The sequence below is a fragment of the Pan paniscus genome, chromosome 13 (assembly GCF_029289425.2).
Source record: "Pan paniscus chromosome 13, NHGRI_mPanPan1-v2.0_pri, whole genome shotgun sequence".
NCBI lineage: Eukaryota > Metazoa > Chordata > Mammalia > Primates > Hominidae > Pan > Pan paniscus.
In genome coordinates this window covers 125,715,441-125,859,619 of record NC_073262.2, presented here as the reverse complement: position 1 = coordinate 125,859,619, position 144,179 = coordinate 125,715,441, and the positions used below count along the sequence as shown (strand labels likewise).

At 39.3% G+C, this 144,179-nt stretch overlaps 1 long non-coding RNA gene across 2 annotated transcripts; it reads left to right on the top strand.

Annotated features, from left to right (window-relative positions):
• Positions 1 to 85,264: 85,264 nt before the first annotated feature.
• On the top strand, positions 85,265 to 143,198 carry LOC106634532 (uncharacterized). 2 transcript variants are annotated; one of them, XR_008624600.1, is made up of 5 exons: positions 85,265 to 85,578; positions 105,808 to 105,880; positions 134,635 to 134,749; positions 136,696 to 136,783; positions 141,669 to 143,198. It is a non-coding gene; the product is annotated as an uncharacterized LOC106634532 (long non-coding RNA). The 2 variants fall into 2 exon arrangements; XR_003027414.3 differs by lacking the exon at positions 85,265 to 85,578 and adding an exon at positions 92,862 to 92,994.
• Positions 143,199 to 144,179: the final 981 nt, after the last annotated feature.

The window sequence follows — 144,179 nt, the reverse complement described above, 5'->3', positions numbered from 1 at the left end:
AGCTTATTCACCATGATCAAGTAACCTTTATCCCCAGGATGCAAGACTGATTCAACATCTTCAAATTAATAAATGTAACTTATCACATAAAAAGAACCAAAGACAAAAAACACATGATTATCTCAATAGATGCAGAAAATTCTTTGAAGAATTTCAACATCCTTCCATTTTAAAAACTCTCAATAAACTATGTATTGAAGGAACATACCTCAAAATATTAAAAGGCATATAGGACAAACCCATGGCCAATATCATACTGAAAGGGCAAAAGCTAGAAGTATTCCCCATGAAAACTGGGACAAGATAAGGATGTCGTCTCTCACCACTCCTATTCAGCATAGTATTGGAAGTTCTGGCCAGGGCAATCAGGTAAGAAAAAGAAATAAAGAGTGTTCAAACAGAAAAAGAGAAAGTCAAATTGTCTCTGTTTGCAGATGACATAATTCTATATCTAGAAAACCCCATCATCTCACCCCAAAAGCTTCTTAAGCTGATAAGCAACTTCAGCAAAGTCTCAGGATACAAAATCGACATGCAAAAATTGCTAGCATTCCTATACACCAAAACAGGTAAGCTGAGGGCCACAATCATGAAAGAACTCCCATTCACAATTGCCACCAAAAGAGTAAAATACCTAGGAATACAGCTCACAAGGGAAGTGAAGAACCTCTTCAAAGATAACTACAAACCACGGCTCAAATAAATCAGAGATGACACAAACAAATGGAAAAACATTCCATGCTCATGGATAGGAAGGATCCATATCATAAAAATGGCCATACTGCCCAAAGCAATTTACAGATTCAATTCTATTCCTATTGAACTACCATTGATATTCTTCATAGAATTAGAAAAGAATATTTTAAAATTCATATGGAACCAAAAAAAGAGCCCAAATAGCCAAGACAATCCTAAGCAAAAAGAACAAAGCTGGAGAAATCACGCTACCCGATTTTAAATGATACTACAAAGCTACAGTAACCAACACAGCATGGTACTGGCATAAGAACAAACACATAGACCAATGGAACAGAATAGAAAACCCAGAAATAAAACCACACACCTACAACCAACTGATCTTTGACAAACCTGACAAAAACAAGCAATGGGGAAAGGATTACCTCTTTAATAAGTCGCTCTGGGAGAACTGGCTAGCCATATGCAGAAAATTGAAACTGGACCCCTTCATAACACTGTATATAAAAATCAACTCAAGATGGATTAGAGAGTTAAATATAAAACCCAAAACTATGAAAACCCTAGAAGAAAATCTAAGCAATACTATTCAGGACATAGATTTCATGATGAAGATGCCAAAAGCAATTGCAATAAGCAAAAATTGACAAACAGGATCTAATTAAACTAAAGAGATTCTGCACAGCAAAAGAAATTATCATCAGCATGAACAGACAAATGGGAGAATATTTTTGCAATCTATTCATCTGACAAAGGTCTAATATCCAGTATCTACAAGGAACTTAAACAAATTTACAAGAAAAAATAACCCCATTAAAAAGTGGGCAAGTGATATGAACAGATACTTTTCAAAAAACAGACATACATGTGGCCAAAAAGCATATGAAAAAATGCCCAATATCACTGATCATTAGAGAAATTGAAATCATAACTGCAATGAGATACCATCTCACACCAGTCAGAATGGCAATTATTAAAAAGTCAAAAAACAACAGATGCTGGTAGGGTTGTGGAGAAAAAGGAATGCTTTTGAACTGTTGGTGAGAGCATAAATTTATTCAACCATTGTGGAAGACAGTGTGGCAATTCCTCAAAGACCTACAGGCAGAAATACCATTTGACCCATTGATCCCATTACTAGATATATACCCAAAAGAATATAAATCATTCTATTATAAAGATACATGCACATGTACATGCATTGCAGCACTATTTACAATAGCAAAGACATAGAATCAACCTAAATGCCCATCAATGATAGACTGGATAAAGAAAATGTGGTTTATATCCACCATAGAATACTATGCAGCCCTAAAAATGGATGAAATTGTGTTCTTTGCAGGGGCATAGATGGAGCTTGAAGCCACTATCCTTAGCAAACTAATGCAGGAACAGAAAACCAAATACTGCATGTTCTTACTTATAAATGGAAGCTGAATGATGAGAACACATGGACACATGGTGGGTAAAAACACATATTCAGGCCTGTTGGATGGTTGGGGGTGGGAAGAGGGAGAGTATCAGGAAGAATAGCTAATGATGCTGGACTTAATACCTAGGTGATGAGATGATCTGTGCAACAAACCATCTTGGCACATGGTTACCTATGTAACAAACCTGCACACCCTGTACATGTACCCCTGAAGTTAAAATAAAAGTTGGAAATGAAAAATAAATTAATTAAAATGAAAATTAAATGAGTGGGCCAAGTTGAATAACCACAAAGATTATTTATAGCATTATGCCTAATTCTAATCATTGAGCACAGATTCCTTACGAAGAATCAAGTTTAAGTTTGAAATTGAGCTGACCATTTTGATGCTAATATTGTACTTACAGAGAAAAAAAGAGAAGGAAAGAGAAAACAGAGAAACCATTTGGTAAAAAGAAAATGCCAAATTTGAAAAATATTCTATTTTATATGAGTATTTGGGAAGGAGATGTCTCAGCTCTCTTATAATTAATCATCTGTAAATAGTTGAATGAACAACCTCTGGATAAACTAGGTAGAGCCAAGTACTATTAGCTTAGGGTTATCTCAGTTCATTGTCAAAACATAAGCAGATACATTATAGAATTCTGACATATAAAACTTCCTCCAAACTCCGGGGTGCCTTGTTACTGGGGCCAGAATAATAAGGTGCTTTGGGGTTACACACATGAGTTTTGGGGTCAATGGCCTACCAAACAGGACAAAAGTCAAATTGGGTTTAGAGGTGTCTTTCAATGATGGAAAGAACTATGAAAGCTTTGTAGCTACACTAGAACAGGGGTCCCCAACCCCATGCCATGGACCAGTGAGCATCAGGCGAGCAAAAGAAGCTTCATCTGTATTTACAGCTGCTCCCCATAGCTCACCTTACTCCCTGAGCTCCACGTCCTGTCAGATCAGCAGTGGCATTATATTCACACAGAAGTGTGAACCCTATTGTGAACTGCCCATGCGAGGAATCTAGGTTGCATGCTCCTTATGAGAATCTAATGCCTTATGATCTGTCACTGTCTCCCATCACCCCCAGTAGGATCATCTAGTTGTAGGAGAATAAGCTCAGGGCTCGCACTGATTCTGCATTATGGTGAGTTATATAATTATTTCATTATATATTACAATGTAATAATAATAAAAATAAAGTACACAATAAATGTAATGCACTTCAATCATCCCCCAGAACCCCTGTCCAAGGAAAAATTGTCTTCCATGAAACTGATCCCTGATGCCAAAAAGCTTGGGGACCGCTGTACTACAAGATCAATTATGAGACTATCTGAAAATAAAGCATAGAAATTGAATCAGATTGCAAGATGAGTATAATAGAAAATTGCAAAGAGTACTGTTAATAAAAATATAGGCCCCTCTCACATCTACCCACTTCTGCCATTTTATATTATCTGCAGGTATTTAGAGTCTCCTCAAATACCATCTACTCTCTTACTTTTGGTCTCCTCTAATGTGGCATCTTCTCTCTCACCTCCAAAGTTTTGCACATACTGTTCATTACTCCCAAAGCACTGCTACTCTCAACTTCACTCACCAAGTGTAGTTCATGCTTCAGCTTCAGCTTAGCTATCCTCTCTCACAAGCCTTCCTTAATCACCAAAGGCAGAGCAAGGTGCTTTGGCTATGAGTATCCCCTGCATTTGTACATTCCCTGCCAGAGCATAAACATGCCTCATAGTGATGTCTTCTTCACCCAGGTTATCTTCCACCAGGCTAAGGGCTTCTTGAAAGCAGATCATGCAATGTATTCATTGAGTAATCAGAGAACTCAGCATGGCATCTTATATAAAATAATATATATATAATGCTTAATATTTACTGAGCATCTATATGTACCAGGCACTGCCTTATGCACTTTATAAACAGCAGGAGATTTAATCTTCCAACAGCCCTCTGAAGTTATCACCCCCAAAGACACAGAGGGCTTTGGCAAGTGGCCCAAATACCCATAGACAGCAAAGTGGCAGAGCCAGTATTCAGCAGAAACCACAGTCTGTTGCTGCAGGGTACTGCCTATTCCACTCTGTGCAATCATTCAGATGTTCATCATCATCGACAAAGGATGATTGTTGGCTCTCTTGATGAAAGATAGAAACATCTGGGATAGTAATCATCTTTAGTGATATCAGGAATTATTTAGAATGAAGTATGACGTAGCCTGAAGGATACGACTGGAATAATGTGAGCAAGGCTTTTGCTCTTTTAGTGGCCAAATGAGGCTTTATCTGGGTGAAGGTGAAGTTAAAAAGGATGTGACTACACGGCCGGACGCGGTGGCTCACTCCTGTAATCCCAGCACTTTGGGCGGCCGAGGTGGGCAGATCTCCTGAGGTTAGGAGTTCAAGAGCAGCGTGGTCAATATGGTGAAACCCTGTCTCTGCTGAAAACACAAAAATTAGCTGGGCATGCTGGTACACACTTGTGGTCCCAGCTACTCGGGAGGCTGAGAATCCCCTGAACCCAGGAGGCAGAGGTCATAGTGAGTCAAGGTAGCGCCACTCCACTCCAGCCTGGGTGACAAGAGCAAGACTCCTTCTCATTAAATAAATTTTTTAAAAGATGTGAATGCAGACACATAGCTCCAAATCCAGAAGTGACATGAGGATCCAATTTGGTGTCAAAACACCTATGAAATCCTGGAATCCCCTCTGCAGCATCTTCTCAGAGTATATCCAGGGCCAGGGCCCTTGCCATGACTCACAGAGGCCCAGGATTTTTTTATAGTTTAATTTTCAGAAATCTTGATAGATATATCTTGCCTTGGTTGAGTTGAAATCTGCTTTCATTTGGTCCTATTTCTACCCTCTGCAAAGGTGAGTAGAACAAGCCATAACCGTCTTCCACGTAACTGCTCTTCCAATGTCTGAAGGTTGCTGCGATGATCACTTCTGCATCTTCCCTCCAAGCTCAACATCTTCAGTTGCTTCAATAGCTCCTCACTTGGCTTTGTTGAAATTCCCCTCACTACCCTTATTGCTGTCCTCTGGACGTAGCTATTAAAAGTATTAAGGTGAAGGGTAGCACCTAACTCAACTGACTGGAGAGAAGCTGGGTCCTAGAAATTTATCTATTTCTTGATCCCTAGAGAGCGATACTTTCATTGCAGTAAGAGGGACTGAGCAGGGCTAGGATGAAAATAGTAATGGAGAAAAAAAGTCTACAACATTCTAGTGGTTGATCTTAGGGAAATTACTCAGGCCTTCCTGTATTCGAGGATTGCATTGACATCAGTCATAGCAAGCCCATCTTATACAGCTACCAATAGGGATTTAGAAATAATTAAAAGTGTATCAATTGAAACAAAAAACACTTATGACATGACATTAAAAAGGAATACAAAATTATGGATAATGAATGATAATGATCATATATCTGTGGGTTTCATGCAGAGAAAAAGATTTAAAACAAGCCTTAAAACCCAGATGATGGGTTGATAGGGGCAGCAAACCACCATGGCACATGTATACCTATGTAACAAACCTGCATGTTCTGCACATGTATCCCTGGACTTAAAGTTAAAACAAACAAACAAACAAACAAACAAACCTTACAGAAGGATTTTAATGCCTTCTATTTTTTCATAATTTTCTAAGTTCTCTAGAGTGACAATGTATTGCTTCCATATAACCTGAGAAATAAAACTTTAAAAATTCTTAAATGTGACTGCCTGAATTCTAATTTAACAGGGTTGGCTACAAAACAAAAGTAAATAATTGTGTGTGTGTGTGTGTGTGTGTGTGAGAGAGAGAGAGAGAGAGAGAGAGACAGACAGTGACAGACAGAGACAGAGACCGAGACAGAGACAGACAGATGGTAATTCAAATGTAAGCAAGTAAGTAAGATTCTTTACTGAGAAAAATGAAGGATATTTAAACAATAGAAGACAATTCACATACACAGGGTCTTAAAAGTTAGTTGGAAAGAATACAAAAAGAGATCTACAATACAACTGAATTCATCTTTTTTTTTTCTTCTTTGAGATGGAGTTTCACTCTTGTTGCCCAGGCTGGAGTGCAATGGTGCAATCTCAGCTCACTGCAACATCCGCCTCCTGGGTTCAAGTGATTCTCCTGCCTCAGCCTCCCAAGTAGCTGGAATTACAGTCACGCGCCACCACACCCAACTAATTTTGTATTTTTAGTAGAGACGAGGTTTCTCCATATTGGTCAGGCTGGTCTCAAACTCCCAACCTCAGGTGATCTGCCCGCCTCGGCCTCCCAAAGTGCTACTATTACAGGCGTGAGCCACTGCACTCGGCTTCAGCTCATGGACAATAAACGCTAGTAAAGAACCTTGAGGAAGGAGAAATAATCTAAGACTGGTGGAATCAGCAAAGGTGGATTGATTAGTTTTTAAAGAACAGATAGGATGTGGTCAGAGAATAAGAAAGGAGAGGAGAATAAAACCGTAAAAGTGGAAATGTATGCGGCAGGTTCAGGGGACAACGGGAAATCAGTTTGGCTGAGCAGTGAGTTTAGGCAAAGAAAAGGAAATAGGATAGTATTTGACGGGAAGGCTTGGGCTAGACCTGTTTATTCAAAGCTAAATGTTTAAATGTTGTCTATAGGGAATCAGATAACCTACAGGATTAGGGAGCCACTAAAGGTTTTTAACCTTGTTTGGTGGGAGAGAAAATGAGACGATCAGAGAGATATTTTGTAAAAGTTAATTTGGATGTATTCCACCCAATAAGGAAAATCAAGAAGGACATTGAAGTTTCTCTAAAACATTTACATGCATAGATGATAATAAGCATGTTTTAATGAAGGACATAGGCATGGAAACAAAGAAGTGAATGTGTGGCCGTGTGAAGCGGAATATGTGTGTCCAGAATACTCTGTTGGGGTGTGAAAAACAAGTTCAAGAAGAAACAAATTTAATGAGTCCATGGTTTACAATGGAAATTCCCGTCAGTCACTTGGGGCTGTGGAAACAGATTTAAAGATATAGCTCCCACTTCTAAGTGAGAATATGTGATATTTGGTTGTCTGTTTCTGTGTTAATTTGCTTAGGATAATGGCCTCCAGCTGCATCTTTGTTGCTGCAAAGGAGATGATTTCATTCTTTTTTTATAGCTGCATGGTATTCCATGGTGTATATGTAACACATTTTCTTTATCCAATTTGCCATTGATGGGCACCTAGGTTGATTCCATGTCTTTGCTATAATAAACTGGATTTTAGATGGAAGTGCCCATCAGTCACTTGGGGCTGTGGAAACAGACGTCAACAGAGGTTGGAATTAGGGATGTTGTTTGGGAAGGCAATTACTGAAGCTGCCAAAAAGATATGTTCAGAGAGCACTGGAGACGGCTTCATGTTCTGTCCATATTTAGAGAGGAGGAGAGACCGATGCTGTGAAGAAATGTGGCAGGGAACAGCTGATGATGGGGAAAAAACCATAACCCAACCAAGTGGAGAAACTGCAAGTGTGAAATATTCTGAGAAAACAGTACTGGAGTTCCTGAGTTGAGTCATTAATATATCACCGGTATTCTTGGCAAAGACAGCTTTAATACGGGGTGTGGCTATCACCTCTAGAGCAAGAAGGAATGGAAGATGGGGCAGGGAGGAGGGGAGAAAGCAGCTGACATCTCCTCTGAGTCCCAATGTTATAAAAGTTTTTCATGTCATTGAAGTAAAAGAATTATAGCAAACGTCAGACCCATTACATTTTAATTGGATCATCCTAATTGCTAACAGAAATTTTAAAAGCAAATTAAAAGCTGCATAGAAGAAGAGTGATAAAGTTGAGTCACAAATCAAGAATCCTAGACAGAGATGGAAAGGTCTTTTACCTTTTCTTTTGGATTGTTTGGTTATTTTTACTCACAGAATGTATGAGTTGATTCAAGTGGTGTTCTGTGAACCCACTGTACCCAAATAATTTTTCAACCCATTTAAAATAAAATAATTACTGATAAAAATTCCAAACAACTTCTAAAGAAGCATATAGAAAAAATGCTTGAGTTTATTCTAATGTATAAACAGTATTAGCAAATGAGTCTCACAGTGCGGTCTGAGCTGCCCTTTCATTCAATAAATAATTACGGAGTGTTTGCTGTGGATCAGCACTAGGGATATAACAACTGAACTAACCAAAGCTCTTGTTCTAAGGAGGTTTACACTCAAGGCTGGAGATGGGGACAGTGGTGAACAGGCAATAAACATGCAGCATGTCAGGTCATTATCACTGCTATTAGGAAGATGGAAGTTAAGTGAGGGGGAACAGAGAATGAAAGGGGCTATTTTTGTTTTGTTTTTTTGTTTTTTGTTTGAGATGGAGTCTCACTCTATTGCCCAGGCCAGAGTGCAGTGGCATGATCCCGGCTCATTGCAACCTCCAACCCACCCCGAGTAGCTGGGACTACAGCCACGTGCCACCACACCCGGCCAATTTTTGTATTTTTAATAGAGATGGGAGTTCGCCATGTTGGTCAGGCTGGTCTCACACTCCTGACCTCATGTGATCCACTTGCCTTGGCCTCCCAAAGTGCTGGGATTACAGGCATGAGCCACCATGCCCAGCCTGAAGGGGGCTATTTTTATATATAGGGAAGACAGAGAAAGCCTCCTGTGACATTTGAGTACAGAGATGAAAGTGAGGATGTGGGCAAACCATGCAAAACACTCCAGGCAGAAGCCATGGCAGATGCAAAGGCCTGGAGGTGACAAGAAAAGAGGCCAGTGTAGTGGAAGTACATTGTGTGGGGGAGGGGGGAAAGGTGGGGAGAAGGAGAGGCAGAGAATGAGCTGAGTGTTCATTGGGAGATGAAAGATCACAGGGAAGATGGCAAGGCCTTTGGCTCCAACCCTCACTGAGATAGGCATACATCCCCTAAAGGAGTTTGAGCCAAGGAGTGCCTGCCTTAGCTTTAAAAGGATCACCTCAGCTGCTGTATGAAGAATTTACTATACGTAAAGGAGGGACAAGGGTGGAACAAAGAACATCTGCTAGGAGGCCACTGCTGAGATCTGGGCAAAGGCTGGTGGTGCCCTGGGCAGGGTTAGAGTGTTGGTGGTACTAAGAAGTAGTTGGATTTCAGCTACCTTTGGCAGATAAAACCAATAATATTAGCTAATAAACTGGACTTTTTTTAACTTTTAATTTTTATTTTAAATTCAGTGGGTATGTGTGCATGTTTGTTACAAGGGTGTATCGCATGATGCTGAGGTTTGGGCTTCTGTTGATCCCGTCACCCAGAAAGTACCCAACAGAAAATGTTTCAGTCCTTGCTCCCCTCCCTCCCTTCCTCCTTTTGGAGTCCCTAGTGTCTATCGCTCCCATCTTTATGTGCGGGCATACTTAAGATTTTGCTTTCACTTATAAGCGAGAACATATAATATTTGGTTTTCCGTTTCTGTGTTAATTTGCTTAAAATAATAGCCTCCAGCTGCATATGTGTTGCTGGAAAGGACATGATTTCATTCCTTTTTATAGCTGCATGGTTTTCCATTATGTATACGTAGTACATTTTATTTATCCAATTTGCCGTTGATGGGCACCTAGGTTGATTCCATGTTTTTGTTGTAATAAACTGGATTTTACATGTAAAACTAAAAAAACAGTTATGCATGTCTTCAACTTTTTGAAAATGGGGTTGTCACTTACTTGAATTTGGAAGATTATAGTGTAACAGGTTTCGGAAGGTGTGGTGTGTTAGTTTCCTGTGACTGCTGTAACAAATTGCCACAAACCACATGACCTTAAAACATCAGAAATGTATTCTCTCACAGATTTGGAGGTCAAAAGTCTTAAATGAAGGTATTGGCGGGGCCATACTCCCTTCAAAGATCCTAGGGGAGCTTCTTCCAGCCTCTGGTGGCTCCTGGTGTTCCTTGGCTTATGGCAGCATAACTCTAATACCTACTTTCATTTGTACATGGTCTTTTCCTTTGTGTCTCTCTGTTTTCAGAGAGTTTCTTATATAAATGCTTGTCATTGGTTTATGGCCCACCCTAATCCAGGATGATCTCATCTTAAAATCTTTACTATAATTATATATTTAAAAGTCCTTATTCCAAATAAGGCCATATTGTGAGGTTCCAGGTGAACATAACATTTAGAAGGACACCATTAAACTCCTACAGGTGGGAAACAGAATTCTACTTTGACACATGATATTTAATTCTTGTATATCCTAGTAAACAATTCAAATATGCCATTGAATTTATGTTTCAAATTCAAGAGAAAAATCTGCAATGGAAATAATAACTTGGATGTTACCAGTGTATTGTTACATTTCAAATACAATAAAATTTTTACCAAAATATCTGAAACATGACAGACTGAAACACAAGTCACGAACCCATTTTCTTAATACCCCAATTTTAAAATATTTTTCTCAAAAGGACCTGAAAAATAGAAAAAAGCAAATTTATAATAAATATGATCATGATATTTGAAAGCCTCTGTACTTGAGGATAGCATTTTATGAAAGTAGAATCTTTGTGTCTTTGCTTGGAGACATTAGATTAGGAAAAGAACATTGTAAAATCAGGAATGCCCATACTCTTGTGCCAAGAATTGCATATTACATATCGTAATAAATTCTCTAAGATTCCACGGTCATAAAGTTGTTTTCTAGATTCATATTGCTAGCATTTCATCTCCTGTCACTGGTATCTTAAGGGAAGCAAATTAAAGCTGAAAGAGAATCTCAAATCTTAGCCCTACAGGCACAAAAATTGTCCTACAAGGAATATGTAGGAAGTTGAAAAGCAACATTTTTTTACTTCAATAGGAAAACAGTCAGAGAGTAACAGAGGAAAATCTTATTTATATAAGCAGAAGCAAAATTATTATCAGCTTGAAGTTCAACCTCCTGAATTTTGCAAAAGGTGAAAGTTTTATAATATTATACAACAAAACTTTAAAAAACATATTCTATGCTGTTATATAAAGCTTAGAATAGCTCCATTTGACCTAACACAGAAATAACTAGTAAACACTTTTCAACCAGTTTTTTTGAGTGTTTTGATTAATCAGTCTGGTTTCCATATTGTTACTGTGGAAATCATCCATGGGATTACATTTCCAAAGTATCTGGATAGTATAAAGTCAGACAACACTAAATCTTGTACTTAGCATAATTTGACTTTCTTTAGCAATACTATAAATCCTTTACAAATCTTATAGTTCCTCAAGGGCACCACTGTGATCATCAGTCATTGTTGTTAATAAAATATGGAAGCAGATAGTCATTTATAATTCAGAGGCCAACCCAGTAAAGCTTTCTGCATATTGTATGAGATATATATCATGATCTCAGAATGAATCCTCTCGGTGAAAGGGTTTTTTCCTGGAGAAAGGGATTTGGAAAGAAGATAGCTGACTGCTTCCCATGTTTCTTTAGCTTCATTCTGGCTCCAACCCATCCACTTCTGCTGGGGCCAAAAAATGTATATGGGTCAACGGGGAGCAGCTGTATAGCTATTGCAGGGTTCCTTTCTCTGTGGGTTAGGAGGGATCCTGATGGCAGAATTAAAAGAGGTCCCAAGGATCTGACTGCCACGATGCTAAAAGAACTTGCCCCTACAAGATCCCGGGACTCTGCAGAGAGGGTGGACAGGTCTTCCTATCTCTTTGACAATTGATCTTAACCTCTACTTCCAGTACTGGGAGAGGAAAGGAAAGGAGACTAGGGAACAGAGAAAACAGGATTCCTTTTGCTGTCTCTACAGGAACAGCCTGACTGCCACGCTAGAGACACCTCTCTTCTAATACCAGTTACATTGAGTCTCTTTGGTTGGAACTGAGCACCAAATAACAGTCATACATGGGTTTGGCAGCCATCAAGAAGAACAAATAGAATACCTGAACTTGCCCTGATGAAATAGACTTGCTGGAAGAGACAGAAAATAGTTTGAATAACAACATAATAAGAGTACTTGAGGCAAATTAAAATAAGAACAAAGAGATTTCTTGGATTAGCCAAATAAAAAACTTGACATTAGATTTTTTAAATCAGTAAATAAATTGAAAGACATGGCTACTATTAAGACTTGTACTTTCCATTTTAAAAATGAAGTGGAAGAGTAATACAGAGATAGAAATTGTTAAAGAAAATACAAGAGACCTGACGGAGAGATCCAAAAGACCTGTTATATCAATGACATTCATCTCAGAAGGACAACAGGAAGCAGGTTACATGGTGAGTAAACTAACACTAGAAGTATATTCTCTCATCTGAAGGAAGACTGACAGTTCCAAATATTTTTTATGAAAAGGTAGATATATCTTTAGTATGCATATTTTATGTCTACTAAAATCAAAATTTATGAAATTCAAAAAAAAATCTTGGCAGCTTCTAGACAGAAACAACAAAAGTATTTGCCAATAATGAGACTAGCATCAGAATTCTCATCTACAACATTTAAAATCTAATTGATAGTAAAATAGCATCTACAGATCATTGACAGAAAATGACTACAAAATTAATAGATTATTTGTCTAACATGACAAAAAGATACCAAAGATTGAAGGAATACAAAGAATCCAAATACTCAATTTGAGTACAATTCTTGAAAAAGCATTCTAACCAGCAGTAAATTAACCAAAATAGAGAGATCATGACAGAAAAAATAAGAGGAAGAGAAATTGTACTAATCAAGAATCTCTATAAACAAGAAGGTAATAGATGAGAGACAGAGAAGGTAATAGATGAGAAACAGAGGGAAATGGAGAGAAATAGAGGAAGGATGGGAAGGAGGAAGGAAGGGATGGAGGAAGGAAGGAAGGAAAGAAGGAAGGAAGGAAGGAAAGAAGGAAGGAAGAAAGGAAGATAGATAAACTGTCTTGGAAATTGTAATATAAATGTTAACACTACCAGTAATTATGTGGTAACAAACTTGAAAGGCTAGAGGAAATGTTACATTTCCAATAAAACCAAATAAATGAAAATATCATTATATATCTGAGCTCAGGTACCTGATGAAACTCTGAGGATATCATCTTTTATTCACTGCTGATAGTGCTTCCACTATAGAAGCAGCATCTACCAGGAAGCCACATGCTATTATCCCCTCTTACTGGTAAGGAGAATTCTACATACATGAGTACGAAGTATTGGCAGCTCTGGGCTTGAGCAAACACCCTCTGACTCCCACAAAGATTAGCCTCCAGGCAAAGCTGCCTTGGTTTCTGATTGTTAAAACACTGTGTGCTTTTGAGTCAGGGACAGAAGGACAGAATGTCTTCATACCTTTCTGCAGGGGAATCACTTTGTCTCTGGTGGCCATAATTTCTTTGTGTAGTTCCATTGGCCTTGAAATTATTGAATAATCCACCCGAGATGCTGCCGATAGATTCGCTAGTAATCTCATTTTTTTGAAACTATTGTGGATTTTCCTCATTGTGTTGTATTATATTGAGAATGTGAGAGCTGTGTCAGGGATTTCTAGGCAAGCACCGTTTTATACTATTTAATGCTGCATAAAAGCACTACATTAATAGCTCAAAACATAGAAAGTCATCTAAATGTTTATAAGCATTCCTATTAAAAAATGGTATTTCATCCATTGGCTTAACAGAACAACCCATAATTGTCATAGAAAAGTCCAACAAGTTTTGCTATAAACTTTCTCTATAAGTAAAATGGTAAACTATCTTATTTATGAGTAAGATGGTCTTGTGATGTATTTAACTAAGAAGTAAATTGTAAGGACCTATATCCTGCATCCATAATAATGAAAACAATAATGACAAAATGTCTTTACTTTCTGCACACATGAAATAACCCTGGATTTAGGCACAGCTTTCAAGTTTTAAAACAGGAGCTCTGCGACAGAAACCAGCATTCCAGGGCTAGTTCTGGACACACATAACTATTTATGTGAGGCCTGGTGTAGCCTACTTCCACAGAGGCCATCATGCACTCCACACAGACCATGGATACAGTCCCTAAAACTTGCAGGCAACTGCAAATTCCAGATAGGGTTGCTCAGATAACTCTCTTCTGAGCAACTTTATCTGGAATTCCTTACCTGGGTATTGACTTACATGACCTGAATGTTGCCCATGTCTGCTTCCCTGAAAAAAAATACAATTAAAATAAAATTTGACAATCGTAGCACCTCTAATTTTAGTTCTGGGTTGACCTCTAAGGAGGCTATGGCCAATGTTCTTCCACTACAAAATTCCTGAAGTTGAGGCATTGATACTATAGATTTCATCACTGGGTTGGAGAAAATGTACTAGGGTACTAGTTCTGGATATCAGAAGGAAGTCTGGGTCCCCTCCTGATAGTGACCTCAAAAATTCTCTGTGGTGCATAAAAAGCAAAGCCAGGAAGAGCCAACTTCTAGTGAGGATAGTGCAGTATTGTATTCACCAAATTTGAAAGAAAATGTGTAATGTGAAAGTTCAAAGTTTGGTTCTTTGTGTTCAGTCCTCCAAGGTCAGATGCCATACAGCTGCAACTGACTATATTAAGTTAAATTTATAAAAACAATGCATTTTAGCCCATTTGTATTGTTTACAGCACATGCATCTTATCTGATATGGAATTAAAAAAAAATTGTGTCCTGCTGTTGAAATATATAGACAAAATAGATTTTATCTTTTTCTATAATGTAATTTAAAGCATATTAACCTTGACCTAGCTAAATGATTTTTTAATCTTATTGTATTGAAGCACAAAAAAGGGTTAAATGAGTGAATCATTTTGCTTGAGTGAACACTGCTCTAATTTTTGAGGGAGGGTTTTCTTCTTTCTGTACTGTGTTATCATAAAGAGAGACTTTTTTCAAGATAAACAGGGTTTCATAAGCTTTCCTTCAATGAGAAAAAAAGGCTTTCAAAACACCTTTGGAAAATAATGTCACAGAGATTAAACCACAGGTTTCAAGAAAAGAAATCTTTACTAATTCCTTGAACAAGGAGAAAATGTAGGTTTTTAAAAAAAATCTAAAAACTACCCTGTGAATCTATACTGAGAATTAGGACTAGTGATACTGGCCAAGTGCATTCTTCAGCACAGCTGGTGTTTCCACACCTGATTTTGAAAGGACAACCATTCCAGATTCACTCTGTCCTTTCTCTTGTCACCTAAGGGAGATATACCCTAGACAAATAGAAGATTCCAAAGTTCCATTCTTGGTCAGTGTAGATAGGTTGATGGCCATGGTAGGCTTCTGCATCTCTAGGGAGGCATGCCATGACACAATGAGCACTAAAGCCACGGAATTCTGGATGGGAATCCCTAGCCTCCTGGGGTCAGGTCACAACGGTTAGGTTACAACCAAGAAAGTCCAGACCAACTCCCCAGTGTGCTTTTAGAACGAATACTCACCATCAAAATTCTCTCTTTGCAAATTAACACAGGACTAGAAAACCAAATGTGGCATATGTTCTCACTTATAAGAGGGAGCTAAGCATTGAGTACAGGTGGGTATAAAGATGAGAACAATAGACACTGGGGACTACTAGAGTGGGGGAAGAGGGAGTGGGGGAAGGGCTGAAAAACTACCTATTGAGCACTTCATTCACTACTTGGGTGACAGAATCATTCATACCTCAAACCTCAGCATTACACAGTATACCAAGGTAACAAACCTGTACATGTACCCTGAAATCTAAAATAAAAGTTGAAATTATGAAAAAAAGTCCTGCTTTTGTTTTAACTTAAAAAAAATTAGAACATTTAAATCTGTTCATTGCAGAAGATTCAAAGGATACTTAAAAGCACAAAGAAGAAAATGTATATGACTTATAATCTTATTTTCCAGAGATATTGGTGATATACACCTCTAGTATTTTTATGCAGGTATCTATAGTTCTATAAAACAATTTGTGATCACACTGAAAATACTATCCTGTAGCCTTGTTCTTCTCATTTACCAACAAATCTTAAACACTCTTCCATATCATTAGTTTTCCAACAGCACACCATTTCTAGGTCCCATAGAGAACAATTTTTGACTATGCTACCATTTGTGTAAGGAACTCTCTATTTTGCTATTATAAATAATGCTAAAATGAACATCCTCATAGACACATTTCATAGCATACTTATGATAATGCTTTGTCTGTGATTTGGCAAAACCATTTCCTCTTCAGCTCCTTTATATGGTCCTCTCATCTTACATTCCTCAGTTTCTTTGATGTTCATGGCATCATATTTTACTGGATGTTAGTCAGGATTCTTTGTTGTAAGCAGATGAAGTACATTATAGTAACTTATGCCAAAAGTGAATTTATTGGCAGCTTACAGAATCTCCAGGAAGCCTGGAGAGCTCACTGGAGGCACGGCTCTGTCCCAGTGAACTCCCTGCTGTTTCCACACACAATTGCACACAGAACCTGCAGCTTCTATCCCCAGCCTCCCTGAGACTGGATTTTTTTTTTTTTTTTTTTGAGATAAAGTCACGCTCCGTCACCAGGCTGGAGTGCAGTGGCATGATCTCTGCTCACTGCAACCTCCGCCTCCCGGGTTCAAGCGATCCTCCTGCCTCAGATTCCCAAGTAGCTGGGACTACAGGCGTGCACCACCACACCCAACTAATTTTTGTATTTTTAGTAGAGACAGGGTTTCACCATGTTGGCCAGGATGGTCTCAATCTCTTGACCTTGTAATCCACCCACCTCAGCCTCCCAGAGTGCTGGGATTACAGGCATGAGCCACCGCGCCTGGCCCCTGAGACTGGATTCTAAACACTGGTACTGTCGCCACTGTTGCCACTAGAAACTAGAAGGAGCTGCTGTCATCACCATTTCTGGAATGCATGCAATATCTCTATGCTTCTTCATTTTGCCAACTTAGAATCATTATCAGAGCATAGGCTATAGGTGCGTGGTCCAGCTTCTAGGAAAGGGGAGCAGCAAGTATCTTGGAGATGGACTTCGCCTCCCAAGGTGGAAGAACACCCAAGATAACAGGGGCTTACTTCCTCGGAAGCCATTACTTTTCCTGGTTGCTGTCCTCAGAACCCCAACCATGGCTTCTCATCAATTGACTAAGTTAATATTTTATACTCATCTTTCTTTTCAGTTCTTCTCCCATCACTACTTTTGGTATTACCAACATCCACATAAATGTAACATCTTGATCTCTAGGTTTCTTGGTCTTCTAACTTCCAAAGATCTATTATTTGATCTCAACTCAGCCACCATCTTTGTAGTCACCCTTTTGATCTTGTTGTTATCACTATCTGCATCACCTCTGAAGTCTTAACTTCAAGCATTCCCCTCTGTGACCACTGTTTCCTGACCTCAGCTACTCTAGCACAACCACTTGAGCAGTTCTTCAGCCACTATAGCACTTTGACTCACTCATTCTGTCACCATGTCATGTATTGGCTACCTGTTACTGCATAACATATTACACCAAAACATAATAGCTTAAAACAATGAACATTTGTGTGTGTGTGTGGTTTCTGTAGGTAAAAAATCTGGGCATGACTAAACTGGGTCCTCCAGCTTTGGGTCTTTTTCAAGGCTTCAATGATGATGCTGGCCATAGCGGTGGTCTTATCTAAAGGCTTGATGGAAGAAAAATCTGCTTTTTGTTGTTGACAAGATTCAGTTCCTTGCAGTTTGCTGGACTGAGGACTTCAGTTTTTCACTGGCTGTTGTTCAGAGGCTACTCTCAGTTCCTGGTCATGTGGGCCTCCCAATGCACAGCTCACAACATGAGTGCTTCCTTATCAGAGCGAGCAAATGAGATGAGAGGGTGTTACCAAGACCAAAGTCACAGTCTTTTGTAACATTCTCAAAAATGGCAGCCAATTATCGTTAGCATATTTTATTCATTAGAAGCAAGTCACTAGGTCCAGCCCACACACAAGGTGAGAGAATTGCTTGAATGTGAATACCCACAAGTGAGGATAATTAGGAGCCATTTTAAAAGCTGCTTACTACATACCATCATCAGCCCACAGTTTTGCGGCCCACACAGCTGAAATTGCACCTGTCCATCATTCTAATCATTGTCTTGAAAACACTGTACCTCCCTGCCCCTCTCTCCCACCACTGCCATGCCAAAAAAAGCTCCAATCTTGTTTAAACCCAACTATATGTCTGTGGTGCATCCAAGCAGCTGACTATTGGTGAGAAAAATATACAACAGTGCTGTCTGGTCTCTCTTACAATTTATGATAATAAATTTCAAAAAAGCAATCAACACAGCATAGCAATCCTACCGTACTTCCTTAATTTATTTGCTTTCCCACTGCCTCAAACTGTTTCACACATTCTCCAACAATCTGCTCCCCATCTGACCATCTCACTCACAGCCAATAGCCTTGCCTTGTACTTTACCGAAAGAAAAAATCAATGCCTCCATCTTCTCATCAGCAAAGCCCCTCGCCTCACATCTTTTCTCATAATCTCGCCTCCTGTTACATTGGATAAAATCTTCCTACTCCCAACCATGACCTACACTTCCAGCAATACTCTGGAGCTCATCTTTCTCCATCTTCTCAAAGACTCCCCTCCTGCAATTACCCCTTCTCTTTCTTGTGTTATTGACAGCTGCCTCTCTACTGAGTCATTCCCTTCAACATAAAAAATGGCCAACTAACTTTGAAAAATAAAACCTCCCTTTATCCCATACATCCATCTAGCTAACATAAAACTTCTTGAAATATTTGTCTCTATTATTCCAGTTCTTCCTTCCTTCCTTTCTTCCTTCCTTCCCTCCCTCCCTGCCACCCTGCCTCCCTTCCTCCCTCCCTTCCTTTCTTCCCTCATTCCCTCATTTGAATAAAGTTTGCCCTCTGTACCTACCTGAGAGAATGCTCTTGTCAAAGTCCCCATTGATCTTCATTTTGCTTAATCCAATATCAGTTACTACTTCTTACCTTAATTTCCAATGTCTTGGCACAGCTGAATGCTCCATTATTCTTGAAACACTTTCTTCTCTTGGTTTTGTATTACCATATTCTTCCTGTCACACTATTTGTTCCTCCTTGTTCTCCTTTGCTAGCAATTCTACCTCTCTTTAACTACTAAATTTTGGAGTCATCCACAGATGACTGGCCACTCTGCTGGCCACTCCCCTCTTTCTTATCTATGTACTCAGCAACATTTGTCACAGACTTTAGATAACATTTATATAAAAATGACTTCTAATTTCTATCTCCAGGCCTGATTTCTTCCTGGAATTCTTGACTTTTATATATAATTGTCTCTTCAATATCTAAAATATATGTCTAATAGGCATCACAAATGTAATAAGACCAAAACAAAATTCTTAATGCCCTTCTCCTGCCACTGCAACCCATTCTTCCTCTAAAGTTGCCACCATAAAACAGCTCAAAGTAAATATTTAGGTGTTATCCTAAATTTATTTAGTTTCACGTCAAGTCTATCAATGTGTCTTATCTATTCAGCTGCAAAACATATCCTGTATCCATCATCTCTCTATTTTTATTGCCACTGTGCTAGGGCAGGCCATCATCACCTCTGTATTGGACAACTGTACCAGATTTCTAATTGGTGTCTCTACTTCCTCTTTTGCTCCCTCTATAATCTATTCTTCATGTCAAACCAAAACAATCTTTTAAAAGTAAAAGTCAGATAATGTCACTACCATGCTTAAAAATTATATAATATATATATTACACACATGCATAAACATCTAGAGATATTAAGGTATACAACTTGATGAGATTGAACAACTGCTGACCCTGGCTTATAAAGTCCTACACAGCCAGCTTCTACCCTCCTCACCATCCTCTCAAAAAACTCTTCTCTTTGTCCACCACACGTTGATCACCCCTGTTCCTGCTTTTGGGCCTTTTTACCAGTTGCTTCCTCTTCCTGAAATGCTACTTCCAAATCTGTACAGGTTTGGTGCACTTTAGCTTTAAGCTGATGTATTTTGGATGCTATGTCATTCGAAAAGATTCCCTGACATATTCAGGGTCTGAAGTCTAAAGTAAGCTCTTATAAGTCTCTTCCAACTATACTATTTACATTTCTGCACAGTACACATCACTCTATGATAGTGTTGGTTTGTTGTCTATCTGTCTCCCTTCCCGTAGAATATGAGCCTCAGTGGAAGAGGCTCTTGTCCATCTCACTTACCACCATGTCCCCAGTGCCCAGAATGGTATCTGCCATGGAAGCGTTCAATAGATATCTGGTGAACAAAGGACTCACTTTCTCAAGAAACTATTTCAAGAAGTAGAATGACAAGGTCAAAGGATGCAAATAATGCCCATTCAGAAATTTTTATTTCAGAGACTACAGTCCTTTCAGCATCCCAGAATTTTGTCTGAACTTCCAACTGGAGTGTTAGGCAATGCAAGGAAGGAAGATTGATGATGTCTGTCAATGGCACACAAAGCACCACCACAGCATGCTGTCACAAGAGGCACATGTGCTTTCACTTTTCATCCTTAAACCTGACCCTTGTCTAAAAGATTGATGAGACCCCCAAGCACTTGCTGTAAAATATCTAGGGAAGAATCCTTCCAGCTTGCTGGTTAACATCCTTTTCCATGGCCATTTATTTTCTGAATTAAACCCAAACTTTTGCTCCATTGTAGGCTCAGAACATGAAAGTAAGTGTAAGAACCTAGACATATTCTCACCTGGAAAAAAAAATGTTGAAAGAAATGGAGAATTCTAAAACAATCATTCTTTCATTCATTCAACTAACATTTTGAGAACCTAGTTTGTGTCAGGCACTGGTCTAAAACTTGGCAGTGAAGTAAGCAAAGTCAATGGCTCTGATATTGTTTACATGATTATGAACATGGTTTACATGATTAGAAAGGCTTTTGTTTTATTTCCTGAGGACAAGGATAGTTCTCATGCCCCATTGTATTCTATACAACACAGCCTCATGTCATAGAGGATTGGTATTTACTATATTGCACTGAATTGTTAGATACATGTTTTTAAAATATAGAAATATATCTCTGAGAATTGGTAATGTCTTACAAATACAGATTATGTGGCTTTTTTTTTCTTATTGGTATATAAAATAAACAGTGCATCTTACAACCAACGGTGTCTTAGATTTAATGAAATGCTATAATAATGTAGAGTTACTCAGCATTTTAAAAGTCCTGGCATCCCAAATGTTGACAGAGTGAGTAAGTGTTGCCCTTGGGCTAAGGGGCAGGAAAGTGGGCCTATGAATCCTCTCTTGGTATGATTAGTGTTGCTCTCTGCACCTGAATGTAAACATAAAGTTTCCTGGCTCCTCCGACTTTCTTCTGAGAAACAACACATTCATGTGAGTCCATCCCTCGATCCATGATCTTTGCATGTTTTTTAACTTTATTGTGATTTATGTGGCAACTACTTCATAGAGTTATACTTATTTAACATTTGTAAACTAAAAATAAAACCCTAGCTCCCCCCACCCCTACCCCTACCCCTACCCCCAACGAACTGAACAGACCCCTTCTTGGCTAAAGGCACTCCAGAGAAACCTTAAAAATCTGTTTGCAGACATGACAGGGTGGGAGGTCAGACACACCACATTATCCCCGCTCCCTTTATGGTTTAGACCAGGGGTGTATAATCTTTTGGCTTCCCTGGGCCACATGGGAAGAAGAACTGTCTTGGACCATACATAAAATATGCTAACACTAACAATAGCTGATGAGCTAAAAAAAACACACACACACACACACACAAAACAAACAAACAAACAAACAAAAAAACAAACTCATAATGTTCTAAGAAAGTTTATGAATTTGTGTTGGGCCACATTCAATGCCGCCCTGGGCAGCATGTGGCCTGCGGGCTGCAGGTTCAACAAGTTTTAAACACATCTGACCAGTGTTAATGTTAAAATAGAGATCATAAGACTGTCAGAACAGACTCTTTGTGGCAAAAAGATACCAAATTATAAACAGGACCTAAAGCCATGCCAGGTAAAAGATAAGCCACACACCCCTATGGTTAAAGAATAAACTATGTTCTAAGTGCCACAAGGATTTTCTTTTTCTCTAGCAGCTAAACAAACATTGACCTCAAGATAAGCAATATTAAAACAATTATCATCCACCGCTAGACATATTAACTAGCCCTCTGTTTCACAAACCATAACTGCAGCTTTGATTGGACTAAAGACTGATTTCAGTAATTTTTTACTGATAACAAGATGGCTGACCATGGACTGGTCCTAGCCAGTTTAGAGAGGGTGTGCACTGAGTGCTTTCATGTCTCAAAAAGACTTTTTGACTTATGGTGCCTAATTGTAATACATGTAAATATTAATTGTCCACCCCAACTTGAGCATGGGTCATATGTAACATGCAAGTTTGTTAAATAGGCATGCATCAGGACCCCCTTCATGAATATTCATGGCCCTTCCTGTGACCTCTTGAATATGTACATTTAGTCAACCTGGTCAGCATAAAGCTCCTATTCCAACCTCTCCTCCTTTGAAATGCCTTTCTCTAGTCTTTGCGGGAGGCTGCGTTTCCCGGCCTGTGGGATGGTCACCTTGCAAGCTGTAACCCTTTTTAAGAAATAAAGTCTCCTTTTTTAAATTTATAGATCTTGTGATTCTTAAGTTAACACATTAAATGAAATAAACCATGCAAAGTACTTAGAGCAGTGCCTGGCAGAGGAAACTGTCAATAATGATTTTTCCGTCCCCCGTTGTTTTCTGGAGCAGATCAAGTTCTGCCCTCACCTTTTCCACCTCCCCTTTTGGAAATAGAAGAGATACTAAAAGGAATCATCTCTTCTGCACCATGTAGTAGGAAGGCTGGGCTTCAAATTCAGAGAAACTGAATCCAAATCCTAGTAGTGCAGGATTTCTTGTCCTCAGCAATATTGATGTTCGAGGCCAGGTAATTCTATATTGTCAGGGGCTGTCTTGCCATGGCAGGATTTTTAGCAGTATCCCTGGCCTCTACCCACTAGATGCCAGTGGCCCATGCCTTACATGTTGTGAAAATCAAACGTGTCTCCAGACATTGCCAAATGTTTGCAAATTTGCCCTCCACCCCACATTGGCAACTGCTGTTTTACTGTATGCCAGTTGGCCACATTGGGCATTTCCTCATGTTTAAAATGAGAATAGCAATGCTACATCCAACAGTTCTGGGGTGAGCTGCTGTGCAGGGAAATCAATTTCTGGGCTCGAAGGCCACTATAAACCTAATAAGGATTGTGTTTCCATGTTCTGACTACAGGTATAGTTTTAATGTGTACTTCTGAAGGTCAGTTAGTGCTCCCATAAAGCTGAAATGAAGCATGGCTAAAAAGAATTATCCCATGGCAAACAGCTGGGAACAAGCTGTCATTAACAGAGTGTTGGGTTTTCAAGCAGATATCAAAGCAAACACCTTCCTAAGGCCAGGCTCAGAGTCACACCAGCACAGGATCATGTTGAGGGCAGATCATAAAATCTGTAAGCCCTAAATATGCCACCTCCAGGTTACAAATTGGTGGTATTGAAGAAAAATTATAGAACGGTAATCTCAGACGTATTTGTCTCTTTCTGTGCATTTTTTTTTTAAGTACAAAAAGATGTGCGTAGAACTGATTTGAGCAAAGTGTTGGCCATCAGCCTTCTCCCACTTCCCCTCTTGCAGCACTCCTCTCCCCACTACGATGCCTCTGCTCTGTCTCCGGATCCCAGTGTCCCTGCCCACCCTGAACCACAGTCCCCTTTCCCTCCGCGCCTCGCCACAGAGCCTCCTTGTGATAATTCTATTACCTCAACTTCCTACCTCAAAAGGATCTGATCAGAGCTCAGTGAGTTGCAGCCCTTATTCTCCAAGCAGTACATTCCTTTTAAAAGCACAACTTATTTAACCAACAAGAAAGAGATGGTCATATATCATTTGTTCCAGGGTGGAAAGGGCAATAACTGAAAATCAAAAGATCTGATTTTACCAAGACTTCCTTATGATTTTCATGTGTGAAATGTTGAAGAAGTAGAGACACTCTGCAAATGTGCTTCTAGCTCGTTATCTCAGAAGGAGACTTGTGCTTCCTCCTGAAAGTAGTAGGCCATCGCCTAAGATAAGATTAACTTTATCTCTAAATTTTCACACACATCATATGCAGATTCATTTTTAAATAATATTTCTTTTATTAACAACCTATGAATTCCATAAGATAATAAAGGAGCAACTCACCAGACCAGTCTTACAAGAAATTAGGGTAGAAAAAGACAGATAGTTGCCTACCAAATGGTATGAAATGAGGAGGTGCAGAAGGAAGGCTCCTCATCCCAAATGAAAATATTCTTCCTTCTCACACATCTATCAGAGGCTAGAATTCCCCCCATTAAAATGTGTTGTCCTAACAAAGGCAATAACATATTTTATCCATTCTACAATACTTTTCATAATTTCTCATTTCTAAAATCTAAATGTATTTTGCAATCAATGTTGATGTCTACATTTAATGTAGTAGTATTCCACCACCCTCTACTGCCAACAAAAAGCTGTAAAATCAGTGACATATCTTACAATTAATGGTATGTTAATATCAAGGAGATGTGAAATTTAAAGCTGCTTGGAAATTAGTTTAACAGAGAGCATAGGGTCGAACCATACCTTCAAGGCAGGTCACAGGGGCAGAAGCTGGGGAAGGGAGGAATGATGTTTGGATCATTGTGGGGAAGATAGCAGAGCCACATCACAATTTACCTGATGCCACAATTAAAACTTACTCTGAACGTTTCTTAAAGTCTATGTCTCTCATTGGCATACAGATGAAGTTTGGACTTTTGGCCCATTTTATTGACATGATGTATAACAGCTAAATGCTATGAGATTTGTTTTCCAATGTATGAGATATGAATGCCAATCAGGGAAGGGAAGGGAAGGGAAGGGAGAGAAGAGAAAGCAACGAAAAAGAAAAAGGGCGGAGACTTGACTGACACTACCCAGAGTATCTGTAAAACTGGTAGTAAAACCAGCTGCTTCCCAATGTGGGAGTCTCTTCCTTGAACCTTATGTCCCAACTTCCAATAATTCTGTTATTCTTAGGTGGATTGCTAATGCAGTTTTCTCCACCTTTTGGAGTCTGGGGCCTCTATAGAGTTCCCTTTACCTCTGTTGCCAAGACTTGAGCTCAGATTGCATTTCTAACCTGGGGTCCATGGAGGAGTTTCTAGAAGGTTTGCGAACTAGAGAATTAGTAATGTTTCTTTGATTTTCTTTCTATTGCTCTGGAAACTATTTTCGTAAGTGAGAGTGTTGAATGCTACTTTTTGCAATTATATTACTATTTTCTGTCAAAGAAGTACAATGTGAGACATGATGTTATACAATGAAGAAATGTATAGCTGACATTATTTTCATGTAATACTGTTCATCAGGGTAGGAATTTCAAAAAACTCATCATTTTAATTATGGCACGAGTCTTTGTTTGCCTTGATCTTTTTAGGCTGGAAAATGTCAAAGAAAAGGGAATACTACAAAGCTATGCATATTAAGGTTTTACTTTCATTCTGAAATGTCATGAGTGTATCCTCTCTCTGGAAAAGGTCTCTTACCTTTCTGCAAAGTATAAAACCAGCAAAGCCAAAGAAATGTTATGTTACCCAACCTGGAAATACATCCAATAGTGTGGCTTCTTCTCAGGGGCAGATTAAATTGCAAAAGGCTACAACTTCAGCAAAATTTGGATATGTCCCAATATAAATGCTTCGTATTTTCAGGATGGGAGAAGGGCCCAACACTTCTGTCTGGGCAGCTATTCTGGGAGTTTGGAGAGGACAAACTTTCTAATGAAGGAGGAGAGCCTGTACAGGCTAAAGTCAAAGGGATAAAGTGCCAGAAACCCCAAAGGATTCTGAAGGTCCTTCAGTTCAGACTTCCATATATGTGAAATAAAGATTCGTAATCCTTTCCCAGCTAACATAAATTCAAGAAGAAAGGCTTTCCAGAAATAATCTCATAGACTTCTGGAAAAAGGAATCCCTTTACTTATTTATTCAAATGTTTACTTAGTATTTGCCATGTGCTGGGTACCATTCTAGGTACTGGGGACATAGCACTGAACAAAATAGGATTCCTGCTTTATGAACTTGTATTCTACTATGTGATGAAGAATCTTTGAAATTTTGTTGTTCCCTTCCTTAATCTCTCCTGACAAAGCAAGCTATGGGGCTCCAATTATCTTTGCTACTAAAGATTTTCATGAATCACAATTTTCAGGACATGTGGCCAAAAGAAACAAAGTTGAGACTGATGTCATGTCAAAGATAACACATCAAAGATTACTTTACGATTTTATCTTATTATCAATAAAATGATAATGCCATCTATTTATTTCTGAACAAGATTAACATTTATATTTCTGAATAGATAATTTGGATTAGCTTCCCTGTTTTTCATGAACTAGACATTAATTTGTACAAAAAAAGAAATATATTATGGTAAAGATGTTTTAAATATTCTATGTGGAGACAATCAAGTTTCAATTCAATAAAATAAACTTTATGCAAAACAGTATGTGTGTGTACATATTTGCATTTTCCTAAGGAGGGAACCCATAGATTCCATTACAACCTTAAATGTATTTGTGAGTCCAAAGGGGAATGAGGGAAGATAGTTAAGAAACTGTGCGCTAGGAATCCCCCTATCTTGCAAGGTGTAGCAGCTTCTAGTGAAGCTACTCATCACACTTTTTTCATCTGTCACATTCAATAGGAGGCGCACAGTCTACGGTTGTGGAGTAACTAACTTAGGGTAGGTTAAACTATCAGCATGACGTGAGCGCCTATTTTTCCAGGAAATTATGGCTTTTGTAATGAGTGATACGGGAAACTAGCAAGACACATCAGCAATGATCTCCACTCTCATAGGATTTCTAGTATAGGTCAAAAGACTGGACCTAATCATAAAAAGGAAATGTAAGAAATGCCATATAGCAATTTCTTAAAATGTGAGTGGCACATGGATATAATGCCATGGAACATTTAATCTCAATAATGAGAAAGACATCCTTTTTCAATTCTCCTCAACCTCTATATACGACAAGAGTCTCAGTTTGGGGCTAATATGTCCTTAATACCCCTCTCCCTTACTAATCTCCTTTTTTACAGGAAACAGATCTCAGACTCAGAGATTTCCAAGCTAAGAGTCTTCAGCTGGAATTATTTTTAAGATCTCATCACATGTCACTTGCATTTTTACATTTATATGAAGTGTAATATGCATAACTTGAACTAATCCTAAACTCACAGCTTGATACATTTTTATATACATATGGATGGATTTGTGTAACCATTGACAGATTAAGATACAGAATGTATCTATCATCCAGAGAGTTCTTTTGTGCCCTTTTCCAATCAATACCCCTCTCTAGTTGTAACTAGTATCCTGACTTCTGTTTCCATAGATTAGATTTTCCCATTCTTGACTTTTACAGAAATTGAATCATATAGTTCATATCCTTGCCTCTTTTATCTATCATGTCTTTGATATTCAATGCAGTTGGATGTTATAATAGTTTGTTCTTTTTTGTTACTGGGTAGTGTTTCATTGTGCAGGTACACCACAACTTATCTATCGTACTAGTGTGGACATTTGAGTTGTTTCCAGTTTGGGGCTATTATAAATAAGGCTGCCATAAACATTGTTTTCTTGTCACTAGAATTTAAAAACAACGTTTTGCTTTCATTGCATTCATTATGGTTGCTTCTTATTTAAGGCAAGTAATTCTGGTTGTCTGTTTCGGGTGCATTCAGGGTAGCATGGCTGTAGACTGGTTATCTATTTCAAATAGCAATAGAATAGTTCATTTTAAACTTAATTGATTTAAAAAAACAAAATTTCTAGAACATTGTAAATAAATAATTGTACATTAAGGAATATATTTGTTCAATTTCATGAATGCAGCAGCCAAAAGACCAGGGAACTGTTCTAAGACAGCTTGGGAAATTTTTCTAAGACAACAATAATTGGTTAGTTAGAAACCGAAAGATTTTGAAAGTAAATGCTGTGGGAATTTAGCAAACAAGTGGGTTCCAAGGGGTTGGAATAAATGCAAAGCCTTTGGAGTTCACTAAAGTGTGAATACTTTGAGGGAGGGAACGACATCTTATTCACATTGATGTGCACATCACTCTGAAGAAAGTACCTGGTCCCAAAGACAGTCTTCATTAAAACTTGTTTCATATGAACAGCCTATATAGCTCTCCATACCTCAGGAACAGTGCAAGATAGCCAAGAAGACACAGAGAGTACCCCAAGCAGGGGAACAAGGCAGAGAGAGCAAGTAATGTTCACAGAACATTAAGCAGAGCAAATGGACTCCAGTAGATCCTTATAGGGTAGCAGCAAGGGATAGAAGTGAGAAGGGAGGGGTGGGTCTGGGGAGGCAGGAGGTTGAGTTGCAGAATCCACCTCCGTGGGATTTAGCCAGACAGTTAATTTTGTAGACTACACACTTGAATGTTTTCCTCACTATGGGAACTTGAAAAACATAAGGTAGCTTATCAGTGAAAAGCAGCTTAAGAAAACTTCTAAAATTTCCATGGTGTGTGGGGGCCTAGTTTGCTCATCACTGTCTTCTTTTTCAGAAGGGTTTTCTGCAAAGTCCCAGACGTTGATTACCCTTTGCATTCTGTTCTTCACGAGCAGGAATGTTTTCAAAATGAAGCACAAACTGCTGCTGTCTGAGCCGCCTGAGTTACATGTTCCAGAAACTTTGCTTCCAGACAAGAAATTTAGTCTTTGCTTTTTTTTTTTTTTTTTTTTTTGTTCTGCAGAATGTGCCCATGCACATCTCATATTTCATCCAAATGGGAAAGTTTGCCATGAAGAGTTCTCCATAACACAGCTGACATTGGTTTAGATGGGACTAATTAAGTTTAAAGCTGGTCAGAGGTATAAGAAGCTATGGAGCATGAAATATCTTTTCATCAAAAATGTATTTTAAAAAGCAGAGAAGCTACAAAATTCTGCATCTCTCATTAGAAGTGTGCTTTATGATGCAAGCAGAAATCTTAAGCTCGCCTCACGGCAACAATTATTCTTGTGGGCCTTAAGAGTCATAATCAGCTTTGTCATCTTTGTGAAGCATAAACTTGAAAATATAACAAATAATTGCAGCTCATAAACCCTGTAAGCTGATAGGAAACCATCTCATAAGCGCATCAGTGTTTAGGAGAAGCGCAGTCTAATACTGGCTCAGGGTCTCATCAGAGCAAAGTGTTGACTCATACGCAATGAACATGCCATGACCCAGAGCTACCATGGGTATTGCTACAAAGGCAGTACCTGTGGAGTTTCTATTTAGGAATTGCTGGGCTTCTCCTACTCTAAATTATATGAACCAAGGTAAAATATTTCATTTATACACAACCATCATTACACAGGTAAGGAAACTGAGGTGAGGGAGGTGCTTCAAAGGTTCTTCCAGCTTTAACATTTCAGCTTGTAGTCCTGCTTGTGTATTGAGAAAGTGGGCATCTCAAAGGAAGCTCCTTTAACTCAGTAAATATAAGTCGTTCAGAGATACATTTCTGAGTAATGTGATGGTTAGTTTTATGTGTCAACTTGACAGGGCTAAGGGACACCCAGATAGCTTATTATTTCTCGGTGTGTCTGTGAGAGTGTTTCTGGAAGACATCAGTGTTTGAATTGGTGAACTGAGTAAAGCAGATGGCCCTCCTCAACGTGAGTGAACATCATCCAATCCATTGGACCCAGAAGGATCCAAATAGAACAAAAAGGCAGAAGATGGATGAATTTGCTCTCTCTTCTTGAGCTGTAACACCCATTTGCTCTTGCCCTCAGATGTCGACATTCTGGTTCTCCAGTCTTCAGACTTGAACTTAATTATACCACCAGCCTTCCTAGTTCTTCGGCTTGCAGAGGGCAGATTGTGGGATTTCTCAGTCTCATAATTGCATGAGCCTATTTCTATAACATACATTATGTCCTTAATATATATTATTACATATTATATTAATTTATCATATTATATAATATATATTCATAATAATATATATTAGTATTTCATAATAGTATTCCATATATATGCTATTGGTTCTGTTTCTCTGGAGAACCCTAATATACAAGTAATAATAATTATTATCATTATTTCATGTTTCACATGAAATGACGACGTTTCTGACACACCATTTGCAGGGCACGCATTCTGAGCTGATTTTTCAAACAGTGCATGAAAGGTTGGCATAGGTCTAGTCTTACTGTTTGTTGCCATTTACATGTGACCTTCACAAATGCAAAGAGGTTAAGAAAAGTGATTCTGTGATTAAAAAACAAGTTTGAGACAGCTTGCCTATTAATATCCCCCCCATTTCTTCAACCAGATTTTCCTCTCTTTTGCCACAGGCTTTGCCCCATCCAAAACCTCAACAAGCATTATTATTGTCCTGTCAAATTTTGAAAGTGCTGCTTTGCACTGTATTAAAAAAAAAAAACAAAAGAGGAGAGGTCAAAACCTGTTGGAAAAGCCTGTTTTTCATACCAAATAATTTGTTTTGGTGAATAGTAGATTCCTAGTCTTTTTGTAAGAATCAGACAAGAAAAAACAGATTTAAATAAGGTAAAAACATAAAATTTTGGGGAAATTTTCAGATTGAATTACATAGCCAAAGGTAGTTTGAATTATCTCCTAGAATTGTTAAATAACTAAATTAGGAAATCACATACACACACACAAATGCAAATGGCTGATAAATACACAAAACTATATTCTGCCTCATCAATAATCTAAGCAGTACAAATTTAAACAAAAATGAGACACAATTACTTATTCTATCAGATTGGCCAAGATTTAAAAGAATCTAAGGACAAATGACTAAAGGGAGTGTAAATTGATATCACTATCATGATGGGCAATTGGGTATATGCATAAATGCCTCCAAACATGCATATTTTATTTGACCTAGACATCCTACTTCTTAGAATGTATCCTAATGAATTAATCTGACAAATGCACAAAGACGTATGTGCAAGTTGTTTATTGTAGTGCGATTTATAATATTAAAAATTGAAAATTCGGTTAAATTTTGTTATAATTGGTGAACCTACACTGACACATCATTATCATCCATTATACTATAATGGAAGATGCATGTCTTTACACATTTGTCTAAACCCATAGATGTACAACACCAAAAATGAATCCTAATGTAAACTAAAACAATTTGTTAATTTGTTAATTTTATGGACACCACAACATTCATTAGGAACTGTTAGCACTTCATGGCACGTTTTCTGTGCCTCGCATGGGGGAAGGGAATATAACATTATAATATGCTTTTTTGACAGAATAAGAGAGTTTATTGAAAAATAGTAGAACTCTTCTCTTTTTTTTGTTGGTACATAATAATTGAACATATTTATGTGGTACATATGACATTTTGGTACATGTATACAACACGTAATGATCAAATCAGGATATTTAAGATATCCATAAACTCAAACATCTATTATTTCTTTGTGTTGGGAACATTTCAAATCTTCTAGCTATTTTGAAATATATAATAAATTATTGTTAACTATAGTCACCCTACTGTGCTATCAAACAGTAGAACTTGCCGTTTCTATCTAACTGTATGTTTGTGTCCGTTAATCGACTTCTTTTCACCTCATTCTCCACCTTTCCTGGTCTCAGGTAACTATCATTCTAATCTCCAAAACATCCATAAGAACCATAAGATCAACTTTTTTAGCTCCCACAGTGTTAGAATGTGCAGTGTTTTTCTTTCTGTGCATGGCTTATTTTACTTAACATAATGTCCTTTAGTTCCATCTATGTTGCTACAAATGACAGGATTTCATTATTTTCTATGGCTGAATAGTATTCCATTGTGTATACCACCACATTTTCTTTATGCATTCATTTGTTGATGGGGATTTAGGTTGAATCCATGTCTTGACTATTGTGAATAATGCTGCAATGAACATGGGGGTGCAGGTATCTCTTTGATATACTGATTCCTTTTCTTTGGATAAATACCCGGTACTGGGATTGCTGGATCATGTAGTAGTTCTATTTTTAGTTTTTTGAGAAAATTTCATACTATTTTTCATAATGAACATACTAATTTACATTTCCACCAAGAGCGCATAAAAATTCCCTTTCCTCCACATTATCTCCAGCATTTGTTTTTCTTTGTCTTTTTGATAATAACCATTCTTACTGGGGTGATATTATTAGTTTTGTAGTATATTTTGAAGTCAGGTATTTTTATGCTTCTGGCTTTGTTTTCTTGCTCACTATTGCTTTGGCTATTCAGGGTCTTTTGTGGTTCTATACAAATTTCAGGATTGTTATTTCTATTTCTCTGAAAAATGTCCTTAGTATTTTAATGGAAATTGTATTGAATCTGTAGATGTTAAAATTTAATAACACTAATTCTTCTGATCTATGAGCACGGGATGTATCTCCAATTGTTTGTGTCCTCTTCAGTTTCTTTAAATAGTTTTTTGTAGTTTTTCTTGTAGAAGTCTTTTACCTCCTTGCTTAAATTTATTTATTTAACAAAGTATTTAATTTTTCTTTAGCTATTATAAATGAGATTGCTTTCTTGATTTGTTTTTCAGCTAGTTTGTTATTGATGTGTAGAAATGCAACTGATTTTTGTGGGTTGATTTCGGGTCCCACAACTTTACTGAATTTATCAATTCTAAGAGGTTTTTGGTGGAGCCTTTAGGCTTTTCTATATATAAGATCATGTTATCTGCAAAGAATGACAATTTGACTTCCTCTTTTCTAATTATTTCTTTCTCTTGATTGATTATTCTGTCTAGGACTTCCAGTACTATGTTGAAAAGGAGTGGTAAAAGTGGATATCCTTGTCTTGTTCTAATTTTTAGAGTAAGTCTTCCAGCTTTTCCCCATTCACATGAACTTTACTATGTTGAGGTACATTCTTTCTGTGCCTAATTTGTTGAGAGTTTTTATAAAGGGATGTTGAATTTTATCAAATGATTTTTTGCATCTATGGAGATGATCATATGGTTTTTGTCCTCCATTATGTTGATGTGATGTATCACACTTATTGATTTGCATATGTTGAACCATCCTTGCATTCCTGGGATAAATCCCACTGAATTATGCTACATTCCTGTTTTAATATATTGTTGGATTAGGCTTGCTAGTATTTTGTTAAGAATTTTGATGTCTGCGTTCATCACGGATATTGGCCAGCTTTCTTTTTTGTTCTGTCCTTGTCTGGTTTTGGGATCAAAGTAACGCTAATCTCATAGTATAAGTTAGAAAAAAAAAAAATCTCTCCACTTCAATTATTTGGAATAGTTTGAGAAGAATTAGGGCTAGTTCTTCTTTATATGTTTGGTAGAATTCAGCAATAAAACCATTGGTCCTGTACTTTCCTTGTTGAGAGACTTTTTATTACTGATTCAATCTCACTACTTGTTATTGGTATGTTCAGATTTTCTTTCTTCCTGGTTCAATCTTGGTAAGTTGAATGTGTCCAGGAATTTATACATTCCCTCTAGATTTTCCAATTTATTAACAGATAGTTGTTCATAATAATCTCTATGTTCCTTTGTATTAGTATCAGTATCCGTAGAATTAGTATCTGTATCTGTAGTATTAATTTTAAGGTTTCCTTTTTCCTTTTTCATTTTATTTATATGGGTCTTCTGTTCTTTTTTCTTAGTATAACCAGTGCTTTCTCAATTTTGTTTATGTGTTCTAAAAGCAACTCTTTGTCTCATTGATCTTTTGTTTTGTTTCTTTATTCTCTAATTTGGGTAGTCTTGTTTTGATCTTTATTATGTTTTTCCTTCTAGTAATTTTGGGTTTGGTTTGTAATACCCTTCCTAATTCTTTGAGGTATATTGTTAGATTGTTTATTTGAAGTCTTTCTGCTTTTTGATGTGGGTGCTTATTGCTATAAACTTCCCTCTTAGCATTGCTTTTGCTGTATCCCGTAGGTTTTGGTATGTGATGTTTTCATTTTTTATTTTTTTCAAGAAATTTTTTTATTTACTTCTTTTTTTTTCTTTTTCTTTCTTTTTTTTTTTTTTTTTTGAGATGGAGTCTCACTCTGTCACCCAGGCTGGAGTGCAGTGATGTGATCTCAGCTCACTGCAACCTCTTCCTCCCAGGTTCAAGCGATTCTCCTGCCTCAGTCTCACAAGTAGCTGGGACTACAGGTGCCCACCACCATGCCCAACTAATTTTTGTATTTTTAGTAAAGACAGGCTTTCATCATATTGGCCAGGCTGGTATTTACTTCTTAATTTCTTCATTGACCCAATGTTATTCAAGAGCATGTTGTTTAGTTTCCATGTATTTGTATTGTTTCCAACATTTCTCTTACTACCGATTTCTAGGTTTATTCCATTGTCACCTGAGAAAATGCTTGACATAATTTTGATTTTTTTTTTTTTTACTTTAAGTTCTAGGGTACATGTGCACAAAGTGTAGGCTTGTTACATATGTATACATGTGCCATGTTGGTGTGCTGCGCCCATTAACTCGTCATTTACATTAGGTATATCTCCTGATGCTTTTCCTCCCCCTCCCCCCACCCCACGACAGGCCCCTGTGTGTGATGTTCCCTTTCCTGTGTCTCACAAGCATTCTTATACAACAATAACAGACAAACAGAGGGCCAAATCATGAGTGAACTCCCATTCACAATTGCTTCAAAGAGAATAAAATACCTAGGAATCCAACTTACAAGGGATGTGAAGGACCTCTTCAAGGAGAACTACAAACCACTGCTCAACGAAATAAAAGAGGATACAAACAAATGGAAGAACATTCCCTGCTCATGGATAGGAAGAATCAATATCGTGAAAATGGCCATACTGCCCAAGGTAATTTATAGATTCAATGCAATCCCCATCAAGCTACCAATGACTTTCTTCACAGAATTGGAAAAAACTACTTTAAAGTTCATATGGAACCAAAAAGCCGGCATTGCCAAGACAATCCTAAGCCAAAAGAACAAAGCTGGAGGCATCATGCTACCTGACTTCAAACTATACTACAAGGCTAACCAAAACAGCGTGGTACTGGTACAAAAACAGAGATATAGACCAATGGAACAGAACAGAGCCCTCAGACATAATTTTGATTTTTTCAAATTTGTTGAGACTTGTTTTGTGGCCTAACAGATTGTCTGTCCTGGACAACACTCCATGTGCTGATAGGAAGAATGTGTATTTTGCAGCGGTTGGATAAATTGTTCTGTAAATGTCTGTGAGGTCTACGTGATTTATGGCACAGTTTAAATTCAACAATTCTGTGTTTATTTTCTGCCTAGATTACCTGTCCAATGCTAAGAGTGAGTGTTGAAGTCCTCAACTACTATTGCATTGTAGTCTATCTTTCCCTTTAGATCTAATAATATTTGCTTTATGTATCTGGGTGCTCTGGTATTGGATAAGTATATATTTAGAATTATTATAACCTCTTGCTGAATTAATTACTTTATATAGTGATCTCCTTTCTCTTTACAGATTTTGACTTGCATCCTATTTCATCTGATGTAAGTATAGCTATTCCTGCTCACCTTTTGTTTTCATTGGCATGAATGTAGTTGGTTGCTGCAAAAGTGATTGTGGTTTTTGCCATTACTTTTAATGCCATTATGCTGCAAAAGTAATTGTGGTTTTTGCCATTAATAGCATTAAAAGTAATGGCCAAAATCGCAATTGCTTTTGCACCAACTTAATTTTTTTTTCGTTTCTTTGCTTTCAATCTACACGTGTCTTTACATGTGTAGTGAGTGCCTTGTAGGCAACATATAGTTGAATCAGGTTTTTAAAAAGTCTATTTAGCCTGTCTATTTTTTTAAGCATAAAATTTAATCTATTTACATGCAAAGTTGTTATTGATAGGTGAGGACTTATTCCTGCTATTTTGTTAATTATTCTCTAATTCTTTCATATATCATTTGCTCTTTTCTTCCTCTCTTATTGTTTGTCATTGTGATTTGCTGGTTTTCTGCAGCAGTAATATTTGACTCCTTTCCCTTTCTCATTTGTGTATTTATGTACATGAGTTTTATTTTCATGATAGTAGATATCATCCTTTTGCTTCCAGGTGTAGGAATCCCTTAAACATTTTGTGTAGGGCCAGACTACTAGTGATGAATTCCCTGTTTTTGCTTGTCTGGGAATGACTTTATTTCTCCTTCAGTTTTGGAGGATGTATTTGTTGGGTTTGGTATTCTTGCTTGCAAAAGGATTTTTTTTTCAGTACTTTGAATATATCATCTCATTCTCTCATGGCCTGTAAGGTTGCTGCTGAGAACATCTGCTGTTAGTCTGATAGAGATTCTCTTATATGTGACTTGATGCATTTGTCCTGCTTTTTTTTAAATTCTCTCTTTGTCTTTGACTTTTTACAGTTTGACTATAATGTGCCTCAGAGAAGACATTTTTGGTTGATATATTTGGGTATATTTGAGCTTCCTGTATCTGGTTGTCTCTAACTCTTGTAAGGCTTGGGAAATTTTCGGCCATTATTTTATTAAATAGGTTTTCTATGACTTTGCCCATCATTTTTTCTTCTGGAACTCCCCAAATTCATATTAGGTTGTTTTATGATGGCCCATATTAAAGTTATAAAATTATTATTTTTTCTTTTAATTTCTCTTTTGTCTGACTGGGTTATTTTGAAAGACCTGTCTTCAAATTCAGAAATTCTTTCCTCTGCTTAATATTATCTGTTGTTGAATCTCTTGTATTTTTATTTTATTCATTGAATTCTTCACTTCTAGAATTTGTTTGGTTCTTTTTTATGTCTATCTCTTTGTTGAATTCCTCATTCGTATCATACATTGTTTTTCTGATTTCTTTGTATTATTGATCTGTGTCTTCTTGCATCTCACTGAGTTCCTTTAAATATAACTATTTTGAATTTTTTTCAGGCATTTCATAGATTTCCTTTTCATCAGGATCTATTACTGGAGAATTACAGTGTTTCTTTGAAGATGTCATATTTCTTTGCTTTTTTTGTGTTTCTTGTGTCTTTACATTGACATCTGCACACCTGGTGTAACAGCTACTTTTTCCCATTTTGTGGATTGGCTTTTGTAGGGAAGAAGTTTTTCCCATAGATGTATCTGTAATTAACATTTGACTTTTATTCTGGATGGGTATAGTAGTGTCTTCTCTATATGATTTCTTTGGCTGTAATCAGTATCAGTAGTGTCTCTGAGTTCCCTAGTGGCTTAGGCTGTGTTTTTTAGTGGAGGCTGTGGCAAGGCTTTGCTGGGGACAGGGATGCCAGGTGTTCCAGTCCTCAGGTACCAGTGGTGGTGGCAGTGGGTTGGCCATGCTAGTTCTCAGGCACCTAAGCAATAGATGTGGGCACCTGTGGTAATAAGGCTGGGCGGGCCAGTCCTTAGGTTTCCAGGCAGCTTGCTCAGTTGCCAGTGATGGCAGAAGCAGGCTGGATGGTTGGGTTTGTCCTTGTGCCCCTGGGCAGTGTGCATGGCATCAGCAGTAGCCATGCACGGGGAGCCAGTAGTGGCAGCAGTGGGTTATACAAGCCAGTTCCCAGGATTCCAGGTGGTGCACATGGGTGATTGCCAGTGGCAGTAGTAGCTGCAAGCAGGGCAGGCCAGTTTGTAGTCCTCCAAGAACTCATGGGGCCCCAGCAGTGGACAGGGTAGCCCTATCCCCAGGCCCCCAGATAACATGCACATGGGGTGGGGGCAGGCAGAGTGGGTCCATCCTCAGGCCCCAGGAGGCTTGCATAGACACCAGTTGGGCATATTAATCCTCAGACCCTGGGATGATGTATGTAGGTGCCAGCACCAGCAGCAGGCAGTGCAGACCTGTCCTTAGGCCCCTCAATAGTGTGCACAGCCACTAGCAGTGATGAGCAGGGCAGAGCAGTTTCCAGGCACACAGACAGTGCATGGAATTACCAGCAGAAATGGCAGTGGGTGAAGCGGGTCTGTCCTCAAGCTGCTGGATGGCCTGTGCAGGCACCAGCAGTGGTTGGCAAGGAGGCCCTGTTGTCAGGCCCCCTGAAGATGTGCGTGGGTGCCAGCAGCAGTGGGTGGAGAGGATTAATCTTCAGTTCCCCAGATGATGCACTGGAGTGCCAGCAGCAGTGGCAGTGGGCTAGGCAAGACTGCCCTCAGGTTTACAGATTCTGTGCATGGGCACCTGTGGTGGCAGAGAGAGTAGGACAATCCCCAGACCCCCAAATGGCACACTTGGGCACTGGCAGTGGTAATGGTGCATGGGATCGGCCTGTCCTTAGTCCCCTGAATGGCACATATGGGCACCAGCAGTATTGGGCAGGGTGGCTTGATCCCCAGACCCCCAGATCGCATACTTGGGTGCTGGTGGAGAAAGGTGGTACAAGCCTGTTCTCAAGGTCTCTGGATGGCGCTGTCAGGAGTGGATGTGAGATTTGTCCTCAAGCCCCAGGACAGTGTCTGGGAAGTTCAGTCCCTAGGTTCCATGAAGGCACATGCAAGCACACAGGAGGCAGGGTTGCAGTTAGTGGCAGCAGCCCAGAAGAGGCAGAGCTCTCAAGCTCTGTTGAGCCCATGCTTTGGTTCCTTTTGTCCCAGGGGCAGCCTCCCTGTTGCACTGCATCACCTGTTTACCAAGGTTAGCACTCTGAGAGGGCTGGAATGCTGAGACCTGGCTGCGCTGCTAGGTCCAGCCAGCATTGTAATGCTATAGTTCTTTGGATGGACATGGGGGGATGTCAGAGGGGCTTCATGGATGTGGAGATGCAGGGGTTGCTGGGGCCCAGGGCAGCATGTAGTCTGATAAGTGTTGGGCTCCCAAATGCCAATGCACTGCAGCTGCTTAGGTCTTGGGAGGTGATGTGGGATGTGGAGAGAATGTCCTGTCTGTAACAATGTTGTCTCATGGACCCCAGGCAGTGCCCTATACTAGTCTTAGGGCCCATGAGGTCTAAGGGACTCTCTCATAGCTAGGACTGCAGGAGTCTGTGGTGGGAATGTGGACCACTAGGGATCTCTCACTTACCTTTACCCCACAATGGAGCATTTCTCCCAGCTCCAAGCCAACCCCAGCCAGGTCAGCTGCATTGTTTCCCTTTCCTTCTGTGCCTGGGAGGTTCCCTGTCACTTTCCTGCTAAGTTTCAGTGTTCTCTCTTAGACACCCTAAGCCCCTATTCAATGCGTGGTTACCTACTGGCTGTTTCAGTCCTTCTTTGTGGAGGAGGCTAGTGCTGGGGGCCTCTAGTAGTCATCCTGACTCTTTATGTTTAAAGACCCTTTGTTCCTAGCACATTAAACACCTTTTGAGTTGTATCGCATTCTAAAATGGTCAATTAACTAAGTACATTTAAAAAGAGAAAGGAAAAAGCATTTTCATGGACTTTCATTTGCTGGAAGCTGATGGACATGATCCTATTGACTCATAGATTACCCCATCCCCACCCTGCTTTGTTTATGTAAATATGTTTCTTAGGGAGGGGAGTTGGGGGTAGTGAACAGAGCTCTCTCTTCTTTTACTCTTGTTAGTATCTAGAGCCACTTTCTGATTCAAGTTTCTCCAAAAACAGAAATTAATTCCTCTTGTTCAAAATTACATAACTTTCTTAAATTCACTTTCTCTCTCAGCAATACTCAGAAGTGTTTATCTCAGCTGTGTCTTACGTGGTTAGAAAAAAATGTGCTCCCGATGTGCCTGTAGAAAAAAATTCAATAACAAAGGAAGTATTTTCTCTTTCTCTGCATGTGAATTTGATTCTCTGAGCATGGCCTTCAGGAGCAAAATGGGTTTGGTGAATTTGAGTTACTGAGTGTAAGAGCCTGGATCACGCAAGTTTGACTCACCAGTGTCTTGATGGCCCTGTCACCAAATATGCTCATCCTTATTCACGCCTTCCACATTTTTTTGGAGTCTCCAAAATATGCTTTGCATTGCTGTAATGGCTGTCATCATTGGAAAACAATGAATATTTTACAAATAGAAGTAGTCCCATTTCTGTCATTGGACTATACCTACTTCTGTTGTGTCAGGACGAGCCGCAGACAAAACTCCTCAGACACCGAGTTAAAGAAGGAAGGGGTTTATTCGGCCGGGGGCATCAGCAAGACTCCTGTCTCAAGAGCCGAGCTCCCTGAGTGAGGAATTCCTGTCCCTTTTAAGGGTTCACAACTCTAAGGGGGTGCGTGTGAGAGGGTCGTGATTGATTCAGCAAGCCGGGGTATGTGACTGGGGGCTGCATGCACAGGTAATTAGATCAGAACAAAACAGGACAGGGATTTTCACAGTGCATTTCTATACAATGTCTGTAATCTATAGATAACATAACTGATTAGGTCAGGGGTCGATCTTTAACTACCAGGCCCAGGGTGCGGCGCCGGGCTGTCTGCCTGTGGATTTCATTTCTGCCTTTTAGTTTTTACTTCTTTCTTTGGAGGCAGAAATTGGGCATAAGACGATATGAGGGGTGGCCTCCTCCCTTACTGTGACAAATTTCTGCTTCTGTATTAAATCCCAAATCTCAAAAAATAACTTAGAAACTTAGGCTATCCCATCAAAATCAAAACACAGAAGAAAAATGAGGTAGAAATATTCTAGAACAGAATATCATGGTTACTGAAATGTTTCTTGCTGATTTTCTGAAGAAAAGTTTTAGTAATTCTTTCATTGTTAAGATTAACTTAACCATACAATTCTAACTGCTGTCTTATTTCCTAGGGATGATTTCACCTCACTCTTCCATTTCTGAAGCCTGTGGGATTTTCTAAAATTTAGGGCAAACAATCAGTCAAAGAAAGAGAAAGCATTCCACCAAAGGAGAAAACACCAAGGATCCGCTTTCAGGGTAATGTTGCTCAAAGGGATAAAAAGTGAAACTTAGACTGAAATCCCTCATCTTTATTCAGATTGAAAAAGACAGGTTTTAAATCTTCCAAATTCAATGTGTTATAGAAAGACTATGAGTTTGCAAGTCAGCAAATGTGTATCCTCTCAGTTATTTAGCAGTCTGACCTTCAGCAAGAGATTCAAACTTTCTGGGTCTCAGTTTCTTTTTCTTTTCTTTTTTTTTTTTTTTTTTTGTAAAAGAGGAAAATTAATGCTTGCTTCATATGGTTCATATAAGGAACGAATAAGAGTTAATATTTACCCCCATAGCAGTTATCTATCACTAAGTAACAAACACCTCAACATCATTTCTCACAAATCCCTGGGGTGGCTGGGTGGTCTCACATGGGCTTGCTCTTGTGGTTGTATTCATCTGGTGGGTCAGCTGGAGCTGGAGAGTCTGTGTTGACATCGTGCATGTGTCTGAGGCCCTGATGGGAATGGTTGGAAGTCTGGGACCTCTCTCTTCGCATGGTTCCTCATCATTCAGTAGATTAGCTCACCTTTATATGGCATCTAAGTTCCAAGAAAGTGAAGGCAGAGGCTTCAAGGCATCTTGAGGCTTAGGCTCCAGAGCTTCCAAAACATCATGTCAGCCACATTCTACTGGTTAAAGCAAGTTAGAATGCTAACTAGGATTCAAGGTGGAGAAATAGTATCTACCACTCAATGGAAAGTGCTCTGGTCTCAGTGTTTGTGTCCCATCAAATAGATATGTTGAAATATTAATTCCCAAGGTAATTGCATTAGATTGTAGAGACTTGAGAGGGTTATTAATTCTTGAAGGTCATGCCCTCTTTGAGATTAGTGCCTTATAAAAGAGACTCCAGAGAGTGAATTCACGCCTTCCAAAATGTGAGGACATAGCCCAAAGGTACCATCTATGAACCAGGAAGTAGGATTTTGTCAAACACTGAATCTGCTGGCACCTTGGTCTTGAACTTTCCAGTCTCCAGAACTGTGAGAAAAACATTTCCATTGTTTATAATGATATTATGATATTTTGTTATAGCAGCCCAACCAAAACAGGAAGAATGGCAGTATTATATTGCAAATAAGCATGAATATAGAGAATGTTATTCATTAAGGCCATTATTATAATACACTCCCTCTTGTATTATAGTCTGTGGGCCCTGTTTTCCAGTGCTGTAAAGTTTAGGAGAGTCTTTCATAATTCTATTGATTGGAAACTATGGTAAATTATTACAGTAATGGCACCCAGTGAATCACATGCCTTTTCATATTCGTGCCTTTATGTATTCCCCTTCCAAGTCGACATTGGACTTGGCCATGTGAATTGCTTTGGCCAACGGAACATCAGCAAATGTAACACAAATAGAAGCTTCAGAAGGGCTTGTACACTGGGGCTTGTTCTCTTGAACACCTTGAAACTGCAATGCCATAAAAATCCTGGGATGAAAAGCCACTGCAGAAAGAAGAGTGCAGCTGGGCCCAGGTTGCAGTTCTACCAGCCAGATACAGCTACATGAGTGAGCCCAGGTAAGACCAGCAGAAGGGACACCCAGTCAACCCACAGAATCATACATAAATGGCACTTGTTTTAAGCCACTGAGTTTTGGGGTACATAGCAATATATAACTGAAATACGAACTAAAAATATTCTAGCCAAAGGGTAGCCTATAACAATTGCCAAATACTAGCTTCACTACAAAATCACTAAGTCATTTCATGGTTTTAGACATAACATAGAGATAATATAATTAAGTGGTCTTTAAAATAACTTTTAACTATAGAATTCTTTTTTAAAACAACATCTTATCAGAGATTTAAAACAAGGAGACATCTTATTAGAATAAATTCATTTTATTGGTTCAAATTTATGGCATTTTGCTTATAAAGCCAATTAATGAAAACACAATTCCTTTTTCTTTCATACAAAAATATAAATCCAGGCTCATAAATGGCAGTGAAAGACTTCTTGCAGTTTTAGCTTACAATTAATTTATATGTTTTCCTTTAGCAATATGGCATAAAGAAAATCCTCATTCAAGACAGACAAGTACTTATAAGTGTTAGGGTCATTTCACGACTTGCCTTGGAGTCTCAGGATATTGAATGGTCAGGAGAAGCATTATAACTTACTCCTACTTGGAAAAATATGAACCCATCAGTCCAAGCAAATACATTGATTGAAGTCCTCTGATGAGGTTATATTTTAAACATGTTACATTTAACTATTTAAAGATTACCATCTTTAAAAAGTTTAAAATCTATTTAGAAACTTAAATTCAAATTGATTGTTTGTAGAGCCCTTGAAGAACCCTGATGGTACTCTGCCATTCTTTGCAATTTATTTTGCGAATTACTATAACATTTGAAAACTGGTTTTGCTTTGTCATTGATTTTGTTCAAAACTGAGGGAAGCGGATTGGGCATTTTAAAATAATGATTTCTCCCATGTTTCAAGTGTCAGTGCATTCTCAAAACCATTTCTTGGGCTCTTTAAAGAACATCCCTGCTGGTTTCATTTTTTATTCGTCAAGAATTTTTGTAAAAAATCAAAAACAAAAGCAAGAAAAAAGCAAAAACCCAGCGAAAGGAACTGCCTCGCAAAAGAAATGTCACAATTAAAACTGAATGATATTTTTCAGCTCATTTGTGTGAACTGGCAATCTACTTGAGACTTCAGCAGGGGGTCTGCACTTCATTAGTTCAGCCGGCAAGAACATGCTCTCTTGAAAGCTTTGGTTTGCCTTCACCACTGTTTTTGCCAGGGTTGACAGTTTAACAACAGGAAGCTGTGTGCTCTTCATCTAATTTTAATGAAGCTTTTCCTTTCAGAGGGAAAACCTGACAACAGAGAAGTCTTCAAGGAAGCCAAGTAATTCAACCACCTGACTAAATTTTTGGAGGAAAACAGAGGGTTCTCTTAACGGTGTGGAATAATCAAAGCAGCCATTGCTATGCTCCTGCAGAACAAGTCCCAGTAGCACAATGGAAATAACTGGATTGTTTGGCATTTCAACACCCATCAATAGTAAGACATATCACAAATATGTGGGAGAAATTTGCATCTATAATCTAGGAAAACTGGGATTTTTAAATTACTTCTGCCTAGGTAGAGGGGGAGTAGAAGAAAAGGCAGAATGGAAAATGTCAGGGTTTCCTTCCTTCCTTCCTTCCTTCCTTCCTTCCTTCCTTCCTTCCTTCCTTCCTTCCTTCCTTCCTTGCTTCCTTTATTCTACCAATATCTGCTGAGCTACTATTAATGTGTAATCACCAGGCTCAGCACTCAGGATACAGCAATATATGAGACAGACACAGTTTACAGCCCCCTGGGGAGTTATACCTACAAAAGGACAAAGAGTGGAAAAAGCAAGAGGAAGCCATTCAGAGGAAAATTTTTGGAATTCTGAGGCCCACTCTGGATGATATATGGACTCTGACTGTTTGGGACACATTTCTAATTTCTGTTTAATCCTTACTCACATCTACTACATATCAAAGGTCAAATAGAAGTTATAAGGTGAGGTGAGGATGTCACTGAGGTACTGCTCTTTGGCCTTCTGGTAAGATGCCCCCACAGGTGAATTCATGGATATTCAGATAAGATTTGCAGGCTAAGAACTCTGAATTGTTAGCATCTTGAGAAGGGAAACTGTCCATAAGGACAGACACTTCTTACCAAGATCACAGGGGTAATGTGTAAACCAGAATGGCAATTAATTAATTAATTTACACCGAAATACAACTGTTAGACAAATCAGCTCAAATAATATATTATCTTGCAGCAGACAGAACTATATGAGAAATCAGACTATGATGAGAAAAATTCTAGGTAGCATTCTCCACTAAGTCAACATGAGACCAACTTTCTTACTACAAGGCCAGTCTTACCTGTGAGATTGTATAGTAGCTCTTTTTTTGGTTTGTTTTTTTGTTCACCACCCATGACATCTTTATTTTTTAATTTTTTATTATACTTTAAGTTCTGGGATACATGTACAGATGTGCAGGTTTGTTACATAGGTATACATGTGCCATGGTGGTTTGCTGCACCCATCAACTCATCATCTACATTAGGTATTTCTCCTAATGCTATCCCTCCCCTAGCCCCCTCCCACTCCCTGACAGGCCCAGATGTCTGATGTTCCCCTCCCTGTGTCCAACTGTTCTCATTGTTCAACACCCACTTATGAGTGAGAACATGCAGTGTTTGGTTTTCTGTTCTTGTGTTAGTTTGCTGAGAATGATAGTTTCCAGCTTCATCCATCTCCCTGCAAAGGACATGAACTCATCCTTTTTTATGGCTGCATAGTATTCCATGGTGTATATGTGCCACATTTTCTTAATCCAGTCTACCATTGATGGGCATTTGGGTTGGTTCCAAGCCTTTGCTATTGTGAACAGTGCTGCAATAAACATACGTGTGCATGTGTCTTTATAGTAGAATGTTTTATAATCCTTTGGGTATATACCCAGTAATGGGATTGCTGGGTCAAATAGTATTTCTGGTTCTAGATCCTTGAGGAATCACCACACTGCCTTCCACAATGGTTGAGCTAATTTACACTCCCACCAACAGTGTAAAAGCATTCCTATTTCTCCACATCCTCTCCAGCATCTGTTGTTTCCTGACTTTTTAATGATCACCATTCTAACTGGCATGAGATGGTATCTCATTGTGGTTTTTATTTGCATTTCTCTAATGACCAGTGATGATGAGCTTTTTTTCATATGTTTGTTGGTCACATAAATGTCTTCTTTTGAGAAGTGTCTGTTCATATGCTTTGCCCACTTTTTATGGGGTTGTTTTTTTTTCTTGCAAATTTGTTTAAGTTCTTTGTAGATTCTGGATATTAGCCCTTTGTCACATGGATAGATTGCAAACATTTTCTCCCATTCTGTAGGTTGCCTGCTCACTCTGATGACGTTTCTTTTGCTGTGCAGAAGCTCTTTAGTTTAATTAGATCTCATTTGTCAATTTTGGTTTTTGTTGCCATTGCTTTTGGTGTTTTAGTCATGAAGTCTTTGCCCATGCCTACTTCCTTAATGGTGTTGCCTAGGTTTTCTTCTAGGGTTTTTATGGTTTTAGGTCTTATGTTTAAGTCTTTAATCCATCTTGAGTTAATTTTTGTATAAGATGTAAGGAAGGGGTCCAGTTTCAGTTTTCTGCATATGGCTAGCCAGTTTTCCCAACTGTATGGTAGCTCTTGATTCTGGTCTCCAATGCTTGTGCTATCAGCCCACCTCCTACCTGGTGACAGAAAACACTCCCGTTACCATAAACGTAGGAATAGCCATGCTTAGCTAATCAGGGCAGTCCACGATGGGGTGAGTGGTGGGCAATGAGATTGTGGAGTGCCTGGCTGTGACCCCTGTAGGATAGTGAGGTGAAGCTGGTCATATAACCACATTTGCATGTTTAATGATCCCTTTACATTTTGGGGAGAACAGACTAGAGCAGGGCCAGAATGTGTGAAAAACCCTTTGACAAGATATAATGGTCACCTGGCATATGACTGTGGCAATGAGCATGAGAGAAATAAAGATTCCAGAGCTAGAGGGTAAAATCCCTAGGACTTGAGGAAAGTTGACTGTAGGAGGCAAGCGCAAGAAATGTCAGGGGCAGATTCTAGGTTTCAGGCTTGTTTGTGGAATTGGTAAAGAACAATTCCATTGAGTGAGAGAGGAAACTGGAAGAGGCCTGGGTAAAGAACTGTCAAAGGCACTTGAACCAGAGCAACTGCATCTTGAATAGGGGCTGGGTAAAATAAGACTGAAATCTACTGGGCTGCATTCCCAGACAGTTAGGCATTCTAAGTCACAGGATGAGATAGGAGGTCAGCACAAGATACAGGTCATAAAGACCTGCTGTTAAAATAGCTTGCAGTAAAGAAGCCAGCCAAAACCCACCAAAACCAATGTGGCAATAAGAAGGACCTCTGGTTGTCCTCACTGCTACACTCCCACCAGCGTCGTGACAGTTTACAAATGCCATAGCAACATCAGGAACTCACCCAGTATGGTCTAAAAAGGGGAGGCATAAAAAACATATCCCTTGTTTAGCATATAATCAAGAAATAACCATAAAAATGGGCAACCAACAGCCTTCAGGGCTGCTCTGTCTATGGAGAAGCCATTCTTTATTCCTTTACTTTCTTAATAAACTTGCTTTCACTTTACAGATTGACCTGAATCCTTTCTTGCGCAAGATCCAAGAACCCTCTCCTGGGGTCTGGTTCTGGATCCCTTTCTAGTAACAGAACAGCTTTCCAGTAACAGAACAGGGAACTGGGGAAGTGTCAGATAAAGGATCAACAGACTCATGGTGGTTGACAGTTCAGGATCTAGAAGACACAGAAATCATGGAGTCTCCTAAGGTCTCAACACAGACAAACTCAAGTTCAGTCCTGACCCCTCCTAGAGGCCAGCTTTGGGTCCTCAAAGGAGCCTCCTGTGAAGAATGCTTCCTGCCGCTGCCTCCCTGTGGGTTCACTTACACAACAAGGCATTCCTTCAAGAAAGCAGGAGTCCCAGATTCCAGGGAGCAGCGGGGGACTGTGTGAAATGTCCTGCCCCAGGAAAAACAATGTCAGAAGAAGACGCTGGGGACCCAAAGGGAGCTTTCACTGGCCAACCCGTTCATGTACTGTTCATGACCTTTCATGAAGGTTCCCAGCAACCTTCATGCCCTCAGGGCCTCTGAAAGTAGTCAGACACCCTGAATTCTGACCCTGGGGCAAGCTGAGGCCAACCTGGACTACTAAGATGGTCAAATATAAAATATAACTTGAAGAAATGCAATGTTATTATGTTTAGGTATAAACCATTTATTGTTTTACCAGAATAAGTTAACAAAATGCTGCCTGGTGAAGCGCCAGATTAAGATTTTAAGAAATGGAAAAATAATTATTTGAGACTAGCATATCAAGATTTTAATGAAATGGAAATTATATAGGACATTCATCTCAAACTGGCAGCCTTAGATAATTTAGCCCCCAAAGTGAGTTTTTAAAAACAATTCAAATTAATTGCCAACATTTAAAGATCCATAAATTCCAGGCGAATATCAAGATTTTTAGCTTTTCTTTAAAATGGCCACAACTCTTTGGACCCCTCTGATAGAAACTTTAAAAGTTTACATTTCCATGCTAAAAATACAGCTGAGATACATCTTAATACGATGATTCTAAAGGGACAGACACTGGACCGAGATTCTCTGAGTTTGAATCCTGGCTGTGCCACCTCCTGGTTGGGTGACTGGGCAAGTTATTAAACCACACTGACCCTTGGTGTCCTCACCTGTAAATCAGTGATAATTATAGTACTTATCTCATAGGGTAGTTACTATGTGCCTGGCATATAATTATCATATTTAGTATAATATAATAATTATGACAATATACTTATGACAATAATAAGCACTGCATGTTATTGCTATTGTGACTATTTTCCCTTGCAAATCCTTTCTCCACTGGCAACATAAAGCTAATTTTATAGCCCTGCTAACTTAAAACAAACTCTCTATGGTAGAACCTAAACAAATTGTCAGGCCTCTGAGCCTAAGCTAAGCCATCATATCCCCTGTGACCTGCATGAACACATCCAGATGGCTGGTTCCTGCCTTAACTGATGACATTCCACCACAAAAGAAGTGAAAATGGCCTGTTCCTGCCTTAACTGATGACATTATCTTGTGAAATTCCTTCTCCTGGCTCATCCTGGCTCAAAAGCTCCCTTACTGAGCACCTTGTGAACTCCACTCCTGCCCACCAGAGAACAACCCCCCTTTTTCCTTTACCTACCCAAATCCTATAAAACGGCCCCACCCCATCTCCTTTCGCTGACTCTCTTTTTGGACTCAGCCCACCTGCACCCAGGTGAAATAAACAGCTGTATTGCTCACACAAAGCCTGTTTGGTGGTCTCTTCACACGGACGCGAGTGAAATTTGGTGCCATGACTCGGATCGGGGGACCTCCCTTGGGAGATCAATCCCCTGTCCTCCTGCTCTTTTCTCCGTGAGAAAGATCCACCTACGACCACAGGTCCTCAGACCAACCAGCCCAAGAAACATCTCATCAATTTCAAATCTGGTAAGTGGCCTCTTTTTACTCTCTTCCCCAACCTCCCTCACTATCCCTCAACCTCTTTCTCCTTTCAATCTTGGTGCCACACTTCAATCTCTCCCTTCTCTTAATTTCAATTCCTTTCATTTTCTGGTACAGACAAAGGAGACCCAAAACTCCGGTGCCAGTCACGGACTAGGGAAGGCAGCCTTCCCTTGGTGTTTAATCATTGCAGGGACGACTTTCTGTTTATTCACCCAGGTTTCAGAGGTGTCAGACCACGCAGGGATGCCTGCCTTGGTCCTTCACCCTTAGCAGCAAGTCCCGCTTTTCTGGGGGAGGGGCAAGAACCCCAACTCCTTCTCTCTGTGTCTCTACCCCTTCTCCGCTTTTCTAGGGGAGGGGCAAGAACCCCTCAACCCCTTCTCCTTCACCCTTAGTGGCAAGTCCCGCTTTTCTGAGGGAGGGACAGGAACCCCGACCTCTTATCTCTGCGCCCTGATCACTTATTTCTGCACCCCAACCTCTTATCTCTGCACCCCAACCCCTTATTTCTGTGCCCCGACCCCTTCTCTGCTTTTCTGGAAGGCAAGAACCCCCACCCCTTCTCCGTGTCTCTACTCTCTTTCCTCTGGGCTTGCCTCCTTCACTATGGGCAAGCTTACACCTTCCATTCCTCCTTCTTCTCCCTTAGCCTGTGTTCTTAAGAACTTAAAACCTCTTCAACTCTCACCTGACCTAAAATCTAAGCATCTTATTTTCTTCTGCAATGCCACTTGACCCCAATACAAACTTGACAGTAGTTCCAAATAGCCGGAAAATGGCACTTTCAATTTTTCCATCCTACAAGATCTATATAATTCTTGTCGTAAAATAGGCAAACGGTCTGAGGTGCCTGACGTCCAGGCATTCTTTTACACATGGTGCCTCCCTAGTCTCTGTTCCCAATGCAACTCGTCCCAAATCTTCCTTCTTTCCCTCCCACCTGTCCCCTCAGTCCCAACCCCAAGCATCGCTGAGTCTCTCTAATCTTGCTTTTCTACAGACCCATCTGACCTCTCCCCTCCTCACCAGGCTGAGCTAGGTCCCAATTCTTCCTCAGCCTCCGCTCCTCCACCCTATAATCCTTTTATCACCTCCCCTCCTAACACCTGGTCCACCTTATAGTTAAGTTCCGTGACTAGCCCTCCCCCACCTGCCCAGCAATTTACTCTTAAAAAGGTGGCTGGAGCTAAAGGCATAGTCAAGGTTAATGCTCCTTTTTCTCTATCCCAAATCAGATAGTGTCTAGGCTCTTTTTCATCAAATATAAAAATCCAGCCCAGTTCATGGCTTGTTTGGCAGCAACCCTGAAACGCTTTACAGCCCTAGACCCTAAAAGGTCAAAAGGTCACCTTATTCTCAATATACATTTTATTACCTAATTTGCTCCCGACATTAAATAAAATTCCAAAAATTAAATTCCAGCCCTCAAACCCCACAACAGGACTTAATTAACCTCACCTTCAAGGCGTACAATAATAAAGTAGAGGCAGCCAAGTAGCAACATATTTCTGAGTTGCAATTCCTTGCCTCCACTGTGAGACAAACCCCAGCCACATCTCCAGCACACAAGAACTTCCAAACGCCTAAACCGCAGTAGCCAGGCATTCCTCCAGAACCGCCTCCCCCAGGAGCTTGCTACAAGTGCCAGAAATCTGGCCACCAGGCCAAGGAATGCCTGCAGCCCAGGATTCCTCCTAAGCCATGTCCCATCTGTGTGGGACCCCATTGGAAATCGGACTGTTCAACTTACCTGGCAGCCACTCCCAGAGCCCCTGGAACTCTGGCCCAAGGCTCTCCGACTGACTCCTTCCCAGATCTTCTCAGCTTAGTGGCTGAAGACTGATGCTGCCCGATTGCCTTGGAAGCCCTGTAGACCATCACAGATGCTGAGCTTTAGGTAACTCTCACAGTGGAGGGTAAGTCCGTCCCCTTCTTAATCAATACGGAGGCTACCCACTCCACATTACCTTCTTTTCAAGGGGCTGTTTCCCTTGCCTCCATAACTGTTGTGGGTATTGACAGCCAGGCTTCTAAGCCTCTTAAAACTCCCCAACTCTGATGCCAACTTAGACAACACTCTTTTAAGCACTCCTTTTTAGTTATCCCCACCTGCCCAGTTCCCTTATTAGGCCGAGACACTTTAACTAAATTATCTGCTTCCCTGACTATTCCTGGACTACAGCTACATCTCATTGCTGCCCTTCTTCCCAATCCAAAGCCTTCTTTGCGGCCTCCTCTTGTATCCCCCCACCTTAACCCACAAGTATAAGATACCTCTACTCCCTCCTTGGCGACCGATCATGCACCCCTTACCATCTCATTAAAACCTAATCACCCTTACCCCACTCAATGCCAATATCCCATCCCACAGCATGCTTTGAAAGGATTAAAGCCTGTTATCACTCGCCTGCTACAGCATGGCCTTTTAAAGCCTATAAACTCTCCCTACAATTCCCCCATTTTACCTGTCCTAAAACCAGACAAGCCTTACAAGTTAGTTCAGGATCTATGTCTTATCAACAAAATTGTTTTGCCTATCCACCCCATGGTGCCAAACCCATATACTCTCCTATCCTCAATACCTCCCTCCACAATCCATTATTCTGTTCTGGATCTCAAACATACTTTCTTTACTATTCCTTTGCACCCTTCATCCCAGCCTCTCTTCGCTTTCACTTGGACTGACCCTGACACCCATCAGGCTCAGCAAATTACCTGGGCTGTACTGCTGCAAAGCTTCACAGACAGCCCCCATTACTTCAGTCAAGCCCAAATTTCTTCCTTATCTGTTACCTATCTCAGCATAATTCCCATGAAAACACACGTGCTCTCCCTGCCGATCGTGTCTGACTAATCTCTCAAACCCCAACTCCTTCTACAAAACAACAACTCCTTTCCTTCCTAGGCATGGTTAGATACTTTTGCCTTTAGATACCTAGTTTTGCCATCCTAACAAAACCATTATATAAACTCACAAAAGGAAACCTAGCTGACCCTATAGATCCTAAATCCTTTCCCCACTCCTCTTTCCATTCCTTGAAGACAGCTTTAGAGACTGCCCCAACCCTAGCTCTCCCTGACTCATCACAACCCTTTTCATTACACACAGCTGAAGTGCAGGGCTGTGCAGTTGGAATTCTTACACAAGGACCAGGATCGCGTCCTGTAGCCTTTCTGTCCAAACAACTTGACCTTACTGTTTTAGGCTGGCCATCATGTCTCCGTGCAGCGGCTTCTGCCGCCCTAATACTTTTAGAGGCCCTTAAAATCACAAACTATGCTCAACTCACTCTCTACAGCTCTCATAATTTCCAAAATCTATTTTCTTCCTCACACCTGATGCATGTACTTTCTGCTCCCTGGCTCCTTCAGCTGTACTCACTCTTTGTTGAGTCTCCCACAATTACCATTATTCCTGGCCGGGACTTCAATCCAGCATCCCACATTATTCCTGATACCACACCTGACCCTCATGACTGCATCTCTCTGATCTGAAGGGGTGGGTTGCCCCTCCACACCTGTGGGTGTTTCTCGTTAGGTGGAACAAGAGACTTGGAAAAGAAAGAGACACAGAGACAAAGTATAGAGAAAGAAAAAGGGGCCCAGGGGACCGGTGTTCAGCATACGGAGGATCCCGCCAGCCTCTGAGTTCCCTTATTATTTATTGATCATTATTGGGTGTTTCTCGGAGAGGGGGATGTGGCAGGATCATAGGATAATAGTGGAGAGAAGGTCAGCAGGTAAACACGTGAACAAAGTTCTCTGCATCATAAACAAGGTAAAGAATTAAGTGCTGTGCTTTATATATGTATACACATAAACACCTCAATGCCTTAAAGAGCAGTATTGCTGCCGGCATGTCCCACCTCCAGCCCTAAGGTGGTTTTCCCCTATCTCAGTAGATGGAATATACAATCAGGTTTTACACCGAGATATTCCATTGCCCAGGGACGAGCAGGAGACAGATGCCTTCCTCTTGTCTCAACTGCAACCAAGCATTCCTTCCTCTTTTACTAATCCTCCTCAGCACAGACCCTTTACGGGTGTCGGGCTGGGGGACGGTCAGGTCTTTCCCTTCCCACGAGGCCATATCTCAGGCTGTCACATGGGGAGAAACCTTGGACAATACCTGGCTTTCATAGGCAGGGGTCCCGGCAGCCTTCAGCAGTGTTTTGTGTCCCTGGGTACTTGAGATTAGGGAGTGGTGATGACTTCAAGCATTTGTTTAACAAAGCACATTTTGCACCGCCCTTAATCCATTTAACCCTGAGTTGACACAGCACACGTCTCAGGGAGCACAGGGTTGGGGGTAGGGTTACAGATTAAAATGGAGTCTCTTATGTCTACTTTCTATACAGACACATTAACAATCTGATCTCTCTTTCTTTTCCCCACACTGATCCACCCCAACCTGACGTTCACCCCATTTCCCCACATTTCGTTGTTCCCGGTTCCTCACCCTGATCACACTTGGTTTATTGATAGCAGTTCCACCAGGCCTAATCACCACACACCAGCAAAGGCAGGCTATGCTAGAGTACAAGCCACTAGCCTGCCTCTTAGAACCTCTCATTTCCTTTCCATCATGGAAATCTATCCTCAAGGAAATAACTTCTCAGTGTTCCATCTGCTATTCTACTACTCCTCAGCGATTGTTCAGGCCCCCTCCCTTCCCTACACATCAAGCTCAGGGATTTTCCCCTGCCCAGGACTGGCAAATTAGCTTTACTCAACATGCCCCGAGTCAGGAAACTAAAATACCCCTTGGTCTAGGTAGAGACTTTCACTGGATAGGTAGAGGCCTCTCCCACAGGGTCTAAGAAGACCACCACGGTCATTTCTTCCCTTCTGTCAGACATAATTCCTCGGTTTGGCCTTCCCACCTCTATACAGTCCGATAGCAGACTGGCCTTTATTAGTCAAATCAGCCAAGCATTTTTTCAGGCTCTTAGTATTCAGTGAAACCTTTATATCCCTTACAGTCCTCAGTCTTCAGGAAAAGTAGAACAGACTAATGGTCTTCAAAAAACACACCTCACCAAACTCAGACACCAACTTAAAAAGGACTGGACAATACTTTTACCACTTTCCCTTCTCAGAATTCAGGCCTGTCCTCAGAATGCTACAAGGTACAGCCCATTTGCGCTCTTGTATGGACGTTCCTTCTTATTAGGCCCCAGTCTCATTCCAGACACCAGACCAACTTGGACTGTGCCCCAAAAAACTTGTCATGTCTACTATCTTCTGTCTAGTCATACTCCTATTCACTGTTCTTAACTACTCATACATGCCCTGCTCTTGTTTACACTGCCAGTTTACACTGTTTCTCCAAGCCATCACAGCTGATATCTCCTGGTGCTATCCCGAAACCACCACTCTTAACTCTTAAAGTAAATAAATAATCTTTGCTGGCAAGGCTATGCTGAACCTCCTTAGGCACTCTCTAATCAGATGTCCTAGGTCCTCCCAATTCTCAGTCCTTTAATACCTATTTTTCTTCTTCTCTTATTCCGTTTAGTTTTTCAATTCATACAAAACTGTATCCAGGCCATCAACAATAATTCTAAATGACAAATGTTTCTTCTAACAACCCCACAATATCACCCCTTACCACAGACTCTTCCTTCAGCTTAATCTCTCCCACTCTAGGTTCCCACGCCGCCCCTAATCCCGCTCGAAGCAGCCCTGAGAAACATAGCCCATTATCTGTCCATACCATCCCCGGAAAATTTTCTCTGTCCAACACTTTACCACTATTTCATTTTATTTTTCTTATTAATATAAGAAGACAGGAATGTCAGGCCTCTGAACCCAAGCTAAGCCATCATATCCCGTGTGACCTGCACGTACACATCCAGATCGTGGGTTCCTGCCTTAACTGATGATATTATCTTGTGAAATTCCTTCTCCTGGCTCATCCTGGCTCAAAAGCTCCCCTACTGAGCACCTTGTGACCCCCACTCCTGCCCTTCAGAGAACAACCCCACTTTTTCCTTTACCTACCCAAATTCTATAAAACAGCCCCACCTCTATCTCCCTTCGCTGACTCTCTTTTCGGACTCAGCCCACCTGCACCCAGGTGAAATAAACAGCTTTATTGCTCACACAAAGCCTGTTTGGTGATCTCTTCACACGGACGTGAGTGAAATTCATGAAATTTTTTTTTCTGCCCCTAGAATCACATAATAATCCCTTCTGCAAATTCCAGAAAAATGAAACTAGGTGCAAAATATATCTGAAGCCCATGTATAACTTTTCAAATAATGTTCTATGTTTCAACTCCCAAAATAGGGGTTTAAATATAACATTTTTATTTAACCAGTGAGTGACTAACAGTGTCAAAACTCTCTGATGTTGGGATTTCCTCCATCTTTTGAAGCAATTAACAGAATTTCAAAATCTGTAGATTAACTGAAAGCATTTCCAACAAATCCCCAGTTAGACACTGCTGATGTTTGGATCAAATTTTGAATAAGAAGGACCTTCAAATATGAGTTGGAGAAAAGGAAAGCCTCATGCTAAGCAAGAGGGCAGTGGCACATTGAGCCAGAGTAGATAATTAGGCAGACTTGAGCAGGGCAAGAGAGGCCCTCCTCCCTTAGGAATGTCAGGTAACCATCCTGGATGATCAGGCTGTTGGTTGTTAGACTCTCTCTGTAAAATAATAATTTGTCATAGCCAGTGCCAGAAAAAAAAAAAAAAAAAAGTCTCTCAATAGATAGAAAACACCTGAAGCTGGTGATCAGCAGCTTCCCAATAAGATCTCAAGACCAGGGCAAGCAGGCTCAAGGATGTGCATGAAGAGGTGAAATGGCAGAGTTTAACCAGTAGATGACCTTCCTCTGGGAACACTCACCTGGTAAGGGAAAAATGCCTCAAGTGAACATGCACACAACTGCAATAAACACACTGAACATGCAGCCCCTCCCAAGTGCTGGCAGGCCACTGTGCATGTGCACAGTCCACCCCAAGGGAAAAATCAAGGGAGGAGAAACAAACCCCAGAACCATGCCACTGCATAAAACCACAAGCCCAGGGCCAAACAGGGCACTTGGATCTTTCAAGTCACCTGCTTGTCCCCCATCCAGGTGTACTTGACTTCCTTTTGTTCCTGTTCTAAAACTTTTTAGTAAACTTTCACTCCTGCTCTAAAAACTTGCCTTGATTTTTCCCTCTGCCTTAAACTTACTTCTGCCCCTCGGTCAAATTCTTTCCTCTGAGGAGGCAAGGCTCAAGTTTGCTGCAGACTCCCACAGATTTGCCGCTGGTAACACTCGGAAGCCAGGCTGGAATTTGGTGAGAAAAGTGGCTGTCGTCCCAACAAAATCTCTCTGTGAAGGGCTCCAGCATCATGGGAATCTGCCTGCCTTTTTTGAGATAACCCAATCTTGTCAGTGGGACTGCTAAAAGAACTTGAAATCTGGCTTCATGCAGTCCCAGCAAAACCTAGAAAGATGACATGCCTAGGCAAGCTCCTGAAGTCCTCTTCCTATACACACAAGCATTCTTCTAGTAGTTTATAACTCAAAGGTGAACCATTTACCACCTGCCTACAAATGCTTTGAGGATGTTTATTGATATTGTAGTCTGGGCTTAGGTACTTTCATGGTCTCCCCACCATCACTTTGGTTTGGGAAATCAAAAACTCTAACAGAACAACCAGAAGTACCACTGAAGAGAAGTCAAAGCCAGCCATTGCCATGGAAAGACAAAATTAAATTCAGGCATCTTTTCCTTCCAAGCTTGCTGACTTAAGTCTCTAATCAAAGACCTAAGCCATCATGGACCTGTTAGACCTGCCCCACTGACCCTTTGATGCTGGATTAAGATAATCCAAAAAAGTAGCTACAGATTCAGTTTGTTCAACATATGCCCTGGTAGGAAAATGCCTTTTGAAAGTTTGGCTAAGTACTTTTTCCTAATTTTTATTATAAATTAGCTCTGTAGCAGTTTCTAACTTCATGAAGAAACAAATCACATCAGTTTGCAGGAAATGAAACAAGATTGTCTGGGTCTCTTTAATGAAAAACACATATTTATTATAAGCGGGATACTATTTCATCAGTTCTACCACAGTTGGCTGGTTCAGAAATGATTGGCAATAAAGACATTAGTTTAAATGGAGAAAATGAGATTTTGTCTGTCTATAATTTATCATGTATTGTTGGAAAATATAAGCAAGGGATTATCTGAAAGTAAAAAATCTGGGACAATTATGAAATCTAAGAACTACAGATAGTGTTAAGAATTCAAATTTTTCACGTTTCCCTCTCAGTCCCAAGGTGGAGTATAAGATAAAAGTTAGGGAACTAAGGTAATTACATATTGACCATTCTCAAGGTGTCTTCAAAACAAATCTTCCCCTGGGAAATTGAAAATCATTTAAAAATTTTAAAAGTAAACTATCATATATTCAGAAAAGAAAGCACAAATTATAAGTATATAGATCAATGAATTATTACATGGTGAATATAGCCATGCAATCATCACCTAGATCAAGATATAGAACACTGACTTCCTCCTCCCCACACCTAACTATGCACCTGACTTTTAGCTCCTTAGATTTCTCATGCCTAATTTTTGAAGTTCAAGTAAAGTCACATAAGATGTTTTCTTATTTGTATGACTTCTTTTGCTTAATACTATGTTTTGCAGATTTATCTAGTGGTTGTGTGTTCCTATAGATTAATTTTCACTGCTGTATACTACTGCATTGTATTAACATATTACAGCTTGCTTATTCTTTTTTTTTTCTTTTTTTTTTTTTTTGAGATGGAGTCTCACTATGTTGCCCAGGTTGGAGTGAAGTGGTGGAATCTCAGCTCACTGCAAACTCCGCCTTCTGGGTTCAAGCAATTCTCCTGCCTCAACCTCTTGAGTAGCTGGGATTACAGGTGCCCACAGCCATGCCCGTCTAATTTTTGTATTTTTAGTAGAAATGGAGTTTCACCATGTTGGCCAGGCTGGTCTCAAACTCCTGACCTGAAGTGTTCCACCCACCTCGGACTCCCAAAGAGCTGGGATTATAGGCATGAGCCACCACGCCCGGCCAGGTCATTCTTTGTTATTTTACCTAGTCTGATTATTCTTTAGAGGTGACTCATTGAAATATCTCATCATGGTTGTCATTTATATTTCCTATTGTTAATGAGGGTGAGCACCTTTTCAAATGCCTATTGATTATTTTTAAACCCTCCTTTGTGAAGTGGCTGTTGACATCTGTTCCCCCTCCATTTTTGTTGGCTTGTCTTTCTTTTTTTGAATTTGTAGAAATTCTTTATTCATCCTGTATAAAGCCCATTGTTGGTTTATATATAGCAACTATCATCTTCCACCTTATTGCTTATTTTCTCTAACCTTCTCAGCAGCGTTCTTTGAAGAACAAAAAAATCGTCTTTTAATGTAATTTATTTGATTTTCCCGTGATATTAGTGGTTTTGTATCCTATTTAAAAAATCTTTCCATGCCTCAAAATTAGGAATATGTTTTCCTATATTATCCTTTAGAAGCTTTATTGTTTTACTTTTATAATTAAATTTAAATGCATCTGTAATTGATTTTCTATGTGGTGTAGGGTTCAAATTTCCTTTTTTACATAAGCATATCTAATTCACTCAACACTGTTTATTGAAAAGACCACCTTTTCCCCATGATTCTGCCATGCCTCCATTTGTCATAAATTAAATGTGGATTAGCCTTTTACTAGGGCTTATATATTATCTCAGTACAAGTAGAATAACTTTTCTAATTTCGTTTAAATATATTAATACATGCCAAATCCACTGCTGCTTTAAAAATGTGTTCTCAAAGACCTCCTCTATCTATTAAATATTAAGCTCATCTCTTAATATCAATAAGGCCCAATTCCTTGGGCCAAGAGATTGGCATGTATTCATATGATTATGTTATGACTATAAAGATTCATATTTGGACAATATAAGTAGCATGTGAAGACATAATTAAAAAATAAAACAGTACATGTAAACATTATTTCTTTGTTGACATATTCATCTATGCTTTCCCATGAGGATGTAAACTGCACAGGGCAGCCCTTTGTCTTGATTACTGCTCTATCCCCAGCACCCTTTAGGTACTCAACAAATATCTATTTAATTAATCATGAAAGAAAATAGAAAACCCACGTGTCTTCTATAATGTTTCAGAGTCCATAGCTAAGAATTAAGGATAGTTTTTTAAAGATATATATTGATAATGTTTTCCATGAGCTATCAAAGACCTGAGATGGTCAGTAATGGGAAATACAACTGTGATTACCCAGTAGCAAATTATCTATGGTAAAGGAAACAAACCAACCCCACTTATGTTTTCTTCAACTTTTATTTTATTTTAAATTCCGGGATACATGCTTGATGTGCAAGTTCATTACGTAGATAAACATGTGCCATGGTGGTTTGCTGCACAGATCAACTCATCACCTAGGTATTAAGCCCAGCATCCATTAGCTATTCTTCCTGATGCTCTCCCTCCCCTGACCCCCGACAGACCCCAGTGTATGTTGCTCCCCACCATGTGTCCATGTGTTCTCATCGTACAGTTCCCACTTGTAAGTGAGAAAATGCGGTATTTGGTTTTCTATTCCTGTGTTAGTTTGCTAAGGATAACAGCTTCCAGCTCCATCCATGTCCCTGCAAAGGACATGATCTTGTTCCTTTTTATGGCTGCATATATTCCATGGTATATATATACCAACCCCACTTTTCTATTTTTACTGCGACTGACTTCCTCAGTAAGTAAGAGGATTTCCAATCCTCTCCATCGTCTATCTGGATTATTTCAATATTCTCCGATTAGTCTCCATGACTTTGGTCTTGCTTCTCTCTATCCACAAGCCTTCTGCCAAGTCTTTTCTGTTACGCAGTTGGGGTCAAGTCACTGATTTCAGACTTTAACATAAAAGCGATGAGCTATCTTCTAAATCCTTAGTATGACACTCAAGGTCCTCACAAACTGGGATAGGAGTGTGGCTGATAGGAAGTATTCAATAGCCATTGCTGAATGACTCATCTCTGCTTACCCATCTAGTGTGTCCTACTTCACCCTACCAAGTACCATAATTGCAAGGCAACTCACTGCCGTAAACAATTTGTGCCTTTTCATACCTCTGTTTTTGTAACTGATGCCCAAAGTCTTAAACCAGCATTTCTACCGACTCAATCTTCAAGGCTACTTTATCCCCAGATCTCCAGTTAAGATTAATTATTGCTTTGGACACTGGCAACATTTAAATTCTCTTTGGACTATTTAACTATCTTGTCTTATTATATCACATATTGTATTATACTTGTTTGTTCAATATTCCTCCCATTATATTCCTAAACTGTTTAATAATTTTTATCTTAGAATCATGTTTAAAGTTTATGTATCCACTCCCTGTGTTATTAACTGTGTATAGTCCTAGCAAACATTTAATGAATGGTTGTTAAATATATAAATTAAAGGAGGATCTCACACAGCTGTTCTCAAACTTATCCAGGCAGTGGAACCCCTGAAAATTTTACTATTCTTTGTTAAATACCACAAAATATTATTAATAAAACTTAAAATGACAAACTATATCACATTGTGATAAATGAGGATTATTAGTTCTGAGATTTTTTGAGTAAAGTAATCAGAAACATTTAAAGGGAAAGCATTATGAGATAAAAAGTTAATGAAGAAAATCTTTTCCAGTAACTCCGTGTTTCTCTGGTCAGAAAGGGACTCCCCTTGTGAGTGTCATGAGCAGGATGCTTGGCTCCAGTGTTCCAAGAGATTGCAGCTGAGAGTCCCTCATTCCACCTGTACCACTTTTTGACAGCTGCCGTTCTGCAGCAAGGAAGAATGTTAGTGAGATGAGAGATTTTGCATTCACACCTATCTACAAGATAAATACATCTCACGTATGATCACCTTTCAAGAGTTGCTATTTTCTAACTCGCCTTTAGGCTTCAAGACGTTAATGCCATTGTACATCACAGTGAACAACCTATCACACCACATCAAATCAACGTGGACAACTAAAGGTCTCTAAAAATCCATGTTTTAACAACCATCTTAAATCATTCTTAACTCTCCAGACAGAATAAGGCAGAAAATGATCTTGACACAAGCCAGAAAAACACAAATACAGAAAATCTGTTTCAAACACCAGCTCACCTCCACTTCTGCCATTGTAAGGTTGGCTTCTGGAAATAACCAATTCAGTCTGGTTGGGAATGAGGACTTCATGGCATCATGTCAAACAACATATTGCTCAAGAATCCCCTCTGGATTTCTAGGTCCTTTCCTTTAGGATGCACTGTTAGGCTCAGTACCAAGCTTGCAGCCCAGGGAGTTTCAGATATATGCATACATTGGTCATTTATGAAGACACAGGACCAGAAGAATAAATAAACTCAGAGCTGGAATTGATTTTAGAAAATTTCCAGTAAGCTATTATCAGATGCATCTAATTCTGACTCTGAATATTTCCAGTAAGGAGGATATCATCACACTCTTGAAAACCCACAACATTTTTGAAGGAGTCTAAATGGCAGGATATTCTTTTATCTTACACCAATATTTTGCCCACAGGCTTTTCCTTGATGCAAATTGTCCCAACAGTCTTTCTTTCTGATAACTGTCTCACAGCCTTGACTCACCTATCTCAGCCTGGGTCAGTGCCCAATTTATTAGCAATCACTTACTAAATGTTACTGAATGAATGAATGAAAGAATGAATGAACAAATACATGAGTTTTAAAGACCTTTCCTCTCCTGGCTAATTACTCCACCTCCCCACCAAATCTTATAGCTATTGCCCATGTGAGCATGAAACAAGTCAGGGTCTTTAATTTTCATAACATTTATGCATGAGGGCAGGGAACATTGTTTATTTTGTTCATGAATGTAACCCAAGTGTCTAGAACAGTACCAGACATATTGTAGATGCTCAATAAATACTTTACATAAATAAATAACAAAGTGTCATTTGTCCCCAAGTTTTCATGTTTAGCACAATATACCAAATTTCTCAATACTTTCCAGATAGTTTAATCTCAAAATAAATGCTAAATGTCTTTGAAATCATTTATATTTGAAGGCTAAAGGACATGCTAACCATTTGTTCCTCCCCAGGAATCTCTCAGTTCTATTCCTGTATATGTTGAACAGCAGGAAGCTACTAGACTACATTATTTTTACATCCCATGTAAATGTCTTCTCAAAACAATAATTAACATAATACCATCTGCTTCTATGCAAATTTGGAATATGAAATGGTCATAGGAAAATTGTGTTTAAATCTTGTGCAAAATTGCTATTGAAGAGATTTTCAGTTAAATTGGTCATTGTAAACAAACCCACAAAATAAATTTCTTTTGGAATAGCATGCTATAAAAATATTTAACTCATCTAGAAAATCATATGCTTTGTTTTTCAGACAATAAGAGCTATATAAGCCATTATGTTTTGTTTTATTTTGTTTGTTTGCTTGCTTGCTTTCCTGTCTGCCAAAAATCCCAGAGCATAAGTTAATGTTTAATTGTAGAAATTATTATGAGTTTCTGGTATAAATACTCACATTGTGCTCAAATACAGAAGTCCTGATTTTTTACGCTTGTTTTAAAGATCTGATTGTATATATGTCACTAAAATTAGTCATGGCAAATGGATTTCTTAAAGGGATGATTTCCTGCTACCTTTTGATTAAACTCCCTTCTTCAGTATAGAAGGAGACTTCAAAAAAGTTCACAGAAAATGAAATTAAAAGATAAAAATGAAAAACATAAACTTTATTTCTCAACCTAAGACCTATCAAGGTCAAGACACTTTTATGCATGATAGTACCAGCCATTTAGTCCATCCCTACAGAACTGAGGATTCAGGGAATTTAACCTCATCAATGCTTAAATTCTTTTCTATGTTCTCTTTTACATTATAAACTGAAGAAAATGGGTCCCCTGTATATATTTTTAAGATTAGAAAACAAGTCAGAAAAATCCAGATCAAGACCGTACATCAGATGCCTAATGATTTATCATTGAAACTCTCACAAAATTGCTTTTGTTTGATGAGAGGAATGAGCAGGAACATTGTCATGGTGAAGAAGGACTCTCATGTGAAACTTTCTTGGGCATTTTTCTGCTAAAGCTTTGACTAACTTTTTCAAAACACCCTCATAATAAGCAGATGTTATTAGTGTTCTTTGGCCTTCCAGAAAGTCAACAAGCAAAACGCCTCAAGCATCCTAAAAACTGTTGCCATGACCTTTACTCTTGAAAGGTCTGCTTTTGCTTTGACTGGACCACTTCCATCTCTTAGTAGTCACTGCTTTGTGCTTTGTCTTCAAAATCATACTGATAAAGCCATGCTCTATCTCCTGTTAAATTCTTTGAGGAAATGCTTCAGGATCTTGATCTCACTTGTTTATATTTCCCATTGAGGGTTCTGCTCATGTCTGCAGCTGATCTGGGCACAACAGTTTTAACAACCTAGCAAGTAAAAAGCTTGCTCAACTTTAATTTTTCAGTCAGAATTGTATAATCTGAACCAATCGAGATGTCTATGGTGTTGGCTATTGTTTCTGCTGTTAATCATCAGTTCTGTTCAGTTAGAGTGCAAATAAGATGAATTTTTTTGTCACAAATTAATGTGGATGCTCTGCCACTGTGGACTTCATCTTCAACCTCATTTTATCCCTTCTTAAGATGAGCTGTCCATTTGTAAACTGCTGATTTCTTTGGGGCATTGTCCCCATAAACTTTCTGTAAAGCATCGATAATTTCATCATTCTTCCACACAAGCTTCACCATAAATTTGGTGTCTGTTCTTGCTTCAATTTTAGCAGAATTCATGTTACTATGATAAGGGCTGTATTCGAACTGATACATTACCCTCCTCAGGCCCTCAAAGTAGATTCTCTTCAGACATGTTATAACAAGTTAGTACAAGTTATTTCAGTTTATTGTGGTGCAAAAAAAAGTTCATCCATGCATAGTTTTTTCATAATGCACATTTTCCAGAAACTTTTTGAGGTCCCTTGGTATGTAAAGTTCTACAATAAATCACAAAGGAGATCTCTCTTCCTTTCTCTTCTGAACTCTTTCCCTACTGCTGTGTGTTCCACCTTAGGAATTTGGTTTCCTCTCTGAGCCTTGTTCCATCCTCTCTTCCAGGAAACCATCAAATAAGCTGATTCACAGTAGTGTTAGTAGCTTACTACTGACCCTTTTCCATGTTACAAGTCAATCTCCCAATTTCCAAGATAATTGTTTCACACTTTATATTTCTCATAAAATCCAGGAGATCCCCTGGCCACTTGTCACTCTCATCTAGTGATCTTGTTTCTTATTTCACTGAGGAAATAGATGCCATCAGAAAAGAACTACAACTTCTGACCACGAAATCTAACCATCTACCTGCAGTGGTACCACCAATTTTTTTTCTCTCTTTCTCCTTGATATTTCCATAGCCAGGCAAACATGCTAAGATATCTCCCGTGACAAAGATACATATTTAAGACCTTCACATTTTTCATTTACTCCTCTAGTTCTCTGATTCCTTTTATAGAAAAACTCTTTAAATAATTATCTACCCTTTTCTCCATTTTTTTTAAATTCCACTTTTTCCTGAATCCCCTTCAATCAGACTTATCCCCACTACTTCTGCCCATCACCAGATCCAATGGACCTCATCTTTCTAGACCTCTCAGCAGCATTTGACATACACAATCATTTCTTATTTAAAACAAGTTAGTCACTTGGCTTTAGCAAGGCTATACTCTTTTGGTATGCCTCCTATCTCTTTGGCCATTTCCTCTCCATCTCCTTTTTGGGTCTTCTTTATCTTCTCAGCTGTAAATTGTTAATGTGCCCCTAGACTCAGCCCCCCACCCCCACTCCCCAGCCTTCTTTTACCCTCTATTTACATGCTGTCTTTAAGTGATCTCACCCTGTCCCATGGTTTTAAATACTGTCTATCTGCTGGTAAGTCCAAATATTTATATCTGAGCCATTTCTCCTATAAACTCCAAACTAGCATATCTCTCTGTCCACCAAACATCTCTTCTTGGATGTCTAATGGATATCTCAAGCTTAACATGTCCAACCAAACTCCTGTCGCCCCTGCACAAACCAGCTCACTAACCTCTCATCTCAGCAAATGACAACGCTATTTCTCCATTTACAACAGCGAAAAACTTAGGAATCATCCTTGACTTCTTTCTTTCTTTCGTATTTCACATAAAATCCATCAGCAAATATTATTTTATCTACCTTCAATATCTTATGGATCCAAATACTCTCTTCCCACCTCCACCTCTACAACTGAAATCTAAGGCACCATGATCCCTGGCCTTGATTACCACAGCCCCTACCTGTCTGGTCTTTCTGCTTCTTTTTTGCTTCCTTGCAACCCACGCACCATAGAGTAGTCAAAGAGGTTCTTTTAAAATGTAGGTGGGAATTGAACAATGAGATCACATGGACACAGGAAGGGGAACATCACACTCTGGGGACTGTGGTGGGGTGGGGGGATGGGGGAGGGATAGCATTGGGAGATATACCTAATGCTAGATGACGAGTTAGTGGGTGCAGCGCACCAGCATGGCACGTGTATACATATGTAACTAACCTGCACAATGTGCCCATGTACCCTAAAACTTAAAGTATAATAATAAAAGAAAAAAAAACTTAAAAAAATAAAAATAAAAATAAAATAAAATAAAATGTAGATAATAAAATGTCACCCTCTTGCACTCACCCTTCTAATGACTCCTCATCATTTTCAGAATAAAATTTTATTGTACTCTGAACAGGCTTTCACAATACAGCACCTGGATATTCCTCTGACTTATTTCCTAAATATCCTTCCTCTGTTCCTTTCTTTGTGGCCACATGACCCTCCTCTGGTTCCTGTAATAACACAAGCACACTGCAGCCTGGGGCTTTGACCATTTGTTCTCTGTTCCTAACAGGCAACTTTCTGAGTCCATCCCTCACTTCCTCAAGTCTCTGTTCAAACATCACCTCTTCCAAAAGAGCTTTCCTGGCCACTGTTTCCAAGCTGGCACACTAATAATGCTCTCCTCTTCCTGCCTGGTTCTATGGAAAGTATATAACTACTTGACATTATATATTTGTTTGTTCATTGGCTAGTTTTTTTGTTATTTTACTCAAACAGTAAGCTTAAGAATTGAAGGTGTTCGTGCTTTGTTTACTGCTGCAATGAGGCCCCAAAGTACTCAAACTAAATACTGCTGAAGTTTAAAATGATCCACTAACATGAAATCCTGTGACTTTTTCTTGGCTCCCATTCTCCTTGACTTCTCTCTCTACTTGGCAATGGAATTAACACTTCCTTCTGGAGAAATCTTTCTCTCCTTCTTGGGTTGCACTCACATCCCAAATGATTTCCTTTAGGACTCTTCATGGAAGACACTAATATCATAGATGCCTCTCAATATCCACTATTCTCCATTTCTTCCTTGGTAATGAAATTCTCAATTTTTAACTGATCACTCAGATCTTTCACTATCCAGGAAAAACACTACAATTGCCAGACTCTCCTGCAGCCTCCCAAGTGACTAAATTTAGGCCAATAAGAGGTAAAAGAACATGTTTTGTGAAACTTCCTGGAAGTCTTCTTTAAATGAATATATTTGCCCTTCTTGCTCCCAGGAATACAGATGTAACGGCCACAGTTCTAGCAGTCATCTTAGACCATAAAGACAAATGCAGACACGCCCTAACAATAGGGAGCCATGAGCAGGAAGAATACTGGATCATTGCTTTATAGGACCAATATCCCAGGCCTGAACCTCAGTGACATGACAGAGACATAATCTTCTATTTTTCTTAAGCAATTATTTTATTGTTTTCCCAACTGATACATCTCTCAGCACACTTAGGGCATTAACATTCACCCTCAGCAGAATGACTTAACCTTCTTGTTCCATCCCTGTTCTCTCTCCTGAGTTCCAGTCCTGCACATTCTGAGGACATTGACTAGAACCTATTTCAAAGTGCAATTCATCATCTTCTTCATCCTCAGTCAGCAGTCTTTCTGAATTTCAGTATTACTCTAGATTTGTAGTCCCCAACCTTTTTGGAAGACAATTTTTCCACAGGATCAGCGGGGGATGGTTTCAAGATAAAACTGTTCCACTTCGGATCATCAGGCATTAGTTGGATTCTCATAAGGAGCGTGCAACCTAGATCTCCCACATGTGCAGTTCACAATAGGGTTCGCACTCCTATGAGAATCTAATGCCACTGCCGATCTGATAGGAGGTGGAGCTCAGGCAGTAATGCTCGCCTCCTGCAGTGTGGCCCAGTTCCTAACAGGCCACAGACCAGTACCAGTCTGCAGCCCGGGGATTGGGAACCCCTGCTGTGAATAATACCAAAAGCCCATAATCAACAGTATGTTAGCCAGCAAGCCTGGCTAACATACTGTTGTTTATATTTTAAAGACAGATATGCCTAAGATGCTGGAAATATGGGGATTGCAGGTAAACAACTTATAAATGGAGATTATTTCCCTATATCCATGAACTAAGCTTACAACATTATTGGAGTGCGGGAAGACAGCAGTTTCAAAGATAGTTAAGTATATGCTAATCCAAAGCCATATTAAGCCAACAGACTAGATTCCAGTATTTATTCTTTATAAGCCAACATTCAAACATGATTTGCTTAGTAGAACAACGAAGATTAAAATGGACTATTACAAAGAACAGAGCCTCTGTGAAATATTGGCTTAATACACAAATGCCCTCAAACAAAGCTTAGAAAACATGCTTAAAATTGGTGTTGGCTGGAGTCCCACAGAATTTATAATCCAGTAATCCAGTTTGTAGGGTTGATTCAGGCATAATCATGCAAGAGATGGAGTGGCTTCCTTGCTGTACCTTCATCTTTCCTTTGGAACATTCTACCACCACACCTGCCATTGCCAAGCACTTCACCTATGAACTCCCATTGCTTCCCATTGCCTCCCTAACTGAAAATATAAGCAGAGAACATCCTTCCTCAAAGCCAGGCTTATGGGTGCTCAGGAGGTCACAAAAGGCTTGTGTCTGTGTGCCTCTCCTCTTCCTTCCCTCCAACAAACCCCAGTCACTGGATCACATTTCCTGAGGGCCAGACTTTGTGCCTCTCCAAGTCTTGAGCAAACCAATCATGTCAGTAGGGTTCACGAGGCGGGGGGGGGAGAAAAAAAAGAAGAAGATTCCCCAGATCTCCCCTTTGCTTCCAAATAGCATTTGTACTTTTTATGGTCTTCTGAAGACAACATTCCCTGCCTTTGCTGCCTAACTCAGGGAAAGGCCATGAGGATGGGCAGCTGGGGAGTGGAGGAGATATACCACCAGTCAGGGTAATCACATCAGTTGTCAGGGTCTCATCAACTCCCTCAGGCAAATGGAGTCTACATAGCTCCAGCCTGATGTTTACAGAAAGCAGAGAGATCAAGAATAATTCCAATAAGTGACCCAACTAAACGTTAAGATTAACATAGAAATAATTGCATCAAATCCTCTGCTAATGATGCACTCTTGAAGTTACTGCAAGACTGGGGCTTGACAGACTTCGAAACCCCTGTGCTACATGAGTCTAAAGGATTTAGCACCAGTTTTGCACACATCAGAGGATCACTTTCTTATATCCGCATAGGCAGTGTCATAAAACTAAAGAGTTCCTGAATTCTGAATGCCCTATCTGAATTATCTGCAGAATACATCAACCACCCAAGCACAAAATAATAAATCTTACTAACATTTTTCCAGAGGTCAGATAAGAGGGACATGAATTTAAGAGCAATTTTTTTTGCTACTTAGTATTTCTCAAAACTACCATAAATTATCCAGACCTCCTATAATTAATTGGCTTTAGAGTTTTATGAGTTCCCAACATGTCCTTTTAAGCTCCTATTAAAGAAGAGTTAACTTGTGAGAGATGGTGAGTTAATTAAAAACCTTTAAAAATATGAAATCTTATAGGGTGTTTCTTTATGTTTCCATAGATTTTTAAAGTACAAAAATAGCTAATAAAAATATTTCACAGAAATGTTTGTTTCAGAGACTTGATCAATATTAATATGGAGCAAATGCTGATGATGCTTTTAGCATAAAAATATCAGAAAGACATTTAAATAATTATGTTGAATTATAGCTATCCTTATGATGCTTGCCCACCCCAATGCCAAGTCTATGCTATAAGTCATTGTTGTTATGTTTTATTGTTGTTGGTGTTTTGGCATAGCTGTGTAATTTTGGAAATAGTCGCTCCCAAGCCTAGAGACATATAAATGATGAGAAAAAGTATTTGAAGAAGTAAATAAACCACTCCACTCAAATGGCCCATAAAAGCAACCAGTAACTTTTGGCCCATCTAAAATTGTTACCCAGGAGATCCTGGTTACATGAGAAAAAAATCTTCTTTTATTTATTTATTTTTTTTTTTTTTGAGACGCAGTCTCACTCTGTCGCCAGTCTGGAGTGCAGTGGCGTGATCTCGACTGCCTCCGCCTCTCAAGTTCAAGCAACTCTCCTGCCTCAGCTTCCTGAGTAGCTGGGACTACAGGTGCATGCCACCACGCCTGGCTAGTTTTTGTACTTTTAGCAGAGACAGAGTTTCACCATGTTGGCCAGGATGGTCTTGATCTCCTGACCTTGTGATCCACCCTCCTTGGCCTCCCAAAGTGCTGGGATTACAGGCGTGAGCCACCGCGCCCAGCCTAAATTCATCTTTTAATAATGTGCAAAGAGGATGTAAAACATTCATGTGCAAAGCCTGAAGATTCTGATAGGCAAATATGAGGAGACCCCCCTACTCCATGTAAATAGTTTACTTGGAAATCCAGAGCTGTGATGAGTGGAAAGGTATGAATGCAATGCTCAGAACACTCTCACTAGTGCCAGTGTACATCCTGCTAATGTTGTGCCTTGGCCAGAAGGACCTATATTTGTATTGAATGCCAATGTAAACCCAAACAGTTTTTCTTCTGGCGACCCAGATGTAAAAAGTTTCCTCTAACGAAAGCCCGCAGAAAGGTTAAATTCATTGGATAACAAGTAGTCTCCTTTCGGCAGCTGCTTCCCTCAGATCGGGCACACCCCAAGCAGTCTTCTGTGCCACACGATGCTCCAGGTATGGTCAAGGGGAGATGGGTCAGTGATCTGTGACTGCAGTTTAAGCAGCTACCTGAATTGACATCTAAGTTAAATCCTCACTCGTTGTCCACCAGAGGAGATACAGTTAGAACCATGCAAATGATCCTCGGAGCTGCTAGCCAAAGCAGGGTTGGTCAGCTCATTTAAGGCTCTGAGCATTCGGGGAACCTTTATAAAATCCATTTGGTCTTCTGTCCTTTGCCCAGAATCTCATTGCACCTGACATTTCAGTAGATTTAAAAGCCTTGAGGGAGACCAAATGCTTATTGTAGCTGATATTTACTTTCAAAAAGTCAGAGCGATGTTTATGCTTCCTTGTTGCTGCACACTAAATAATAGCTTTGTGAAAAGCAGTGAAATCAGATAGGAAAATAGAGCACTTCATCAGTGCTGTGTCAAGGACCCAGCAGCTCAGCAGCCCAAAGCTGTTGAAATATGTCTGCTTTGCTTTGTGACACATGCTGAGCCAAAGAAAGACACCATTTCTCCGAGTTCACCTCCTGGGGTGAGAGCCAAGTCCACACAGGTCTGAGGAAGGTTGTGCCCTGCCACTTGTGGGAGCATACTATTAGGCTGGTGCAAAAGTTACTGCAGCTTTTACCATTACATTAAAAGTAACCAACATCTAACACCTCAGGCTCTGGAATCAAATGACCTGGGCTTTAGATCCTGGCTTTAGTACTTGGTGCTCTGTGACTCTGAATAACTCTAACCTCTCTAAGTCTCAGTTTGTTTCATTCATAGGAATATCAATACTTAACTTGTAGAGTTGTTATAAATGATACATAAGAAAAGTTTTACACAAAATAAACACTAAAAATGTTTATGGCTGGTTTGTCTTTGTTTTTGTTTTTGTTTTTTGAGACAAGTTCACACTCAGCTGCCCTGGCTAGAGTGTAATGGCGTGATCATGGCTCACTGCAGCCTCAACCTCTCTGGCTCCAGAGATCATCCCACCTTAGCCTCCTGAGTAGCTGGGACCACAGGTATGCACCAGCATGCCCAGCTGATTTAATTATTTTTTGTAGGGGCAGGGTCTCACCATGTTGCCCAGGTTAGCCTTGAACTACTGGGCTCAAGCAATCCTCCCACATCAGCCTCTCAAAGTTCTAGGCATAAGCCACTATACCTAGCTCTGATTTTCAAATAATATGCACACGTATGTTTATTGTGGCACTATTCACAATAGCAAAGACTTGGAACCAAGCCAAATGTCCAACAACGATAGACTGGATTAAGAAAATGTGGCACATATACACCATGGAATACTATGCAGCCATACAAAAGGATGGGTTCATGTCCTTTGTAGGGACATGGATGAAGCTGGAAACCATCATTCTCAGCAAACTATCACAAGGACAAGAAAACCAAACACCGCATGTTCTCACTCATAGGTGGGAATTGAACAATGAGAACACATGCACACAGGAAGGGGAACATCACACACTGGGGCCTGTTGTGAGGTGGGGGGAGTGGGGAGGGATAGCATTAGGAGATATACCTAATGTTAAATGATGAGTTAATGGGTGTGGCACACCAACATGGCACATGTATGCATATGTAACAAACCTGCACAGTGTGCACATGTACCCTAAAACTTAAAGTATAATTAAAAAAAATAAGAAGAAGAATGAAGTTAAAAATGTTACCTAAATTTTCTCCAGTAGGCTTATGGCAACAATTAAGTAAAACTAAAGGTGAAATGGTAGTACTTCTCTCAACTTTTGAGGTCAGTACCATGGAGATGAGCCGTACTCGTTCACAACAGTTCACTTAGCCTCACAAAGACAAAACATTCAGCTTAATGACCTGTGGGTCTGAAATCTTACATTATATATATATAATAAATTCATTTGTGTTTGCTTTCCACAAAGAAAATATCCATCCAAATGAATGGGAAATATAATACTGCATTTATTGATATTGATCGAGGAAACCATGAGTAGATATGACTGTAGTACAGACCCTGCTTCATTGGAGGTCCTTGGCACATCTGTCTTGTTATTGCTGGCCTTTAGGCATGCCTTCATGGTTGTTGAAAGGACACCCATTAGCGATCAGTAGGCCTGGGTCTGAATCATTTGGGAAAGTTATCAACCTAAACCTCAGTTCTTGAATCAGTGGAGTATCATGCCTCCTGATATGGTTTAGCTGTGTCCCCACCCAAAATCTCAACTCGAATTGTAATCCCCATAATCCCCATGTGTTAAGGGACGAAGTGGAGAATTAAATCATGGGGGCTGTTTCCCCCAAGCTGTTCTCATGATAGTGAGTGAGTTTCTCAAGATCTGAGGGTTTTATAAGTGTCTGGCATTTTCCCTGCTTGCCCTCACTCCATCCTGCCACCCTGTAGAGAAGGTGTCTGTTTCTCCTTTACCTCTCCCCATGACTGTAAGTTTCCTGAGGCTTCCTTGGCAATGCAAGGCTGTGAGTCCATTAAGCCTCTCTCCTTTATAAATTACCCAGTTTTGGGGATTTCTTCATAGTAGCATGAGAACAGACTAATACACCTCCCCTGTCTATCTGCTGGAGATTACATAGTATTCTCTCAAGTGAGACAGTAGATCATTGAAAGTCCTTTGGAAATCTCAATGTATATTGATTGTGTAAAACCTTATCATACATGCAATAAGAATTCAGAGAAAGGAAAGACCAGTTCAAGAGCAAGCTTGTCTCCAAGTATAACAGCGTCTTCCTGTTTAACCCATATCATAAAAAATGTAGCATGCACTGTGTGTGACAACACTTGGCATAACTTGGATATCACTAGGGCTGAAATTAGTTTCAGAGGGCTACCATAACAAATGGCTTTAAACAACGGAAATGTAGCCGGGAACGGTAGCTCATGCCTGTAATCCCAGCAATTTGGGAGGCCAACACAAGTGGATCACTTGAGCTCAGGAGTTTGAGACTAGCCTGGGCAACATGGCAAAACCCTGTCTCTACTAAAAATACAAAAATTAGCCAGGTATGGTGGTACATGCCTGTAATCCCAGCTACTTGGGAGGCTGAGGTGGGAGGATCACTTGGGCTTGGGAGGTTGAGGCTGCAGTGAGCTGAGATGGCACGACTGAATCAAGCTTGGGTGACAGAGTGAGGCCCTGTCTCAAAAATAAAATAAATAATAATAATAATAAATAAAAATTTAAAAAAATAACAGAAGTGTATTCTCTATTCTCTCACAGTCCTGGCAGCCAAAAGTCCAAGATCAAGGAAGGTGTTAGCAGGGTTGTACTCTCCCCTAGCGCTCTTAAGGATAATCTATTTCTTGTCTCTTCCAGCTTTTTCTGTCTCTGGGCATTCCTTGGCCTAGGGCCATATCCCTCAAACTCTGACTCCCTGGTCTCTTTGCCCCATCCTCTGTGTATCTCCTTTATGTGTCTCTTACAAGGCAGTTGTCACTGGATTTGGGGCCCGCCCAGATAATCCTTAACTTAATCATATCTGCAAAGACTCTTTTTTTAAAAAAAATAAGATCACATTCACATGTTTGAGGAATTAGGACCTAAGCATATAATATTTTTTAGGGGGGCACTATTCAGCACAGTATGAGGCTCCATGACACCTTTAAAAGTGTTAAGCTACTTAGGTGTAATCTTCTTAACATGTGAAATGGCCACAATGCAGCCAGCTGTTACCCAGTTTGACTTTCATATGGTCAGATATAACCATGGCTCTTCATAAGACAAACAGGAAACAGGAGTTATGCTATCTGAAAATGAGTGAATGGACATTAACTACGAGGCTGGCGTTGGCAAAGACCAGAAAGCAAAGGACTTTCTGTGGGTAGATGTATTCATTTGCTAGCACTGTCATAAGAAAGTACCACAGACTTGGTGGCTTAAACAACAGAAATTTACTGTCTCAGTGCTGGAGATAGGAAGTCTGAGATCAAGGTGTCGACACAATTGGTTTCTTCTTTTCTTTTTTTTTATTTTTATTTTTTTTTTAATTTTTTAAAATTATACTTTAAGTTCTAGCATACATGTGCACACTGTGCAGGTTTGTTACATATGTATACATGTGCCAGTTTGGTGTGCTGCACCCATTAACTTGTCATTTACATTGGGTATATCTCCTAATGCTATCCCTCCCCCTTCCCCCCACCCCACAACAGGCCCCAGTGTGTGGTGTTCCACTTCCTGTGTCCAAGTGTTCTCATTGTTCAATTCCCACCTATGAGTGAGAACATGCGGTGTTTGGTTTTCTGTCCTTGAGATAGTTTGCTGAGAATGATGGTTTCCAGCTTCATCCATGTCCCTACAAAGGACATGAACTCATCCTCTCTTATGGCTGCATAGTATTCCATGGCGTATATGTGCCACATTTTCTTAATCCAGTCTATCATTGATGGACATTTGGCTTGGTTCCAAGTCTTTGCTATTGTGAATAGTGCCGCAATAAATCGGTTTCTTTTGAGGCCTCTCCCCTTGGTTTGTGGATGGCTGTCTTCTCTTTGTGTCTTCACATGGTCTTCCTGTTGTATATTTGTGTCCAAATTTCCTCTTCTTATGAGAACACCAGTCTTATTGGATCACAACCCATCCTAATGACTTCATTTTGCTGAAATATCTTTTCTTTTAACCTTTATTTTAAGTTCAGGGGTACATATGCAGGTTTGTTATATAGGTAAACTTGTGTCATGGGGGTTTGTTGTACAGATCCCCCATTTCATCACCTAGGTATTAAGCCTAGTACCTATTAGTTATTGTTCCTGAACCTCTCCTTCCTCCCAGCCTCCACCCTCTGATAAGTTCCAATGTGTATTGTTCCTCTCTTTGTGTCCATGTGTTCTCATCATTTAGCTTCCACTTATAAGTGAGAACATGCAGTATTTGATTTTCTTTTCCTCAATTAGTTTGCTAAGGATAATCACCTCCAGCTCTATTCATACTCCTGCAAAGGACTCTTTCTTTTTTATGGCTGCATAATATTCCATGGCATATATGTATATATGTACCACATTTTCTTTATCCGGTCTACCATTGGTGGGCATTTAGGTTGATTCCATGTCTTTGCTATTGTGAATAGTGCTGCAATGAACATTACTTTATAATTGGAAGGAAACTGCTATGCAGCTTGTAGATTCCACTCAGTGAGAAAGAATAAGAGTACCTTAATAGAGGGAGCAGGTTTCTTTACATGGAAGCCACTAGTTACTTGCATAATACATGGATTTTCTTATTGTTGACTGTTATAATTTTATAAACTAAAGTGCAATAGTGTGGCAATGGACCAGAATCATGAGAAAAGGCCTTGCTGAGGAGATGGCATTAAAATTGAGAACTGCATGAAGAAAAGGGCAAGCCACACCTTGATCTGGGGGAAGGTTATCTAAAGTTCAGAAACAGCATATATGAAGTCTGAGATAACCATGGTGCATTTGGTATTGAAGGAAGCTGCAGGCCTGGAACACCAGTCAAAGGAGACCTCACAATTACAGTGACTTGCATGGTCCCAGATAATCTCATCATCTTTTCTCTTGACTTCATCACTTGTTACTTTGCCCTGCTCACTCCAAGTGAGCCATTCTTGCCTCCTTGTGGTCTTTCTAACACTCCAGACTTGCTTCAGCCTTGGGACTAGTCTGCAGGCTCTTCTCTCTGTCTGGAATATGCTCCCGTTGACATTTGCCTGTCTAACTCCCTCATACCTGCAAGTCTTTGCCAACATTTCACCTTTCAATGAGGCCTACCCTGACTATCCTATTTAAAACTGGATCCCTGCCGGGCGCGGTGGCTCATGCCTGTAACCCCAGCACTTTGGGAGGCCGAGGCGGGCGGATCACGAGGTCAGGATTTCGAGACTAGTCTGGCTAACATGGTGAAACCCTGTCTCTACTAAAAATACAGAAATTAGCCAGATGTGGTGGTGCACACCTATAGTCCCAGCTACTCGGGAGGCTGAGGCAGGAGAATCGCTTGAACCCAGGAGGCGGAGGTTGCAGTGAGCCAAGATCGTGCCACTGCACTCTAGCCTGGCTGACAGAGCGAGACTCCGTCTCAAACAAAAACAAAAACAAATACAAAAACAAAAACTGTATCTCATTCTCTCCCACTAACTCATGCTCACACTCTATTTTTCCACTCTATTTTCTTTCCAGTTATCTCCTTCTAATACACTATGTGGTTTATATAGTATATGTATTGCTCATTACTTTTTCCTCTAACAGTGTGTAATTTCTTTGAGAGTGGATTTTTTCTTTTTGTCCAAGGCTGTACCTGGCACATAGTAGATGCTAAAATAAATAGTTTTTAGATATAAGTGTGGAGGGAGAAAGGAAGAAAGATTTGTCTTCCTAGTGTATTTTCTTATTGTGGAACTATAATACATACCTTTGTCCTGAGGCCCCTTATCCATCACTAGTCCTTATAGCTTGGTATGTATTTTAGCACCTTATGCCAAGGATCTTAGGCTTGAAGATAAATGGAACAAATTAGCCTGAGAAGAGGCCAAATTCCATTGGAACAACTTTCAGGGACTGTCCTTTTTCTTTTACTGCCCTGGAATATGCAGAATGCTACTGAATCAAAGTGGTCATTGGCCACTTTGGAAATAATTTTGATGTTGGCATTGTTTAGCTGGGAAGTTTTAATATGATAGTATTGATTGTGAGAAGATTTGAATTAATTTTTTTATTTAAAGATTTTGTTTTGGGATAGCTATCACAACATCCTAACATAGATCGTAGCATCTGTCAAAATTTATACAAAATGTGAACACTGAAGTCCCAGGTTTACAAATAAGCCATAGCGTGCTCGTTCTATCTTACAGCTCCTACAGCTTTGTTTCTGACTTTTCCTACCTTACAGGATATGTATTTTCCAGAGAAATAGGACATTTTTATCTGTCCATCACATCGATATTCAGAAGGGTAGACCTTTCATTATTATAGGCTTTAACGTAAAATCAATCTTTGTAATATATTACCCCAAATTGCCTGAGAAAATTCCACATATTTTTATGTGTATTGGGGTTGGGGCAGAGGTTAACATAAAGTACATCTATAAAAGTTTACTGCTGTGTATATGTTGATCATGGGAGGGGGGAAGCTGGAAAACATATTCCCATGATCCTTAAGAACCAGAATAAGACACAGGCACAGGGGCTTCCTCAGTCCCCAAATTGGAAACATCTGTGTTGTCCAAGTTCTCACTTTTTCCCATAATCAAAGGGGCAGCTCCTGGAACAGTGGGGTCTTTAGGAAAGAGTACCAGGCTTTTTGAAACAACAACACAGGATGTCCTAAATTGCCATTAAGTATTTTTGACTCTTTGGGGATATGGGTCTGGTTTTCCATCATTGGTGGCCCCAACCATTTTGGTTGTAGAAATTGAAACAATATATAAGTACCATATTTTGTCTAAAATGTGACACCACAGATTATTATTTTGTTCACTTTTAAGAAAGAAACCAACCTACTAATTAAATAAGTATAAACGTTTATCATATATCATTTAATGCATATATATATTCATATATATATACACACACACTTTTTTTTTTGAGATGGAGTCTGGCTCTGTCACGCAGGCTGGAGTGCAGTGGCATGATCTTGGCTCACTGCAGCCTCCGCCTCCCAGATTCCAGCGATTCTTCTGCCTCAGCCTCCTGAGTAGCTGGGATTACAGATGTGCGCCACCACACCTGACTAATTGTTGAATTTTTCGTAGAGATGGGGTTTCATCATGTTGGCCAGGTTGGTCTCGAACTCCTGTCTTCAGGTGATCTGCCGGCCTCAGCCTCCCAAAGTGCTGGGATTATAGGCATGAGCCACCGTGCCTAGCCATTTTAATGCATACATATTAAATAAAATGAAAGTGAAATAAATTGGTTGAGGTATTCCTAAAACTGTTTCCCATTCAGACTTCAAGCTTCTGAATACATTTTCAACTTAAAGTGTTGATGGAAACAGTCCTGAAGAGTTTTCATTACTGTCTCTGGCTTTTCTGCCAATCCTCTGACACCCATTCTGTAAGCTTTGATTATTGGTACTTCTTTCATCTCACCAAATTGTCAACTAAAAGTCTTCAGACGATAACTAGAATTTGGATCCTCTGTCAAATCATCTAAATGATTTGTTGACAGTAGCTTCAAGGGACTGCAGTTTTGTTTTCACCAAGTTTGCTTATATGCAAGCAGTGAAAACTGTATACTTTGGTTGACAGCAATTTTAAGATACTATCAGCTATAAGATGCATGCTGATTTTAAAAATGTTAAAATATAAAAGAAAAAATGTGTACCTTTGAATCTATGAAACACAATAATTCTCCCATCACTCCATACTATCCTAACCACTTAAATGGCAAGATGGAAATAAAACATCCCCAAAACAATTCCAGCCCCTTTTCCTTTTCTTTTAAATAAAAATCAGCCTTCTGGGAGATATATACTGAATTTTAAAATTTGAATAAAATAATAATAAATTATAATCTGGAGGTTTTCAGAATATTAGTCCAAGGATGCCAAATTTCTATTTAAAATAGCCCAGCTGGGCCACATTAACATGAATGCATACTTCATTGTATACAAATTCAATACTAATGCTTTGGACTCAGCTTTCCCAAAATTGCAGGTCTCAGAAGCACTCATGTTTATTTTCTGAACCATCAGTGTTGATGAAAACCATGTGAAAATGAAGGAGCAATAAAATCACTTTTCAATCCTTACCAAATAAGGGCAGTTTTAGCCCATTAAACTTCCATTAACCAAATCACCTCCAGCACAGCAAGTAACAATGAATTTCAATTGCAGCTCAAATTTGTTAGTACAGCATATCCTTGAATAACACCATTCCGTTCAACGTCATTTCGTTATAACATTGATAAGGGGAGAAATGGATTTCCAGCCAGGCCCACTATCTGGGTGGAGTTTGCACGTCCTCTCTGTGTCTGCGTGGCTTTTCTTTGGGTACTTTGGTTTCCTCCCACATCCCAAAGATGCGCATGTTAGATGAACTGGTGTGTCTCCATTGTCCTGGTCTCAGTGAGCGTGTGTGTGTATGTGTGTGTGTGTGTGTGTATGTGTGTGTGAGTGTGTCCCGTGATGGAATGGTGTCCTGGCCAGGATTGGGTCCTGCCTTGCACCCTGAGTGCCGGGATAAGCTCCAGCCACCCACAACCCTGAACTGGAGTAAGCTGGTAGGAAAATGAATGAATGAAAGAATGAATGAATAAATACAAATTATTGTCAAATAAAAACTTGTAAAAGATGTGATAATCCTATAGAGCTACCACAATAAATGATGTAAAACGAAAGTGTTCAGTAAGCCTGCCATATGTGTGATTGTTTTTGAGTTGCATGGTGGCAGGTATTTATCCTTGACATTTTTGCTCTGCATTTATACTTTGATTTAACCCACCAGCACTATGACTGCCTTCGCTCACTGATTTCACAGAACTTGGGTAAACCATTTTCTCTCTTTCTTTCTTTCTTTCTTTATTTTTTATTATACGTTAAGTTTTAGGGTACATGTGCACATTGTGCAGGTTAGTTACATATGTATACATGTGCCATGCTGGTGCGCTGCACCCACTAACTCGTCATCTAGCATTAGGTATATCTCCCAATGCTATCCCTCCCCCCTCCCCCCACCCCACAACAGTCCCCAGAGTGTGATATTCCCCTTCCTGTGTCCATGTGATCTCATTGTTCAATTCCCACCTATGAGTGAGAATATGCGGTGTTTGGTTTTTTGTTCTTGCGATAGTTTACTGAGAATGATGATTTCCAATTTCATCCATGTCCCTACAAAGGACATGAACTCATCCTTTTTTATGGCTGCATAGTATTCCATGGTGTACCAGTCTATCATTGTTGGACATTTGGGTTGGTTCCAAGCCTTTGCTATTGTGAATAATGCTGCAATAAACATACGTATGCATGTGTCTTTATAGCAGCATGATTTATAGTCCTTTGGGTATATACCCAGTAATGGGATGGCTGGGTCAAATGGTATTTCTAGTTCTAGATCCCTGAGGAATCGCCACACTGACTTCCACAATGGTTGAACTAGTTTACAGTCCCACCAACAGTGTAAAAGTGTTCCTATTTCTCCACATCCTCTCCAGCACCTGTTGTTTCCTGACTTTTTAATGATTGCCATTCTAACTGGTGTGAGATGGTATCTCATTGTGGTTTTGATTTGCATTTCTCTGATGGCCAGTGATGATGAGCATTTTTTCATGTGTTTTTTGGCTGCATAAATGTCTTCTTTTGAGAAGTGTCTGTTCATGTCCTTCGCCCACTTTTTGATGGGGTTGTTTGGTTTTTTCTTGTAAATTTGTTTGAGTTCATTGTAGATTCTGGATATTAGCCCTTTGTCAGATGAGTAGGTTGTGAAAATTTTCTCCCATTTTGTAGGTTGCCTGTTCACTCTGATGGTAGTTTCTTTTGCTGTGCAGAAGCTCTTTAGTTTAATTAGATCCCATTTGTCAATGTTGGCTTTTGTTGCCATTGCTTTTGGTGTTTTAGACATGAAGTCCTTGCCCATGCCTATGTCCTGAATGGTAATGCCTAGGTTTTCTTCTAGGGTTTTTATGGTTTTAGGTCTAATGTTTAAGTCTTTAATCCATCTTGAATTGATTTTTGTATAAGGTGTAAGGAAGGGATCCAGTTTCAGCTTTCTACATATGGCTAGCCAGTTTTCCCAGCACCATTTATTAAATAGGGAATCCTTTCCCTATTGCTTGTTTTTCTCAGGTTTGTCAAAGATCAGATAGTTGTAGATATGCAGCATTATTTCTGAGGGCTCTGTTCCATTCCATTGATCTATATCTCTGTTTTGGTACTAGTACCATGCTGTTTTGGTTACTGTAGCCTTGTAGTATAGTTTGAAGTCAGGTAGTGTGATGCCTCCAGCTTTGTTCTTCTGGGTTAGGATTGACTTGGCAATACAGGCTCTTTTTTGGTCCCATATGAAATTTAAAGTAGTTTTTTCCAATTCTGTGAAGAAAGTCATTGGTAGCTTGATGGGGAGATGGCATTGAATCTGTAAATTACCTTGGGCAGTATGGCCATTTTCACGATATTGATTCTTCCTACCCATGAGCATGGAATGTTCTTCCATTTGTTTGTATCCTCTTTTATTTCCTTGAGCAGTGGTTTGTAGTTCTCCTTGAAGAGGTCCTTCACATCCCTTGTAAGTTGGATTCCTAGGTATTTTATTCTCTTTGAAGCAATTGTGAATGTGAGTTCACTCATGATTTGGCTCTCTGTTTGTCTGTTGTTGGTGTATAAGAATGCTTGTGATTTTTGTACATTGATTTTGTATCCTGAGACTTTGCTGAATTTGCTTATCAGCTTAAGGAGATTTTGGGCTGAGACAATGGGGTTTTCTAGATATACAACCATGTCGTCTGCAAACAGGGACAATTTGACTTCCTCTTTTCCTAATTGAATACCCTTTATTTCCTTCTCCTGCCTAATTGCCCTGGCCAGCACTTCCAACACTATATTGAATAGGAGTGGTGAGAGAGGGCATCCCTGTCTTGTGCCAGTTTTCAAAGGGAATGCTTCCAGTTTTTGCCCATTCAGTATGATATTGGCTGTGGGTTTGTCATAGATAGCTCTTATTATTTTGAAATACGTCCCATCAATACCTAATTTATTGAGAGTTTTTAGCATGAAAGGTTGTTGAATTTTGTCAAAGGCTTTTTCTGCATCTATTGAGATAATCATGTGGTTTTTGTCTTTGGCTCCGTTTATATGCTGGATTACATTTATTGATTTGCGTATATTGAACCAGCCTTGCATCCCAGGGATGAAGCCCACTTGATCATGGTGGATAAGCTTTTTGATGTGCTGCTGGATTCGTTTTGCCAGTATTTTATTGAGGATTTTTGCATCAATGTTCATCAAGGATATTGGTCTAAAATTCTCTTTTTTTGTTGTGTCTCTGCCTGGCTTTAGTATCAGAATGATGCTGGCCTCAGAAAATGAGTTAGGGAGGATTCCCTCTTTTTCTATTGATTGGAATAGTTTCAGAAGGAATGGTACCAGTTCCTCCTTGTACCTCTGGTAGAATTCGGCTGTGAATCCATCTGGTCCTGGACTCTTTTTGGTTGGTAAGCTATTGATTATTGCCACAATTTCAGCTCCTGTTATTGGTCTATTCAGAGATTCAACTCCTTCCTGGTTTAGTCTTGGGAGAGTGTATGTGTCCAGGAATTTATCCATTTCTTCTAGATTTTCTAGTTTATTTGTGTAGAGGTGTTTGTAGTATTCCCTGATGGTAGTTTGTATTTCTGTGGGATCGGTGGTGATATCCCCTTTATCATTTTTTATTGCGTCTATTTGATTCTTCTCTCTTTTTTTCTTTATTAGTCTTGCTAGCGGTCTATCAATTCTGTTGATCCTTTCAAAAAACCAGCTCCTGGATTCATTAATTTTTTGAAGGGTTTTTTGTGTCTCTATTTCCTTCAGTTCTGCTCGGATTTTAGTTATTTCTTGCCTTCTGCTAACTTTTGAATGTGTTTGCTCTTGCTTTTCTAGTTCTTTTAATTGTGATGTTAGGGTGTCAATTTTGGATCTTTCCTGCTTTCTCTTGTGGGCATTTAGTGCTATAAATTTCCCTCTACACACTGCTTTGAATGCATCCCAGAGATTCTGGTATGTTGTGTCTTTGTTCTCATTGGTTTCAAAGAACATCTTTATTTCTGCCTTCATTTCATTATGTACCCAGTAGTCATTCAGGAGCAGGTTGTTCAGTTTCCATGTAGTTGAGCGGGTTTGAGTGAGATTCTTAATCCTGAGTTCTAGTTTGATTGCACTGTGGTCTGAGAGATAGTTTGTTATAATTTCTGTTGTTTTACATTTGCTGAGGAGAGCTTTACTTCCAAGTATGTGGTCAATTTTGGAATAGGTGTGGTGTGATGCTGAAAAAAATGTATATTCTGTTGATTTGGGGTGGAGAGTTCTGTAGATGTCTATTAGGTCCACTTGGTGCAGAGCTGAGTTCAATTCCTGGGTATCCTTGTTGACTTTCTGTCTTGCTGATCTGCCTAATGTTGACAGTGGGGTGTTAAAGTCTCCCATTATTAATGTGTGGGAGTCTAAGTCTCTTTGTAGGTCAGTCAGGACTTGCTTTATGAATCTTGGTGCTCCTGTATTGGGTGCATATATATTTAGGATAGTTAGCTCTTCTTGTTGAATTGATCCCTTTACCATTATGTAATGGCCTTCTTTGTCTCTTTTGATCTTTGTTGGTTTAAAGTCTGTTTTATCAGAGACTAGGATTGCAACCCCTGCCTTTTTTTGTTTTCCATTGGCTTGGTAGATCTTCCTCCATCCCTTTATTTTGAGCCTATGTGTGTCTCTGCACGTGAGATGGGTTTCCTGAATACAGCACACTGATGGGTCTTGACTCTTTATCCAATTTGCCAGTCTGTGTCTTTTAATTGGAGCATTTAGTCCATTTACATTTAAAGTTAATATTGTTATGTGTGAATTTGATCCTGTCATTATGATGTTAGCTGGTTATTTTGCTCGTTAGTTGATGCAGTTTCTTCCTAGTCTCGATGGTGTTTACATTTTGGCATGATTTTGCAGCAGCTGGTACCAGTTGTTCCTTTCCATGTTTAGTGCTTCCTTCAGGAGCTCTTGTAAGGCAGGCCTGGTGGTGACAAAATTCTCAGCATTTGCTTGTCTGTAAAGTATTTTATTTCTCCTTCACTTATGAAGCTTAGTTTGGCTGGATATGAAATTCTGGGTTGAAAATTCTTTTCTTTAAGAATGTTGAATATTGGCCCCCACTCTCTTCTGGCTTGTAGGGTTTCTGCCAAGAGATCCGCTGTTAGTCTGATGGGCTTCCCTTTGAGGGTAACCTGACCTTTCTCTCTGGCTGCCCTTAACATTTTTTCCTTCATTTCAACTTTGGTGAATCTGACAATTATGTGTCTTGGAGTTGCTCTTCTCGAGGAGTATCTTTGTGGTGTTCTCTGTATTTCCTGAATCTGAACGTTGGCCTGCCTTGCTAGATTGGGGAAATTCTCCTGGATAATATCCTGCAGAGTGTTTTCCAACTTGGTTCCATTCTCCCCATCACTTTCAGGTACACCAGTCAGATGTAGATTTGGTCTTTTCACATAGTCCCATATTTCTTGGAGGCTTTGCTCATTTCTTTTTATTGTTTTTTCTCTAAATTTCCCTTCTTGCTTCATTTCATTCATTTCATCTTCCATTGCTGATACCCTTTCTTCCAGTTGATCGCATTGGCTCCTGAGGCTTCTGCATTCTTCACGTAGTTCTCGAGCCTTGGTTTTCAGCTCCATCAGCTCCTTTAAGCACTTCTCTGTATTGGTTATTCTAGTTATACATTCTTCTAAATTTTTTTCAAAGTTTTCAACTTCTTTGCCTTTGGTTTGAATGTCCTCCCATAGCTCAGAGTAATTTGATCATCTGAAGCCTTTTTCTCTCAGCTCCTCAAAGTCATTCTCCATCCAGGTTTGTTCCGTTGCTGGTGAGGAACTGCGTTCCTTTGGAGGAGGAGAGGCGCTCTGCTTTTTAGTTTCCAGTTTTTCTGTTCTGTTTTTTCCCCGTCTTTGTGGTTTTATCTACTTTTGGTCTTTGATGATGGTGATGTACAGATGGGTTTTTGGTGTGGATGTCCTTTCTGTTTGTTAGTTTTCCTTCTAACAGAGAGTACCCTCAGCTGCAGGTCTGTTGGAATACCCTGCCGTGTGAGGTGTCAGTGTGCCCCTGCTGGGGGGTGCCTCCCAGTTAGGCTGCTCGGGGGTCAGGGGTCAGGGACCCACTTGAAGAGGCAGTCTGCCCGTTCTCAGATCTCCAGCTGCGTGCTGGGAGAACCACTGCTCTCTTCAAAGCTGTCAGACAGGGACATTTAAGTCTGCAGAGGTTACTGCTGTCTTTTTGTTTGTCTGTGCCCTGCCCCCAGAGGTGGAGCCTACAGAGGCAGGCAGGCCTCCTTGAGCTGTGGTGGGCTCCACCCAGTTTGAGCTTCCCGGCTGCTTTGTTTACCTAATCAAGCCTGGGCAATGGCGGGCGCCCCTCCCCCAGCCTCGCTGCTGCCTTGCAGTTTGATCTCAGACTGCTGTGCTAGCAATCAGCGGGACTCCGTGGGCATAGGACCCTCCAAGCCATGTGTGGGATATAATCTCGTGGTGCGCCGTTTTTTAAGCCCGTTGGAAAAGCGCAGTATTCGGGTGGGAGTGACCCGATTTTCCAGGTGCCATCTGTCACTCCTTTTTTGACTCAGAAAGGGAACTCCCTGACCCCTTGCACTTCCCAAGTGAGGTAATGCCTCGCCCTGCTTCGGCTCGCGCATGGTGTGTGCACCCACTGACCTGCACCCACTGTCTGGCACTCCCTAGTGAGATGAGCCCAGTACCTCAGATGGAAATGCAGAAATCACCCATCTTCTGCGTTGCTCACACTTGGAGCTGCAGACCGGAGCTGTTCCTATTCGGCCATCTTGGCTCCTCCAACGGGTAAACCATTTTCTTGTTCTTAGTCATCTTTTTTAAATGTGTGTATGGTTCACATTTATCTTAATATTGAATATTAGAAGTGTTTTTATCTTTATTTAAAATTAGTTATATTTTTGTAACCAGAAATATGCCCTAGTAACTTAATTCTTGTTTATATAATTAGCCTGTGGTAAAATCAGCTTCTTCTTTCATTGTTTTGCTTAAAAATTGCAGATTCTAAGAACATATGAGTGACGTTAAGTGAGGACTCACTGTACCTTAGTCACCTCAAATCCATTTTAGAAGTAGGTAGAAATAAATTTTGAGTAAACTAAATAACCTCACATTTTTTCAGAACATTCTGCAGAAGTTCAAAATTGTATTTTGCATGACTAAAAGCCAACCTGTTTTTCTGTTAGAAGATAAGTGCTAACATTTTTATCACAATCCTTGACCCCAACTGAATTAAAATGGAATTGGGAGCAAGGTACATATTACCCAGCTAGAAATTTTTCCTTGAGTCTTGTAGTGTTGTACTACTTACTGCAGTCTTGGAAACAAGTTGAAATATTTACCAGCCCATAATTGTTAGTACCCTGTCTTCCCCAAAGGAGTAGACACACAGTAGATGAAATAAAACCCATATTCCTTTCTACTCAGTCTAGCACAAAATGTACCGGTATTTGAATGAGGAATAATAATCAAGGATTTCTTCACTCAACCATGTTGTAAATTATAAACAGAACCAATTATCAAATAAAATAACAGGCCACATGGGTTTAGAGGGGTATTTTGCCAATACAAGGCTAGTATTTATTTTTAAATCCCAAAAATACCTTATATTCTATTGTTAATCCTTCTAAACCCTTTCAGTGATTTTAAAATGGTATCTATTTGTTTGTTGCTTATGAGCAGTACAGGATAAATCATAGCAAGATGTTATTAATCAAAACAACTAATGAGTATTGAAACGGAATAAAAGTTAAACTTAGTTGGTAGTAATGATCAGTCCTAGTAAGCTGAAACTCTGGGATGTTACCTCTTGAATGTTACCCAGGATAATTTGGTTGGAGAACTAAAACCAAATGCAGGTGTTTGGGCTCCCAAGCCAGTGTTCTTACCCCTTTACCACATATAATATGTGATGGCAAAACCTCAGAAACATATGCATTGCTGAACATTTCAATTTCTTTTTTTTTTTTTTTTTTTTTGAGACGGAGTCTCGCTGTGTCGCCCAGGCTGGAGTGCAGTGGTGCCAACCCAGCTCACTGCAAGCTCCTCCTCCCGGGTTCACGCCATTCTCCTGTCTCAGCCTCTCAAGTAGCTAGGACTACAGGCACCCGCCACCATGCCTGGCTAATTTTTTGTATTTTTAGTAGAGACGGAGTTTCACCGTGTTAGCCAGGATGGTCTCGATCTCCTGACCTCGTGATCCACCTGCCTCGGCCTCCCAAAGTGCTGGGATTATAGGTGTGAGCCACCGCGCCTGGCCCAATTTCAACTTCTCTAAAGGTCTAACTTGACTCATCTAGAAAACATTTAGAAATGAAATTCTAGGGTTGGGCGCTGTGGCTTACACCTGTAATCCCTGTACCTTGGGAGGCTGAGGCGGATGGATCACCTGAGGTCAGGAGTTCGAGACCAGCCTGGCCAACATGGCAAAACCCCATCTCTACTAAAAATACAAAAATTAGCCAGGCATGGTGGTGGATGCCTGTAATCCCAGCTACTCGGGAGGCTGAGGCAGGAGAATCACTTGAACCTAGGAGGCAGAGGTTGTAGTGAGCCAAGATCAAGCCACTGCACTCCAGCCTGGACAACAGAGTGAGATTCTGTCAAAAGAAAGAAAGAAAGAGAGAGAGGGAGAGAGGAGAGAGAGAGAGAGAGAGGGAATTCTGAGGGCATTGGATACTCTATCCTAAACACCAAGAGTCAAAATACAACTGAATCAAATTATTCCTAACAAATAACTCACAGCAATTCAGTACTTTCAGTAGCTCCAAAGTTCATAACTGACATTAATTTGCAATCCTACACAATATCCTGTTGAGGTAACGTATGCATTATTCACTTTACAGCACTAATGAGGCATCCAGCTATACTGTACATTTTGTGTGCTTGTTATCTGGTGCCCTAGCTACTAAAACTCAGAAATATTCTCCAAGTTCATTAATTTCTAGGACAATAATGAGACTGTGAGAGCACAATCTCAAATCTGGTTTTCACTATATTCTGTTGCCACAGTGCTTGTCCACCACTGACTTTAGGGTTGCAATCATGTCAAGCTCATTGCCTGCAAAGCTAGTCAGTCAAGATACCTCTCCTTCTTCTACTGTATGCCATCACATACAGGTGCTGGGTACACTGTGTAGGATCGTCTAGGAGGGAACCAGGTAAACCAATCCCTATCTGCCTGAAGCTTCCCAGGGAGCCCTGCCTTCATCATTGGTCAAACTTTTCTTGGTACTAACTTATGGATAAAAGAGATAATAAAGAGGAAAACATGTTTTTATGACTTATTGTCTCCAATCTTGACCACAAAACATCCAACCAAGATTTCCAAACAACCACCTAATAGGTGTCTTAGCCCGTGCAATATACCAAGAAGCAAGTAGTGCCTTTGGGTGGCTTACAGTCTGGTGACCTGCCTTCTACCAGAAGTTTACTTAGGGTTAGATACTGAAAAATAACAACGACCGGGAGCAGTGGCTCACGCCTGTAATCCCAGCACTTTGGGAGGCTGAGGCGGTTGGATCACGAGGTCAAGAGATGGAGACCATCCTGGCCAACATGGTGAAACCCCGGCTCTACTAAAAATACAAAAATTAGCTGGTCATAGTGAGCACACCTGTAGTCCCAGGTACTCGGGAGGCTGAGGCAGGAGAATCACTTGAACCCGGGAGGCGGAGGTTGCAGTGACCTGAGATTGCGCCACTGCACTCCAGCCTGGCGACAGAGCAAGACTCCATCTCAATAATAATAATAATAATAATAATAATAATAAGGCAGCTGGCTTGAATTCACAATAGGAGGTCATAATTGTTGAGTGTTTACTGTGTCCTAGAGAGTTTAAATGGATTATTTTATTTCCACAATCCCATATTGGCTTCATTTTATAAATGGGGAAACTGAGATACTGAGAGTTGAAATCACTTACGTAAGTGGCAGAGTCAGGATTCAAACCCAGGCTTGTCTGCTGCCAAAGTCCATGCTCTGATCCACTGCTGCTGTGGTCACAATAACAAAGAACAGAAATTAGAAGAGAGATACACCCACCCCCACTTCCAGCTGCCTTTACCAAAATCAGACTGGTTCCTATTTAGCTAAAGCCAACCAAGAGAGGAACGATAATAGAAGTCAGGTTGAGTCTTGCCATCTTAAATAATACAAATACGATTAATGCTAGAAACTTGTTTAGGCTAAACAAGAGAATCCAAGTGAAGGATGTGATAACACACTACCATGAAAGCTAAACGAGATGGGAGAAGAGCTGTTGCCTGAAACAATATTTATAAACCTGCCAAATATTCTAAATGGGGCACTGGATCTCTGTCTGTTGGCTCTACATTTGTAAGTAAAAGCCAAAGGACTTTTAAATCAATGTCACCTTTTCCTAAGCCTTGAATCACTAAACAATTTATTAAGTGCATATTGCAGTTTACACAGTGGTTAAGAGCCCTGGCTTTAAATTCCAATTCTGCCACTTTCTAACTATGTGGCCTGAGGCAACTTAGTGAACCACTCTGAACCTCAGTTTTCTCGTATAGAATGGGTATTCAATTCTATATCACCAGATTGCTGTGGGGATTTAATAAAATTATTATCATGTTTTTCTGTTTTGTTTTGTTTTGTTTGAGATTGAGTCCCACTCTGTCTCCCAGCCTGGAGTGCAGTGGCACGATCTTGGCTCACTGCAACCTCTGCCTCCCAGGTTCAAGCAATTCTCCTGCCTCATCCTCTCAAGTAGCTGGAATTACAGGCACCTGCCACCACACCTAGCTAATTTTTGTATTTTCAGTAGAGATGAGGTTTCACCATGTTGGCCAGCTGGTCTCAAACTCCTAACCTCAAGTGATCCACCTGCCTTGGCCTCTCAAAGTGCTGGGATTACAGGTGTGAGCCACTGCACCTGGCCAATGAAATTATTTATATAAAGCATTTGATAGTGTACCTGACACATAATCTGCACTCAGTAAATGTATCTATTGTTATCAGCCATTGCATGTCCATGTACAGAACGTAATAGAAGGGTGCAAAGGAATTCCAAGAGGTGTTCCTTTTCGTCAAGTAACATTTAATCCATTTGAGAAGATGAGATGAACAGGCAAATCAGTTATGAATAAGACAACCTACAAGGAAGGGCCAAGCCATGTTCGTGCTGTGGACCAGAGCTTCTCAAACCTTAAAGGGCACACCAGTCCTCTGGGAGTCTGGTTAAAAGGCAGTTTTTGATTCATTGAGTCTGAGGCAGGTGCCTGAGACTCTACATTTCTAACAAGCTTCCATGCGAAGTTTTACGTTACTGGTTTATGGATCACATTTTGCTTAGTGGGGCTACTGATGTTGAGGGTGAAAGAGGGCTGCCCAATAAGAGCTAGGACTGTCAGGGAAGCTTCATGAGAGAGATAAAACCGAGCTGGGGCTTGAAGGATACATGGGACATGGACATCTCAGGAAAAAATAGGTGACTTTGTAGGCACAGGAATGCCATTAGAAGGCAGAAGGCAGGAAAGGCATGCGGGGCTGTGAGGAAACATTCAATTGGTAGATGAAGTCTCTAGTCTGGTCCCGCTCTGTGGGGTTAGAGCAGCAGTACCTTTCATCACAGACAGTAGCTCTCAACCCTCTCTGGGCACCAGAACCACCAAAGCAGCTTAAAAAAATACAGATGTCTAAACTCCATTCCCAGAAATTCTGATGAAGCTGATATGATTTAATCGAACGACAGGCATTCGTGCTCCAATTATGGAGGAAAAAAAAATCACATGTAAACAGTAAGTAACCATGCATCTTGAAAATCAGATGTGCTGCTACCTTCACAAGCACCATCAATATCCCAGAATCACTTAACTGAGTAATTGATGAGACCCCAAAAGCAATAGAGAAATTGAGGCAAAGTGTATCTTCCACTCTACCCTTGTCTGCATTAGTACAGCAGAAATAGCTACTTAACTTTGGGAAGATTTACTAATGCCAAAGTTGTATTCTTTTTTATTTCTAATCATCTATGCCTCTGCAAGTAATGGTAAATTTATTGTTTGATATATTCTTTCGGTGTCTTTCAGAAATTCATACTACACCGTTCAATACTAATCTCTTTCTTTCCTCAAACATGTAAGTCTTATAACATAAGTTTTATTCTTTTCACTTTGCTAGTCTGGAAAGACATCAATCCCTTTCCACAGTTTCTCAGAAATATTGGCTGTGGTCTCTGAAAATGTTAGAAAATTTCAGGGATTAGGTCACCAGATCCTGCTAATTTAAATGCCTTGTTTTCCAGATATTCTGTAAGAAGTGTGTTCCTTCTTCTTACAGAATAACTGGAAAAAAATAAGGTATTTAAATCAACATGATTTAATGATTTGTCATTCCTTCAAAACCAAATCAGTCCCCAGTCAATAATTCATCTCTGATCTTTCTGTAGAGGATAAAAAAGATATTAAGTGTGTCTATCTTTAAATCACCTTCTATAATTAGGCTATAAATAGGCTTCCCTTCCTCAATGGCAGGGATAAAAATTTTCTTTTCATTGTTCTCTTCTATGTAACAGTCTAAATAACTTTGAGTCTCTGATGTCTCTTACCGAATAATCCCTATTATTCAGGAGTGCTGGAGCATGCCTAAAATGACACCACTTTCTTGACCCATGAAAGATATTGAATATATATTTCCCAATACACTTTTTCTTTTTTTCTTTCTTTCTTTTTTTTTTTTTTTTTTTTTTTTTTTTGAGATGGAGTCTCGCTCTGTCACCCAAGCTGGAGGGCAGTGGCATGATCTCGGCTCACTGCAACCTCTGCCTCCCAGGTTCAATCAATTCTCCTGCCTTGGCCTCCTGAGCAAATGGGACTACAGGCACGCCCCACCATGCGCAGCTAATTTTTGTAATTTTTAGTAGAGATGGGGCTTCACCATGTTGGCCAGGCTGGTCTCAAACTCCTGACCTCAGGTGATCCACCCGTCTCGGCCTCCCAAAGGGATTACAGGTGTGAGCCACCATGCCTGGGTGTATTTCCCAATACACTTTTAAAATAATATTCCTCCAAAGTTTTTTTGGTTTTCTAATAGGAATGAGACAACAGGGAAACCATGGAGGGGGGGAAGAGAGAGAGAGAGAGAGAAAGAGAGAGAGAGAGAGGGAGGTAGGAGGAGAGAGAGAGAGAGGCAGAAGGGTAGGTTGATGGAGAAAAAAGAAGAAAGGCACAAGCAGAGAGAAAGAAGAAGAGAAAAAAAGAAGAAAAGAAAAGAGAAAGATTTTTTTAAAAAACATCATTAATTGAAAAGCAAGGATTAGGAGAAAAATTTAGGGGAAAAACATTTCAGCAGAAAAATAAATGCAGACTGGCAAATCATTAGTAAATTCTTGCTGGAGATATTCATTTGCCTTTCTGACTTTAAACAAGGATAATAGCTCTCACCTCTTTAAGTTTCTAATAAAAAAAATGAATGAGTCCATAGGACACTGTAATACTGGAAAATGTATTATAAAAGCCATTAAACAGAGGATCCAGATTCTAAATGTGGCTCCTTGTGTACAAAAAGCTCTTCCATGAGGAAATAAAATGTGGTACCTCCTCAATCAACATTGACACAAAAATATAAGGACTTACATTTGGAGACAGACATTAACACATTGTTTTATGTGCACAAAACTTTAGAAGATTTGTAAACCCTTCACACCATTGATTTTTCTCTATTTCAAAGGAGAAAAAGTAGAAGACAAAGAATCCCTTTAAAAGGAATAGCAGTAGGTAAGACTAATGGAGTGCTTACCGTGTGCCAGACACATTTGACCATCACGATGGCCTAATGATGCTGGCACAATTTTAATTTTAGATTAAAGGCTTAGTAGACACATGGAGCAACTTGACCAAAATCAAGTATTTTGCTAGTTGTAGAACCACAATTTGATCTCAGACTGCCTGACTCCAGAGCCCATAATCCTAACCAATTTGTTAAATAAAATAAAAACCAATTTATTAAATAAATAAAAATTTGTTAGAAGACTTGTGACAAGCGTCACAAGTCTTATATTTCAAATACCCTAATGCATGATGCTTATTTCTTTATATTTCTTTCAAGAAGAAAACACAAATAAAATCCATCCAAATGAGTCTTCACTTGGAGAAGCACTAATCAATGACAAAGAAGAACCTTTGTTCCTGTGAATTTCAAATGCATCCACATCAAAACTAATAGTCAAAACAAAAACCCAAGGTCAGTATGTTTGAAGTTCACCTTTCCATTAGTTAAAGACTGAAATGTCCTTTAAGATGAATTTAGAATTCCTAGAACTGCCTGACCTTTAATATTCATGTCATAACACAAATATACTTTGGTGTCATTATCATATTATTATTGGTATATTTCCGTTATTCATCCTTCTCCATTCATTAATCAGGCAAACATCCTGTAAACAGCTAAATTTATACAGATATATAAATAGGATGGAGTTCATTGGTTACTCACTGAAATATCCAGAGATCCACAGGGAAAACATTATGTAACAAAAACTGTGGCTTGGGGAACAACCTCTCACAGGCGCTATGATTTTATCTCAAATAATTTTTTTTCTTATGTATACCATGACAATTAAGAGCTTGGAAAAAAAGATTAAGCATTCAAAAGGGCAGTGCATTGCTTCATGATATTCAACAATCCAGAACTTTTGAGATGAAATAGGAAAAGTAAGAGGTTATCCAATAGTAATAACATAGTGTTTGCTTTGTTGTATTTTTTAGTGTTTGCTATGTGTTAAATCCTTTACGTGAATTATATCTTGGTTTGACTTCCTCAGAAACAGACTCTAACAAAGATTCAAGGGCAAGTTGTTAATTTGCAAGTTGTAGTGAAAACTAGAAAAGAGGTCGAGAGATGAGACAGGGAAGGGAAGGAAGCCAAGAACGAGTGTGTGCATTATGAAGCCAGTTATCACTCCAGGAAACTGAAGCTTAACCCCACATAAAACATGGGTATTTATCTACCAATTCCCTTCGGTCATGATTTGGGAGATGCTCCTTGGGCATTCATTCCCTAGCACCTCAAAGGTGCAGCCTTCAACAGCTTTGGATAAAGCCTGACAAAGAGATATAGACAGGGATTAGTGGGAGTTGATCTGCAGACATGAAATAGGCAGACTCAATGGCTTTAGGTGGTACATCTACAGCATCTACACCAGATGATCCAATTTAACTTCTCTATTAATATCCCCGTTCAAAGGATGAGAACATTGAGGCCCAGAAACATTGAGTAACTTACCCATGACCACACAGCAAGTATGGGGACAGAGCTTGCTTCAAAGAAGGCAGCCTGACTCCAGGGCCTGCAATCTTAGATAGCTCTCTGTACAGTTTCCCAAAAGTTACCATTTAAAAGGTAACTCCACCAGCTTCCCGAGGAAAAGATATGTCTATCCTGTTTTCACCAGCAAAGAAAATCTGATAGAGGTTTATTTTCAACACTTTTCATTGTGAAACTACTGTTTTTAAAAAATACTTCTAGCATGATTTTCCGCATTTACAAAACACTGAATAAATGTTGAAGGAATGAATGGCTCTATAAAGTTATCCATAAATACGTGTGTACATAATCCCTATTTCCAAAGGATCCTACCAGCTTCCAGTTTGAAATTAGGTCACAAAAATTCCATCACTTAGCCATATTTTCCTGACCTTTCTCTCCATGTTCAGAACCACAGCTTTCTACAAAGAACCCCTAAAAATTACTGGAAGGCTCTAAGAAATTTCTTCCATGAACTGCCAAGCTATTCCAATCACAGACTGTGTGACACCCACTATTTTTCCTTCTCTTCATCTTTTCTCTGCTGAATACTCCACATCCATCAGGTGCCATTGCTTCTTCCAGGCATTTCCAATGTTTTCAACAGTTACCACCACTAATGTGTTGCAGCCCCACAGCACCAAGCTGCAAGGCATTGATATGGAAGCACAGGAGGGCAGACACAGTATTGCCCTGTTTCCCAATGCATTGTATGAAGTAGTTAGTGAAAAAAATTATCTGCATATTTTTTTTATCTGATAAAAAATTATCAGGCAAGATACCAAGCAGGCCCTAGGATGACTACGGATCTGTTCCTTGTCCAGCCTCGGACTGCTTGACTCTTAAGATGAGTCCTCTCCCTGAGACCTTTCTGTCCTTTCAAATTTTGGGGCACTCAGCCACCAGCCAGCCAGCTCACCCTTGTTTAGCCCCAGTGTTATAGTAATGTTCAAGCTGGGTCCCCTAAAATCTCCATTTATACTTGGTTGAATGTATAGAATTAATATTTTATATATGATATATATATGCAAATTATATGTAAGATTAGGAATGAAACCTACTAATGTTGTTGCTGCCTGATATTTTCCTCAGTCAGTCTCTGATCTTCTAACTTGCCATTCACTGTGTCTACAATGTACTCAGAATATGTGCAAAACTAAGAATGAAAATTTTTAAGTTTAAAAAAAATCTGTCTTCAAAATTTGCCTAAAATCCATATTCTAGGAGCTGGAAAACCCACAAAATGTACTTTCTTGACCTAATAATCTGACACCAGAACATTCTAATGAAAGACACAAAGAGGGATAACGCCTTAGCCCAAAGGAAGGACTCTCTTATGATGCTGTACCAAGACTTGAGGCAAATGGAGGTGGGGGTTGTGGGGGGACATTTTGAGCAGAACTTTACCTAACATTTCTCAAATCTTATTGTGTTGCTAACCTCCAACTACAAAGTAAAGTTTAGCATGAATGGAGAGTCCTAATTTAAATGTTGATCAAGTCAAATGGCAATGAACTCTTTTGAGAAATGATCTTTAAGTGCCAAAAATCAAAGAATATTCACAGAAAGTTCTAGGTTTCAGAAAGATTAGTCTCCAATAAATTATGTATAGGTAGGTGACTACAAATACAAGTATAATTGCATTTAATTTTTCATCCATCTTTGGGGAAAAATAAATAAAAATAATTAACTGAAATACAAATTCTATTCTTAGAATAACAGTTAGATTCCTATAATATCAGTTACATTCCTATAATATAGCTACTCAAGAGGCTGAGGCATGAGAATCGCTTGAGCCTGAAAAGCAGAGGCTGCTGTGAGCTGAGACCATGCCACCGCACTCCAGCCTGGGTGACAGAGTGAGACTCTACTAAAAAAAAAAACAAGGGGGAGATAGTGTAATCCAGTGCCTATAAGACAGATATATAGTTAAGACAATCGAAATTCTAAAAAAAAGAAATCTCTGAAACCATTAGGTATCTAATGATCACTATTGGACAGACAACAATTGTGATGAAATGAATGATCACTGCCTGTGCATGCACATTGAACCTTATGGTTTAGAAGAAAGTCCTGGGGGCACCATGGAGCAGTCTTTTATGAAATACTGGATCACAGACACTTGTGGAACAAGAGGGAAACACAGACTTTCACAACTCTAAATTGAAAAGGGATTCCACATAGTATGACCATGAATGTGGAGAAATTTTAGGTTTACCTTAGCCCATTTATTTTACTCATATCGTCCTTCTCATGTATGAAAAAGTTAATTTATATAATTAAAAAACCTATGTTTAAGTAAGTCTAAAAGCACTCTTTTAATGTTTAAATTAAAAATTTAAGTGATAAGTCATCATATCCTAGTTCAGTTGTTGTTTTTTTTCCCTTTCCTAATGATACGTAAAACAGTAGTGTGTCTTACAATCAATACTATTTTGTTCATTTTTTTCTTTCAGTGAATGGAAGTTCTTTTTTCATTTGTATAAATTTAAGGGGTACCAGTGCAGTTTTGTTACATGGACATATTGCATAGTGGTGAAGTCTGGGCTTTGAGTGTATCCATCACTCGAATAATGTACATTATACCCATTAAGTAATTTCTCATCACCCACTCCCCTTCCACCTCCAGCCACCATTCTGAGTCTCCAGTGTCTATCATTCCACACTCTATGTCCATGTGTAAACATTATTTAGCTCCCACTTATAAGTGAGAACATGCCGTATTTGGCTTTCTGTTTCTGAGTTGTTTCACTTAAGATAATGGCCCCCAGTTTCATCTATGTTGCTGCAAAAGGCCTAATTTTATTCTATTTTATGGCTGAGTAGCATTCCATTGTGTATCTATACCAAAGTTTCTTTTTTTTAAATTTAACTTTATTTTAGATTCAGAGGGTACATATGCATGTTTGTTATATGAATATATTGTGTACTGGTGGGGATTGGGCTTCTAGTGTACCCATTATCCAGATGGTGAACATTGTACCTGATAGGTTATTTTTCATCCCTCATCCTCTTGCCACCCACCTCCCTTTTGAAGCCCTCAGTGTGTATTATTTCCATCTTTATGTTCATGTGCATCCATTGTCTAATTCTCACTTACAAGTGAGAACATGTGGTATTTGGTTTTCTGTGTTAGTTCACTTAGGATAATGACCTCTAGCTCCATCCAAGTTGCTGCAAAGGACATGATTTCATTGTTTTTTGTGAGTGAGTAGTATTCCATGGTGTATATTTACCACATTTTCCTTATCCAGTCAACTGTTGATGGACACTTATGTTTTATACCACATTTTCTTTATCCAATTATTCATTGATGGACATTTAAGTTGATTTCATATCTTTGCTATTGTAAATTTTAGATTTAATTAAATGCTGTACTGAACATTTTAAATAAATCATCTCATGCAATTTTATTCTTGAAATGACTCAATGCCACACAAGGTAACTGAGTCTGTTAGAAATCCTTTGGTTGCCAGACTAAACTAATGGTCCTGAGTTCATGACAGAACTCCAACTTATTGGCTTAAATAATAAAGGGAATTTAAAAGTTCATATTACTAAACAATCCGGAAGTAGTTCTGGGCTTCCAGCAAAGTTTAATCTAGAAGATAAAACAATGTAATTTAAAGATGTGGTTTCCTTCTATCATTCTGTTGTATCATCTGTAGGGTGAGCTTTATCCTCAGGTTGGTTCTCCTCACAGCAGTGAAATGGCTGTAGTCATTGTCTTTACATCTTCACCCACACTAACTGAGGTCTTATGGGATAAACTGTGGCCCTTGGAAATTTATGTGCTGAAGCCCTAACCCCCAGTACCTCAGAATGTGACTGTGTTGGACGATAGGACTTTTAAAGGGGTGATTAAGTGAAAATGAGCCATTAGGGTGGGCCTTCATCCAATCAAACTGGTGTCTTTATCAGAAGGGGAAATTTGAACACACAGTGAAACACCAGGAATGGAAAAACCATGTGAGTACACAGTGAGAAGGCAGCTACCTGCAAGGCAAGGTAAAGGGGCTTAGGAGAAACCAAACCTGCTGACACCAAGATCTTGGACTTCCAGCCTCCAGAACTGTGAAGCAAATTTCTGTTGTTTAAGTTACTCCATTTATGGTATTTTGTTATGGCTGCCCTAGAAAACTAATACACAAGGCAAGAGAGAGACTCTGGTAGCTTCTGCAAAAGAGAGGAATTGTCTATTCTCAAGAATAACAGCAAATGTCTCCATCATATTACATTGGTTCTGATTCGTTAACAAAAAAATGGAATCCATTCATTTTCTTTTGCTAATCAAGGCCCATCCCTAGAGAGAGGTAAAGTCAACATTACTCAAACCATAATGAAAGAGTTATTTCCCATGAGTGATTTCTCAAGTGAAATTTGTACTGAGTATGGTTCCCAGAAGGAGGAGACGCAGATGCTGAGCACCGAGGCTTGGTAAGGCTGAGTAATTTTCCCAGGACCATAGGAGTCAGTAGCAGGTTGGTTTTTCAACCCAAGTTTCCTGACTCCACTGTCTAGTGTTTCCATGCCTCACACTGCCTCTGTCATCTGGAGAAGCATCCTCTTCCTCTTTCCCCCAGTGTAAGGAAGATTTCTGCATAAGGAACTGGACTTAGAATGAAACAGACTTGTGAATGAAGAAAGAAGGACTGTGTTCCCTAACTGCACCCAAACGTTTTTTAAAGCCGAATAAAATATTAGGAGAAAAAAAAAAAACTCCCCATACATCACAATTAAACTCCCCCCCTGCCCCGCCCCCGCCAAGTCACCTGCATTTTATAAAAGTTCCATACTATGCAACACGGTACAGAACATTTTAAAAATTACCCTCTGGGAAAGTAATGTTCTTGAGTAATTCTAGGATCAATACAGCATTCCCTCTGTGTTCCCCCATCCTCCTTTCTTTCCATCAACACAAGGGAGAAGAAAGGACTTTGATCAGTATATTTGAGATAGGTAAATGAATATATTCCTTTTGAGCTACAAAGCTCATAGAACCTTTTCAGAGCAACAATTTTCACATCAAATGGAACCCCTCATCCAATCTCTTTTCCGGATCACTTACCAGGAAAGTTTTTAAATTTCTGTACTGACCAAAGGATGTTACTGATGATAGCCTGGAGCTCTTGTTGACGTTAAAAGATTAAGAATTATGAAAAAGTGATTCATCCCTTTCATGCGTGCTTAGATTGTCCAAAAGCTAACTCCAAATGAAACTCAGAATGAAGGGAGGGTGAGCCTCTTGTGACTCTCCGTCCTAGGGAAGGTAAGCCTTTTGTATCACTTTTGTGGGAAGTGACCACACCAGAGACATTATGTGAGTCCCATTGTGCCACAGCTGCTTTTAGATTGCAAGTGGTGTATAACTCAATCTGTTCATCTCTAATGAATAGAAGTTTTCTTACCACTGCTCACAGAGCTTTGAAACAAGGCTGTGGTTTGCTTGGTTCTATCTTCAATAACACCAATTTGTCTTTGAACACAGCTATTAACTCTCCATCAAGCAATTGTCAGTAATGGGCATTTTTCTCGGTCTCTGCAACCTCTAACCCTCCCTCAGATCTTTTTGAGACAAGTTATGAATCATTTTACTGCTGTGGGGTGAAATAAAGCACCCATTGACCAAATGTTAGCAGCGGCATATTGGAATTGATCCACCTACAGGTGTATATGCCTGCAATGGCTCTAACGAGGGTGTTTGCTTTGTCTGTTGAAGAGTTATAAACATTTTGGGGGAGAAACATTTTGTTGTTGTGCAAAATAGGTTTTCACTCTTACACCAATACCATTGAAACATAAAGCAGCATGAAGCAGTGGCAACAGATATGGAATAGAAATACGGAAATATGATTCTGACCTGGCTGTGTACTAAACAGCTGGACTCAGGTTCTTTATAGTAATATGGGAGAATCTATTCTGGCTTTTAGTCTATTAAACAAATGTTCATTGAGTTGCTATTTCATGTCAGACATTGTGCAACGCATCCAAACTGTGAAAATACATCTAGCACTGACCTGGAAGAGTGCACTGTCTCATAGGAGCAGGTAGGTAAACAGACACCAGTGATATCAAGACATAAGTGCTATGACATTGTTTAGCATAAAATAGGTGATAAACAACTTACGTTATTGAGAATTCTGTCAATATATAAACAACACTTCATATATGCCATTAATGTCCTTAATTACAGCTAAATTGAGTGTGGATTTCCAAGTAGTGTAGGTTCCAGGACATTTGGTTAAGCACATACATACTATTATTTTAGTGCTCTACAAAATGTAACTTTCTAAAGAAATTTAAATGTTTAAAAATGTATCAAAATTTATCAAAATAGAATGTTTATCAAATATAATTTAATATATCAAAATAAAATACTTAATTTTTTTTAAAAACTGGAAAATGTAGTAGATGTGATACTTAAACCATATCTGAGAGTATAAGTGGAAACTTTTCTACAGATTCATATAATTTTCAGATTGAGTCCTTTTAAAAAACCATATCATAAAATATATCAGATTTTTAATTATAATATTTTAATTGTAATACATTTTCATTGAAATCCCATGTTTTGCAAAAGATTTACCTAAAGTCAGCTATTTACTTTTAGCACAGAAATCCAAACTCTGGCATGTAATTAAATTTGCTACACCCCTCATTCTCAAATTTTCATTCTGTAGTAACTGTATTTCTCACTCAGAATAAAATACACACACATTATTTAAATTTTAGGTAAATAATGAATATTCCAGATTTATTATGCAGGGTTTTTTTGTTACTATTAGCTTTTGAAATTTACATGCATGTCCACTGCACACTCTCAACTATCCCAAAAGAATCCCACAAATTGGTGATAAATATTTTAGCAGAAAAAAAGTTATATCTTCTCTCCTGGACTTTTGCTATTATATAAGATTTAAAATTTTTTTTTAATTGTCTAAGCTCTGGCTCAAGCCTCTCATCAGTTGCTTGGGGTGTGGGTTCTTTTTTTTTTTTTTTTTTTTTTTTTGAAAAGGGATCTCACTGTGTTGCCCAGGCTGGAGTGCAGTGGCACAATCTCGACTTATTGCAACCTCTGCCTCCTGGGTTTAAGCCATTCTCATGCCTCAGCCTCCCGAAGTAGCTGGGATTATAGGCATGCGCCACCACACCCAGCTAATTTTTGTATTATTAGTAGAGATGGGGCTTCGCCATGTTGGCCAGGCTGGTCTTGAACTCCTGACCTCAAGCAATCTGCCCAACTCGGCCTCCCAAACTGCTGGGATTCCAGGCATGAGCCACTGCGCCCAGCTAGGGTGTGGCTTCTTATCTCAAGATAAATTTCTTTTTGAGCTGAATATTCTGTCAGGTGGTAAAAGAAGAAGAATTGCTTTAAAACAGTTTGATGCATTTTAGTTATTCAGTTTAAACATTTGGTGTCATTGTCTTCAAGCTAAAAAAATTTATAAACACATTCTATCAAAATCTTCAAATACAAATTGGCCACATTTCTTTCTTTTTTTTGTCTTTTTGCCACATGTATCTTCATTACTTGTTTGGAAGACACCTTTTTAAAAAGACTGGTTTTAAGACTATACGTTTGAGACACTCTAAGCTAGCTTTTTCTTTTCAAATAATAAAGCTTTTTTGAAAATCTGCAAACCAGTACTAGTTAAAACAGCTGCTTACATTTTAGCATCTACTCAATGTCTCTTGCTAAATTAAGATTCTTTGTTTGAAAGAGAAATAATTATTCTATCTTTGGGCTTTCTGTAATCTAAGTTTACTGTGAAAAAAGAGAATTACTCCATTTTGGTCTGTGATTCAATTGCTCAAAAGTTAAGGATTGGAAAGTGAAGGAGAGAATTTCAGCAAATGGACTTTCTCTGGGAAGATATCTTTGGCCCATTTACCATAGGTAGGCAACCACCACTGGCCATTATTTCTAAAGTAGCCCTGCTCAGGGCTCAGAGACTGCAGTGGTAAAGCTCTGAGAGCTTACTCTGTCACTGAGGCAATCTGATCGAAGACCCTCTGCCACCTCAGAGGAGAGAAATCCAGCGCTCATGCGACCTTGGGACAGGGATAATTTTAAGTATGGAAGTAAAATATGGAATTTTCTGAGGTTTGTTTGAGCGTTCACTTTCCCATTTGCCAGGGATTATTTTGTGTGTTTATTTTTACCATAGTTACATGTCCATGACTGTGGTCCTATGGAGGAGCTGGGGCACGTACCTCCTCTAAAGGGTAATGATGGGTTGTTTTTTTTTTTTCTGAATACTTGAGTTTTCATGGTCCTTAATGAGTATGGGTTACAACTTCCCTTGAATGTCTCTTGATCCTCATAACAACCTTCTGGGTCATGCTGTTTGTATTCCCATTTTACAGATGAGGCAACTGAGGCACATGGTGTTAATTATTAGTAATGATTAGTTATTAATAACTTTCCCATGGCCTCACAAATGACGGTGATAGGTTAGCAAATCTAGGCTGTCAAACTCCAGACCCTGTGCACTTAAAAACTAAGGGTAATTCTACACATAGAGTGGACCATTCTTCTCTCATCCCAGAATATTCAGAATATCAACCCTCTTCCCAGTACAGGCCAGAATAGCCAAAGCAGAAAACTGAGGACTCTTCTCAGGAAAACCTGAACTCTCCTAGATAAAAGTCCCTTATAAATGGCAAATTGAGGAATAATCCTATAACCAGTTAGCTCTGCCCAAGTGCACAGAACTGCGAGTCAGGTTTGTAACTCTGACACTTAAATATACACAGATAACCAAAGATCACTGATTTTTTAAGGAAATACACCAATGTGAAAGATAAAGCCCAGAAAAAGCAAAGCTAACATCTTAAGTTGAAGAAAACTTCAGAAATATAATTCATCTTCTTAGAGTGATAACAGAAGACATTTCATTCATAAAGTCAAAACAAAGTGCTATGAAAAAGGAACTATCACACCAAACAATATAAAAAAATATGGACAACACAATAGAAGAGAAGGCAAAGACTATAAATCAGCAAACAAAAAAAGAGAAAAATATAAATGGCAAACATCGCCATTAGTGAGAGAAAAGAGAATTAAAACCACTCTGCAATACAACTTCACAATCATTAAGTTGGAGAAAATTAAAAGTTGATGCAGCATGACGGAAGTTCTGGTAGTGGGAGGGTAAATGTTTCAATTATCTTTTGAAATCAATACCAAGTTAGAGATGAGCACATCGTATAACTTGCAATATTACTTTTAAGTATGAACCCTAAAACATAGTAGAACTATAGTAACAAAATAAAGGAAAGTGAACTGGGTATGGGTGACTTAAATGGAGCTAAATCTTCAGTGAACATTACAGGAATCCAATAAATAATGTCTAAAATTGAAAAATCATGAAATAGAAAATTTAAGCACTTTATTATAAATTTGGAAGAAAATAAAAACAATTTGCTGAAAGGTTACAAATGTTTCTTCTTGAGATTGGAACTCATGGGTTGAGAAGAAGTGAAGCAAGGAGCTGCTAATTTTTTCATTATAAGCCTATTAGCACTATTTGATTATTTTGTTTAACTAGGTGCAGCTATCACCTGTATACAAAATTATTTTTAGTTAAGTTAAAACTAATTAAAATTAAAATGTATAGAAAAAAGTTTTGCCATATAATGATAATTATTATTTATTATTATTATTATTTTTTTTTTTTTGAGATGGAGTTTCACTCTTGTTGCCCAGGCTGGAGTGCAGTGGCGTGATCTCGACTTACTGCAACCTCTGCCTCCTGGGTTCAAGCAATTCTCCTGCCTCAGGCTCCTGAATAGCTGGAATTACAGACGCGTGCAAGAAGTTTTGCCACATAATTTAAAGGTGTTGACAAATCACCGGAAACATATTCATAGACCACATTGCCAACCATGGGCTACAGGTAAAGGAGAAATAAACAGAGGTGTCAGAGAGGCTGCAGGAGATGGCATCCAGGACTTGGAGGGGACCTCGTGTGTGTGAAGGTCAATAGCACAACATCAATGGTCACAAATGAAAAGGAATCCGGGTGGTTATGGATGCAGCTTCGATGACAGAAGTCCAGGGAATCCCCATCTGCAGGTAATGTCAGGGAGGAAAGTGGGGGATGAGAGGACTGAGGTCTTGAAATAGTACAAAAGACAACCTTAAAATCAGAATTCTCCTTTCTTTTCTGAAATTGGCCTTGCATTGACTGCTTTTTGTTCTGTGTTACATAAGTCATGGCCACCATTCAGAGCAGGGTGAGATGGGGAGTGGAGCTTTAGCCCCTTCACTGTAATCTCTTTCCAACGTCATCCTAAATAAACACTCAAATAACCATCTACAAATAAAACCCTTTAAAACTACATTGTCTACACCTTCAAGACAAGTCCTCTCGCTCTTCCTTTCAGACTGTTGCTCTAAGCCCATCCTATTCAGAGATATTGAAAAACGCATTGATTAATACAATCAGAGCTTGGAAATATGTGTTCGAAAAAGGAATCTGACCTTTTCAAGAATTGAGAACGAAGCAAAATCTAGCTCATACACAGTGGCTACTCTCCCCCAGGTTCTCCTATACACTCACTCGATCAGAATCCTGCCGCCAAGTAAACAAAGATTTCAACTGTGAGAAGGGCGAGACTTTTGTTGCTTGGCCATTGAAGGCACAGGAATGGTCCAAAATGTGCCCCTAGCGTGCACTGATAAAGGGCCCCTTCCCAGAAGAAGGACGGGTTACACTCAGTCAAGGAGCCCTGTGTAGATCAATCTACATGACAGAACTGGGCCCGGAGACACGGTGTCCCATTGGGAAAACCCCCCGGCCTGTCCTTTGATTGAAAATTCTTCACCCTCCCAGAGGGGAGGAAGTTGAGTTCAGCGTGTTACAAATCTTCATGACACTTATTGAATTGGATAGGAAAATAGCTTCATCACTGACCTTTGCTATGATTCTCCATTGAAATGTTAAATGAATCTAAAGTTGATTGAATGGTTTAGGAAAGAAACATGGAAATGAGAAACTCTCCATCCTAGGTCATGCCATACTGAGGGTTTTAAAAAAATCTTTGTACCCCTCTGTGCCTTGCACAGTGCCAACAAGGAGGAGTGCTCGGGAAGATCTGCTCATTAATGACAGCCTTTGAAGGAGGCAACTTTCCATCCTCAGTGACTGAAAGGACAAAAGGCTCAGCAAGTTCAATTTGCCAGCAGAACTGGTTGGTGACAAGTGTTAGAGGGGGTGTACTTTTTGTAAATCACTGACATTGCTGATGGAAATTCTTAAACATAATAAAAGCAGCCCTTGAAAACATTTGAACGTTAGGAAGTCAAAACAATCTGTCTACGGACTTCGGTTTCCAAAGGCAGCCATCCAATGACAGCTCTTGTATTCTTATTTCACAACTCTTCATCTTTCTGTTCTTGTTATTGAGCCTTTTTAAAGAAACGATGAATTTTAATCAGCAAAATAAAAGATGAATGATTTCAATTTGAGGTCTTACAAAATCATTTGGAACATAGAAGGCTAAGTGGAATTTCACAGGCAGCAAACGAGAGAATATAAGATCAGGTAAATGCAAATCTTTCCCAACACATTCAATCTGCAAGTATTTAAGTTCCTACCAAGTTCCAGGTACTGTCTGAGGCACTAGGCATGGTGTTTGTCTCTAGGCAATATGATAAACACTGAATCTATACTGGACAATAGGCCAAACGACCTACCGTGGAAAAATTTACAAATATTTATATTTCTTCCATGTCTTTCTTTGCAGTTGCTGTATAAACTCTAGCCATACGCAGTGATCACCTTGGTTTTATAACAGTAGAGACAGCAACAGGACACTGGTAAGTGCTTCTGGCAATGAAAAAAATTATTTTGATCTTAATCTCAATATCTTCAAATTGTGACTTTTAAGTCTTTTTAATCAAACTGGCTTTAGAAGTATTCTCCAGGCAACATTCAGAGATCCTCTGCTTTCTGATTAGTGTCCACTGTGTCCACCTTTTAGCCCTCTCAGTTGATGACAAGACTGAGCCTTAAAAGGGGAGCAGTAAATGAGAGCTGACTTGGGGACCCCAGGTGCTACTTATGCCTCATTGATGATTTACTTCTCCTCCTCAGTCACCTGATGAAATCTAGCCCTCTCCCTTCTTCCCCTCTTTCCCAAGATATTTACCCCCTTACTAAGAAGGGCTCAGGAGCCGGTCTGGCAGGAGCCACCGGAGTCTGGTCCAAGTGGGGCTTCTGGGGACACTCAGGTACAGAGAAAGCACTGGGGTTTGGAGTTACACAGGCTTAAATTCTGCCTTTATTTCTTACTGGCTGTATTACTCCAGGCAGGTCAATTGACCTCTCTGAGACGCAACGTTTTGTTCCATGAAATGTGGATAACAAAGCCCATCTCGTAAGACTGTTAAAAAGACCCATAAGTCAATGTATGTAAAACACCTATCACAGTGCTGCATTCATGCCAGGTGCTCAGATAGTTTCTTTCTTTTTATCCCCACTTATCCTTTCTCCTGATGCCAGCAGCCTCTCTGGAGATCAGGAGCCCTCTTCACCCTGAGTCATGTTCACCCCACTGCCTGCACCTTCTAAAATTATATAGTATAGTATTATATAGTATGAATAATAATACAATAGTATTATTATAGTATAGTACTATAATATTATATTATCATATATACTGTATAATATCTACTATATAATAGTATAATACTATAATAATAATAAAACAATATTATTATTACTACTACTTTTGCTTAAGCCATCTTTTCCTCCTCCTAATCTAGGCATTCCAACCCTCAAAATATGTTTCTTGCGTTTTCCTATGCCACAATCATCTAAAAAATAAAAGGACTGTCTATTCCTGTCAATGATTTGACAGAATCCTCAGGCATTGCTCATGAATAAGTAATCTTAGTTGTGATATGGCATCTACCATTTCCCTTCTGCCCTGTTCAGGTGCTTTTGAATTCTCTGTTCCTCTCTTCCGCAGGCTTGTCACCCAGGGTATCCATGCCAAGGGCGCTACTGGCAGAAACATCAGTGTGGCCGGTGGGCTTAACCTCTTACAATACCATTAACTCTCCATTGCTCACCAGCCTTACGTTTTCATGCAGCCACCCTATCACTGGCATTCATTGCCTCAGAATGAAAACAGGTACATTCTGCAACCAAAGGGTCATTTGTCAAAGAGATTGTGGCAAAGCTCACATCTTAAATCCACTAGCAAGCAATATGCCTGAAATTCAGGTTTCCTAAATTTCTTTTTCATATCATGAGCGAAACTAGAAACCTGTTTGTAGAGGTTAGTAAAGGATATCTGGTGTAGAAGGAATGAAGACAATGACATAAAAACAAAGTACTTTGTTCATTCGGATGATATGCTACAAAGTGCCTTACACTGATAGGTAAGGGAAGCTGAATTTGCATCCTGGTGATTTAAATAAACAGCTTTGTGGCTAGCTAACAAACTAAGGCCAAATTCCCACATAGTATTTAATCTGATTATACCCCAGTGTTTATAAAATGAAATAGATTCCTCTATTAGATTTTCCTACCTTTCTTGCTAAATCTCATAGTTCCCCTTTGTAACCATTTGACATGAAAAAAATAAAAATTCCTTTGTCATCAAATTGCTTTACTGTAGAACCTGTCTTTATCCAAAGTAAATAAAAACTACTAAGTTTGAGTAAATGTCAAGTTTCTGAAGCATATTTGAATAATTGTGGCAAGTCATAAAACGTGATTATTCATAAATAATACCTATTGTTATCACTTCAGTTATAACTGAACTGAGAGAGGAAAAACACAGAATTTCTTTCCTCTTTTCCCATCTTAGACTGAATTTTTTGTTTTTAACTCACTAAAAACTCAGTACAAGTTCTAACATTTTGAAATATTGGCTAATATTTTTCTTAGCACCTGCCACAATTCAGGGTAATTTGTGGCTTGGATTAAATAAAAGTGCCTTTGACAATTTTTAAACTTAAAACAGAACTTAGAGCTTTTTTCTTTCATGGCAGATTTTTTCCAAGTTTTGAAAAATTATTTACCTCAACATTTGAATTAAGAAACCTGAAAAAGAAGAAGTAATTTTTTAAAAGTAGAAGGAAGGAGATAAACACTGTAGCAAAAATCAATAAAATAGACAACAAACCAAAATATCATTTATTTTCTAAAACCACTTTTTAAAAAAGGTATAACATAGGCAAACCTCCAGTAACACTGCACAAGGGAAGAAAACACAACAAGGTTTAGAATAAAAAAATAGATCAAAACTCAGACACAAGTCAATTTTGAAATAATGAGATCACAATGAAAAACTACAGTCTGGGGCTTTATAAATCTTAAATTAAATAAATTTAAAAACTAAATAATGAAATTGACTCAACAAGAAATCAAAACCCCAAGAAACCAGAAACAAGGACATTGGATTAATAGTCAGAAACCAACCTCCAGAAGGCAGTAGGCCTAGGTTTTGGAGAAGACTTTTCCAACAAGGAAGAGAAAATTTCAATGTTACACAAATTAAACCAGCAAATAGGTGAAATAAAGAGAAGAAATTCAAAATACATTTTATGTGGCTAGTATGTTCCTCAATAAAGGGACGAGAAAGAGAAAGAAACACAGAGACAGAGAAAGGACAGAAAGAACATTAATGCAGGCTCTGTTAGGGGGACTTTGTGGGAAGGAGGCTCAGTAAGCCAGTTAACTGTCAAGGGTTATGTGATGAAAGACGAGGCAAGAAAAGGGAACTTTTCCTCTTAGTTACAATCTGGATTTCATTTATGTATATATGTATTGAGAGCTCCAAGTAAAACACTGAATTCATTTTCAATAGCTTTTGGCTACTGGAATTTATTCCTTAAAAGTGACTATATAGGCCAGGTACGGTGGCTCATGCCTGTAATTCCAGCACTTCGGGAGGCTGAGGTGGGCAGATAACTTGAGGTCAGGAGTTCGAGACCAACCTGGCCAACATGGCAAAACCCAGTCTCTACTAAAAATACAAAAATTAGGCGGGAGCGGTGGTGCATGCCTGTAATCCCAGCTACTCAGGAGGCTGAGGCACGAGAATCACTTGAACCTGGGAGGCAGAGGTTGCAGTGAACCTAGATCATGCCACTGCACTCCAATCTGGGCAATAGAGCAAGACCCTGTCTCGAATAAATAAATAAATAAATAAAAATAAAAGTGACTATATAGAGTGATTGACAAGTTGGAGGGCCAGGAAGATTTATGCAGGTTATATAACGCAATATTCTGATGGAAATAGTGAGGATTCTTTATCCTTTGTGAATTACTCTTCACATTGCCAAATCACATTTGCCAAATCCCAAGAATCACTGTGAAAATAATCTCATCACCTTACATTTTTAATCATAAAATATATCTCAAAAAATATACATACACACACACACAGTGTACATACCACCAAATTTAGGAAAATCTCAATGTAAATATCTGGTAGCTGGCCTGTTTTTCCCGTATCTCTCCTCCTCATTTATTGAGTTTTGATCTCAGGTGTCATGCTTTCCACTGTGGTTTACCATTCTCCCTAAACAATGTGTTGGTAAGTTCTTCACATTTTTGAACTCCATATAAAGTGAATCTCTACCTTGATTTTTTCAATGATTGTTTTTTGAAACATAGCTAGACTGGTACAAGTAGATATGATTCATTCATTTTATTGCTGTATAGTATTCTACAGTTTAAATATACTACAAGTTATTTTTAATTCTAATGATGAACATTTGTCATGTTTTCAGTTTTTAGGTGTTGTGAATAATCTTGTTATAAACATTATTACATATGTATCTGGAAGTGCTTGGGCACAAATTTTTCTTGGGTGTAGACTGGAAGGATGAAGTTCTAGGTCAATAATCATGTAAGCTTTAATTTTCACAAAACAATGCTAAATGATTTTCAAAAGCAGTTTTACCAATTTATATTCTCACCAGCATTCTATGAGTTCCCATTGCTCTTCATTATCAGATGTTTTAATTTTTGTGAAATTGATAGTTACAGAATTGTAATGTTGCTTGCATTTCCCTGATTCATAGTAAGGTTGGTTTATTAAGCAGCATTCTCCAGAGAAACAAGCCAATAGAATATATGCATATGTGGAAAGAAATGTACTATAAGGAATTTGCTCATGTGATTATGGAGGCTGGCAAATCCGAAGTTTGAAGGGTAAGCCAACAGACTGGAGACCCAGAAAGGCTAACACTGCAGTTCTAGACTGAAGGCTGGATGGCTAGAGACCCAGGAAAGCCAATGTTCTTGTTCAAGTCCAAAGGCAGTCAGCAATAGAACCAGAAAGAGCCGACATTGTAGATAAACTTTAAAGGCAGTCCACTCAAGAATGATTTCTTGCTTGGCAGAGACTGGCCTTTTTGTTCTATTCAAGTCTTTGACTGATTGGATGAGGCCCCACGACATCATGGAGGGCAATCTGCTTTGCTCAAAGTCCACCAATTTAAATGTTAATCTAATCCACAAATAACCAAATGAAAACACTCAGAATAATGTTTTACCAAGTGTCTGGGCACTCTGAGGTCAAGCCAAGCTGACACATAAAATTAACCATCACACTTGGCATATTTTCTGTATCTTTTCTTGACATTAAAAGATAATGCCAAGGTCTAGTTGAGAAGAATTTCTTTGGAAGGAGGTCTTCCCTAGAAACGTGCAGCCATTTCTCAGTGCCCAGCCAAGTGAGGAATTGTTCAGCTCAGGCTTTTGCACCAGCCTCCATCTTCTCACAAAGACTCAGGGAGCTCCTCCAGGTCATGGCTTCCCCAGAAACTCCACTTCACATTCCTACAGAACCTTCTTAACATAAAGTAGAGCCTACTGTGTCAACACCAAGAGCAGATGAAGAAACCAATAAGCTGAGGGAAGTGCTTCTGAGAATTTCCCCAACCCTGAACAACAGACGATCAAGCAGATCTTGATGCCACATAAGCCTATGAAAGATTGACAGTACCCTCTGCCACAGTCCTAAATCAAGACTGCATAAAGAAGCCTGAGCTCGGGGCTGACCAAATGAAACTTGAGCTTTGGTGTCTGTACATCAAAAAAGTAGTCCAACAGTAAGACCTCTATTTCACAATGTAAAACTCTGTTGTGTTTACAAAAATGACACCTTTACAGAATTAACAATTTCTCTACAAGGAAAATCTACATTTTCTGCCTTTTCAAAACTCTATTCAGTAGCAATTTATTCTCAGAAATGTTTAAATGATCATACTTTTATTTTGCTATAAGAACTATTTTTTTATTTTAAATTGTTATTTCATTCTGTTTATTTCTTTTTAAAATTTTATTATTATTATACTTAAGTTTTAGGGTACATGTGCACAACGTGCAGGTTTGTTACATATGTATACATGTGCCATGTTGGTGTGCTGCACCCATTAACTTGTCATTTAGCATTAGGTATATCTCCTAATGCTATCCCTCCCCCGTCCCCCCACCCCACAACAGGCCCGGGTGTGTGATGTTCCCCTTCCTGTGTCCATGTGTTCTCATTGTTCAATTCCCACCTATGAGTGAGAACATGCGGTGTTTGGTTTTTTCTCCTTGCGATGGTTTGCTGAGAATGATAGTTTCCAGTTTCATCCATGTCCCTACAAAGGACATGAATTCATCATTTTTTATGGCTGCGTAGTATTCCATGGTGTATATGTGCCACATTTTCTTAATCCAGTCTATCGTTGTTGGACATTTAGGTTGATTCCAAGTCTTTGCTATTGTGAATAGTGCCGCTATAAACATACGTGTGCATGGGTCTTTATAGCAGCATGATTTATAATCCTTTGGGTATATACCCAGTAATAGGATGGCTGGGTCAAATGGTATTTCTAGTTCTAGATCCCTGAGGAATCGCCACACTGACTTCCACAATGGTTGAACTAGTTTACAGTCCCACCAACAGTGTAAAAGTGTTCCTATTTCTCCACATCCTCTCCAGCACCTGTTGTTTCCTGACTTTTTAATGATCGCCATTCTAACTGGTGTGAGATGATATCTCATTGTGGTTTTGATTTGCATTTCTCTGATGGCCAGTGATGATGAGCATTTTTTCATGTGTTTTTTGGCTGCATAAATGTCTTCTTTTGAGAAGTGTCTGTTCATGTCCTTTGCCCACTTTTTGATGGGGTTGTTTGTTTTTTTCTTGTAAATTTGTTTGAGTTCATTATAAATTCTGGATATTAGCCCTTTGTCAGATGAGTAGGTTGCAAAAATTTTCTCCCATTCTGTAGGTTGCCTGTTCACTCTGATGGTAGTTTCTTATGCTGTGCAGAAGCTCTTTAGTTTAATTAGATCCCATTTGTCAATGTTGGCTTTTGTTGCCATTGCTTTTGGTGTTTTAGACATGAAGTCCTTGCCCAGGCCTATGTCCTGAATAAAATCTTGACATTAGTGAAAGCAAGACCTAAAAAAAAATAGATAATACCAAACTTCTAAAAGTCATCGTATCGATTTTCATTTCCATCATTGGTGGTGAAGTTCCTGTTGCTCCACATTCTCCCAAGTCTTAATAATGAACTTTTATTTTTCTTTTTTTCTCTCTTTTTTTAATTTCCAGCTTTATTTAGTTATGATGGACAAATAAAAAATATATACATGTAGGGTGTACAAGATGATGTTTTAATGTATGTATGCATTGTAAAATGATTACAACCAGCCAGTTCACATCTCCATCACCTCACATCGTTACCTTGTGTGTGTGTGTGGTGAGAACATTGAGATCTACTCTCTTAGCAAATTTCAAGTATATAGTACTATTTTATTTTTGCCAATTCCAATGAGGAATATTTCATTGTAGTTTTAGTCTGCATTTTCTTGATTACTAAGTTTAAGCACCTGTTCATATTTTTAGCCATTTACATGTTTTTGTCTGAAGTGCTTTTTGAAGGCTTTTATCTATTTTTTTATTGAGTTGCTTTAGATCTTTTATTAATTTGTAGAAGTTTTTCACTTATAAACATTGCGACATTTTTCTCCTTTTCCTCTTATAGGGTTCATAAATAAATAAATAGATGGCCTTCCTTTTAATGTAATATTATTCACTAATTATTTTTCTATGATGTTTATTCTTTTGTGTCTTATTTTTTTAAAAAGTGTTTCCCTACTCCAAGATATTCTTTCTATTATTGTTCCCTAAAAAGTCTTAAAATTTTCAACTTTTGCCTCACTATGTGTCTAATCTGTCTGCAAAATATTTTTTGTGTATTTTTGTGTTAGAGGGCCAATTGTGTTTATTTTCAGCATAGGTAATCCATGGTCTTAGCATTATCTATTAAAAACTCAGTTTTACCTGTTGATCTGCATGCTGCTTCTGCCTTATGTCAACATTCTGTTAGTTAATATGTTTATCTTTGAGCCAATAATCATTAAGAATATAATCATTCTTAAGATACTTAACATCTGGTAAAGAAATATCTCTACTTTTATCTTCTTACTTGAAGTGCTTTAGCTACTCTTAATCCATCTTGTCTTCCAAATACCTTTTAGAATTAGCTTAAAAGGTACCAGGAAAAAAAAAACAACAGCTATTGATTGAAATTTTGAAATGCATTAAATTTGTAAATAAATTTAGAAAGAATTGATGCATCTATATGTAATTGCTTTGTCTCTCTCTTTCTCTTTGTGTGCATATGCTTGTGTGTGTATCTACAAAGACCTTGCACATCTTCTATTACATTTATTTATAGGTACATTTGTTGATGCTTTTGTAGATATCTTTTTAAAATTTAATTTTCTAATTTTTACTTGTTTTGCAAATGTGATTGATTTTGAAAATCGACCTAGCCATCTTTCTAAATATTACTAATTCATAACTTTGTAAATTTATTTAAGTTTTCTACATAGACTATAATGTCAGTTTTGTTTCTTCTTTGTTTATATACTTATTCCTATCTTTATCCATTTACTGGGACATCTAGTATAATGTTGGATTTAGGCAGCAAGAGTAGATATTTTATCTGGTTTCTGATTTTGAGTTTTTTGAGAATACTTATATTGTGTCACAATTTACTATACAGTGTAATGAGGATCTTTTGGATATGACTTTTAGAAGTTCAAAGGAGTTTTAAGGTAACTTTTTTGTTGTTTAAAGGTTTTATCATGAATAGTATGTGAAAACTTTGGGAGCAAAAATCCTATTTACTCTCTATCGTTCTGGGTCCTTATGCTTTAGCTGTACCTCGGAAATAGTTTATAGCTGGATTATACAACATTTTGATCCCATATGACAAATTTTCATTTAAACTAGTAGTTTATTTACCTACACTGTAACAAAGGACATATTTGGTTTATTTCTATCATCAGATTTGGGGCTTTCTATTAGCCACACCTTATTATGCTTCCTTTGTTCTCCATTCTTTTGTTTTTCTTATTCCATCTTTGCCCTATACTAGTATGGAAGTTATGGATGCTCCATTAATTTAATATTTATCCTTGCAATTATCTTTCATACATTATTAGGTTTAAATTTAAACCATATTTTAATCTTTCTCCAAAAATATTCAAGCAACTTTAAAAATACCATTCAGTATGCATTTGTTGGGGGAAAAAGTCTTTATTTGGCCCTCCTTCTTGAAAAACATAATCCTAAATTGATAGTTGTTCTTTTATAGAGTTTTAAAACATTATCCCACTGTTTCTGACTTCCACTGCTACTTACAGCAGTGAGAAATCTGCTGTAAATATTTTTGTTCTTTTTTTTGTCTATGCCCTGCCTTGCCTCTGCCTGCCTTTAAGATCTTGTTTCCTGAAGTTTTGATACAGCATATCCAGTGTATTTTTTTGTTAACTTTGCCAAAGATCAGTTGATTGTAGGTATGTGGCCTTATTTCTGGATCTTCTGTTCTATTGATCTATGTTTCTACTTTTAATACCAGCACCATGCTGTTTTGGTTACTATAGCCTTGTAGTAAAAATTCCCATTTTAGCAGAAGAGGAAATGGGCATTCAAAGAGCTTAAGAACTGTACCCAAGACCAGTGGTAGTCAATGATTTTCTTTCCACTATCAGATTGGCTCTAACACTAAAGATACTCCTTTTACGTTTTCTCCTACAGTAAATCTTTAATACAGTATGGCTGGTGTTGATAAAATGAATTAAGATTCTTAAGGCAAAGATGCTAAAATCCAAATATTTCTTTTTGTCTTGGTATTTAAGTTACAAGAAATAAAAAGTTCTTTATTAAAAAAATTGAACGTAAAATTGAGTTTTTGTACTGGTCACAGCAGACAGCAATCATAGAAAGGCAAAGTAGCACGTGAAGTGATCTTTAATAAGATATTTGGCATGTTTTCTCACGTTTATGGCTTTGCTCAAGGGTCAGATGCTTAGGTTTTAGAGTAATAACCACAGGAAGCTCATTTAATCAATTATAAATGATAGAACAATATATTCTACAAAAAACGTTTTTGAAAGTGTGCAAAATCAAGTAAATGAAATGACACAGCAATGAGTAGAATAAGGTTGAATTTAATTTGCTACAGAATAAGAGTATACAAGGTTCCAATATTACCTTGTAATTCTAATTTTATTATTACTTCAAAAAATTCAAAAGTGGAAAAGCATCTTTCTCAAGGTGAGAGAACTTCAGAAACCATCTTTGAAGAAGCTAAGAGTAAACTTTGGAACTTCATACAATGCTTTTTACAATTGACTTGGAAAATTTGCCTTGCAGCTCTCCTTTTTCTTGTGTTAATTTCCCGTTGTAAATGTAAGCAATATGAGACCAGGGTTTTGATTAGATTTCATTTCCTCAGAAATTACAACTTTAGCTTTAACTGCTTGAAGAACTTTCTCGATATTTCATGGTTTTAATTTTTTGGCCTGTGTTTTAATGCCTTTGTTCTTCATTCAAGATTTTTATATATCAATTTTTGGAAATGAGAAGCTTGAGAGAATCTGCTGCCAGTACTTCTGAGACTGACTGATCTCTTTGTTCACTTTGTTAGAAACTTGGCGAGATCTCCTGAAGCTAATTTTTTTCCTTCAATAAAACATCTAAACTTTGATATTTCACACATTAATCTAAAGCATTCCATTTGGGTAATTAGGATCTTAATATAGACTCTATACTGAGTAAATCAGAACCCAAAATGTTAATTAAATATGACATAATCAAATATTTATGGCTAGCTGTTGAGTATTTATCTTAAATAGTCCATAATTAGAAATGAAATAAAAATCCTGTACAGAACCATCGTAATAATTATTAAGAAAAGTTAGTAATCAACTATTCCTACATCCTGCCATAGCAAAGCCTGTATAAAGATTTATAAGTGCATAGGTCTGCCAGAGAGCCCTACAATAAAAAAGACAGGCTGACATTTAGAGGCAATAAAGATAATAAAAATTATCAAAGTGAAACATCAAATCAGGAGCTTTTTGGCCTCAATGACTTTGGAAATAAGGGGCCTCTGGAGACACGCCATACCAGATCTTGTAGTAGTTTACGTGGTTGATCTCCACGTATCCATATAGCAGATATTTGCAATGTTATACTAACTTAAGCCCAAGAGAGAATCCTGGATCTGAAGCATTGCTGATCTATCTCACAATTTTAAGAGGTTCCACAGTACCTGATAAAATAGCATTAAGTAAACACTCACTGAATGTATCAGAGGATCAGGTTTTAATTTTCTATGGAAAATTCTAAGAAGACATCTCAGGATGTTTCTGTATTTTCAAGCATCTGTCCTAGCATTATGGCTCAGTTTCAAGATAAATTAATTTTGCTGGAAAAAAATTTGCCCATGTGTCCATTAAGACTCATTATGTTGCAAGTAAAATAGGATGAGCAAAAAACACGGGAGAGGAGGATTCATTCTCTCTTCAAAGAAAAGTCCTGGGCTTGACTGCAATTGGACTGTCTCATGACCATTCCTATGCCAATGGCAGCAAGGTGTTTGTGCCACACACTTTAGCCAATCAGGGCCCCCCCGAAGCTAAGGTGGCGGCAATCTCACCCAACTGAGGGCTCAACATAGGGAAAGGGCAGTTCTCAAATGGAAATTTTGGTGCTGGTAAAAAAAGAGATGAAGATGGAAATGAATAGGCAACAAAGAAATTTTGGTGCTGATAAAAAAGATATGACGATGGAAATGAGTAGGCAACAAAGAAGTGTTCCACTGATTAAGGCAATGTTTATCTCTTGTAATTTCTTATTCCAGAAGGCTATATTCTAAACAGCGCCTAGGATGCCTGAGCTTTCTTAAAGTATTTTTGTTTGCATGAAACTCCTGAGTTAAGAACTAAGAGTCATTGTTAGAAATCTGAGTTTGGAATTAGAATTGAGAGACATTGTATGTGAATACAGAGTCCTACAGTCCACATCTCAAAAACTGTTTAATACTGGTATCAGTAACTCACTCACCAGTAATCACTAGGGCTACAATCATGCACATTTGTACAAATAAAGTTGATAAACTTTGTAAGTCTATTACTAAAATTTTACCTTTCATTAATAGGCTATATTTCACTAACGTTGTGAACAAATAGGTATCTGCAAGACTCGAACACATACTCGTCATGTGGTTCAGTACTAAGAGCAGTTTTAGATACTGGCAAGTTTCAGGACCTCTGACTATTCTAGGAGCTTCATGGAAGGGAGGTCTTGTCCATAGGAGTGATTCAGACTTGATCTTAAAAAGACATGCCTATGGTTAAGGCTTCTATGATCTGCTTCATCTGGAGAAATTTGCCAAGGAAATTTGTAGATTCCTCTTTCCTAAGATTCTGAAATCTAGCTGGGGTGACTTAGTCAGGTTTTATCATTCTGTACTCATTGAAGAGCTGGTAGACAGAGGACCTGAAGAGTGGGTTTTCTTACTATTCTTATTTTGATGAAAAGAATATCTGAGCCTCCCACTGTTCAAAAGAGCTCATCCACATTCCTGGATCAACACAATGAGAAACTAATTCTAAGCGATAAAGAGATGATGGTACCATAGACCTCGCTTAGAAAAATCACTTATCTTTGTAGTCCAATCTACATAATTAATTGAAGACATAACGATTTCTCCTACCTGTCAGCAGACGTATTTTCTCCCAAAAGAGTTTGCTGATAAATTCTTTAAAAACTAGCTTAGTTTACTCTTGTACATCTTCTGCAGTCAGTAAGATCATATGATAGATTCTTGGAAGATTAGATGAATGTGACATAACAATACTGTCATCAATTTCAAGCTAGCTGTTCCATGAAATAAACACATTCTAATAGAAATAACTAACCTGACTCTGGTTGAATTGTGGGCCAAAATCTCGTTTATATGGTCAGGATGCTTGTCTAGGTCAGGATCTAAATCCTCAGAAATAAGACCTAACCGTGTTTGGTCAAGTTTGAGTATCAAAGGATCCAAATACCATTATGCAGCCATATAAGTATGCAATGACATCTCAGAACATCAAAGCTGAGCTTTCTGAGATGACGTAAAAGAAGAATTAAGGAAGAATTTCAGGCCTTAATAATCTGCTTATTTTCTGTGCATGACATTCTCTGTAATTTGAATTTTCAGGATTTTGTTATCAGACAAATAACTCAATGATATATGCATGTATGTATAAACGAATTACCTTTCTTGTGGCTTTTGTAGAGAAAAAGTTCCATTATTAGCTTTCTCCAGGCTAAATTCTCAATTTCCCTTCTACTTCTCAAGACCATTGCTTGCAGAGTGGATATTAGAAAGAACTCTGGAGAAGTAGCAGTGAGGATTTCAGGATTCATAGTTCTATATTCTAGCTCTACACTGGCCTGCTGTGGGCCAGCTCATAGGGCAGTCAACCTCTCTGCCTGTGTTTTCTCACCAATAAACAAAAGAGAGTCCAGCAGTGCCCCTAGTTCTTCTCGATCCTTGCCATTTTCTTGGGTTATGAAACTTAGCTCCCCAGCACTGAGGCGACCATGTAATCCCACTGTTGTGTAGAAGTGTAGATGTTCTTCTCTATGATAGCATAGTGTGAGCCATCTCAGACCCTATCTCTGGCTGGAGGGACAGCCATTAATCCACTTCCTTTCTGTCACCAAAAGACCTTGAAAATAATTCCATGCTTGGCTGTAGATTTTATGGAGGAGACACATGAAAGCTTCATAAAAATTCTTTCTAAACATTTCTCATTTCCCCCCAAATTTTTCACCACATAACAACGGCTTCATTCTCTTTCCTTTCTCCATGTACTCACTCACCAGTGGGAGGCACTCTCACTCGTTTCTTCCACGTCCTGCTGTGCAGCTCCTGCCACCTTCCAAGAGCTCAAGCTCCTGGCCAGGCCCCTCCTCACAGCATGAAGTCCTCCAGCAAGTTTGCTTCAATTCCTTTCTTCTTTGATGAGAAACTGCTTTTAATGTACAAATATATCTCATATTTTTATATATATGTATATCTCCATATCTTATTGTCAGAGGTGTTCCAACCAGAGTGACTCCACCTTGCATAGGGACTGGGTAAAATAAGGCTGAGACCTACTGTGTTGTATTCCCATGAGGTTAGGCATTCTTAGTCACAGGATAAGATAGGAAGTCGGCACAAGATACAGGTCACAAAGACCTCGCTAATAAAACAGGTTGCAGTAAAGAAGCTGACCAAGGTGGACATGGTGGCTCACGCCTGTAATCCTAGCAATTTGGGAGGCTGAGGCAGGTGGATTGCCTGAGGTCAGGAGTTCAAGACCAGTCTGGCCAACATGGTGAAACCCCGTCTCTACTAAAAATACAAAAAAATTAGGTGGGCATGGTGGTGTGCATCTGTAATCCCAGCTACTCGGGAGGCTGAGGCAGAGGAATTGCTTGAACCAAGGAGGAGGAGGAGGTGGAGGTTGCAGTGAGCCGAGATTGTGCCACTGTTCTCCAGCCTGGGTGACAGAGCAAGACTCCATCTCAAAAAAACAAAAAGAAGCCAACTAAAACCCACCAAAACCAAGATGGCCTCAAAAGTGACCTCTGGTCGCCCTCTCTGCTCATTATACACTGACTGTCATGCATTAGCATGCTAAAAGGCATTCCCACCAGCACCATGACAGTTTACAAATGCCATGGCAATGTCAGGAAGTTACCCTACATGGTCTAAAAACCGGAGGAACTCTGCCCACCCCTTTCCCAGAAAACTCATGAGTAATCCACCCTTTGTTTAGCATATAATCAGAAAGTAACCATAAAATAGCCAATGAGCAGCCCATGCTGCTGCTCTGCCTATGGAGTAGCCATTCTTTTATTCCTTTACTTTCTTAATAAACTTGCTTTCACATTACTCTATGGACTCACCCCGAATTCTTCCTCACGCGAGATCCAAGAACCCTCTCTTGGGGTTGGCTTCGGAATCCCTTTCTGGCTACATGGGTGCTATTTAGAACCCTTTTTACCTGTAAAGCTACCAAGAGAAGCACTTACTTGAAGTCTCTGTTCTCAGGATTAGTTCAATGTGATGAGTTGCTAACAACTTAAAGCAATGTTCTGAGTCCCGAACACTTTTATCTGTTGGGACACAGAAGAGTTATTGTGAATATTTTAATTTTGATTATGCTTTTATTTTGACTGGATACAGTGCCACTCTAAAAATGACATCAGACATAAGAAAAAATACCTAAACTAATACCCAGTGACTCTGTGTATTGTGGGTGTCACTCTGCCCAATTCATTCTCTGTGTGATCTCTATGCAGATATCAAATTCTACTGAAATTAATCTGAAATTCCAGAGGACACATGCTGATTTATAAAAATTTCCGCTATCTTTATGCTTTAGGAGATTGGAGTTTATGGCATTGAATTTAAGATATTTAGATGTGTTCTCCTCTGTTTATCCAATTTTAACCCTGGTTCAAACTCCTCAGATGAGGAAACTGAAACCAGCAAGGTATCTTCTCAAGTAATTTCTAATTATATGACTGTGTGATGCTACCATTTTTCTTGTGTGTGGATGAAAAACCTCAAGTGGTAGAGGCAAAATAGTCCTCCTTTCATTCAATTTCTGCTATGCTGTCTGGCACACAGTCTTTAATCAATAAATATTTGCTCAATGGGTCAATCCAATCAGCCCATCAATAAACACTTTTTCTTACTGATGCAAAATTCATATTGTTAGTAAAAATCGAACAAGGATATTTATTCCCAAAGAATAAGGACAAAGAAAGCAAACCCACTTAACTTAGAAAATCATCGTTTTACGTCACCTTGTCATTAACATGTCAACCTAAATGCAAGAAGATCAATGTTGAGCTTTAGGCAGAAATGGTCTCTGCTCCAAAATCTCTCAGATGCCCTCCTGTGTTAACTCCTGGAATTTAGAGGCAACTTGCTGCAGTGGAAAGTGCTCAGGCCTGTGCTGGAACTCTGAGCTCAGCACTTGCTGCAATGCACCTTGGCCATGGCCTGTCAAGTCACATTGCTGCATCTGTGAAAGGCCTTACCTGGTTAACCAGCGCATTTCTGGGAAGTGTCATGAGAGCACACACCTGAAAGTGTTTTCTAACCTCTAAAAAACCCTTAGGGGATTCTTTTTAATTCTTTCTTTGAAGTATTTATTGCAGGCACATTCCTCCAAGATTGTATTATCATCCTCCAAGCAAACACAAACACCAATTTTTTTTTAAAGAAAATTCTTATCCCATCACTGGTCTCTTGGTAAGGAAAATGAGAATACCAGGGATGGATGCAGAGTGAGGAAGTGAGGGCTAAAAACTAACAAGTTCTATTCATGAACAAGTATGACTCAGGCAGACCCTTTCTAGAAAGTGGTAGTAGATGATGGTCCTGACTTGATCCTGTCCATAGTGTTTGCTGCTGTGGCTGTCCAGATCCTCCTTACAGATGGGAACACTCACCCTCTCAGCTCCTGGTCCAAGTAAAACTTTGGAATTTCTTTTCAACAAAAGGACTCACTCCTTTGGCTGTCTCTCCCAAGGTCCTGCCCTCGCCCCAGGAGCAGCCCACATCTAATGGTATTGGAAGAGAGAAGAGGATAAGCCCTCTTACCACTAAGTGGAATAATGAAGGGCCATCTCAGCTCCTTCGCTCTGGTGGGGTTGGCTGAGGCCTCTGTTGCTGCTTCATCACAGCTCAATTTCTCCCCCAGCCCAATCCTGCTTCCCTCATTCTTACACAGATGTTGCTGCTGAGCACACACACCAATAAATTTTTTGCATGCAAATTTTGGTTTCAGGATTTGTCTCCCTGCAAACTCAACCTGAAGCACCAAGCACCATCTAAGACAGATTGGTGGTCACCTAAAGATGAACTGAATTCTCTGGGAGCCTCAATGGAACTCAAGTGACAGCATTATAAAAAGATGGAAGTGTGCTTTCTATGTTCATTTAAAAGCCAGAGAGAAATCAGAAAATGTAGTCCGTGCAGAATCTAGAAAGTTCCTGGCACATTGTAGGTGTTCAGTAGATATTTGCGGAGTGACTGAATTAAACATCTGTTCACCATATCAGTGGGTTAAAGGATAAACTAAGGTTAAACCAGAGAGCCCTAGCCAATGGCTTTTTACTTTCCTCCAAGTGCTCTTCAATCCCCCCCTCCCTCCCCCAGGGTAGTAGGTCAGAGCACAAGTCCAGGCATCAGAATCAAGTCCTGAGGGCCACACCCACTGCTGATAGAACAATTGCACCACCAACTCAGGAGCCACTTCGGACTCCAGAAAGAGCTCTTTTTCAGGAAATAAAATAATTTGAAGAAAGCTCTTTGTTTTTCCAAATAAAAGTACTAAACCTTTGTGGATGTGTTTGTTTAAATTCACAAATATAAATCTGGAGATTTAAAGGAGAGGAAGGTAGGAGAGGGAGGAGAAAACAGAGAGGAAAGGGAGAAGAGGGTTTGGGTGGTGTGTGCCTTTTCTTTTTTATTATTTGGTTTCGACAGGAAATGCGTGCGTCTAATGATTGGAAGCAGCTGTGGACTGTGACATCTGGGGCAAGATTGGAGCAGAAGTTCCTGCAGATGCAGCCCTTGAAGCAACTCCCTTAGCTCTTCCCTCTTCTACTAAAAAATTCCCCGCACACTCTGCATTTTATTCCCCTCTGGATTCCGGGCTTCTCCCTCTGAGTGGCAGCAACAATGTGTGAGTACTGGATGTGTGCAGGAGACTAATTTCACTTGGGAAAGTTCCAAAAGGAAAAGAACCTGTTTGAAGTGATAGTGCAGCTCAGGTGGGTCCTGAACAGGGTGGGAGTTTGCCAGGAAATGATCTTTCCTAGCAGTGCTGTAGCTACAGTACTCCCCTGCAGCAAGAATGAACTGTATCGGTCAGCAGAGGTGAGATTCTGCAACAGTAACAAAAGACTCAAAAATCTTAAGAGTATTTCTTCTTTTCAATGCTCCTTGGCCGTCAAGTGTCAGCCCTGGTCTGCCCTACCATTCCTGGACCTAAATGGAAGGAGCAACCCATACTAGGAACATTGTTGGGCTCACCAAAGAGGGAAGAGAGAGAGAGAGGTGTGGCCCAAGAGTGGCTCTTAAAGCTTCCATGTGGAAGTGCTGTGTGTCCCCTGTGCCCATATTTCAGTGGTCAATACAAATTACATGATGGCTTCCAAGTTCAACACGATGGGAATGGATAGTAAGCAGGGGGACTAAAAGTCACATGGCCAGCTAGAGGGGATTAGAAAACCAAGGCTAAGAATGGTCAAGTGACTGTCCCAGGGCCACCCAAATAAGAAGCAGCAGAGTGAGGACTGCCCAGGTGTCAGATCTCTGTGCCTAACAAAGTGCCTGGCCAATTACCTCTCTGCACTGAGAGAGGTATGCATTCAATAAATACTCCTCTGAATGAATTAAGTAAACAAACGAGTGAATGACTTACTGAATGACTACTGAAACTCAACTCTGCCAAGGTTTTGTCTTAGCAATGCTAATTTACAGGAAAGACCTATTGGCATAATTAAGTTGGAAAGTGCTGTTTGCAAAGTAACCCTGGAAGTGTCACCTTTCACAGCTCTCATGAGAACAAATCATCACTGGCAGCCATGTCAACACAAATAAGCCAAAGGAACCTTGTCAACACTGATGGTCTCCATTTTTATATTTAAAAAAAGGCACCAGAGAGGCTGGCCAGGCTACACTCTGAGCTGGAGCCAAAAGGCTATTGCAGTCTCCTGCATCGAGACTTTGTGTTCTTTTCCATTGTGAGCGATTGAGCTACTGTGTAATATTTCCAGCCTGTCCTTCCTGTGACAGTTCAACCAAAGTTTAGTAATTTGTAAGAAAAATCTTAAATGATACCTCTTAGGTATACAATACTCTTTAGCCACAGGCTAAACTGCCTCACCTTAACCCCAATAGAAGACAATAGAAAAATCTTACTACAGTACTGAGTAAGATGAAAATAGGAATCTGCTAAGGTAATACAAAGATAGTTCATCTTTCAGCTTATTCTGAAATGATTTGTTTACTTGAGCAATTTCAACTTTTTTTTTTTTTTTGAGACACAGTCTTGTTCTGTCACTGAGGCAGGAGTGCAGTGGCACAATCTCGGCTCATTGCAACCTCTGCCTTCCAGGTTCAAGCAATTCTGCTGCCTCAGCCTCCACAGTAGCTTGGATTACAGGTGCCTGCCACCACACTTGGCTAATTTTTGTAGTTTTAGTAGAGACGGGATTTCATCGTGTCAGCCAGACTGGTCTCGAACTCCTGACCTCAAGTTATCCACTCGCCTTGGCCTCCCAAAGTGCTGGAATTATAGGCGCAAACCACTGCACCCCACCCACAACTTTTGAAGACAGTATTAAACATTTAAAGCTTAAAATAGTAAAAATCAGATGAAAAAGTATTCTTCTACTCCCATGTGAAAGTTTCTTTTTTCTCTAAAAAAAAGAAGAGGAAGGAGGATGAGAAGTCCATTAAAATGTTTTGTATGACATATTTGATGCAGTAATGCATGACCAACAAGAAAAGAGTGGATAAAAATCTGTTACAGGAAGTGAATCAACTTTACACAACTCTTAAACTGTCCAATGATTTTTATTTAAGCATATGAAATAAACTTGACTCTCACTAACATTTTATATATGTTATGGATCAATATTATAAACTCAGTAGAGAAGCTTAGGTTTTGTAGTTTGTATGTCATCCATTGGGTCTCCCATGAAGACCTACACATAATAGGTATGTACTTATTGCAAATTAACCTGCACTAATATCCTCATCAGGGAAGTATAATTGGCAAACGTCCTTCCATTTTTGTCTATTCTTGAGGGCTCCTTTATTCATCTGAAGTCTTCTTCCAAGACCTGGGGGTGTTAACAAACACAGAAGCATTTCAATTTCATAAGTCTGACTTTCTCATTTCAGAAGCCAGTGCCAATAAACCTCTTTTTGGAAGGCAAACATCAAAGGCCCACCTTTCCAGTGCTAATTACCCAAATAGAAAGAGAAACACAATTCTTAAGTGGATAACTGTTCCCAGCAGTTAGAGATCTAATCCTGGTCTTTGGTCAGGATATGATTAGTGTGTGAGTGTTGAGATATTCTGTTTATGTATTCCATGTTTGATCTGGTGTTCAGCCATGTGCCAATAATAACAACCAAAACAGTAGCATTTGTTGTGTATCTTCTATGTGCCAAGTAATCTTCTGAGTACTTTACATGTATTAAAACATTTAATGCAGCCTCTATGTTATGTCCCATGGTTCTCAGCCTTGCCAACACATTAAAATTACACAGGGAGTTTTTAAAACAAGAAACCCATATGCCCAGGGCACACTGCCTTGACCAACAAAATCAGAATCTCTGGGAGTGGACCCAGACTTTATAAATCTTCCCCAAGTGATTTTAATGTACGGTCAAGGTAATTAAAAAGTTTGACCTAGTCTAAAAACAAGGGACAAATACAGTCATGCAGCTTTAGTTAATCACTTAAGACATGGTCTATAAGCAGAAAATCTAATAGTTCCTTCTTAAGACATGCTCTCCATCTAAGTATTCAAGTGACTAGGGACTCATTTGGTCCAACTTTGGGAGTAGCTGAGGACCAGTCTTACTTCCAAGTGCCAGGTAGAGCAAGCCCTGGATCCTAACAGCCCTCTGATGGCCCTGCATCTCATTGCCACAGGCATCTATGCAACACTCTAGGGGTGCAGCTTGTTTCTTGTTGCATTGATTTTTTAATCTTGCAACTTTACTGAATGTATTAGTTCTAAGATTATTTTTGTAAAGTCTTTAGGGTTTTCTACATATAAGATTACGTCATCTGCAAACAGAGACAACAAGCTTTGGAGAGGATGTAGAGAAACAGGAGCCTACACAGTGTTGATGGGAATGTAAATTAGCACAGCCATTATGAAAAATAGTATAGAAGCTCCTCGAAAAAAAATGGAACCAACATGTAATCCAGCTATTACATTATATTACATATAATAGCCAATTCTGGCTATACAGCCAAAGGAAAGGAAATCAGTATGTTGAAGAGATATCTGCACTCCCATGTTCACTGAAGCATTCTTCACAATAGCCAAGACATGAAATCAAACTAAGGGCCCATCAACAAATAAATGGATTAAGAAAATTGTCATATATATTCATAGTGGAATACTATTCAGCCTTAAAAAGAAAAACAAGAATCCTGCATTTGCAAAAACATGGATGAACCTGAAGGACATTGTGTGAAATTAAATAAGCCAGGCACAGAAAGACAACTACTGCATAATCTCACTGATATATGGAACCTGAAAATGTCAAACTCACAGAAGCAAAGAGTAAAATGGTGGTTACCAGAGGCTGAGGGGTGGGGAGATTTGGGGAAACAAAGAGAGAGAAGCAGGATCAGAGGGCACTGGAGGGTCATACAGCGACCTGAATTTGACACCAAGTGAAGGCAAAGGGTAAGAGTCAAAAGGAAAAAGAGAAGAGCACCAAGCTTCCACCCTCGTCCTAGTGTCTGAGGCCAGGAGTTGAAGGCATCTCTCTGTCTGCTAGTGCCAGGCACACAGTGCAACTTCAGAGGGCCCCATGGCTAGAACTGGATAGATTCTGCTAAACCCCCAAGGGTCCAATTCACTTTCCAGCCAGAATCCAGCCCAGTGGCTTTTTTTCTCAGCTGATTCAACCCTTCTTCTCATTACCCAAAGCTCCAGTACCCTTCCTACTATTCCTGCAGAGATTAATTTATCTCCAATAACCCCAGTGGGAACCAAAGCTTTCCTGTTACACACAATCAAGATGTAATTCCAAGTTATGTTTGAGTATATAGGAAGAAAGTTCAGCCATATGGACAGAAATGGCAATGATTTTAACCTGTAACTCTACCTACTAATAGCCATTGGAAGGCATCTAAAAGATGTGGATAGATTTCCTCTAAGGAGGTGCAGGCCATACCAACAAACTGCTCAACATTGCCATTTTAAAGGTATGGGAAGTAAGAGCTTGTTTCCACATACCCACCATGAGCTGAGTGAGAACAACAGGATTATGAATTGGATTCATATGTCTAAAATTGGGTCCTGCACCAAGTCCCTCGTGATGAGTAAAACTGAGAAAAAGAACCCAGAAACACATCCATGACCGCTTAATAGGATTTAAACAACTCTATCTCATTAACTTTTCAAGGGAACCCTGGCAAAGTATGAAATTTAAGCACCACTCCAGGCTGAGAACAGTTATCTGTTGTTCATGTCACTGCACCTGCCCTATACTCCAAAGACATGGGCCACAGCTGCTTCTCCCAAATGTGCCCTAGAATTTCTAAAGGGTTGGCTGGCACACAGCAGGAGGGCATTCTGGTAGTGAGGGATGCCCCTTTTGAAGCTGTGTGTGCATAGCAAGTGCCCAGTTTTTATTTAGATTGCATATTTGTTTGGAGTAGGATGGGTAGAAATTCCAACAGGGCTGAAGCCCTTCCAAGCCATATTTTTGCTCCAACGTAGGTATATCCAAAGTGAACACGAACCTCAATGGCAGAGTGAAAAGTGGCCCAATATGCTCTATCTATTGCAATGTGGGAAGCTTCTTTTTCTTGTATTTTCCTTTATTTCTGATCTTTTTTTTTTTTTGGCAAAAGTAAAAGGATAGAGAAGCATGAATAGAAAATTTTCTATAATAAGAATACTATCAAGAAAATCCCCAAATTCTTAAGTTGGTTAAATGTTGTGAAAGAGATTTATCAAGAAATTTAATCATCTTTAAGTATTTCTCAGAACAGATACACTTTCAGAGAATCAAGAGATGCTTACTTTCTTTTCTCAAAACTGTTGTGTTCCACTTAAGCATTTTCCTGAAGGGAAACTGCCCCAACCAAGGGAAGGTCACAAGTGCATGCCATCTTTGACATAAATGTGACTTGTTTGATTTCCTGAGAATGAAAAGCCACCAATCCATCTTATTAGCAACACATTTTGTGAATGATACAAGCATCTGCTTCTTGACAAGACTGGAGTGATTAATACCATCCGAGAAAGGGTTAATTGAATTACCGTCTATTTTCAAGCCATCCTGAAATAACCTTGTGGGAATTCTTTGAACCTGAGAAAAGTCACCAAATAAAGAAATTTGATGCGTAGTTCCCCTCACAAGGATAGTTTTGGCTATTTGGCAACAGGAAAGAGTTCTGGCAACAAAACCCTCTAAGGAGGACACTACCATAGTTGCCAATTAACAGAAAGTCATCTGGGAAGAATGCACTATTCAGAGAATACAGTTGGCAGAACCTGTGTGAACATATTTGCAGGTGAATTACTGTATGCAGTTGTTCAATGGTTTTGCCTCTGCTCTTTAGCAAGAAGGGAATTAGCAGACGCAGGATGTGATTACTACCTTTAATATTCAACTTGGAAAGTTTCAGCCGTATGTGCATCATCTCATGGATGTCCGCATTCAGTTTCTTAAAAGTCTTTCAAAATGAAAATACTATGTTAATTGATGTAAGACCACTACCCACCCTTTGGAGATACATCACCTGCTCCAGAAATTCCACTATGTACCCCCTCCCTGCACCCCAGGCTCCACACCTCCCTCAAAGCACACCCATGGTAACAAAGTCCTCCCTGCATCACAAATCAGATCACAGTGTGGAGGAATTTCCTGCTTAGACATCTTCTTCCATAATGGACTGGAAGCCTCTCCAGACTGGGAACTGGATTTCCTCCTTCTTCCTGTGTCTCCCTCTGGAGCACAGTGCCTGGTACAAAGCAGGTTCTCTGCAACTGGTAGCTGAGTTCAAGTGAACTGAGACCCTTGGGGACGGGATTTCCCAGTGCTTTTAAATGTGCTTTTAAATGTGCTATTTAACCCTCCTTCCTATGTGAAATAAAAGGGGACTTTTTACAGGCATTAAATTTCCTATGAGCCATTTCTCAAAACTAAAATATGTTTATATGTGTTTTCCGCTATGCTAACCCCTGGTGTTTTCCGGTCTTCAACCAGAGCTCTTCTTCAAGCTGTGACCCATTCCTTTGTTTCAAGTGTTTTAATACTTGTTTTTTTTTTTTTCCATCTCCATGGTGTTTTTCCTTCTGCAAATTATTTTTCCCTTTGGACCTCCTTCCTCCAGCAGTGTACAGGCCTGTGAAAGTAAAGTTTGAAGAGTCTTCCTGATTTTTACAGGAAGCTCTAAGAAAGAAGTAGATGAATATTATCCATGTTTAAATAGGATTCATTTGTCTGGTGTTTACCTACTATTTATTGTAGTGTTCCACTAAAATTTAATAGAAAAAGTTTCAGTGGAATACTTTGCCTTTTAATTAAAAGCCACAATTTTATCTGAATGTCAGAAATGCACTAAAGAAAATTGGCTGGAATATTTTAGGGAAGTGATTTGGAGACCTAAAAAGGTGAACTAGGTACAAAGGGGAAGATGTATGATAAACTCAAAACATACTCAAAATTTAAGTGTGCCTTACAATTGTAGATTTAAATGATTCTTAATATCATATGAACCTCATTGTGTATATAATAGGAAGTTAGAATTCAAGCCCCATGAGGGCAGGGTCTATGTCTGACTTGCTACTCTCCCTAGTACTCATCAAAGCACCTGGTGCATAGCAGCCTCAATATTTGTTAAATTAATGAATATTTCTGAGTAATTAAATAAGTGGGGTTAACAGAAGTAAGTGAGTCCAAATGGATGAAAATACTACCTATTTCCCTCATACACCTCATTATACCTCATTATAGCACTGGGAATAGAAAATTGACTCAATCCAAAATAAGTCTACCAACAATTATTCAACTAACCACTGAGATCATGCAGAAGTTGTGCATAAAATAAAGATAAAAGATTTTGCCCTTGTCCTCAAGACAATTATTCTCAAGCTATGGGCTCCATACGCACATGAAATTAACAAGAGGAAAGGCAACAGATTCCTCTGTTTCTCCATTTTAAGCAGTGAGCCAAGAAAAACTATACATAACTGTTTACCTACAGGATCTGTGATATTTTATATAATGCCTATGAGGAAAAATGACTATTTCCACAGCTTTCCGTTTAAGAAATGAAGAGAGGTGGTTGGGCTTAGGATATTAGAGATGAGAAAAGCCCCAAAATTGGAATCTCTGATTTGAAGCATTTTAGCTGTATAATCTGGAATACTACCCAGTGGTAGCAGAAGTTAATGTTTATTAGGCCTAATATGAACTTTCCACTGTTCTACTATAATATTTCCACTATTGCAAGCACTTTCCACTATTCACGCACTCCTTTAACAACCCCGTTAAACAGCTGTCATTACTGTATGATTGGCATTTTACTGATTTAGACAACTGAGGCTCAGAATGCCTAACTTGCCAAAGGTTGTGCAACCACTGAGAGGCTAGCTCAGGATCTGACCACAGGTGGCCAGATAGGAGAGCCCACCCTCAGACCACCGTGGATAGTGGTGACTATGGCTTGTGCTGATTCTCAATCAGTGATATCACTGTCATTTGGTGATTCTCAATCACTGAATCTTAGTCAGTGCTAATCAGTGCCATCCCTTTTGGAGCTCCACTGAGCCTCATAACAACTTTGGGAGGATCCTTTTGATCCTCAGTTTATTGATGAGAAAATGAAGGCTCAGGGAGGTCAGGTAACAGAAGATGTAAATTACAGTGTGTGTAGCCGGTGACTCCAAATCTGGCTTCTTTCACTATAGCATGGTGCCTCTCAAATGACAAGTATGTGTCATCACTCTGTCACAAAATGTGGGGAAGGTCTATGCTTCCAGAAAGTTTTGGTCTTCAAGATGCTTGCATGAACCAAAACAAAGAGAACCACAGTTGCGGCTTACTGAGACCTTTTTTTTAATTTATGCGAATGAAATCTCTCTGGCTACCTCTCTTGCAATGCTTGATGATCTTTGGCATCTGAGCTGCCCTATTCTTGTTCCTACAGGTTTTCTAAACACTGGTAATAAGTGTGAAGAATCTAGCAGTGTCTTGGAGCACAGCAAACATTGGTGACTACATTTTGCATCCCAATGGCTATCTTAAATGTGAAGAATTTTTGGTAATCTCCCTCAGAGGTTTTAGACATTAAGTTTTTCATCATAGAACAGGATCCATGCGGCTACTTTTTACATAATTCATATCATGAGGACCTGATAACATTCCAGTGACTCTTTGTAGTACCTCAAAAGAAATGAAGTTCCTTCTAAAATGCACTAGCCAGTCAAGAATACAATGTTCTGGTAAGGCTGCTGAAGGCTGCCATGTGATATCAAAGATTTCCAAAGAATATCTGAGTCATGAATCCTTCATTTAGTGATTTAAGATTATTATGAAGCATCTGACCCCCAATCCAAAATGTAAAACACTAATAAACTCTTTAAAATATTCAAGTTATACACAATTTATTATCTTAATATCCTCCTACTAATTATGCAGTTGTCATCATTCTCAAAATTAAATGACAGCTTCCTACAGTGCTGGGAAAAGAGGAAGTGCCTGACCTCGAGAAACTTAAACCACAGCAGGCATGATTCCTTCTACCTCAGTTTCCCTACATGAGAAGACTTCCTTAAAGGTGAAGTTTGGATTGGAAACCATATCGGACAGGTCCGGCTCCAACCAAGTCCCCAGAGAACTTCTTCTTTTTTTTTTTTTTTTTAAGGTGGAGTCTCCCTCTGTCGCCAGATTGGAGTGCAGTGGTGCAATCTCGGCTCACTGCAATCATCTCCGCCTCCCAGGTTCAAGCGATTCTCCTGCCTCAGCCTCCCAAGTAGCTGGGATTACAGGCGCATGCCACCACACCCAGCTAATTTTTGTATTTTTAGTAGAGACGGGGTTTCACCATGTTGGCCAGGATGGTCTTGATCTCCTGACCTCTTGATCCGCCTGCCTCGGCCTCCCAAAGTGCTGGGATTACAGGCATGAGCCACTGCACCCGGCCAGTCCCCAAAGAACTTCTACAAGTTCACCCCTCCACTCCCTACTCTCCAGTATGTTGGAATTATGCAGTCTTTTATTTTTAGAAATGTATGTGTAAAAGACCTCAAAGAATCTTCAGCTCCAGTCTCCTACTTTACACTGGTTTGTAATTTTTCTGGTTTTTGAAGATCCTAAGAACTTAATCTATAATTTTCTCTTGCTTATTAGGCTAGAGACTTATTATGGACTCCAATGGTCTAATAAAATGCTCTTTCCTGAAACTTAAACCCATTTCCTGTTGAATTCTATACAGCTGGAGAGTCGTGTTGACTTTTCGTGTCTGAAATAACAATCATGAAGCCTTCACTGCTTTTTCTTTTATGAGTCAACAACTGTCTTAGTTAAATTATTTCTGTACGCAAGTAACAGAAACCAGCTTTAATAAATGTTTAATAAAACTTCACAAGGAATTTATTATAAGGGGATATTACATTCTATATAAGGACAAGGATACACCTGAACCTCAGAAAAGGACTAAAACTATGAAATGAAGCAGCTCTGGAACCAAGGTGACTCTCCTATCAGTAACAAGTAGAGAGTTCAAACAGAGCCTGAAGCCAGACTCCCCAGGTTCAAGTCCCAGGTCCACCACAGGCTCTACCTTCAGAGAAGGGCCATCATCACAACCAGTCCTTCTTCCTCATGATCAAATCATGTATTCCTTTCTGAAACTCCTGAAGTTCCATTACACCTCGCTAAATGTTGCACTCTCTCAAAAGTATAGAACAAACTCTATGGGCAGAAAGAGAGAAGCTCAGTATTCTTCACCTGTAGAAGTCAATACTTTTCCTGGAATGAGAAATAGACCGTTTGTTCCTCTATCTAATATCACTACTTCTACTACATAACTGACCCACATGCTACACTCTCATTGAGCTTAGTAGAATTAAGACAATAGAGTCTTTTTAAAAATAGTTTATCTATTCATTTTGATTTTGAGGACAGTTTAGTTTGTGTCTTCAAGTAAGTGGTAGTGATTTGCCCTAACTGAATTTTACACTCTTTTAGAGGGTCTAATTTCTTCCTTTCCTATCTTTCAGACTACTATCTGGAATTCGATTACTATCTTTCAGACTCTCAGCACCCTATTATTTCAGGCCATCTGAAAACTCAACAACTACATTCTTGATGCCATTCTTCAGCTGCTAATCCATCTTCAAGGTTGATCACCCACAGCATATATGACAGATGTCATACAAAGCAGATGGCAATTGCCATCAGCACCAACCCCTTTTATCCTTTCTGCCAAAGGCTTACAAACCTTATGGTAATCTTCAATGAGTCACAGCCTTGTATAATCCCTCCCTGTAAATGTGGGCAGAACTTGTGACTTACTTCTAGCCAATAAAATATGGCAATGGTGATGAGATGTTACCCCCATGATTATGTGACATTACATGAAACACTGTTTCAGCACACTGGAGTAAGATTCTCTTGCTGGCCTTAATGAACTAAGCTGTCATGTTGCAAGGGAATCTATCAGAGGTCCACATAGCAAGGAATGGGAGTGGCCCCTAGGATCTGACAGTGTCCCCAGCCACTGTCAGCCAGCAGGAAAATGAGGACCTGAGTCCTACAACCCCAAGGAACTGAACTCGGTCAACAATCTCAAAAGCTCAGAGGAAAACTCTGGCTCCAGGAAGGAATGCAACCCAGACAGCAACTTCATTTCAGCCCCATGAGTTCCTGAGCACAGAATCCAAGTAAGCCATGTCTGGACTCCTAACTCATGGTAAATGCAAATTATAAATGAATGGTGTCTTAGGCCACTGAATTTGTGGTAATTTGTTATGCAGCAAGATAAAACTAGTGAAGCATTCATCTCCTCCCCATCCATTCCCTAACCTTCCATGACCCCTCCCTATGCTGAACACGCAATAAATCAACGCCCGCCTTAGCTGATCATTAAAACATAAGGAAGGGAGGTGATATTGACTGAGCACCCATGATCTGCCAGACACAATACAAAATCTCTTTTAATTCTATGAGGTAGGTATTGCTGACTTCGCTAATGTTTCATTTTCTTATCTGAAAACTGGGTGTCATGGACTGAATTGTATCCCCCTCCTAAAAAATTTATAGGTTGAAGCCCTAACCCTCAATGTGACTGTATTTGTGGAAAGGGCCTATAAGGAGATAACAAAGGTTGAAGGGGTCATAAAGGTTGTGCCCTAATCCAACAGGACTGATAGCCTTACAAGAAGAAGAGACACCAGAGAGCTCTCTCTTTGTGTGCACAGGGAAAAGACCATGGGAGAACACAGAGAGAAGGCATCATCTGAAGCCGAGGAGAGAGGCCTTGCCAGAAACAGACCCTGCTGGCACCTTGGTCTTGGACTTTCAGCCTCCAAAATGGTGAGAAAATAAATTTCAGTTGTGTAAACCACCCAGTCTGCAGCATTTTGTTATGGCAGCCTGAACAGACTAATACACTGGGGATAAGCATTTTGACCACAGTTACCCATTAAGACAGACATGGAGGCAAATCATGTCACCACCCTTCCCGCTTCCTGATTATCCATCTTTGTGTCAGTAGATATTAACTATGAGGGTCTATAGCATTGACTCTTTTTTCTCTACTTCCTTCTCCTCTTCATGCTCATACAATATCTTGATTATCAAGCATTGTCTTTAAGGTAGGGATAGGAAAGAGTGTTCCAATTTAATTCCAGGTAGCTCCAGCCCAACTCTGATCCTGACAGGTCGACCAAGTAATGCTGATAGGAAATGCCTTCCCTGGATTTCTCAGGCAGGCCCTCAATCTTCCCACTCTTTTAGTTGCTGTGTGATATTCTGAAATTGTTCTTTTATAATCCTAATTTTTCTCTGTGCCTCATTTTCCTCATCTGCATATTGAGGAAAATTATGGCCCCTATCTCATAATGTTGTAGTGATAATAAGTTAGTCTAAACAAAGGATTTAGCACTCTCACTGGTACACCAAATGCACTTTGTAGGTGTTAGCTGCTCTTCTCATTTTCAATGGAACAGAACATTTTATTTCTAAGCAGCTCCAGTGAAATACTTCATTGCCTCAGACAAAGAGCTATAGCAATATCCCTTCCTATTTGGTAATCATCCTAAACTGTCTGTGGGGTTTCACATCTTCTTGTCACAAAACCATCCACCAAAACACTACTATGCATTCACACTGGTAATCTAGTGGGTCACAACTTTGGTATCCTATAAACCCAGTTAGACTCTCCCCAATTCCCTACGCCCCTCCCCAGCCCCTTCCAGGGAGGCAGTTTCCTTGTAACTCTTGCATTTCTGAGTGTCCTGGGAGCATAGCACTAACTGTGTTTTCACCCTGGACTATCTTTTGAAGGATGTCTGTATAGTAAGCAGCATTGCAAGATAGAGATAGTGACAGCCTCCAGAGTAAAGGGAAGATTTGCCTACTGCCCAGCATAGAAAAGATGATGTCTCTTTCCAGAGAAAAGGGGAGGTTTGCTAGCAGCCCTAAGATTCAGGTTCCCTGAGCCAAGGGTTCCTCAGGTGTGAGGTCAGCCCACTGAATGCACAGCATTCACCTGGGTCCCTCCACATCAACCCCATAAGACATGGAGGGGCAGGTGACCAATATAAACATGATGTTTATGCTTCTTGCTCTGCCATGAGTGAAAAATAACATCTTTTGTCTCTGACATAGGAGTCTCATGTCTTCTGCCATCATCCCCAGGGCTGGCAGACAAACTTGTTAACTTGTAAATGGACTAAAATCTCAGATCCTTCACATTCCTTAACACCCTGTCAAGAACAAACCAGCAAAACAGACACATATATAATTCTTCCAGCTCCACCCTGGCACCCTATATCCCCTGAAGGCTATTAGGAACAACATTGGGATGCAATAGTCCAGGGTGTAAAATGTGATAACTCACTCAGAAAAAACAAAGAAGCCTGGCCAGTGTGGCGAAACCCCGTCTTGACTAAAAACAAAAAAACAAAAACAACAACAACAACAACAAAAAAAATAGCTGGGTGTGGTGGTGCATGCCTGTACTCAGCAGGCTGAGGTGGGAGAATCACTGAACTCGGGAGGTGGACATTGCAGTGAGCTGAGATTGCGCCACTGTACTCCAGCCTAGGTGACAGAATGAGACCCTATCTCAAAAAAAAAAAAAAAAAAGAAGAAGAAGAAGAAAAAAGAACAAGCAAAGAGCTGTTGAGAATTAGGCAGCTTTTTGCTTGTAGGCCCCTTGAAACTACCTCCACTGGTTTTTGAGTGAAGGACATAGGGTTGCAATTTTGTGTAATGTCTTCCACTATTAACACATGGGTACTTCTGTGTTCTTTCAGATTCTTCAGGAGCTTTTCCCTGGTTTTTAAGAAACTTCCCAATTAAGGAGTACCTAAACCAATGTATACCAACAACTAAATTATCCTGGTAAGCAACTCATCATTGATGATATCAAACACTCAGCTTTTTAAAGTTTTCTTAACTACTAGCCACTTCTAGCCATTCTAGCATGACTGTATTTTCATTTAATGAATCAAGATGCCTTTAGCTCAGGTAACAAAAACCATCGTTCAAACCATCTTAAACAAAAGATGAATTTATTCTCTCTCTCTTTTTATCTCTCTCTCTCTCTCTCTCTCACACACACAAACACACATACAGTCCCGAATTCAGCTAAGATGGGCTTCAGATGTGCTGTATCAGGACTCTTGCTCTATTTCTCTGTAATTCTTGTGGCTCAGCCCTTGTTCCACTATAAAAAATGGCTACAGAAACTTAAAGCATCATATACAGTTAACTTTATATCCAGAGAAGAAAGAGGATTTTTGTTTCAGGAGAAGAAAAGTTTCCCAGCCACATGTAATATACTTCTTAACATCCCACAGTCCAGAATCTAGGCCCTCCCCACCCCATTTTTAAACTAATCACCGGCAAGTGGAACAGGCGGCTTTTGGTTCAGACTCCTCATCATTTTACATGTGATACATTCTAGTTTTAGGAGAAAAAAAAAGCATAAAAATTGAAATTGAAGGTTGATTCTAAGAATGCTATGATTTTGTCTGGGGAGTAGTAACATTCTGTACTATTCCTGTTGTTCATACCACAATTATTTCATCCATTCATCCAGCCACCAAACCATCTCTCCATTCATCCAAGAAGTATTTATTGAGTGTCAAGCAGATGCCAGGCATTGTTTTAACTGCTGAGATACACGAGTGAACAAAACAAAGTCCCTGCTCTTATGGAGCATACATTGTGCTTTGCATCAAGCTATTGGATCCTGTGTCAGTGTTTTTCCAGAGAAAGAGACCCATAGGGGGCTGGGGAGGGTACCGGTTAATTTTAAGGAATTGGCTCACATAGTTGTGAGGTCTGGCAAGTCTGAAATCTGTAGGGCAGTCCAGCAGGCTGGAAACTCAGCAGTAGTTGATGGTGCAGTATTAAGGCAGAATGTCTTCTTATCCAGGAAACCTCACTTTTTGCTTTTAAGGCCTTCAACTGATTAGATGACACTACATTATCAAGGGTGATTTCCTTTACTTAGAGCCGACTGAGTGTAGATGCCATCCACATCTACAAGATACCTTCATAGCAACCCCTAGAGTAGTGTCTGATTAAATAACTGGATACTATAGTCTAGCCAAGTTGACACATCAAACTAAGCATCATAGATGTCTTGCTTACCTTTTCAACTCCACTGCCAGTTTCTGGGGAAAATGATGGTATCCTATACCTGTCTATCTACAACCCCTACAGAGCTTCACGCAGTGCCTTGTGGCTAGTAGATGTCCAAGATCCATGCTATTGCATTACTTAACCTCAGTGTTACGACACATGCTATGTCTGCATGTCTTTGAATGAGAAGGGAAGTTCAAATCAAAGAGGATCACCCAGAGCTGAAGCAAGATCATGAATCATAAAATAAAAGGGACAACCTCCTCATTCACTCGGCCCAATCTGAAGACTCTGCCCTTCTTTCAAGCCACACACCCTATCTTCACTGTAGAGTGCATCCCAGACCATCACACCAATGTCAAGGAATGACATTCCTCTAAAAATGCTACTAAGTACACCATGTGCCTTTTTTAGGAAATGAACTTAAGCCTAGGGCTTAAGAGACTTCATTTTTTCCATCTGACTTGAATCTTTCCTGGGGCCATTTGGTCTGCTTCTTTCCGTAGAGCAGATGTTTCCCAGTGAGATTGCACAGGGAGCCCTGATCCGGAGCCAGCCCTCTGATCTGCATGTGTCTCCACTGACCACCCAAGGGGTGCCAGGCAAACTGTGGCCTCTGTGACTGAAAATCTGGCATTTCCAAGCATTCCATACACCTGATATCTTACCATACCACACCCCCCATCCCATCCTTAAAGGGAAATATACTTGCAAATGTTCTGTTCGTATGCAGATGCCTGATCCTAAGGTATTTTGTATAAATTGTTTTCTCCATTGTGTAAATGTAACCACATTCTCCAGGCTTGACCCTCTACTTCAAAATCAAGAAAAGATGAAAGTTAATAAATGAATGGATCACCTACTCTAAGCCAGGCACTGATTGAGGCATGTACACATTGTTAATCGTATAATGAAGTATATGTTGTTATATATATGACACGAATGAGGAAATTGAAGCCAACTGTCATTTGGAACACAGATTGCAGTTCAAAGAAAAAGGCAAAGCTAATTAAGTTTGGCCACAAACCTTGCTTCCCTTTATGACTACACAAACTCACCTGAGATAACTGTTTGCAGTTACCAGTTGAACAGCATATAATGCAGTTTAACTTGAAGTGTTCTAAAATATCCAGACTTTTCCAAAGGAAATAAGGTATTGAGTTTTGTTTTGTTTTGTTATTTTCTTAAGAGGGAGGTGTGAAGTATGTGCCGAGTGGAAAATGAATATAAACATTTTACATAAAACAGTTTTCTGAAAGTATATTAATCTGGATATGGACTTCTTGACATGTTTTTCTTTTTTCTTTTTTTTTTTTTTTTTTTTTTTGAGACGGAGTTTTGCTCTTGTTGCCCAGGCTGGAGTGCAATGGCACGATCTCAGCTCACTGCAACCTCCGCCTCCCAGGTTCAAGCAATTCTCCTGCCTCAGCCTCCTAAGTAGCTGGGATTACAGGTGCCGGCCACCACACCTGGCTAATTTTGTATTTTTAGTAGAGACGGGGTTTCTCCATGTTGAGACTGGTCTTGAACTCCTGACCTCAGGTGATCCACCCGCCTCGGCCTCCCAAAGTGCTGGGATTACAGGCATGAGCCACCACGCCCGGCCTCTTGACATGTTTTTCAAAGCCCATTTTTCTTACAATGAATTGTCAAGCATGACCCCATGGCTCAACACAAAGGTCCTGCAAAATAGGGATTACATTAGTTAACCAGTGAAATACACACCTGTTCCTTACTGTGTTTTCCATGAAGGTTTTTTTCACTTGGTTACTTCATACCACAGAAAAATCCTCTCACTCACAAGTCAGGAAAGGAAATCGATTAGAGCCAGAAAAAGTTCTGTTGATGGGAGCTACCCAGAGGTTATCGAGAGTTACAGTGGTTTCCCGGTGAACTCAAGAATCACCCACTTTGGTGCCACAGGCTAACAGCTGACAAGAGCTTCCCTGACCTTTGCTCCCCTTGCCCTCCCAACCAATGAATAAGCCTCTCGTTTCTTTATATTAAAACGTTTCATAATTGAAGGAGGAGAAAAAGTCAATCAACAGGCTCCTCATCAGTGAATCATTGAATAAATGGGTGGATGGATGGATGGATGGATGGATGGATGGATCAACAGATGGATAAAATTCTGAGGTCATGGAGGATATAAAAAGTCATGGGGTAGTGCAAATAACACCATCAAGAAAGTAAAAAGGCAACTTACAAAATGAAAGAAATTGTTTGCAAATCACGTATCTAATAAAGGACTTGTATTCAAAGTAAACACAGACATCCTAAAACTCAATAATAAAATAATAAACAACCCAATTAAAAATGGGCAAATGATCTGACTAGACCTTTCTCCAAAGGAGACATACAGATGACTAGCAGCACATAAAAAGATACTCAACATCCTTGGCCAGCAAGGAAACCAGAATCAGTACCACTTCACATCCACAAGGATGGCTGTAATCAATTAGACAGAGGGTAAGGGTTGGTGAGGATGTAAAAAAAAATTCAAACCATCATATATTGCTAATGGTAATGTAAAACAGTGCAGCCACTTTGGAAAACAGTTTAGCTCTTCCTTAAAAGGTTAAACACAGTTACCACATGACCCAGCAATTTTACTCGTTAATACTTACCCAAGAGAAGTGATCACATACATCCACACAGAAACTTACACATGAATGTTCACAGCAATAATATTTGTAATAGCCAAACATTGAAGCAACCCAAATGTTCATCAGTTGGTAAATGGATAAACAACTGTAGCATATACATGTAATGGAATATTATTTGACAATAAAAGGAAATGAAGTATTAATACATGCTACAACACGGATGAACCTCGAAAACATTATGCTAAGTCAAAGCAGCTGGTCATAAGAAGCACACATATTGTAGGATTCCATATATGTGAAATATCCAGAATAAGTCAATCTATAGAGGCATAAAGTAAGTTAGTGGTTATCTAGAGCTTGGGGCAGCAGATTTGGAGGGAAAGGGGACTGAATAGGTACAAGGTGTCTATTTTAGGGCGATGAAATTATTCTAAGATTAGTTATGGTGATGGTGCACAACTCTATAAATATACTAAAAAGCACCGAATGGTACACTTTAAACAGGTGATTATATGATATATCAATTATATCTCAATAAAGTTGTTTTTTATAAAAGTCATTTATCAGAAATGAAGATAGCCCAAATTTTAAAATACCACGAGATTTCATCCTGATGATCTAAATGGAATTTTTCAGAGAGTAGAATGAATCACACTTAGTTTAACTTTTTTGGTTCTTTTTTTTTTTTTTTTTTTTGAGACAGGGTCTCACTCTGTTGCTATTTTTTAACAGTTTTTCAATGAAAAGTTAGTCACCTTCATTCTCAATACCAAAACCTGCAGAAGAATAATATGGTAGTATCTTATACTAACCAGTTCATCAATGGATTTTATAGTAGTGCATTCATCTTAGCTACCACCGTTCCTATTACTTAATATTTTAATCACCTCACATTCCTCTTAAAAATACAAATATTTAAAAGAAAAATGTATTTTCCTATTATAGTTAGAAAACCAGTTTTACTTGCCATAAATAAAAGATGAATGCTAAAATAAGTATAATGAAAACAAATCAATATTTTTTAATCCTAGCAAGACAGCGTTGCTACCAGAAGACTCTGAGACCTGCTATCTTTTTTTGTTTAAAGGAAAGACTATATTACAGAGGTATTAAAATCTAGTGCAGCAGAAGGAATGACACTATCAAAGAATGTGAAACAACTAAAAAGGAAATAATCTGTGCAAGTAAATGTTAACACTGTATCTGTGGACCACCCGAAACCACCTGTTGACCGTCTACCTAACAGTCTGAAGAAGGCATTACTGGTTAGAGGGTGTCTTTTCTCTAAGTGGCAACTCCAGAACAAGATGTCTTCCAACTTGTGACTCCACCAGACTCCTCTGTATCTAACTGGAGGAGAAATCATGAAGAAGGCACACACGCTTCTCAAAAATATGACTTAGAATCCACTCACATCACATCCGCTCATGTTCCATTGGTGAGAATTAATCATGTGGTCACTGCTGGATGCAAGCGGAGCCAAGGAATGTGGTCTCTGGCTGGACTGCCATTTCCTAAGAAAGCCCTAATCCATGGAAGGAGAAGCCGGAATTGTACTAGGCAGCTCTCTTGGCCACAACCCAGGCTAACCCAGGGATTCTGGAAAGATAAGTCATTATCTACACCTGAGATGACTCTTGCATTCTGAAAAAGCGAATCTGAGAAAATAGTTGTATTCCATGGGAGACTACTTAAAACTAAATGAAAAAAATAACCACTTAAACCAAGCATGTAATTATAGATTCATAGATTTGAAAGAGATTATCTATCACACAGAAATATTCCACCTAGAACAAATGCTCAAAGAGGTGGCACCGTGTCACGTCCCTTCTGAGATGCAGTTAGATTGACCTCCGCGGGTTTCATCATCATGTTGGTCTGTCCCTCTCTCCCTCACCACCTGCAGCAAAACCAATTTGTGGTTCCACCGAAGCAGAGAAAAATCAAGAACCACAGGCTGCCTCACTTAGTGGTAAACCGTAAAAGGCCTCAGAAACCATTGCTTCTAAATCAATATAAAAGCTTTTCTACACTTCCATTACCCTCAGGAAATTGAACTTGGTGGAGAGCTCTTCCATTTAATGAAATTTACCCCTTTTGCAACCAAAACTTGTTTTTGTAAATTAAGACACATGGAACACTTTCTAGAATGTGTTATATACTTCCATACCTTTTAAAACAGCAAACAGTGGACCAGCATGCAGTGTTTTCCTGATGATACAGGGCTTACCAACAACAGTCACATGATACAGGTTCTTTTTGGCCTCACGCTGAATAACTTGGACTGTTATGGATTTGGAATCCTTGTGGCTTCTCTGATTCTGCCCATGTTAGGCTGCCTCATTGCTCCTCACTTCTGGGTCCTGCTTGGTGTGGCTACTTCTTGCCTTATAACACTCCCTATCTGCTGCGGGTTTGAAAACCAAATAGCAAAACTACTGAGGGCATTTGACTCTTACTTTACACACAACTCTAAATAAAAGACGTGCTTCTGAGTCCATCTCAGAATCTTCAGCATATATTATGTGACACTTTGTTTCTTCAGAGTTTCCTTGTGCTCACTTCCCAGTTTTCTTTGCTCCGCGTAGGTGAAGCTGTTGGACAACTGAGTTCCAAATGAATTATGTGGTTAGTTACAATACTCTCATCATCTATTAGTGAGGATTTGCATTTGCAGGTGACCCAAGACCAAATCAAACTGGCTTAAGCTCATAGAGTTGAGAAATCCATCACTTCAGGCACAGCCAGGTCCAGGTATTCAAGCAATATTGTCAAAGTGTCATTTCTCAACATCGTGGGCTCTACCATGTTGCCTTTGGTCTAGGCAAAGGTGGTCACTAGCATCGATGGCCTTTTATTCTACCAGCTTAGCAATTACAACAAAAACTGAGTATCTTTTCTTCTGTAGTCAAGCAAAAATCTCGGCACTGATCTTTATTAGCCTAAATTGGATCACATAACATGAACCAATTACAGTGACCAAATGGGGTTAAAGTTTATGGAAGGTGATTGTTTTGGATTAGTCTTCTGCACTAGGCCCCAGCAGACCAGACGAAACCAGAATGGAGTCACTTGTGCTAACTGCCACGTAAGAAAAACGAACTTTGAAATGGGCTGGTTTTCAACTAAAAAAAAAACAATTGGAGATTCTAGTCAACCTGAGTCAGTGTAATAAGGAAGTTCGCTCTGCTTTAACCCTACAAGGGAAGTAACTTTGAAACAACCAGTCCTCTTTTTGATACCTGTTTCTGCTTTTCTTCACCCCTTTTCTGTCTGTAAAGCCAACCTCCTCTGCTCAGCTCATCAGAACACTAATTCTATTTTATAAGATGATATGTTGCCCCCAGTGCTAGAATCACAAATAAAAACCAATTAAGATTTTTAAAGTAAACATGTTGTAATTTTGCCTTTTGACAATGGCCAAGCTTTGACCATGCACTCAACCTTGGAGTTCAAGCCAACCAAAACTACACAGATTGAGAAAAGGTAAAGTTAAGGTTAATTCCTTAAGATGAAATCAAAGTGCCATTAGCAAAGGAAGA